Below are 144,179 nucleotides of genomic sequence, written 5' to 3'. Positions count from 1 at the left end.
ATAAAACTTTCCAATAATATTCGTAACATTCATGAAAAGAACAACCATGCAAAACTTAAATCTGCATGATAGACATAGAGTACGATACAGTCAAACGGTTTCCTTATATATCATTGTTAAGTGATTCAATCACTTACCTCCAATAAATATATTTCCGTTTACATCAAACAGATGATGGTGTGATTCAAAATTGTGTTTCCGATTCCGATACAATTGCCGATACTATCCTAAATTTCCGATTGCGATACCACTTTCGATTCCGATTCTTTTAAAAGTTTTAAATATAAAGTGAGATATATATTGCATTTTACATATGTTAAAATAACCGTAAAAATATCGTGTACTATCGACATAAATTTTTTGCAAAACGTGAAAAATATACATAGAGGGGGTGGGCGTAGGAGATCTTTCTAAATAGGTTTGTTCTGAAATTTCTGCTCGTACTTGGGAGACAACGACGGATTTATTACAAATATACGAACATTTAAGTCTGTTGACATACTTGCGAATCAGGATTATTATCCAAATATTTCCAATCCAGTTCCATCCAAAAAATAGTCAAGATTTACAATATAGAAATTTTGACTCGTTTGTTTCCATTTGAACATGCGCATACATGAGGGAACCAACTACTTTCTGCTACGTAAATGCTGGCATCCTTATTGCTTCATATTAATTTACTATGACTTTTTCTGCTCTAATGTGATTGACTGTTTTCACTGTTTTCATATATTTTCAATTTTATTCTTTCATCCGTTTTCTCCTATTATGTTTTACACTATTTTCTTAAACATTCATATTTATTTTACTATATTTTCTTGCTTTAATTTTTTCCTTGTATATATTTCATATATACAGTGGCGTCTAAAGGAAAGTCCGCACTTGTCATTTCTTTTATGAAAAACCGTAAATTTAAGCTCAATTGAATGTAACTGTTTAAACAACCGGTACTTCATTTGATTCACTTTTTTATTTCTCTATAATTTTGGCTGTTAATATTTGACTTTTATTTGGAGTTGTTAAAATAAAAAAAAAAAAAACAGGAACTTAAATCGAGAACACAAAAAGAAACTTCGCAGCAATAAATGAGCTTAAAACCAGGTAAAAATATTCACGGTTTAAGCAACAAACCATCTCTAATCGTATTGTTGTTGTTCCAGGTTATACAGTGTAAGATTTAGTCCGTATCCCTCAATTTTCTCTTATTGATCGCCAGTTTATGGTTTATCCATAGCTTAATATTTTGCTAATTGCATTTCATTTATTCCGATAATATGAATCATTATTGAAAATCCATGGATTGAGGAAATAAATATTATTCTTCTCCGTATATTCCTTGTTTCAAACACTAAATTCTTAAATAGAATATATTCTTATATATATTTTAATCTCCAGAATTTAACTTTAATCATTACAGTTATACATATATAGATACATATATATGTGTGTGTGTGTGTGTGTGTGTGTGTGTCTGTGTCTGTTTGCTGAAAACACACTTCTCAAAACCTAAATGAAACTGAAATATAACAGAATATCTGCACTCAAACGGCTCAGTATTTGTCACCATAATGATAAGTTAATTTCAAGTATTATATAAACAGATAGATAGGTAGAGAGCATGAAAACTCGGAGAGAGAGAGAAGGAGTTGAGGGGGAGAGATGGGAGAATAGACGAATATTTGGACCTGGATTGATAGATATGAAATGGATAAATAGATAGTTTAATAAAGAATTTATATATTAATTATATGTAAGTGAGTTCATGTATGCGTATGTGAGTACGTATGTATGAGTAAAAAACTAAGGATAATATATTGCACCAATTACCAAGAAAAAAAATGGCGTAAATGTATACAGTCTGACAGCTGTTATTCGGGTGGGGGAAAGAAAACAATCTGGAACACAAAAGAAAACAAAACAAAAGAAAACAAAAGAAACAAAACAAAAGAAACGAAACAAAATTACTGAAGTATCAAATAAGTTGCTATAAAAGTTAATAAAGCTTTCATAAAAGCTCGGATATTCATGTGCTTCTCTGCGGGAATGGTTATTCTGACGTCACGTCTGTGATGTCAACTGCATCATAAAAATCGTCAGATAGAGGATCTAACTATGAAGAAATAAGTCACATTTGTATTCCAGGATGATGGTTGTTTTTTGTATCTCTTGAAATGAACATTATAGACGCACTCCAACAATAATTCCTAATAATATGATAACTGCCCCTATTTCTTTCTGTCTGTCTGTTTATCTATCTATCTATCTATCTATCTATCTATCTACCTTTTATGTAAAAAGAATTATTGTGCGCGTGTGTCTATGAGTTCGTTAAATATAGGTTCGAAAACTTCTCGACCAATTTTTATGAAATTTCTTCCAAAGAAACTATTTCTATTTGGCCGTGTTCTTAGATAGGCTTTCTATCGAAATGTTCACGATAAGCATCGTTAATCGAAAGTCGAATATATTCAATAAAAGAAGTAATAGGTGATTTGTACCGAAGTCATCACGTTACGGAGGCTACAATTCCATGTGCATATTAGAAGTTATATTACCACACAAACTGAAAAGTTCGACATAAACTCAACAGTAGGTTCTTTCATATGAGGGGAGGCGTTCGGAATAAATGTTTCTTGTTGGAGCACAATTGAAGTATGATACTTGCCTTTTTAAAATTTCAAATTCAAACCATCATGTATAAAAATAATTTCATCAAATCAACAGTAGGTTTTCTATAGGGCAATGTAGAATACAAAGTATTATGGAATTTGTCATAACGAGAGGCATGTGAGCCTCCCTAGTGTGCACTGCGATGGATCCCCAACTAGAGCAGACTATCGATCGATTTTATTGAACAATAAGCGAGTTCACCGATCTAATGACATTAAATATTTCGGAGTTTGAAACGTTAGTTGATCATCTTTTAACTCCAGGCAACATCGACTAAAGTTTTAATATCGTGTTTAGAAATTATCGTGTTGACTTATGGATACTGAATTAATTATAATTAAATCCTCTTAAGCAAAGCTTCACCATATTTAAAACGTGTGTACAATTACTTATAAGCTAAGTCTTTACTAAACGGCCTTAACCAAAATCGTTCCTGTGATCGTGTCGAGTGGAAAAAGGGGTCGATCATTACGGACCACGCCGTAGTGTAGAGTTAACGCCTAGGGAAATGTATGTAATATACTGTAAACAAATACGACTGAATATTGATACAAATTTGGATTATCATAATCATAAAATTGAACCATTACCTTATTGCAAGAATGCGTATTTTGCTCGTCCTATGTTCAAGAACGTATATCTAAGTACATATTTTGTTGAGGAATATAGACGAATATGTATATTAATACCCTAGTACCTTTAACGTGCGTATGTACATAAGTACGGGTTTCACGTTTTCCATATTATAAATTATTCGATACTGAATTCCTATTTATTTAAAAAAGGATAGGTTATAGCATACTACAAACACTAAATTAGTATATAGATACGCTAGTTTTATGTTTCTATTTTCCCCCGTGTTCATAAGTTGGATCTCCCGATCACGGAAGACAAAATGTAAAAAATGCAAGTAAATTTATATAAATAAATAAGAACGATGCCGCTTTTGCGGCGTATGTTCAAATAACATTTCTTGGCTTCTGTCTAGGGTCTAGAAATAGTATCAGTATCTGTCTAAAGATGGTAAAATGATATCCGGGTTCGTGCCCTGCGTCCATACAATAAAAAAGTAAAAAAAGTCCTATAAGGATATTGGAGATAAACCATAATAACGAGATACATTTTGACATTACATTAACCAGATTGCATAGATAAATACCTTTACTGTATTAACAAAAAGACTACAATCATATCGCGTGATCTCCATTCACGTTAAACGTCCACATACTGCCCAGCAATATATATGAAAAATGCCGCTGTGTAATTTCCACAGGTCCTGCTGGTTTCTATAAATATTCCATGTACAATTTCCTTGCAAATGCGAAAACATATATATTAGGATTGTATACCTAATCTTCCTCACATTCCGTGTTAAGAAAGGAAATTTTACATTTGAAATAAAACGAGGGTCGAATAGGCCGATCATAAATATTTTATTTCTTTACAAAAAGCAACGGCATAACAAAGAATAACTTAAATAATGTAAATAATGCTTAGTTGAAACAAAATTTGATTCATAGAGAAAACAAGTATTGTTGGTATGGTTTATGATTTCTCTGCGATTACCTCATCAGTTCGTGAAGAAACACACGTTAAGTTAGCAGATGCCTTATTTTCATTCATTGCATAGTGTGGATTGTTAATAATAAATGTCAGGTAATAGTATATATAAAACTATTAGTATTTGATATTTAAAGATTAAAAAAAGAAGATATACGCAAAGACTATGAGCGACTTCGTCAGTCAAATATAATGGTTTGGTTTTTAATGATATATGATCAACGAGTGTTCGTATGTGTTTGACATGGCAATTAGTACGGCCGGATGATTAATTACAGATAAACACACTGATTATTAACGAATAATAAAAAAAAGAAAAAAACAAAGACAATGAGAATCGTGATGCGCCATCAACGTAACTCATGCTTAAATCCCCGATTTCTATGGCTCGATGTTTTTTTTTTTTTCTGCTGTTAATCTGTTTTATACGGTGTTTTCTTTTTGGACCAAACCTTTCTATTTTTTACATTTATTTTTATTATACGTATTCATGAAATATATGCAGATGAATCAACTCACAATACGTTCTGGTATACAAGATCTTACAAATTAAAATAAAACAGCAATCAAGTCATATTTTCATGTGAACAATATTTAAATGTCGATTAGAATAATAGCTGAATCATAATCCGTGATTTGATTGCTTAACAAATCTAAATATCTATCAAAGTGAGGATTTATGTGGAAAACTTTTCAATAGGTTTACATCCGGAGAAAAGGAAATGCTAAGCGTTACAAACTTGACAAATTAGTACTTGGGGCGCATCGAATTTTTCTTCTGTTTTGCAACTGATTCGCGACTGCGAATGCGGCATGGTAAAACAGATTCTTTATATGTTTACTATACGTAGGTTCGAATACACTTTTTAAAGATCGTAGCAAGCTGGTCTAATTGGTATCGTACTTTACTCACTGTCTTAAATTTTGGCTTCGATCTCAGCTCGAGTATTTTTTTCTTACTTAAAAGAAGTTTTGAAAAAACATACACATGCCTCCATTTATGTATAAAATAAAATATAATATTTATGCGTATTTTACGACCGGGCAACGTTGTGCTAGTATATCATAAAAGACGAAATGGCCATTTAAAGTAGTTTGTATAGTGTGTTGCCAAGGTCGCTGGAAAGATGGTGGGATCCTTCTACCGCTGCAGAAGATATCTCACTACTGATGCGATTCTCTATCTGTATAAAGGCCAAGTACGTCCAAGGATGGAATATTGTTGCCATATCTGGACAGGAGCTGCTAAAAATAGTCTATCCTGCCTTGACAGAGTACAAAATAGACTTCGTGGTTTAGTGAGGGATGCCCTTTTCTCTACCCTGCAACCTCTCTTCCACAGAAGAGACGTTGCGAGCCTATCCTTGTTTTATCGTTATTGCTATGGCAGGTGCTCGTCTGCACTCAAATCTCTGGTCCCCCTCGCCAATCTTTCACGAAAAACACCCGTCTAGCTGAATCCACTGTGAAAATTTTCCCCCACTCTATATCTGTGCCTAAATCAAAACGCGGATTCCATGAACAAAGCTTCTTTCTTAGAACTGCACGTCTGTGGAACTCTGTTCCGTCTGCCTGCTTCCCAACGGCCTACAACTTGGATGTGTTCAAGTCCAACGTTAACAAATTCCTAATGAACCGCCCCCTTAAGTAAACACCCTAATGTAATGTACTTTCAATAACCCTTATCCCTGAGTGGCTTCCGGGCCTTGATAAGTGGTGATCACTGTGTAAAAAAAAAACAAAAAAAAAACAACTTTATTTTATCTTGGGGCACGATTCCAATAATTCTTGATGTGAACCGAATAAAATAATCGTTCTTTATATCATAACCTTACACATATAGACAGTGTTTTTCTAGTTTTTCTTAAAGATTTAATTTTCGCATTTATAATGAAAATGCTAAGAAAATAATATATGCAAATCAGTTGCCAAAAAAGTTTGCTCATTCTGTGAAATAATTTAATTATCAAACGTTGTTCTCACTATATGGATCGTATTATTTGCAACTTGCATAATCACTCCGAACATTGCAAAGTAGTGTCGTTTATGACGGAAGCGACGTCATCTCCTCATTGGCATAACTGAAAGTCTTACATTAATGATTTCAAAAGTGTAATAAAATAATAATCAAGCTGAATGCCCAGTATTGTTTAGGAAAATGTTTCTAATCTGTTCCATCTTTAGGTTATTGAGGTTTTTATTACAGAAGTTTGAATTAAGATTTCACTTTTAGATAGACGGGAGATAGATGAGTCAAAGTAGATATATTGAGGTGGAGTAAAGCAAATAGCGATGGAAGTAAAAGGTTAAGAAAAAAATGTTCAAACAGCAGCATAAAACAACTGCAGATGCAGAAAGTACGAAATACAATATTGGATTGTTACGGCGTGCCCACCAAAACTACAACGACAAAATAAAACACTAGCATTAAAGTGGCCCGCGACCCACTGACTCACTAGTCCGGCCTTCAGATTCTGGTTTACTTCTTTGTTCGTACACACGCATTCGCTCTATACCTCTCGCTTTCTTTTTCTACCTCACTTTCCTAATATTCCTTACATGCACTCTCTCTTCCTTTCTCTCTCTCACCCTCCACACATATATATGTAAATTATATATATGTATATATATATATATATATATATATATATATATATATATATATAGATAGATAGATAGATAGATAGATAGAGAGAGAGAGACACATATGCATAGACGCACACTTATATACGAGCATATATGTCTGAATGTTTATATGTGTGTGTGTGTGTACTCGTGTGTGTGTGCGTGTGTGTCTGCGCGTACAAACACAATAGGTACAACTTATACTTTCTTCAACTTTCACAATCGTTTTATCTCCATTTTTAAGTTTGAGTATTTTTTGTCCTCTTTTCTTTGTCCTCAATATCTGCATCAGCTGGTATATCAATATTTATTGCCGTACGTTCATTTTTTTTTTTTTACAACAAACTAAAACTAAAACTGAGCTCCTTGCTTGAGTCATATTATTACATCGGATATTCTTACTCCACAATAATTTAACATTATCACTCTCCATCACACCTTCTGGAACATGCTCGCTCTATTTTCATTGCATTTGCCCCCTTTTCTTGTTGCATATATCCCAATGGAACTTTCTTTCCAACATTGCCGTCTCTTATATTCCTTTTGGGCTAACTTCTCACAACTACTGACGCGATGTTGTACATTTTGTCTTTTCTCACTCTTCTTCTTCTTCCTATTTTATTATTATTTTTTATTTTTTATTTATTCATTTATTTTTATTTATTTATTTTTTTTATTTATAATAATAATAATAATAATAATAATAATAATAATAATAATAATAATAATAATAATAATACATCACGTAAGGTTTCTAGCAAAAATCGTAATCTGAGTTTGCTTATCGATTATAACTGATGGTGTTCCATGGCGTCAAAGTGACAACAGATCTCTCAGATTTTCAGTACTTTTCACCACTTTCCATAACTTTCGCAAATAATTGTGGGTTGTCGCAAAAGCCACTTACTATTGATTTCACCATGGAAACGTCCATTATTCTTTCTCAAAATTTGAGTCGCCTTATCAAAGATCCGATCCTTTTCACACAGTAGGGGTATTTCCACCGTACTCGGCCATTCCCAATAATTTTGACTGGTATCATCAGATGTTTTCTTTTATTTATATAGTTTTTCTTCTTTCATTATTATTTTACTTACTAGGCGTACTAACACAAGTCACCATCAAAGATTTTTCTTTGAGAACAACTTGTTCTGTTATTTGGAGTCTGAGTGACAACAAGTCTTCTGAGATTGCCACTACTATCTATCTATCTATCTATCTATATATCTATTATTATTATTATTATTATTATTATTATTATTATTATTATTATTATTATTATTATCTACACAATAGATTTCTCACACTGGCTATCATCAAAGATTTCTCTTTGAGAATCACCTGTATACATTCACTGGAATCATACTGACAACAAGTCTCCAAATAGCCTCAGTGCTACCACATCTTTCGCAACCATTGGAAAAGGAATTTGCTCATCGCAACAGTTGATTAGCCGTAAATTCTCTCTAACAACATCCAGACTTTTACTGGAATTTGGGTGGCAAAACGCCTCTCAAAGCCCAATCTCCATTTGAATTCATCCAGTGGAGGTTTGGTTAATGTTTTCACTTCTTGGTATTTTCTGTCTTCTTTAACACACTGCGTTTATTACCGTTATTTTTGTTCCCATCCCGACGTCAGCTACAAAGTCTCTCGCTGCCACGTCCATCTAACCTAATCCGTTTATTTTTTCTTTCTTCTGACCTCACGCCACCACAACCAACCCATTCTCGTCTTCGATTTACACGTGCATCTACTTCGACGCCAACTTCTCCCCGACCACATGGTGTCGTTTTTCTTAAAATTCATACGAAAGCCCGGGCACACTTGACAGTTTACATACGCATTCGACCGCTGCTTCTATTGCTAATACAATCGCTTGCCATACACTCCCCAGTTGCTGCTGATTTTTTCATACACACTCTCATGCACACGGTTAAATATTAGTTCCACATAATTAGTATATGATTCTACCTCCCCATCAATCAATCTATCATTCTCTTCTAACGCTTTTCGTTTTTCCACCTTTCAATCTCGTTCACTCTATTCACTACATTTGCAGTCATGTATTGAAACAGTAATAATTTAAGACTCTCAAAGTCGAAGTTTGAATGTTACATAATTTTCTCCCCATGAAAAATATAATAAAGTGCATATTTGTTTTAACTTTTCCCGGGCAACGACGACTTAATTTTTTTACCTCAACTTCAAAATACAATGCAATATATATTTATTAATGTATGGTCCCGGGCAATGCTGAATTTCCTGTATAACTTTATTGATTATGTATAGACTCAACATGACACTGATATGTAATCAAAACAAAATAACTTTTTACTATACACAATTGTATAACAACCTATGTAGAGAAGATTTTTCTGGGTGACACAAGGTTATAAAACACCATATATATGTGAAATTGCGAGATTTTGAATATTAAAGTCTCCAGAGCATCACCAATATTACATTTTATCTCTGTCAAATGTATTACTTTGGATTAATCTATATAACATAAAATGAACATATAAATGAACAGTACCGTGTGCTCTATCCCAACTATTATCAACGGACCTGAGTTAATCTCCTCAGAATCAGACAAAGCCAAACTCTTTGCCAAGAACTTTGCAGCAAATGCTATCCTTTGCGACCACGGCCGCCAACCCCCAATATTTCCTCCTGTATCAGAAAACACACTATGTGATATACAAATATCTGTACGTGATGTTGCCAAGCTAAACAAAAACTTTGATTCCAGTAAAGATACCGGCCATGACGCTATTCCAATTATAGTACTCAAAAAACTTTAACCTGAACTAGCACCCATACTTACAAAACTGTTTAAACGTTGTCTAAAGAAGAATTGCTTCCCATCACCCTGGAAAATCTCATCAGTATGCCCTGTATTTAAGAATTCAGGTGATCGTTCACCCCCCCTCTCAGTACACGCCAATAAGTCTCCTGGGCGTCATGAGTAAGTTGCTGGAATCTATGTTAAATAGAGAAGTAATCAACCATCTCAGCAAAAATAACCTTCTTAGTGACACACAATATGGTTTCCGTTCTGCGACATCTACAGTAGATGTGCTTACAGTTATATCTCATAGGATTAGCGAATCTCTCAACAGAGGCAACCTTTTTAGGGCAATTGCTATTGACATATCAAAGGCCTTTGATAGGGTATGGCATAAAGGTTTACTTCACAAGATCTCCAGCTATGGTATAGCAGGAAATGTCTTCTCAATTATTAAATCATTTCTCTCTGATAGGTTCATAAGAGTAGTAGTTGATGGGCAAAAAATCAGAAGCTCACAGTATAAATGCTGGAGTCCCTCAGAGGTCCATCCTGGGCCCAACTCTTTTCCTAATCTACATTAATGATCTTCCAAATCACATCCTTACATCATTCGTAGACATTTTTGCTGACGACACTACCATCTATGGTAGCACATCTAAGACAGTAAACGACCAAGTTCTCTCCGATTCTCTCTCCTTTGATCTTGATCACGTTGTACAATGGGGAAAGGAGTGGCTGGTTACTTTTAACTCATCTAAAACCAAGCTTCTATCTTTACATCATCAACAATCTGATCCCCATCTGGCTTCAATTAAAATGAATGGCTCTCGTCTTGGGGAGGCCTCAAGTTTTGAGAGGCTTCTGGGCTTAACCTTTACTCCTGATCTTAAATGGAATACGTACATCAAATCTGTTGCCAAGGCCGCTGGAAAAATGGGCGGATCCTTCTATCGATCCAGTAGATATCTCACTGCTGATGCAATTCTCTATCTATATTAAGCCAGATACGTCCAAGGATGAGATACTGTTGCCACATATGGGCAGGAGCTGCTAGAAAAGACTTGTCCTGCCTTGATAGGGTTCAAAATAGACTTCGTGGCCTGGTGGGAGATGTCCTTTTCTCTTCGCTGCAACCTCTATCTCACAGAAGAGATGTTGCGAGTTTGTCTCTGCTTTATCGTTATTTTCATGGAAAGTGTTCGACTGAGCTTCAATCTATGGTCCCCCCTCGCCAAACTTTCACAAGAAACACTAAGCTAGCTGAAAACATTATCAATAATTTTCCCCACACTTTATCTGTGCCTACACCTAAACATAGATTCCATGATCAAAGCTTCTTTTTTAGAACTGCACGCCTGTGGAATTGTCTTCCGTTTTCCTGCTTTCGAGCTGTCTATAATATGGTTGTCTTCAAGTCCAACGTGAACAAGTTTCTGATGAGCCGTTCCACTTAAGTTAACAAATTTACCGAACCTCCATTACTATCGATTACTATATTGTCCTTTTGACTACTCTACACTCTTTAACCCTTATCCTTGAGTAGCCTATCGGCCTTGATAAGTGGTGACGCCTATGTAAAAAAAAAAAAAATATATATATATAACTTAGCAAATATAATAAGTAATTATTACTATTATAGCTTCCGGGTAACACTAAGTTACTCAAATACAGATGTCTTTCTCTCGTACAACATTGTGTTTGGACACATTTGCTCTAAGATGTCGAATACATGTGTATATTGCTATAAAAACTTGCGAAATGTATTACTGTAATCTTACATTTATGTTCGAGTGTGGAGGACTTTTAAAAAACACCTAAAATGTAATTTCTAATTTTAATAATGTACCCATATCACTAGTAAAACTACTTATTAAAGTTTCTTGATCACCCACTGTAGGCCGTAGATAAACTGCATAAACTTAAAATAACTTTTAAAAGAGCATATCGTGCATTTCCGAGAAAATTACGTTCCAATTAAAGGGTTTTCTTCACAAATTATTGCTCCATAGCCTTCTTAGATGTGCGCCTAAAGATTTGGGAATACTGACTTTATATTTTCTAGTCAAATTTAAATAAGAAATACACTTTTAGTGTGAGTATATATATATATATATATATATATATATATATGTGTGTGTGTGTGTGTGTGTGTGTGTGTGTGTTTGCGGGGGTGTGCGTGTGTATGGTAGTGTGTGTGCGTGTGTTTGCGTACAAATCCCAAGAGCGATAAAGATTTCGATCATGTCTAAAAGTTACACAATTTTTAACGAGCGAGATCACAGATACGCCGCTATACAACTCATGCTCTCTAGCGATCGTAGTAATTACAATACTGGCACTCTCAAACTGCAAATATGGACGGATCAACGCTTGAAGACACAGCTCCACGCATCGCACGCCCTTTTGGATGTGGTAGAGCCTAAGCCCAAGGCTAAGGACACCATAAGGAAGACCCGGATTAGAGTGTTCATCGAAACCGTCCATGCAATCATTGATGAAATTCCTTGCTGGACTACTTTCGTCATACGCCAGGAACATCACGAACATGACTCCACAGCACCAAAGCCAGTCTGATCGTCGGCATCCGTCGAGTATTCGCTATACTCCAGTCGACGCTTGTTGAAAAGGGATGCTCACAGTTGTGGACACGTATCAAGGTGGTAATTGAGACTGACGCGGATACATTGTTATATATATGTTAGCTCTACTAATTAATGTGAATTGCTTTTTTAAAGAAAAGTGTTAAAATAAAGCTGTAGTGTTTACTTTTATCGTTTAACCCTGTATTTTTTTTTTCAAATAAATATTTATTTCCATGCCTACAGACATGAGTTATTCTCACTAATCATTACGAATCCAGTCAATAAATTCAACCTGGTCTTTGTAGTCTGGCGTTTTTTCTACTTCCTCATCAGGAATTATCATTTAAGTAGAAGTGCATTAAGTTACTTATGAAGCTATTTAATCGGTTTTGCCATACTTTACAGAGCGATGAAATTATTCGTACAGGAAAGAAGTTTGTGAATTATGCATGCTGCTGATTAGCGGTCTCTTTCACATTTCACAAATAATTTTTTTAAAAGAAACTTAAGGGGCATTCTATGAATAAAAGTTGACTTTAGAGGGGTATAACAACTTCTAATGCAGATTTAAAACTACATATTTTATTTTATATTGCTCATATAGATGCAATTTATTTTGCATGGTAAAGAAAATTGAGAGTTTTGCCGATTAACAAAGATGCAGAATATGAAGCCTGCTCAAATATTGAACAGCAGTTATCAAGGTTTGTAGAAATTTTATTTTCCACGATCTTTCCTTCTCTCTGTCTCCCCTTCTTTACCTCTCCTTTCTTAGTGTCTGCTGTTATATCACGTGTTGAATTCGTGCCTTTCGATTGATAAAAGGAGATGCTCCATTTTGTTCTGAAGAGAAACGACGTTAAAATTGCAAGTTTGAACAAGAGAAACCAATGGTTTGGTTTCTTTTTCTTCAATCGGGACTCGTCAAGGAAGACGACACAGAATAAGTCAGAAAAAAAACTGTTTAAAAAATAAGGAAGAAAGAACCATTTTATAGCCTAGAATTGGTCTTGTACAAAGAGACTACTAAATACAGTGAAGCGTTAGAATTCACATCAAAAGGGACCAAGAAATCTTCCATAGAAATATATTACACCACAGAAAATTTGGATTATTTTCTTGGATTACAGAACCAAGAGGATTGAAATTTTCTCGAATGAGAACATTTAAGTTAATGCGCAAGGGAGGTAATTTACATACCCCCTCTTTTAAAAAGATTAAATGTTGACGTGTTTTATTTAAGTTCTTTGACACGCAGTAAGCCCTGACTACACCTATATTCTTAACCCTACTATCCCTTACAATATTGTTAATGGAGTTCTCTGAAAACCGCCAGAGGGACTAATTTGCCAGACACTGTTATTGGTGAACATAAACCCGACTATACCATTCTTTCCCTATTTACCTTTCCATTAATTAAGAAAAAAATGTAGTATTCTTTCGTCTTTTTTTTACTTCTTGTTGGGCATTGAGATAACCGTCATTGGACGTTATGATAAAATACCCGTTAGGTCTTCAGGAAGATCCGGACTAAAGTGTTCATCAAAAAAGTCCATACAATCATTGATGAAACTCCTTGCTGGCCTATTCTACAGGGTGCGAAGATTTAGGCGTCTCACACACAACTTTGAATGCAGGTGTGAAGAATAACATGAAATGTAGGTTACTACAAGAGACAGACAACACAGAAATCGAGAAAATAAATATCCTCAGGCTAACCAAGTCTGTCAGGTTGCTTAACTCACTGAAGCATCCCAAGAAGCCAAACATGCTCACGTCCATGGCAAAGGTTGCTTTTTGTAGAATCTCACACCACCAATATCTACAAAAGAGAGATGAAAACTTCAGGTCATGAATTCGGAAGTTCACTTATCACAACAAAACCAATTGCAATTCATATATGGTCATTAACGCAGCATAAAAATAGAGGATATTACGTTTATAACGCCCCTCTAAATTTTTTTATACTAACGATAATTTCACCGACTTTAATGACCTTAAATATTGAATATGGATTTGAAACTAATGACTCTTCGTTAATTATCCCCAAATGAATTTTAATATTTCTTTTTATAAGAGGAGGAAATGAAATAAAAACTTTTCATTGTTCTTCATTTCCTATGAGAAATGCTGATTAAAATTCTCATTCCACTTTTTATAACTAGTCCGAACTCCCCCGCAAAATAATTCGGTTCATTTTTAAATATTGCTTCTGAGATGCGTATTATTCTTGCAACTTTCCTAGTTTTCTTAATTTAGTGGTTAATTCGGCATATGTCAATATATTTGTTTCTTTATTGAATCTTGACATAGAGACTATCTACACCAAAGATGAATGCAATTAATGTAACTTTTTAAACTAATATTTTATTTTCATTAAAAATGTTTTCAAAAAACAAAACTGAACCTAGATCGATTAGTCAGTTTTTTTTTCTAATTTGTGGATGAGAGAAAAAGATATAGAAAAAAATGAACCGTCGGAAACAGTAGTCGAAAACAATTTTATGAAAAAAATGCAACGCACAGTAATGTTGGCAACCTTCACATAGTCCCTGCAAGTAAGTGTCAGATTTTTTTCAAAAATTTATTCTGATGAGAAAAAATATATGTTAAAGCAATGCCGAAACAGGACTTTAGTATCCATACAGCACGAATATTAGCAGATCTTTAACAAACAATCAACTAATATAGTGATATTGATATTGATAATACTCTTTATTAAAAACGTTTTTATATTATCTAGTTAGCACATGTAACTATATCACACACAAATTTTACATTTCGAATGCAAATAGTAACTACACTTCATTAGAACATGAAAGCAGTGAGAACATTTGGAAATTACACATGTGTATCATATTTTCGAAATGAAATATTTGCGGATTAATAAACAATTTATGGAATGTAAAACAGCCTATAAAATGTATGCATTTAATAAGATTTATGGTTTATCTAAGGTTGACACGAAAGTTCTTGCAATTTTTAACTTTTGAATTCAAAGGAACTTTATTCGTCTTAAACAAAAATCTATTGCTCGAAATAAGCGCTATCAGAATCAAGACACATTTGCCAATGCAAACAATTGGATTTTACGTAATATAAAGACATCGCGTCTGGTGGCGATTTTTGATATCGTTTTGGATATCGCGTTTTTGATATCGCTTAGGTTTCTGAAGTATTTCGTACGCAAAAAGTTGACGAGATGCTTGAAGAAATGGCAGTCAATAGATGAGAGGTCTGGAGAATATGGCGGATAAGGCAGGATTTCGTAGCTCAATTCGTACAACTTCTGAAAGGTTGGTTAAGCAACGTGCGGCATGCATCGTATCAGAGGATAATTGGGTTTTTTTCTGTTAACTAATGATGGATGTTGTTGTCGAAGTTTCTATTGAATTTCATCGATTGGTTTACAGTACTGCTCGGTCAGGGGTTCGCATGCATTTAAAAACCGGTAATGCATAGCACTTGTCACAAACCACCAGAGAGTAAGCATGACCTTATTTTGGTGCAGTTCTTGCTTCGAGAAGTGTCGTGGAGATTCGTTGGCATCTAATCACTGACCTGAGCGTCACAGGTTGTCATAAAGAAAAACACTTCTTATTGCAAGTCATAATTCTGTCAAGGAACAGTTCGTTTTTGTTGCGTTAAAGAACGGAAGAATACACTTCATAGCTGCGTTTATTTTGTGTGTCGTTCAATTCACAGGGCACTCATTTATTAAGTTCTTTGTCTTTCCAATCTCTCTTATGTGGATGGAAATCGTTGTATACGTTACATATAATCTAGAAGCAAGTTTTTGAACTGTTGTCCGTGGATTGGCCTCGACTAAGGATCTTAAATGATCGTTTTCAACCTCCAATTGTCGACCACTACGCTTCTCATCTTCAAGGCTCTCGTCGCTGCCACGGAATTTCTTAAACTACATTTGTGATGCGTATTCAGTAGTTATTCCTGGGCAAAACACTTTGTTGATATCACGAGATATTTCAGCAGCTTTTCGACATAGCTTGGATTTAAATCAGCAAATTCTGCAAATTTGCTTTTTTCCATCTTTTACTCATCGTTTTGAAAAAGACATAATTATTTTAAAACGATTGTAATTTAAACGATTAGATAGAGCGAAAAACACTTTTTATAATTGTATATACTTTACTAGTATATTATAATAAACCTGTTTCGATAAAAATTTATACAACCAAAGATTGTTTTTTTATCCGTATTCCCTTGCTTATTATCCGTAGAGAAAAAAATATGTGTGCGTGCGCGCACGAAAATGTTTATTACGAATGCTTGTATTTTTGGCAAAATTCCGGGAGGGTGTATCTAAACAAAAAGTACAACGTTCTGCTTAAATTAAACTATTATGCATGTAAGACAAAAAGGGCAAATGTAATGAGTGGGCACCACACAGAGTTTTGTTTCAAGCTGAAACATGCAGGTAGATTGAGGAATTTCATCAAAATTTCATGTAAATTTAAATTAATTGAACCAAACGTCCTATCACAATTCAATTATCGCAATATCATGTTTCCTGATTTAACTAAACAAATACCCCCCACAAAAAACATTTGAGTATAATTATTTTTTTGTAATAATAAACCTTTTAATACATAAATTAACAAACTTTCCATAAAAATTTATAGTAAATTTAACAGAATATTTGAACTTTGTCGCACGCGAAAAGAATATTAGCATACTTATTAATTTGTTTGAAGTCACCAAATACGTAGTTAGTAAAAAAAAATGGGGTTTTTTATTTGCAGAAAACAGATGACAACTGATTTGTTCAAAACACAAATTTGATTAAATCGAATTTTTTGTTTCGAAGGATGACATCTATATTAAACTCCTATGGATAATTCTCTTAAAGATTTCACTGTACAGCGTCAATTTACATGCATTATTATTTTTCAATCACATCATTCAGTTAAAAAGAGACAATTTCAATTTTTCTTTCATCAACATGTAATATGTTAACGTTTTGCAAAGTTTAGATAATGCACAGTATAAATAAGTTGTATTATTTGTACACTAATGTGTATTTTTATTTATTTTGAGTATGTATTATAATTTGTTTTGTATTTGTTTTATAATTTGTTTTGTGTTTGTATAATAATTTGTTTTGTATTTGTATTATAATTTGTTTTGTATATGTATTATAATTTATTTTGAGTATGTATTATAATTTTTTTTGTATTGGTATTATAATTTGTTTTGTGTTTGTATAATTATTTGTTTTTATTTGCATTATGATTTGTTTTGTATATGTATTATACTTTGCTTGGAGTATGTATTATAATTTGTTTTGTATTTTTATTATAATTTCTTTTGTATTGGTATAATAATTTGTTTTGTATTTGTATTATAATTTGTTTCGTATTTTTATTATACTTTGTTTTGTATTATACTTTCTTTTGTATTGGTATTATAATGTGTTTGGTATATATATTATAATTTGTTTTATATTTGTATTATATATTTTTTGTATTGGTATTATAATTTGTATTGTATTTGTATTATAACTGGTTTGTATTTGTATTATAATTTGTTCTGTATATGTATTATAATTAGTTTGGTATTTGATTAATAATTTGTTTTGTATTTGTATTATACTTAGTTGTGAGTATGTATTATAATCTGTTTTGTATATTTATTATAATTTGTTTCGTATTTATATTATAATTTGTTTAGAATGTGTATTATAATTTGTTTCGTATTTATATTATAATTTGTTTTGTATTTGCATTAAAATTTGTTTTGAGTATGTATTATAATTTGTTTTATATTTGTATTATAATTTGTTTTGTATTTGTATTATAATGTGTTGTGTATATCTAATATAATTGGTTTTGTAATTGTATAATAATTTGTTTTGTATTTGTATTATAATTAGTTATGTATTTGTATTAGAATTTGTTTTGTACATGTATATTATTTTTGTATTTGTATTATAATTTTTTTGTATTTGTATTATAATTTGTTTTCTATTTGTATTATAATTTGTTTTGTATTTGTATTATAATTTGTTTTGTATATGTATTTTAATTATTTTCGTATTATTATTATAATGTTTTTGTATTTTATCATAACTTGTTTTCCATTTGTATTATAATGTGTTTTGTATTTGTATTACAATTTGTTTTGTATTTCTATTATAATTTGTTTTGTATTTGTATTATAATTTGTTTTGTGTTTGTATTATATTTTTTGTATCTGTATTATATTTTTTGTATTGGTATTATAATTTTCTTTGTAGTTGTATTATAATTTTTTGTATTGGTATTATACTTTTTTGAATTGATATTATAATTTGTTTTATATTCGTAGTATAATTTGTTTTGTATATGTATTATATTTTTTGTATTTGTTTTGTAATTTGTTTTGTATTTTTATTATAATTTGTTTTGTATTTGTAGTATAATTTTTTTATATATGTATTATAATTTGTGTATTATTTTTGTTATAATTTGTTTTGTATTTGTATGATAATTTGTTTTGTATTTGTATTATAATTAGTTTTGTATTTCTATTATAATTTATTTGTATGTGTATTATAATTTGTTTTGTATTTGTATTATAATCTGTTTTGTATTTGTATTATATTTTTTTGTATTTGTATTATACTCTGTTTTGTTTTTGTATTATAAGTTGGTTTCTATATGTATTACACTTTTTTTGTGTTTGTATTATAATTTGTTTGGCATTTGTATTATAATTTGTTGTGTATATGTATTATACTTTGCTTTGTATTGGTATTATAATTTGTTTTGTATTTGTATTATAATTTATTTTGTATTTGTATCATAATTTATTTTGTATTTGTATTATAATTTGTATTGCATTTAATTGGTTTGTGTTTGTATTAAAATGTGTTAAGTATATGCATTATAATTAGTTTTTTATTTGTGTTATAATTTTTCTATTTGTATTATACTTTGTTTTGTATATTTATTATAATTTGTTCCGTATTTGTATTATAATTTGTTTTGAATGTGTATTATAGTTTGTTTGTATTTGTATTATAATTTGTTTTGTATTTGTTTTATAATTTGTTTTGTATTTGTATTATAATTTGTTTTGTATTTGTATTATAATGTGTTTTGTATATCTAATATAATTGTTTTTTAATTGTATCATAATTTGTTTTCTATTTGTATTATAATTATTTATGTATTTGTATTATAATTTGTTTTGTACATATATTATATTTTTTTATTTGTATTATATTCTTTGTATTATAATTATTTATGTATTTGTATTATAATTTGTTTTGTACATTTATTATATTTTTTGTATTTGTATCATATTTTTTGTATTTTATTATAATTTATTTTAGATGTGTATTATAATTTGTTTCTTATTTGTATTATAATTTGTTTTGTATTTCTATTATAATTTGTTTTGTATTTGTATTATAATTTGGATTGTATTTGTATTATAATTCTTTTTGTATTTGTATCATAACTTGTTTTCTATTTTTATTATAATGTGCTTTGTACTTGTTTATAATTTGTTTTGTATTTCTATTATAATTTGTTTTGTATTTGTACTATAATTTGTTTTGAGTATGAATTATTATTTATTTTCTATTTGTATTATAATTTGTTTTGTATTTGAATTATAATTTGTTTCTATTATAGTTTTTTTTGTATTTGTATTATAACTTTTTGTATTTGTATTATAATTTTTGTATTCGTATCATAATTTGTTTTGTATATGTATTATACTTTGTTTTGTATTTGTATTATAATTTGTTTTGTATTTCTATTATAATTTGTTATGTATTTGTCTGATAATTTATTTTGTATTTGCATTATAATTTGCTTTGTATTTGTATTATAATTTGTTTTGTATTAGTATTATAATTTGTTTCATATTTGTATTTTCATTTGTTATGTATTTGTATTATAATTTATTTTATGTTTGTATCATATTTAGTTTTGTATTTGTATTACAACGCCCTTTTTTCTTCCCTGTAACCTCTTCCAACAGAAATTACGTTTCGAGTCTGATCTGCTTTACCGTTATTTTTATGGCAAGTGCTCAGTTGAGCTTCAATCTATGGCCCCCACTCACCAAACTTTCACTTACAATACTCGTCTAGCCAAAACCCTTATTAATATTTTCCCACAATCTTTATCTGTGCCTAATCATAAACGTAGATTCCATGAACAAAGCTTCTTTCCTAGAACTGTACCTGTGGAACTCTCTTCCGATTACCTACTTTCCAGCTGACTTCAATCTGAGTGTCTTCAAGTAAACATAAACAAGTTCTTGATGAACCGTCCCCCTAAGTAATCCAATTTACAAAATTCCCACTACTTATGTTTACTACGCTATAATGACATTGGTTAATGTATACTCATTAACCATTGTTCTCGGGTTGCCTCCGGGCCTTGATAAGTGGTGATTTCTATGTAAAAAAATGTATAATTTTATTCGTAGTATATTTCATATAATCTTCACACAATATCACTTTAATATTTCATGTGCGTGCATGAAATATGAAATTATGCATTCATATTTTTATGCTGTCATAGTAAATGTTAATGTATATATTTTGATGTCATTTACAAATAAGCAAGCTCTGCTTTTTCAGACTCATCAGTCAAGGTAGACGCAACGATCGCATAAGCTCCAACATTCAAACTGCAATCATCTTAAATGTAAATATAAAACATTAGCAATTAATAAATTAAAGTTTCTTTAGTCAATAATATGCAAATTGGTTAACATTTATTTAGTAACGTGCACGAGTATATTAAGAAGTTTGTTGCACTAACTTTTAATTACAAAAAGTATGCTTTTAATATGAGTGCGACTAAGATCTCAATTTGATATATATATATATATATATATATATATATATAGAGAGAGAGAGAGAGAGAGAGAGAGAGATAGATAGATAGATGGACTAAGCGAATGCTATTCGTTTAGTTATTAATTATAATATACACATATCTTTTTTATGTGTGATTTTCAGTCCGACGAAAAGCCAAAAATTACGAAGGTCAATTCTTCAAAACAAATAAATCAACCATCAGTTGTGGTTACAAACGCATTGCAATAGTAATTCTTTTAAGGGTCACCAGGGTCAAATGTGATCAAGGGAGGCGCAATAAAAAAAAAACTATTTTTTATTAGATATGTTTAAAAAAGAACAAAACTAAATAAAAGATATGTCTCTTTTTTATATTTCGATTATAATGTCCCGGTTTACAGAGCTACTTAAAGCCAGACGAAGAAAGAAATTGTAATCTATCAATCTATCTATCCATCTATCTATCTGTCTATCTATCTATCTATCTCTATCTCTCTCTCTATATATGTATATATATGCACCTATCTAGAAATACACCCCCCACACGCACATATATATATATATATATATATATATATATATATATATATGGGTGTGTGTGTGTGTGTGTGTGTGTGTGTGTGTGTGTGTGTACAGCGATGCTCGGTTCAGTTTCAACATACAATTTCCACTAATGGAAAGGTAAGTTCGCGTGTAATTGTGAGGCAAGATTAGCGTAATATTCGAACATATTCCTCTTGAATTCGCGCTGCTTGGATCTAAACGCAAGGAAACGTTCAAAACTGACTGGAAACCTTCTGAGATAAGCGGAGGGTACGAAAAACACATAGTATGTCCAACTGGTCAAACATTCTAGTATTGCCCAGACTCAACTTTGCATAATATATATATATATATATATATATATATATATATATATATATATATATATATATATATATATATATATATATATATATAACCAGAGAAATAGAGAGAGGAAGAGATGTATAAAAATAAATGCATAGAAGCAGAGCGAGCAGAGAAGGCGATATCACAAATTTGTTCCCTATATTTTATATTGTTATATCTGCTTCCGGTTATCGGCAGGTGCCCTTGCTATTTCTATACAACTAAATCCTATCAGATGAAATTATTTTAGCATTTATTTTAATTATAAACTAGTATAGACGTGTGACATAATAGCAGCGGTTGTTCCTATGGAAATTTGACAGTTTAAGTTTCAGTGGTTTCCTTTGTGTATTGGTTGTTACATGAAAAAATCACGCAAAAAACAAAACAAAAACTGTCTTTAAGGTTGCGGTTGCCCAAGATATTACCACTAACGATGCATTGTCTATCGGGTTACATTCACAAACGCTGCTTATGATAAATTGCCATCACACACACACGTATATATATATATATATATATATATATACATATATATATATATATTACTGTCATTACAGTTTTGCGATAGCATTATGAATTAAATCAACTCTGAAGGGGGTACCTTTTTGACATTAATTAAATGTCCAACGTGAGATAAAAACTGTTCTTTTAATTTTATTTGGGTATGTAATACATAGGACTCATTAATAAAACTTGCCAACTTTGTAAATTGTAATTGTAATTGTAAATTATCTACTCCAAAATAACTTTATAATAAAAAAGAATGCGCAATTTTATATGTATATTAAAAAAAAACCCACTCTGTCAGACAAAGCGATTTCGCTGTGTTTTAGAGAAGGGAGAAATCAAGTTTAAATTCCGATATCTAAAATTCTGTCTACTATCCTCATTGCGCGTCCTGTTGGTTTTTCACTGTTTAATATATTTTATTTCTATATTTCAATTCTTTGCCTTTTTTTGTTTTCCCAGAGTTTTTCTATTTTTCACATGTCTGTTACTTTCACCGAGATAGACGTTATCTATTAGATAAAGAGCAGTTTTCCCTGTGTATGTGTTTGTGATGAGCTAAAAAGCAAACACTAAAATAAACACCAACAAAGATTGTATATTTTTATGGTCGTTACCTATATGAATAAAATTTTAAAAAATCCAAAAATAATAAATCAGTCATTTAATCTCATCAATTATCGCATTAGGCAGAATCTATGCTGCATATGGATCACTTCAGAAAATTACTGTACAATACTTTTAAAAAATTATTTTATTATTAATTGTGTTTAAACCAGTTTTTAAATTTTACAAAAAAAAATTGCTAAAAATGCGGATTTCTGAAAAAAAAATCACAAAATAAGATTTTTATTAACTGTCATGAACGATGTATTTTCCTTTATAAAAAAATAATAAAAAATGCACTACTGAAAAACAGATTTTAAATTTGATAAATAAAAATTGTTAAAAAGTTGTGTAATTGAATAATTATTTTAAAAAAATGATTAGTTAATCAAATGTGACCGAATCAGTTTACATTTTATAGCAAAATTGTTAAAAAGTTGTATTACTGAACGGAAACATTTACAAATGGAAACATTTACAAACCGTATGTGCTTTAAGCATTGTTTTTTTTTTTTTTGTAAGGAAAAATGTTATTAGAGCAACTCAATTAGGTGGCACAAGTTATTCGGATTCGGGACTTTCGGAAACACTAAAATTTAAACGCAGTCGTAATAACATTGTTTTACAAATAACATCGAATTGCTTTATGTTAGATTCTTGTTAAAACAAAACTATGTTGATGAATAAACTCTAATTTCCCTACACGTTTTAGCTTTATTACAGACACACGAATGTGGTTCATTGACGTGTTATAACCCACAGTTACTCAAAAGTAAAATTCCTACATTCGCGAGCTTCATTAATCACCACTCATTTCTTCCAGAAGCCGTTTAATAATTCTAATTTCGGGTCGTGCATGTGTAGATTAATGTATTATATCGAGGAATCTTAAAATTTAATAAAAATCCCAGCAGCTTTGCGTATATGGATGTGAAACTCCATTAATTCGGCCTAATTCTTAGATATAGCTTTTCCTTGATCGATTATATCTTTAGTGGTTTGGATGGACCTGCATGGTCTAACTTTATTGGTTTCAATGGAACCGCATGGTATCGTATTAATAATATGGTTGTCCTTGAATCAATGCTTCAAACATTTCGCTGTCTGCTTTCAACCTAAAGCAATGCAGAGATTTACATTTCGAAATTCAATCCTGTGTGTTTTTTTGTTATTCTTTCTTAATAGTTACCTTATGCCCGTTGTGTTTTTGATTTCGTCCTTTCATCTTTAATGTGCATTCTGCGCTTCATATTAAACATATGCTAATGGCATCATGGTTATTTAAAATACTATTGAAAATAGACTGTCTCTTTAAACACTTTGAAAATCATCAGTTGAGAATGTCATTTTCGGCTTGATTGTTTCTTTACTTGGCTTAAATTTTCCCAATCAAAAAACTTTATACGCATAAAATATATGCAAAGTGATACTACGTTTATGATAAAGGTTTACATATACAGGATGAGCAAAACATCTGTAAAAAATATCCATCGCTGACTCTATTTATAAAAGTTTCTTTGTTTTACATGGGGGTCACCACTTATCAAGGCCCGGAGGCCACTCAGGGATAAGGGTTATTGCGTGTACAGTAATCAATGAGATAATATTGTAGTAATCATTAATATTGGAGATTTGATAGAGTGTCTTACTTAAGGGGGCGGTTTGTCAGGAATTTGTTTATGTTGGATTTGAAGATATCCAAGTTGTAGTCAGGTGAGAAACAGGCGAACGGAAGAGAGTTCCACAATCGTGCACTTCTGAGAAAGAAGCTCTGTTCATGGAATCTATGTTTGGATTTAGGCACAGATAAAGAGTGGGCCAAATTATTGACAGTAGTTTCAGCTAGACGGGTGTTTCTCGTGAGACATTGGCGAGAGGTGACGAGAGATTGGAGCTCAGACGAGCCCTTGCCATGGAAATAACGATAAAACAAAGACAGGCTCGTAACGTCTCTTCTGTGGGAGAGAGGCTGCGGGGAAGAGAAAAGGACATTCCCCACCAAACCACGAAGTCTATTTTGTACTCTGACAAGGCAGGATATGTTGTTTTTAGCGGCTCCTGCCCAGATGTTGCAGCAGTACTCCATCCTTGGACGTACTTGGTTTTTATACAGATAGAGTATAATTTTCGTTTAATTTTCGTTACACAAAGTTTTTTGCCCACAATTTATTGTCAGTTGAAAAGACTACCCTGGGTTTATGTCCCGGCTGATTACAAAATTAACCTTTTTAAATCCAGTGTAAAAAAAATTGTACTTGCATTTTTTCTTTAAAATTAAATCAAAAGAGTTTCGCTCTCCTTTTCCATATTTTTTTCAATCCTCAAGTGGTGTTAAAACTTAATAAGTGGCAACCCGTTTGTATGATATGCTGCCAATCTGCGTCGCTGCCTAGACGCGCCGGTATCAAGTTTACCATTTTTAATTTTATGATGACAACATGAATTTATGTTATTTTGAAATATTAAAATCAGCAATTCCATCTCAATTTTAAGAGCTATATGCTTCTAAAATATTATCAAACACATCTTTCAAAAAGTATTCATATGCTATAAAATCCTTACAACCTACTTTATTTGTGAGAGCGGTTCGTGATTAAAGCACATTATGCAGTCCTTAATTTAATGTGTGTCGCATCTGCTTCTTTATTTTTAAGGAACCTTGACAGACTAATCGGCAGCAGGGACAGGGACAGGGCGATAGAGACTGGGTCGAGGTATCGGTTGCAGGAACAAAACAAAAACTCCAGCTGAAATTAAAGAAAGGGAGAGAGAATAAATATAAAGGGTCTTGTCTGTGAGCGTAAGTTTGTGTCAGGATGGGGGTAGAAATAGGAAGCCTACCCCAAACACCAACACGTTTCCTTGTAACTTTGACGGAATCCATGGAAAAATAAACATACTACACCACTTGTCAGCATCCTGGCGTGTGTAAGTAAGTCGGAAGTCATGTCTATGTGTGAATAGAAATGGTAATGAAAAGAAGAAAGAAAACGAAACAAAAAACACATGGACGCAGCCACCAGAAGCCGACGTTATTTAATTCGGTTAGGAACATTGAAATCAGAGTCTAAATTAATTCTGAAGACACTTTCTTATTAGTCGCAGACAAGAAAAAAATGGAGGACAAACCACCTTTTTACATACTCACATGTACATTTTACACGTATATCATTTACGGGTGTTTAACTACGATATATATATATATATATATATATATATATATATATATATATATATATCAACAACAGGCCAAGATAGTACGACAAAACAATTAAAAAATTACATAACTTCTTTAATAATTTTGGCCTTTCTATAATTATGGAATCAAACAAAAAAATTCAAATTTTCTAGATTTTACACTTAAACTCATAGCCCCTATCATATTTCTAGATATTACACCGAAACTCATAGCCCCTATCATAAACCTTACCTTACGCTTTTATACGTCCATAAATCTTCTAACCACCACAACTCAATTATAAAGTCTATAGTACCATCCTCTCTAGAAGAATTTCTGCTCTTTCTGCTGATAACAAAAAACTTTTAATCAAAATGCTACTTTCTTCAATAATCTTTAGGGAACTCAGGGCACAAGAAAAAGATTAAATACAACCATTATCCTCCTTCTGCAGGCCGCCTTAAATCTGTAATAACACACAATATGACTCGTAAGAAACCAGATCAAATAACAAGATCTGCCGCGATCAATAACAATGATCTAGTCTGCTTATATAATCCAAGCCGAAATACTAATCACAATACCCCTAACCCACCCAGTCGCATCAGGAGAAAGAAAAATATTTGGTTCAATCCTCCATTTAGCTTAAATGTCACAACTAATATACCTAAGGAATTCTTCAACATTATGAAAAACTCTTTCAAATACCCACACAGATATAGTTCTATTTTCAATAAAAACTCAATCAGGATTTCTTATTCAACAATGCCCAATTTTGCACAAAGAATCTTAACATGTAAAAACAAAGAAAATTAAATCAACCCCAAAAATCCCTTTCCGAATTAAACCCAAAACTAACTGTAATTGTAAGAACATACATATTTGCCCACTCAATAATGATTGCATCCATAAAGTTGGTATATATTCATGCACAATTACTGAGCTCCCACGCAATCCTCCCATAACAGATACTAATATTTCGTCTACAAATTATCCTTCTTCCCATCTTCTATTTGATATAGTTACTAATCCAATATACCACTCAAGCAGCCCCTCCATCTACAATCATACATTAATAATAATAATAATAATAATAATAATAATATTAATAATAATAATAATAATAATGAGAATAATAATATTTCTCCTAACAGCCATCCTATCACTAACAACACTCATTATCCCCTTCAAAATAGTCCTGACACACAATCATTGTCCCACCATTTGTTGAACCCTATGAACAAAATTCAAACTATTTAACTAATACAGTATTGACATTTCTTAATACATCTCTGGCTCCAATGAGGCAGACATAAGCGGCACAAGAAGCACATGTCGGACGGTCACTTCAATTAAGCTTCTACAGTCCTGCATATCTGCCGATGACCGGGTTCAGGATGTGGTGCCCTGAACACCTGCCGGACTAGACCGTGGATGTTCCAGCCTTTATTTCCATTAACGCCCATATCCGCATCAGACCTCATTGAGTGTCCGTTTGCCGTTTTAGGCTAAAACCATCCTTTTTGTTATCGAGATAAACACTGATGGTAAAATGTGTATTCCATTATTTATAAGGTAATGAATGTGATTAAAAAATTTTATAGTGAGGAAAATCTTTGCACCGAGACAATCCCACTCTCTTAACAATTGCCACATTGAACCAAAAAGAAGAGCACATCAACATCATTGGATTCAGAAGTCGCCGCAGGTTTTCATTACGGCTTACAGAACCCACTCCACGCATCATGACATTTGATCCATGACTTGGACTTAGGTTGCTGGGCACCACAGCATATTCCACACGCCGGTGGGTTATATATGCTGCAGCTCCTCTGGAGGTTTCTGTCAGGGTTACCTAACCCTTAGTCCTTGGTTAAAAACACCTTGCCCCACGAGGCATGAATGTTCAGTTATGCGGCGCAGGACACTCGCCTTTCATAAGAAAGTGGCAGTGGTCAGGACGTGCACATGGGTTGATTTGTCTGGGAGTAGCACAGTACGACGCTAAGACATCTGTGTGCGTTTAACATACACCCACACCAGACCTTGACCACACACACACACACACACACACACACACACACACACACATATATATATATATATATATATATATATATATATATATATATATATATATATGTGTGTGTGCGTTTGTGGTTGATCCTTTGCGTATATATATACATATATATGTATATATATATATATATATATATATATATATATATATATATATATATATATATATAAAGAAAAGGAGAACGAGTAAAAAGACACAGAGTAAGAAAGATATTCAATACGTATACATATAGGTATATATATATATATATGTATTTCGACATATATACATATGAATATATATTTTTTATTAGTTGTTACATACACATTAAGCTATCACTACACAGATATTGGTATGACAACTAGTTATAGAAGAATTATAGATATCATCAGACGCTGTTAAACTAGACTAGCGATAACTTAATGTTTCTATGAAAAAATAAAATGTATATTTTATTCTACTTAATATCACGCACTGTTATATTAACCTTATTTAATTCGTTGAATGTTTAACCTATTAATAATATTTAGTTGAAATGATTAATATATAGATCTATCTATCTATATATCTATAAAAATGAACGTGTGTGTGTCTGTATGTGTGTCTGTGTACATTTTTCTACGCAAGAACTCTGTCAATTTTAAGTTTAAAGACTCGAAATTTGATTTACAGGGTACTGAAATTTGGGAGAATCGATGTGATATGTTTTTGGCCAGAAATTTGGCGATTAAGAGGTCAAAGTTCAACGATTTTACCTTTGAGAACTCTACCAAACTCCTCCGACAATTTTGGGTCTACGCACTAGAAATTTTAAATATAAGTTCCTTGGACACGGATTAAACTTAATAACAGGATTTGAACCCAAAACAATAAATCTTAAGTGGTCATAATAGGGGTCAAAGTTTAAAAAAAATTGACCTCTGCGTCTCTTCAAAATTACTCCGACAATTTCTAGTCTAAATATTTGAAAATTTACATAAAGGGTATTAAGAGATAGGGCAAGCTTTTTCGTCAGTTTGGGTCGAAAACACCCCTAGAAAATAGTGGATATAAAATATCGATATCAAATATAAGCAACAAAACACCAATCACTATAATATAATTAAAAATAGAAGAAAAAGAACTATAATTTGGTATACGGCCCAATACAAGCAAATGTTAAAAACAAAACTTGGCAAGAAATTTCTTGATCTTATTGAAAAACACTTTCCCGCAACAAACCCCTTCAACAAAATTTTCAATAAAATTACTTTAAAGTTATCCTACAGCTGCTGCGAAAATTTAGAGATGATAGTTAAAGCACATAATAACAAAATATTAAATAAAAACAATGTAAATTACAACAAAATAAACAAGAAAAAGTAGACACCATGACAAAAATATAACTAACACTAGCAGAAATAATAATAATAATAATAATAATAATAATAATAATAATAATAATAATAATAATAATAATAATAATAATAATAATAAACAAAATCCGGACAACAACCATACTAGAAATAAAAATAAAAATACTAATAACGAACAAGATAAATGCAACTGTAGACACCGCACACTTTGCCCACTTAAAATAAATGTCTAACCAAAAGCCTAGTTTACAAGGCCACAATGTTTGCGAAAGAAAACCCGAATAACAAGAAATATTACGTAGGTATGACTTCCTTTAATTTCCAAACTCGATATTATGACAACGAAAGTACATTAAACTATAAAACACACCGTATGAAAATCACGTTAGCAAATAAATACTGGGAACTCAAGGAAAGCGGACATTCGCCGGTAGTCGAATGGAAAATAATATGACACGCTACCACATGTAGACACATAGACGACCCATGTAGATTATGGCTTCATGAAACATTTGCTATCCTGTAATTTAAAGAACCCCGACATCTATTAAACTGTAGAAGAGAAATAGCGAACAACTGCGTTCACAGAATAACATTTACTCTAGGATAGCGATACAAAATAATTTAAAAACTATCAAAAACAATAGAAAATAAAAAATAAATTAAATAAACATGAATATACAAAAACTATCACACATATATGTATGTACATATCTATATCTATATATGTACATATATATGTATATATATATATCTGTGTGCCTGTATAAACTAACATAAAAACACTAACCTAGATTTAAAGCAGATCACGAAACTAGATATCCAGGCTAAATAGAGCACACACAAAGGAACAGGTCAACCAGAGGTAAAATAGGTCTTTGTCCGGTAAGGGCCTGTTCATTGGCTGATAGGAAGGGCGCGGTGGATACTAGAAAGGTGATTGGCTTACTAACATCTCAATAAATTTCGTATATAAAAACGACAGACAACCACAAAATTCGCGCATAAACCTATATATATATATATATATAAATATATATATATATATCCCCTTTTAATTACGTTTACATTAAACATGTTTGATAGGAAAATCATTTATTTTATTATTCCACTTTTCTTGAAAAATTGCATAGAAAAATAAAATATAAATAATTGCAACTTTTCTTCCAATTTTCAGATTTTGTAATCATGTCCGAATACATTTTATGTTTTTTTTATTGGATTGATAAGTGCTATTTTCTTCTGGTAAGTTAAGTGTAGAATAATTGGTTGATATAATAATTAAATGAATGATTTTGGGCTACAAAACTGTTCCTGCCAAGAATTGTGAATTTCAACGTAATTAAAGGAATGAATTGTAAGATGGTCATGAACTTTGAAATATAGACATTTTTCATCTATTTTGTGTGCTCTATAATTACATTGACATTCATAAATTAAAGATTACTATAAAAAAGGTGAAAAATAATTGTAAAATCATATATATTTATATATATATATATATATATATAATTTAAGGGAGATTAGAACAATAGTCCAAAGAGCAGAGTGTATTTTTATGTAATAGTGAAATTACTAGTTTAATTAAAATACAGGAAAGAAAAATTGCTTGTTGTAATTTAGATATATAATAAGCTCGATAGGTAAATATCCTAGAGCTAAATTAATATTTAGTAATGTGATTGATAATTTAAAATTTAAAAATCAAATTATAATTAAATTAAAAATCCGTTTCATAAGAAGGAAGAACAACAAAATCAATTATTTGTACGATCGTTTCGGAAAACAGTGTTTTTATTGTGGTAGACATCAAGTTACGGACAATAATTATTGCATATTGTTTTTTAATGAACAAGGTTTCCTCATCAGCAAATTGTGAAGGGTTTTTATTAAATTTAAAAGACACCATGAATAAACCTAGCATTAAAAGTAAGGCAGATGTATCTGGAAAAAATTAAAATGAAGGTCTGGATTTAAAATTCATAAGAAAATTAATATGGGTTAGAGATAGAAAAGAAATAGAGTAAAATATAAATTTGGTTTAAGTACCATATTATACATACACCCATACATACATACATACATACACAAATATATACATGCATATATATTAAAAATGACACATATATACATATACATAGATATACAGATATATACATAAAAATATAGGTACACATATTTACCTTTTAATTTTTCGCCTTTTTAAATCAGGAACTATGGTTAAAGTACTCATATAGATGTTTGCTATAGCTTTTCACCTGATCGAATGATAAATTTTCAAAAAGGACGCCCGTGCAATAATTTATTTCCGTTAGCATACTTTTGATTTAAAGACGCCACGGTTTATAATTCGAAAGAAATTGTAAGTTAATGTTATTTGTATATTACATAATGCAAGAGGGATAATTAGTAATATTTTCTTTAATTAAAGGGTGCAAGGGGGATAATTAGTCTAACTTAATTTATTACAAAAAATTGTAATCTATTTTAACTAATAAGTAATTTTTAATGATTTAAGGTGGCGTATATTTATTAAATTTAAACCAACGTTTGTGACTGCATGTGAATATTAGTTCCTGTCTTGAATTTAATAGGGTGGTTGCATTTTTTATATCTTCATATTTCAAAGTTTTTAGGGTCTCTTTTGTACATAGTGCACATAATTTATCTCCTGGTTTATATGGTTTGCAAGATTCAATTACTCGCCATTTCAAGTTGAAGGACATATTTATGAAACGGATTTTTAATTTAATTATAATTTGATTTTTAAATTTTAAATTATCAATCACATTACTATATATATATATATATATATATATATATATATATATACTAAAAGAGAGAGAGAAAGGAGGATTTTTATTTTTTTTAATTTGCTTGCTCTATAATATGTATATTCTCATCGAGTTTAAATAGTTGCCTGTTTACATATAGAAAAATTAATGATCTAGTTACTCAGCAAATTTTTTCCCATGTTACATTTACATTATTGCACGTGCACGTAACTATGTTAGAACCGTGTAATGCAATTCAAAAGATAAAGTAAACGTATTCTAGCGAAAACTTTATGTCATCTAAAGACTTCTACGATAAATGCCATAGGTATTAATAGGGCTATGAGAACAGTATATTATCTTCGTTTTTGATTCTTATGTATATATCCATTCTGATCTTATATGATTTTATGTAGTGTAATGTTATTCTCTGTTGATTTATTGTGTAAAACTGAGTTGGATATATACTTGAGAGGCAAAGCAATTAAAACAATAGGGTTTTGTCATAGCCCAAGTAATAAGTATTATCATATAAGATTGATGTTTAGAGAATTGTCGATTTTCCTAAATTTGTAGATTTGTGAAGATATTTACACGAGTTGACTTGAGCTGTTTTCTAATGCGTTTAAAGCTTCGCGAGTTAATGTAGTCCATCTACGTAGTTTATGACACCATTGTTTCACATACTTCAATCTGACATAGTTCAGGAAAACGTGTTGGCAAGTTACAAATTCTACATTAACTTTAACCATCATATGTTAAAACCTTACTTGTCAGCCCTTCGCTATCTTGCGAATGGATCGAGTAATAATACTTTCTGAATCATGCAAATAAAGAATGAGGACATCTGTTGCACAAATTATAAGTATCTTTATGTAGTTTCCTTGACAGGGAAGATAAACTCCACATAAAAGATCAAAAGACGCTCACAGACATGACGCATATATTGCACATAAGCATCGCCTAAATTGCAACAAATTTTCGGTAAACCCCGGAGGATATTAAGGATTAATGTAATATCAAAGTATATACTCGACTTCTCCTTTCCAAAGTAGAAGGGTCCACTCACATATGATTACCTGGTCGCGTTACTTGATGCTGGGGATAGGATCGAGTAAATCAACAATTAGATGACATCCCTCATCTGTAATATCAATAATAAGTTCGCAATTGTTCTTTTTCGACATTACGTCGGATAATAAAATGTAAAAATTCCTGAGTAAATAATCGAAGCCTGTATTCACGTATCTCATCAGGGAAACTAATCTCTCCACGCTCGGTAATAATGCAAAAAATACCTTAGTTTAGAAAGGATACTCTTTCGCTAAGTAAAGATCGTGTGTAATATCAGAAGATATACAGATCATCGATCCTACTAGGAAAACGGGCCTACGTCAATCTGTTTGTGATGGCGAGGATACAGTTGGAAAAAATGCGGATAGTGAGGTATTAAAGAAACTCCTGAAAAAAAGAGTATTTGAATGTGTGCAGCACTGGGTGGCCAATATTCGTACAAAATTCTACTTGAACGTTATAATTTTTTCTATCATTTATACCACTGTTATTTGAAAAAGAAATACCCATCAACGAGAACCAAGCAGTTAACATCATAGTAAATACAGTAGACTGGATAAAACGTTAATTTTACTAATATATATATATATATATATATATATATATATATATATATATATATATATATATATATATATATATAAGTGTTATTTCAAATCAATTCGATTAATCCTTCCCCACGACTAACCCAGAACGATTAGAAATTTATTGATTAAACTCGCGATAAATATGGCGATTACATCAGTCGGTTCCTGCCAGAAAGTAAAATCGTTGTTCGGAAGTTTGAAAGTATTAAATATGGAATTCATTGATGAAAAGTCTCTATTATATTAAATGAAATATACCTAATAGTAAAATTATATATATATATATATATATATATATATATATATATATATGTAATGGTTTGAGAGTATACATATATATATATATATATATATATATATATATATATATATATATATATATATATATATATACTCTACAAACCATTACATATATATATATATATATATATATATATATGTAATGGGAGAGTATATGTATATATATATATATATATATATATATATATATATATATATATATATATAACCTTATTGAGTCTTCATGATCCTTGAAGTCCATTTTTAAACTGTTTTCATACAGTTGTCTATATTTTCTGTAAGAACATACTTTCTCAAATGCCTGCATATACAATGTAGACTTTACTTCGGAATTTGTGCTTTTTCTTGCGTATGTAATGTTTGTGTAATGACGTTAGAGTTTTGATGTTAACGAAAGAACACCCGGTGGTAAGCAAAACGAAATTAACTCGGTATTTTGACAAACTTTACAGCGTAAAAGTACATTTGTTCTAAACATTGTGCAATCCCATATTACGAACGTTAATTCTCGACGCAGAACGCTTTAAACTACAAAGCGCAAAGACATGTAAAGAACTACAATAAAACGTTAAAACGGACATATTAATTTAAATCACACCTTGGCTTTCAGAAAATAATAATACTTCATATATTTAGTTTTTAAATTAAACCAAAGTGATGCTTAAATATATATTTTTTGAAAAAATATTTAAAACTTAGAAATTTAAAATAAATAAGTAAATCTATACTGTTCATTTATAATGAAGTTTATGCTTCTGAATTTATTAGATGAAGACTGATGATTCAAATTATTTAGAATTCGCCAGGTGTAACCTCTGACTTTATTCACGTGTATCTATTCTATTCTGACCATTATATTTGTAGAATTACAAGTTAAGTATTGATTTCTTCTGTAGCCACATAATCTAGTACGCTTGTAATATTCTCATTTGTTTAAAGTAAGATATATGTTGTTTATACTTATATTAATGCTGTTTGTACTCATCTGATGTTTGTAATGACATTTATGTTGTTTGTAGTCCAAATTATGTGGCTTGTATTTACATTCATGTTGTTTATATTAATTTTAATGTTTTTGTAATTACATTAATGTCGTTTGTAATCACAATTAATGTGTTGTACTCGAATAAATATTATTTGTAATCACATTAACATTGTTGTTATCCCATTAATATTTTTGTAAGTACATTCATATTGTATGTAATCATATTAATGTTGTTTGTAATCACAATAATGTTGTTTCTAATGACATTGATATTGTTTATTATCGTATTAATATTGTTTGTAATCACATTTATGTTGCTGGTAATCACATTAATATTGTTTGTAATTACATTAATATAGTTTGTAATCACATTCATATTGTTTGTAATCACATAAATATTGTTTGTAACAATATTAATATTGTTGTAATAGCATTAATGTTGTTTGTAATCACATTTATGTTGTTGGTAATAACATTTCTGTTGTTTGTAATCACATTAATATTATTTGTTACAACATAAATCTAGTTTGTAATAACATTCATATTGTTTGTAATCACATTGATGTTGTTTCTAATCGAATTAATATTGTTTTTAATCAGATTAATATTGTTTGTAATCACATCAATGTTGTTTGTAATCACATTAATGTTGTTTTGAATCACATTAATATTGTATGTAATCACATTAAAATTGGTTGTAATCACATTAACGGTGTTTGTAATCACATTAGTTGTGTATGTAATCACATTAATATTCTTTGTAAGTAGATTTATGTTGTTTGTAAGTACATTCATATTGTTTGTAATCACATTAATGTTGTTTATAATCACATTATTATTGTTTGTAATCACATAAATATTGTCTGAAATAAAATGAATGTTGTTTGCAATCACACTAATAATGTTTGCAATCACATTAATGTTGCTTGTAATTAGATAAATGTTGCTTGTAATGTTGTTAGTAATCACATAAATATTCTTTGTAATCACATAATATTGTTTCTAAAACATTAATATTGTTTGTAATCACATTCATATTGTTTGTAATCACATTTATTATGTTTGTAACTATATTAATATTGTTTGTAACAACATTAATCTTGTTTGTATTTTTTTTTGTAATCACATTAATATTGTTTGTAATCCCATTAATATTGTTTATAATAACATTTATGTTTTTAAAAATTAATGTTGTTTGTAACCAGATTAACGTTGTTTGTAATCATATTTATATTTGTGCAACTACATTCATATTAATTTTAATCGCATTCCCATTGTTTATAATCACATTATTATTGTTTGTAATCACATTTATATTGTTTGTAATCACATTAATATTGTTTGTTATCACATTCATCTTCTTTTTAACTACATTAATGTTGTTTGTAATCACATTCATATTGTTTGTAATCAAATTAATGTTTTTGTAATCACATGCATATTGTTTGTAATCACATTGATATTGTTTGTAATGATATCAATATTGTTTGTGATCGATGTAATGTAGTTTTTAATCACATAAATATTGTTTGCAATCACATTAATGGTGTTTATAATCAGATTTATATTGTTTTTACTCACATATATATTGTTTGTACTCACATTAATATTGTTTGTAATCACATTAATATTGTTTGTAATCACATTAATATCGTTGTAATAACATTCATATTGTTTGTAATCACATTAATACTGTTTGTAATCACATTAATATTGTTTGTAATCACATTAATATTGTGTGTAATCGCATTAATATTGTTTGTAATGATATTCATATTGTATGTGATTAGATTAATGTTGTTTGTAACCACATTAATATTGTTTGTAATCACATTAATATTGTTTGTAATAACATTAATATTGTTTGTAATCGCATGGGTATTGTAAGTAATCACATTAATATTGTTTTTAACTACGTAAATAGTGTTTTTAATCACATTAATATTGTTTGTTATGGCATTCATGTTGTATGTAATCACATTAACATTGTTCTTAATCACATAATATTGTTTGTAATTACATTCATATTGTATGTAATCATATTAACATTGTTTGTAATCACATTAATATCGTTTGGAATCATATTAATGGTGTTTGGAATCACATTAATGTTGTTTGTAATCACATTAATGTTGTTTGTAATCACATTAATATTGTTCTTAATCACATTAATATTGTTTGTAATCACATTAATATTGTTTGTAATCACATTAATGTTTTTTGTAATCACATTAATGTTGTTTGTAATCACATTAATGTTGTTTGTAATCACATTAATATTGTTTGGAATAACATTAATATTGTTTGGAATCACATTAATATTGTTTTATATCATATTAATGTTTGTAATCACATTAATGTTGTTAGTAATCACATTAATGCTGTTTGTAATCACATTAATGTTGTTTTTTAATCACATTAATATTGTTTTTAATCACATTAATATTGTTTGTAATCACATTAATGTTGTTTGTAATCACATTAATGCTGTTTGTAATCACATTAATGTTGTTTGTAATCACATTAATATTGTTTGTAATCACATTAATATTGTTTTAATCACATTAATATTGTTTGTAATCACATTAATATTGTTTGTAATCACATTAATGCTGTTTGTAATCACATTAATGTTGTTTTTTAATCACATTAATATTGTTTTTAATCAGAATTATATTGTTTGTAATCACATTAATGTTGTTTGTAATCACATTAATGTTGTTTTTAATCATATTAATATTGTTTGTAATCATATTAATGTTTTTAATCACATTAATGTTGTTTGGAATCACATTAATGTTGTTTGGAATCACCTTAATATTGTTTGGAATCACATTAATATTGTTTGTAATCACATTAATATTGTTTGTAATTGTATTAATATTGTTCATAATCACATCAATGTTGTTTGTAATCACATTAATGGTGTTTGTAATCACATTAATATTGTTTATAATAACATTAATATTTTTTGCAATCACATTAATATCGTTTGGAATCACATTAATATTGTTTGTAATCACATGTATATTGTTTGGAATCACATTAATATTGTTTGGAATCACATTAATATTGTTTGGAATCGCATTAATATTGTTTGGAATCACATAAATGTTTTTTTTAATCACATTAATATCATTTGTAATCGCCCTCATATTATTTGTACTTACATTAATGTTGTTTGTACTTACATTACTATATTTATTATTACTGTCTCTCTCTATATATTTTTTATATATAGGTATTATTTGAATATATATATATATATTTACGTATATATATATTTATATATATACATATATATATATGTATATATATATATATATATATATATATATATATATATATTAGGATAAGTACCCAGCTTTGCCTGGTTTGACAGTAGGTACCGTTGTAAACACGCCTGCAATACTAATTCTTTTCATAATGAGTAACGACTATTTCAATAATAAAAGAACTGATCAAAACACGTAAATTAATTCACCCCCACAAAGAAATATCTGATAACCTCTCCACCAGATATTTCTGCAGAATTGATAGCAGTCCTAAAATCTCAAGATTGTGTTAATCTAAAAAAATAACGTTTATAAACATTAATGCGTGCGCTTATTTTTTATTTTCGTAACTGTGTAGTTATGCGGCGTAAATTATTTGCCAGCCAATAAAAAAAAATATTCATTTTCATAAAAACATATTGTTAGACGAAAAGGCTCAAATAAAACCAGAAAAAACATTTATTTTTATTATTTTTTATCATTTATATTTATTATTCGAGGCCTCTATATTGCTATTAAAATTCGGCCTTTCTATGGTTTAGCAGATTGTCCTTTTTAAGCTCTTTCATGAACGATGTTTTTGGCCGACATATTCATATTAATTACAGAGCGTTGATACGGCATAATTTGGCCTTAAACTAGCCAATCTCTCAAACCTAAAAATGGCCACATTTTACACTTGTGAGTCGTGCACATTAAGTCTATTAAAAATGATGAAACACATAACAATGATCTTTTTTGTTTTATTTCAGCCTTTGGGTCTAATAATGTTTTATATAAAAATAAATATTTTGTTAATTCTTTTGTCTGTCAAATAATTTACGCTGATAAACCACACATTTACCTTTATTTTGTAAGAGCACTTTTTACTGTTTTTTTTTTTTTGCAAATAAAGGACATTTTCGATTTGCTTTTTTAGGGGGCTTTTCGATTTGCTTTTTATTTATCGTCTTATGTTTCTAATGTAATCTCTCCCCCCCAATTGAATTGGCCATATTTTGGGGCTCGTTTTGTTTATTTAATTGTTAAGTTAAAGTAGAGAATTGTCTCATAAAAAATAATTAAATTTATCCTCATTTTATGTTTCCCATGTAATTCCCGTGCCCCCCCAGAAAAAAAACAAATTGTATTTGTAATATTTCGTCCTCCCCCTCGATTGCCAAACTTGAAAAATGTTAGAAGTTATATTTGTCGTTGAACGCTTGTTGGCCAAAAAGTGTGTGCTCATTTTACGTTAAATTTATATAGAAGAGTAATCCCCTACTCTTACATGTTTTTTTTTCAAAATTTCTTCTGTTACAATATTTATAAAGGCTGTGGAAATGTATTCGGCTGAAAAAAGTAGATCTCCATTTTTTAGGGATTAAACGCCGCTGGGACACGTAGTATAAAGTTACCCCTTTAATTAGAAAATTAAGTATATAATCGATGAAATTAACGCGAAAAAAGAAAAATAATGTAAATTGCGGAATTTAGAGGGGGCAGTAGATCTTCATCTTTTTAGGTATTAAACGACGCTCCGTTTAAGGAATAAAATAAAACAAACAAATGAAATCTTTTCAGTTTTTTGTAAGCGTTTTTTTTATATTTAAAAAAAAAACAATAAAGGCCAAAGGTTTTTCTATCTACACGGAATTATTTTTCCAGCTAGAAACTTAATGAAATTACCAAATAATATTTGGTGAACGCTTCTTTTTTAGGGGAAAATAACTCTAAAAAATGGTCGCTCTGTTTTAAATATTAATTCCAACATAAATTCAATTAAATGTATTATCAATATAATTGTTGTTTAAAACTTAGTAAATAACAATTTTAAATAGCATACATAAAATAAATTTTAAATAGAATACTTAAAATAATTCTCTCGCTAAAAACATTAACTGAATACCGCTTTTAAGTAAGATCGATGTTTTAAGGTCATATGCAAAAAAGGTGATCTCTTAATTGTATATTTTTGCAAGTATACACTATATTCAGAAATAAATGAAAGATTAAAGTAAGACACGTTTTGTATATATTAATCAAATTGTGAACAAACAGACACCAAAACAGACAGGAATACCAATATATATATATATATATATATATATATATATATATATACATATATATAATAATAATAGTATATATATAATAGTATATATATATAATATATATATATAATAGTATATATATATAATAGTATATATATATACATTATATATATATATATATATATATATATATATATATATATATATATATATATATATATATATATATATATATTATATATATATACGTGGTATTGTCCAGAATTAAACGTACCGGTAAATTTATTTTTAGAAATGAAGTAAAAAAAAACAGAAAAGATCTGATAAATGTGAATGCGATTATTAAATCTATTCAAAAGCTTTCACTTCTTGTACGTAAAAAATACTCGTGCTGAGGTAGAAACATTAACCTTACAGCTGTGAATCAAGTCCGATGAAAATTAGGCCAACTTGACACAATCTTTAAAAAAGTGATTGCTAACCTACTAAAATTCTTAATATAATGTGAACGTTTTACGCATGCGCATTCGTGAAAGAGTTGTTACTTAGACAAAAATCCAAGAAAGACCAAACATCTTTTCAATTTTGACCTTTTAACAGCCGTTTCTTAGAAGAGAAACCGATTTAAAATGTTCTATATATCCAGATACGCTATATACCAGATTTCAAGGTTTGCTTCAAAAACTCGTTCAGTAAATATGTGAAGAACTATCCTCACACGCACAGTCATTCTTACTTTTATAGACATATAAGTGATAATTATCTATCTATCTATCTATCTATCTATCTATCTATATATATATATATATATATATATATATATATATATATATATATATACATATATATAGTAAAATTCCGATTATGTTTTTTGATTGTTTGTAAATTGAATAAATTAGTGTGGCAGAGTGTTTAATTCTGAAAAATGAAATGGCTGAAATATTGAAAGAAGAAAATTCTGGAAGAATGAGCTTAGAAAAATGAATAATACAAGCACGGTGTGAATAAGATGATAATAGATAAATAAATTAAAATGGTTGCCAAATCAATTAGCGGGGATATAATAACTTTTACTAATTGAAGTCAAACTTGTTTTCCACATCAGCAGTCGCATTTGAAACGGTGAAACCGTATGTTTTCTCATAACTAACATGTCACAAAGTTATTCGTTCAACCTCGAAAATTTTTTGGTGACTATTTTGTCTGAATCGTTGGATGTACTCTTGACATATCTATTTAACTCTACCAGTGGTTAACAGCAGGAATGTGTATATTCATGCAAAACGTATCAAGTTGCCATTAGTAGTCTAAGTTATTTTGAAATTTTAAACTGATAATTTTTTTGCAATTGTTATGCAACCATGCAAGAAATATGACATGTTATATGTTTTGAGAAAAACCGATTTTTCTTTTGGTTTTTCTATTCTTATTTTGTTGTGGGGGTGACGCTTATATTGAGTAAATGTTCATTTCCACTACACATCAACCCTTTTTGGTGTTTAAAATAAAAGCAGAATGCAGCTTTTTATGTTTTCTTCACATTTGTTGCTCTTTCCTCGGGTGGTTTCTTTCCTGGGAGAAAAGCTGTATCATGCATAACACCAAAGGTAGATCTCATTTCTGTGGATAATTGGAACTTTATTCGTTTCACAGTCGACATCACCCCCTTGTTCTCTATCTACCTACAAAAGCACGTTTCAGATTTTCCTATCAGTTCATCTGCCAAATATCGCTTCCTCTCGTCGCGTCCACAAGAAGTCTTCCATCTTTTTAGAATAACTCACGACTGCTAACTCTCAAACTCAAACTGAACTTTAACTTTTGATGATTTAAAACTTTTGACCCCCATCTCATTCAAAGACATTCCACACTAATCGCGCTATTCATGTCGCGATATCCATAACGTTCTGTCTTCTAGTTTTTCATTTTTGTTCTTATTTAACAGACCGCCAGATGTTGCCCATTCGATAAAATACGCATAGTTATTATAGTTTAATTTATGCAGAAACTGGGACATGACATACGAGTATCATGTTTTTCCCCCAAAACAATTCACTTCTTTTAATAACAAAAATAACAAAACAATTCACCTAAGATCAGAACGAAATCCCAAGGACATTGAATCAAGTACGATGATCATTATGCCAATTTAACACTATCTTTAAAAAATATTTCAAACTCACTATGCTAAATATAATGAATCTGTCGAGTGAACTATTCACGCATGCGCATTCGTGAAACAGTTGAAAAATAGCTACAAATCCGATGGCCACACACGTAGCAATTTTAAATTTGGACCATTTTGCAACCATTTTTTCGGATAAAATTGATTTAAATGTTTCCAAATGTCTTAATACCGTTTAAACGAAATTTGTATTCTGTACTTAAATGTTCGTTGAGTATATAGATTGGGAATTGTCCTCTAACACTTCCATATTGACTTTTATACATATATAGAATATTACGTGCAGAGTATTCTACCACTTATCTGGACTCGGTGTATGTGTCTGTATTTCACACTTCTACATAACTTACACATAAATATTATTTACTATAAACCTATATTCACGAGAATAAAATATATCAGAACGTTAAAGGAAATAAACTATTGAAAAATTAGTTTTTTTAAAATAATTACGAAAATAAATTCAGCATAATACATTTTGATTTTTTCGAAACGAAGACGATTATTGCGAAAACTTTTTAAATCTCAAACGGATATTGACATTTTTACACTGCTTGACAAAAAGTCGTTGCTGAATTAAACCTTTATAACTAAGGAAATACTATACATTCATTTAAATTTATTTCTGTATTTAACGTCTGAATGAAATCATTATATGAAAAACATAATTTTACGTGTTTGGATCTACTAAGATCCCTACATTTTAGAAGTTGAGTTAAAAGAACATTTTGTGCATTTTATAAATAATTATGGAAAGAAGCAAAAACATTCCAAATCATATGAACATAATAAAGTAAACAATTACTAAGTACAAAAAAGGGAAACAATTTGTACAAAAAATGTGTCTAAGTTTCACAATATCGGTTCATAACGGTAATATTGAATGATCGTATTGATATGCACTTTGCTGAAATGTTCCCGTACAAAAAGTCGTAGAACCTTTAGACCGTAGTCGAATAGAACCGTAAATAATTGGTACCATTTAATGCTAGTGAAATTAAGCTGCTTTCCTTATAATAAGAATACGTCTTCCCAACAGCCGCTATATCAAAAACACCCTACTTGAGACTTCCTCCTCCAAACTCCTCGGATTACCATTCACGAGCAATATAAATTGGAATATAGTGAGGGCATTGCTAAGACTGCTGCAAAGAGGGTGAGTTCTTTCTATCCTGCTAGAAGGCCACTCACACCTGAGACCATCCTATATCTTTGCAAGTTCATGGATCGGGTATTGTTTCCACATCTAGGCGGCTGTAGCTACCCCGAGTTTCTCCCTATTATATAGGATCTAAAAGAGGACTTAAATCTAATAGATCCAGTTTTAATCAACTAAGCTCACATTCCTGTCCCATCGCCGCAATGTTGCATGTTTGTGCCTGTTTTACAAGCACTTTAATAGTATGTGTTCTGAGGAACTCGTTGCACTTGAGCCGACTCGACGTCAAACCTGGTTATCATCAAAATCACACTCATTAATTAATTCGAGGTCCCTAAATTCCAGAAGATTTCTTCCCTACTAGTTTCTTCCCTTGAAATCTATACTTTGGGATTGCCTTCCTGCTACCTTCTTCTCTGACTATACTTATATGAAGAACTTTAAATCCAACATCGTATTCATCTTTTCTAGCCATGATCCCAAATAGTAACTCCTTACGTCAACGACAACACTTACTGGGGTTCATGTAAGTAAAAAAAAAAATGCTTCCCCAATGAACATACTCCAAATAAAACGAAGAAGCACCAGTATTCAACGGATTTGCAACAGATATCGCTATATGTCAGAGAGGCTTCTACTTTGATAGTTTCTTGCGAAGAACTAATAGTCTTTCCAATGCCCTCCCTACTCCCTGTTTTACCGATGTACATACATGTAGAAATACCAATTTAACGTACCAGACATTTTATGCAGATTCTCTTACTTAGAATGAACTTTACACGGTGTATTTGCTTAGCAGTAGCCCCTCTCCACACACGTATCAGTGGTAATGTGCCTTTTTAGACTGTATATTAATAAAACCGACTCCAGCAACGCATAAGGAGTACAGATAGTCTGATATATTTGTGTACTATTTCTTTGATAATATTACATTACTAGAAAATGTTTGTCATTCCCTTAAAATGTGAATCCAACCACATACCCTGGTTAAAATCCGACACCCAATCGGCTAGACAGCAAGTTAATAAAGAATATTAATGTACATTGAATTACTTAATCAAAAAATTATATTATCTTTCATACATATTTAAATGATCCGTTAAATGCCCAATTACTCGGTGGATTACAACCGCAAGAGCGTTCCGTAATACGATAGTCATTCCAAATGTAATGTTTTCTATTATTTTATTGTCCATTATATATATAAAAAATAAAACTTGTATTACTATAATGAATGAATGTATGCATTCATTATCTGAAATGTTCATTTCCTGTTGCAGATATTGATGTGTAAGACGCCAAGAGTGCGGCCCCTTTTATAGACCTGCGCCAGAAGCAGAGATACGTCATGGAATTCCTAGCAAAGATACATTAGTAATTGTTTTGACTACGTAGAAAAATAAATTTTGCAACAAAATGAGGTCATGCGTTTTAATTAGGCACCGCCAAATCTGGGGGGGGGGCAGGTTAGTACTTTTTGACGGACCGTCTTTTTAAAAATCTACCAAAAATCAGGTAATTATCCGATCAATATGAAATTTTCAGCGATTATTAAGAGAAGAATGAACTTTATAACGGTGTACTTATTTTTCATAAGCGATATTTATATATATTTTGCTTACAAAACCCCCCTTGTTTTGAAGTGGGAACAAATATGCTTAAAATAATCATCTGAAACTGAACGCAACATATTGTGTTGTTGTAAGGGACAGAATTATAGATTAAAAAAACATTGTTTGCATACCTTATTTTGACGTCTGAATATCAGAACTTCGATTGTGTTTAATTATCCCGCTTTTGAGTTTTGAAGTGTGAAATTCGGTGAATATGTTAAGTAAAATAATTGATTTAAGTTAAATAAAAAAAAATTGTTTAATATTTATACGAAAAAAGCCATTTTAAAATATTTGATAAATAAATTAACAATTTTTTTAGCGAGCCGAATAATGCATGACCATTATTAAACAGGGCATGCTTTGAAGAATCGATAAAAAAAATTCGATACCTATTGTGCCCTTGTGTTAAAAATAGCATCATTTTTTTCGATCCCGTTTGAAAACGTCTGCCGCCTTTCGACTACGGTGGACCAAACGCGCTGAAATAATTGTTTTTTATCCTGCGTTAAATTCCCCCCATTTTGGGGAGCCTGGCCCCAACACACATACACATTAAAAACCAAACTCATACAAATGGTCACCCATCTGGTACTGGCCAGCCTCAGCTTAATAATACATTGAAATTTTCGTCACTGAAAAATAAGTTTTTTTTGGTCTGTTTGGTCTTCCATAGTTTGCTTTTTATCAAATGCAAACGTAAACAGTGTCGATCTAGACTCTAGATCAACGCGAAATAACTGGTTGCCTATATGAATAAGTGGAATTATTTGAAATCCAGGTATTATATTATAATATTTTTGCATATTCTCTTAGATAATCATCCTAAATCTTAGTTAGACAACAAATAAATAAATAAATTATTTCAAAAACCTTTTTTATTTTTAAATATTTATGTACGTTTTTTGTGCAAGACAAAAAATGTCAATTGTTAACTTTTTGGGAAAATTTATCATTTAAAATTTAATTAAAAATAGTAGAAAAGTTTTACATTATTCTGTTTCCTATATGATAAAATTCAGGGTTTTATCTTTCTGGGAAACAAAAGTTACTCAGAAATAATGGATTTTAATAAATGTAATTTCGTTTTAAAAAACAACAACAACTTGATTTTTCGGCCATTTTTTCGGTGCCTAGTTTTAATGTAATGTTACCACTCCCGTCTTTAATTTTCTGAGGTAAAAGAATAGGAGAATTAACTTTTAGAATGTCTTTTGTATGATAAATTGCGCCTCTGACACTCCTGCACAAATATTTCTCATTGACGACCAAAATGCCTTAAAAGTTGTTGTCAATATGTGGATAAAAAATGTAGCACAAAACATCATTCGTTTTAATGTACCTCTTTTTTCTTTGTAACTTTTCAAATATTTGAGTTAAAAAATAGGAAGTCCTACTTGTAAAACTACTCTAGTAATCACAATATTTGCGTTAAATACTAAGTTTTTCAACGATACATTAGCATACAAAATGGAACTTTATAGATATAAATGTATTTAAATGTGTTTATTTATTCGTATTTTTTAATTCAATTTTCGTAGACTTTTAGCGATTCTTTTGTCAGGTGTTATCAGGTTAAACAAGAAAAGGAGGCGTAACTTATGTCAGAGGCAGCTTCCTGACTCACCTTAGTACAATTCTATATATTGGTCTATAGTTGCATTATGTATTCACGCTATGAATATGGTTGCTGCATATACACACTTTTAGAGATCTGGCCTGTTTCTTCCAGATATGCTATATTATAATCTCTTTTTTTTTTGTTTTTCTGAAGCATTCGAAAATAGGATCAGTCAAGTAAGCAGGTTTTCATATTTCTCATAATTTTAGCTTGTAATAGTATATCTTGAAAAATTGTCCACAAGTTGATAAAGTGTTTGAAATTTTTACTTTTCTAGAAGTTGATATTTTATTTCTTAGTATGTGGACACGCCAAATCCAAGTGCGAATTAACTAAGCCTGCTCACTAGCCATTGCTGACCGAAGAGGAGCATGCTAATCCGTGTAATAACGAGTCAGGTGTTCGACCAAATACACGTAAAAGTCGAAGAATTAATCAGTAGAAACGTTGTGAAAAAAACACGCAATATTATAAGAGCAGTTGGAATAATTCAGATAATATGAATAATGACTCCTTGTATAAAAAATTGAGAAAGCTCTACAGTATCTTTTTGTATATACGAGTTTATATTCTTAGCATAAACGTCCCTAACGTTTGATCCAGCCTGGCAATACAGGAACAAAATAAATAGTAAATTCACAATAGATCTGGATTAGAATGATGTATACATGGCGGTCATTTCCGAAGTAAATAATCGAAATGTTCAACAACTCACTGATCCCTTAATTCTAAGCCTTGCTCTAAAATTAAAATTAAAAAAAGTATTTTTACTGCTCGATGAAAAAGTTGTGAAGATACAATTTTAATTGGGATTAAATTAACACATTTTAAAAAATTGTTACTGGCCCATACTAGTCTTACAACCATTATTTCGGTTTACCTGACGAAACAAATCGATATATAGAATCATATATGCCCGATATGTTTATTGCTCTGTTTGGAACGCATTATCGTAGATTTCTTCGAAAGCTAAGTCATGTTCAGATCCAAAATGTAAACAACTGATTTCATTTTCTGATATTCATTTATTTCATTTTCTGATATTCATTTATTTCAGTTTCGTCATGATATTCATTTATTTCATTTTCTGATATTCATTTATTTCATTTTCTGATATTCATTTATTTCAGTTTCGTCATGATATTCATTTATTTCATTTTCTGATATTCATTTATTTCATTTTCTGATATTCATTTATTTCAGTTTCTGATATTCATTTATTTCAGTTTCTGATATTCATTTATTTCAGTTTCTGATATTCATTTATTTCATTTTCTGATATTCATTTATTTCATTTTCTGATATTCATTTATTTCATTTTCTGATATTCATTTATTTCATTTATTTATTTCCATTCATTTTATGATTTTCATTTATTTTATTTTTTGATGATTTTCATGATTTTCATTCGTTTCATGAATTTTATTAATTTTGGTCATCATTTTCAAGAATTTCATTCATTTCATGATTTTAATTCATTTCATGATTTCCATTTATTTAGGCTCTACTTTTATTCATGTTATGATTTTCATTTATCTCAAGATTTCCTTCATTTTGGCAATGAGTTTCATGATTTTCATTAAGTTCATCACTTTCAAACCTCAATTATACGATATTATTCAACTGACATTTAATTACTCCCATTTAATACTTATCCTCGAGTTGTTATATTCCTCTGCAAGTGTGTATATATTTTGTACATATATACATGTGTCTGTCGGGAGTGGCTTTTTGAATGTGCGTCTCTTCCTTATACATGCATTTTTGTGTGATCGCTTTTTTTCACAAAACATCCTATCCGGTGTATAACGACAAACAAGGGACGGAATAAGCATATTCATTTCTTGCATGAATATATACTTCCCACAAAAGGGATGAATACCAAGTTATGGGGTTACAACATTGGGTCAATTAAGGAGCACACTTGAACCAACATTGACATTGTTGGATGGAAAACTGCAATGAAAGTTCTACTACGGATAACAGACTTCGTTTTTTTTTTTCGGAAGCTAAGATTTTATTTTAGAGTTTTGTAAGCATCTTGGCAAGGGTGACCCCTGATAGCATCCTGTCTTCATCTCAATTGTCGATATTGCTCCTTGTTAAGTGTTGAGACATCATGTTGAACAGAGATGGCAGTGAAGGAGCAGTGTAGTACGATCCTGAGTGTAATTGTCAGTGACAAAGATGGCGGCGAAATGATTGAATCCAAAATTCGACAATTTTTATAGTAATTTGAGAAGCTTTTCATTAGTTGCTCTCAATAACTTGTGGTTATAAAAACCATCATCGAAATCATTGATCTCATACCCCCCATCAGGAGTCAAACATTTCACACTCCTGATGGGTAAAATTCTGTATGTCGACCGCCTCTCTCTGTTGTCCGGTATTGCCCGAATACTAACTTCCTAAGGTGAATCTTTTTCTGTTACATCACATATCTACATAAACAAGCATCCATGTCTGGTCTTTTGTCACGTATCTTTGTTTATTAAGGTCATTTTTTAATCCTATATTATTAAAGATCTTCCTTATATTTTATTGTTTTGTATATTTCTGGCTTAATTATTTATTCATTAAATTCTAGTCTTATTTGAAAACATTCTTAAGTTATAAAACAACTTTCTTATTTCCATAACATTGTTTCCAGTTCAAATGTCGGTCACTCTTATCTCTACCCGGGTCATCCGACGGTGCCTGGGCTATATAATAATAGAGTAGCTGCCGTCTTAAAAGTAGTAAGCCATTACGAAAGAAAACAGCTTGATACAAAGGTACATTTAGCGATTACGCGAGACCAATTTTCTAAGAATATTTAATTCTACCGTTGGGGTTCAACATAAGTTTAGGATTCGTCTCAAGAGTGAGGGCATACATATTCAGATGACCGCCCTATCTATTCCACTCGGTAGTATAAAATACAAAGGAGAATAGCAATTTTAAAATAGTTTCTAAAAGTAGAACACATCTTAATCAACTTTTTTTGCTGAAGGATAAAAAACGTTCAATGTAATTTGATGGGCAGTAGAAAATATCAGTTTAATACAATTAAATAAACATAGAAAATAAAAAGACTAACATATTTTTTACAAAAATGCAATAAAACAAACCAAAAATTATGACGAAGTAAGTGAAAAGCAAAACTGTGCGAGGGACAATATGTCACGTAAATCAAAATAAACACAATAAGTTTAGAGTTGAGCCAGATTCAAAGACAAGGTCGTTTTTTTAAAACAACACCGAAATAATTAGTTGAGAAAAGAAAGTAAAAAAGAGAATATTGACGATAAAGATAGAAACAGAGTTTGTTCAGAATAAATAGATCAGATTACAAATTACCCTCACTCGTACATTGGATGTCTGAATATACGTATATCTTTACGTACGTATTTGCACAGCCATGTATATATATATATATATATATATATATATATATATATATATATATATATATATATATATATGAGAGAGAGAGAGGGGGGCAGACAGACGTGAGTGTATAATCATACAGATATCTGTATATATGGTAAGAGAGACAGAGAAATAACAATATATATATATATATATATATATATATATATATATATATGCCCCAAAACTCAGACCTTGATGAGGGGAGGCAAAGACTTGTTGCTATGATCTCAAATGATCTGAAATAACAGTAAGAGAGACTTGATTCCAAACATTTCTCACATGTTATATCTCTCTATTATGGTTTCATACATAAAGTAAATTTCACAGTGTGTGAAGCTTATTTTATACCGGAGACATTTATAATCGTATTACATTTCCAAAAGAGGGGAGATATATGATATAAGAAATATTTGGAATCAATTCCCCCTATGCTGTGATTTCAGATCATTTGAAACCATAGCAGCAAGTTTATGTCCTTCCTTTATAAATCCAACGGTTTTAGGGAAATATCAGATATATTGTAATCCATATGAAAAGCTAGGAAAACAAATGACTATGATGGAGATATTGCAGTATCTTTACACACACGAAAAATCCTTTAAAGTTCAACTATTAAAGTTTTCAATGGCGTTGAAAACGAAAATAATAATAAAAAATACCAGGAAACGAATAGTTTCCAAGATAGGACGAATTTATAAAGAGTGTAATCACTTTTGTGTATACATTTAACGTAAAATAAACATCCATTTCTAGACAAGGTGGCTATAGTTGGTGTTAATTTTACGTGGAATTCATATAGAAAAGCGATCACTTACTTATACAAAAAGTAATGGGTGACCTTAAAGGCAAATCTCACATAGCTTGCTACACAATTCAGCCCATTAGCGTTCCAACAAATATGCCTTGTGTTGAATTCTGATTAGTAGTTGTCGAGATTTCGAACTCATAAAATTGCCCAATGATATTTCTATAAATAAATATATCTATACTCGTCGCCAAACTGAATATCGAAATAATCATATCATTGGTTCTATAGGCTAAAACTACATGAAAATGTGAAGGCTTTTAGAAGATTATAATACGAGTCTCTGTTAAAATTTGATGGCAATTAGTTTAAAAGAACCTATATCTTCAAACAAAAACATATATGCCAAAATTAGCATACATTTACATATAGTTGTGCTTTTTGAAGTAAATTTTGCTTTAGATTTTTTCTTGGTTATTTTTCCTGTGGTCTTGAAAGGCTATATATATATATATATATATATATATATATATATATATAATATATATATATATATATATATATATTTATATTTATATATATATATATATGTTTTTATTTGTTTTTGTTGGCGACACTTTTTTGACTAAATTCAAGTATTTATACGAAAGTGCATTTTTACCTAAATGCTTTCGGGCATAATTTTCTCATTGACCAATCTGGTACCCCCTTTAATGGCCAGCGGCATATATATTATTTTTATAATATAATTATCCAGTGACACGTGGTTCGTCGTCCAGGACTCATCAGAGTAGCTGAATCTAGCGACCTCGCCGGACTACTAACTGTATCACTTTTACGGAGATGTTTTTATTTGTTTTTGCTAGTGATACGTTCTTGAATGAATTGAAGTATTTATACGAAAGAGCATTTTTATCTAAATGCGTGTTGGGAATAATTTTCCCATTGACCAATCTCGTACACCCTTTAATGGCCAGCGGCATATGTATTATTTTAAAAATATAATTATCCACTGACACGTGTTTCGTCGTCCAGGACTCATCAGACTGCATGAATATAGCAAGATTCGAAATCTGCACCTCGTGATAAGAAACCTAAACCTCTACCACGCGGCTAAACAGTGCCTGACGATCACTAAGAGAAAGTCCTGGCATATGGACTAAATGTTATGTTGTATAACCTGGAACAATACCAATTATGATAAAGGTGCTTTGTCGCCTGTTCGTGGATATTTTAAGCTGATTCTGGGGTGATAATATAAGCTGGTTTAAGCGAATTTGTTGCTATGGACAATATTTTTGCCTCCGTAATTGGATGTTTTTTTATAAAATTGACGTGAGCACTAGAATATTTCAATTAAACGTCAAATATAACGAGGTAAAATTATAGAAGAATAAAACACCAATCAAATAGGGTATACTTTGTTTAAACAGTTACATTAAATAAAGCTTAAATTTGCAGTATTTGAAATAAATTCCAAGTATGGGCTTTTTTTTTTTTTTTTTTTTTTTACACAGTGATCACCACTTATCAAGGCCCGGAAGCCACTCAGGGATAAGGGTTATTGTAAGTACATCACGTTAGTGAGGAGATTTTATGAAGTGTTTAATTAGGGGGGCGGTTCATTAGGAATTTGTTAACATTAGACTTGAAGACATCCAAATTGTAGTCCGGAGGGAAGCAGGCAGACGGAACAGAGTTCCACAGGCGTGCAGTTCTAAGAAAGAAGTTTTGCTCATGAAATCCGCGTTTTGATTTAGGCACAGATATAGAGTGGGGGAAATTTTTCACAGTGGATTCAGCTAGACGGGTGTTTTTCGTGAAAGATTGGCGAGGGGGTCCAGGGATTGGAGTTCAGACGAGCACCTGCCATGAAAATAACGATAAAACAAGGATAGGCTCGCAACGTCTCTTCTGTGGGAGAGGGGTTGCAGGGTAGAGAAAAGGGCATCCCCCACTAAATCACGAAGTCTATTTTGTACTCTGTCAAGGCATGATAGGCTGTTTTTGGCAGCTCCTGCCCAGATATGGCAACAGTATTCCATCCTTGGCCGTACTTGGCTTTTATATAGATAGAGAATTGCATCAGTAGTGAGATATCTTCTGGAGCGGTAGAAGGATCCCACCATCTTTCCTGCGACCTTGGCAACAGACTTGATGTACGTGTTCCATTTCAGATCAGGAGTAAAGGTCAAACCCAGAAGCTTGTCAAAACACGGGGCCTCACCCAGACGAGAGCCATCCATCACAATTGATGCCAGCTGGGGATCAGAGCGTTGATGATGTAACGATAGGAGTTTGGTTTTGGATGTATTAAAGGTAACTAGCCACATCTTCCCCCACTGAACCACGCGCTCGAGATCAGAGGAGAGAGAATCCGAGAGAACTTCGTCATTTACAGCCTTTGATGTGTTGCCGTAGATGGTCGTGTCATCAGCATAGATGTCAACGAATGATTTAAGTATGTGTTTAGGGAGGTCATTGATGTAGATCAGGAAGAGAGTTGGGCCCAGGATTGACCCCTGAGTGACTCCAGCATTTATATTGCAGGCCTCCAATTTTTGTCCATCTACCACTACTCTTATGAGCCTATCAGAGAGAAATGATTTAATGATTGAGAAAACATTTCCAGTTATACCGTAGCTGGAAATCTTGTGAAGTAGACCCTTATGCCATACTTTTTGCCTTCTGTATATATATATATATATATATATATATATATATATATATATATATATATATATTAAGTAATGTGATTTATGATTTAAAAATTAAAAAAAAAAAATTTAATTTAAAAATCAAATTTTAATTAAATTAAAAATCAGTATCATAAGAAGGAACAACAACAAAGTCAATTATCTGTACGATCGTTTCGGAAATCCGTGCTTTTTATTTGTGGTATACATGAAGTCACGTAAAACAATTATACATAGTTTTTTTGGTAAGCACGGTCTCCTCATCAGCAAATTTAGGAGGATTTCTATTGAATTGAAAAGACACCAAAAATAAACCTAGCATTAAATGTAAGGCAGATGAATCTGAAAAATTGAAGTAAAAGGTTTGGATTTAAAATGTATAAGAAAATTAGTATAGGTTAGAGATAGAAATGAGTAGAAAAAATTTTTTTTTTTTGAATTTACATAATAAATTTGATTTAAAAATATATAGACATAGTTACCTTTTAGTTTTTCTTTTTTTGAAATCAGGAACTGTATACCACAAATTTCTTTTTTTGAAATCAGGAACATGTATACCACAAATAAAAAGCACGGATTTCCGAAACGATCGTACAGATAATTGACTTTAAAGTAGTCATTTTGATGTTTGCTATAGCTTTTTATTTTATTGAATGATGAATTTTAAAAGGGCGACGCTCGTGCTGTAAATTGTTTCCGTTAGCGTATTTTGATTTAAAGACGCTACAGTTAATATCTATAGAGAGAGAATATTTATTTTGCAAGTTTTTAAGGGGAGATAATTGTCATGTGTTATTGGCTTTATTTATTATTTGATTTACGAGTCTAAGGGCGGTAATTGGTCTAATTTAATTTATTAAAAAAAAATGTAATCTATTTTTACTAATGAGTAATTTGTAATGATTTAAGGTGGTTTATATTTATTAAATTTAAACCAACGTTTATGATTACATGATAGAAGCTCATGTCTTGAATTTACTAGTTTGGTTGTGCTTTTTATATCTTCATATTTTGAAATTTTTAGGGTTTTTTTTTTACATAATGTACAAAATTTATCTCCTGGTTTATTTGATTTGCAAGTCTCAATTATTTGCCATTTTAAGTTGAAAGAAATATTTCTATTTTTTAGTTGCCAAATATAGTTGGATAGAGTGGTTTGGTTTGATAGAGAGTTATTTTTAAAAGAATGTTTGTGCGTTGAAATTCTGTGTTTTATTGGGCCAGATGTGAACCAATATATATTACCTCTTGATTATTATGATTATTTTCCGTTAGGTCTATTGTTGGATTATAATGTGGTGGGTTGGTTAGTAATTGATCGGTAGATTGATTTAAGTTGGTGTTATTATTTAATCTGATAGTTGAGTTATGGCTGTTGATAGGTTCTTGTATATTTGTTTTTGATACTGTGCAGCTATAGATAGCATTTTTAATTTTACATGAGCCTTGTAGGGGACATTTATTTTTTCTTCTACAGTTACAGTCCGATGTATTTTGTATAGTTGTATTTTGTAGTTTATTAATTTTATTATTATTAGAGCTAATTATTTTCTGATGAAGGTTAGACATAGTAGAGTAAGAGACTTTAATTGTGTTCTTATTGAAAATCTTATTATATCTATGGGGGGGCTTTAAAGTTCTTATCTAATATTTTAAAAAATTCTCTAGCTATGTTTGTTTCTAGGTTTTTTGGAATCCGGGGGGTTGAACCATAGGATCTCCTTGTGTCTATTCTTACGTTTGCGGGTTTTAGTTTGTTTATTTATATTATTATCTAATATTTGTAGTTTGGTTTTATCTTTTTTTGTCTCCTGGTTATTTTTCTTAACTCGTATACGGGAAGACATTGCCATATTATATGTTATTACGCTCTTAATAGGTTTATTTTTAATGCAGTTTATGTTTCTATCATTTTCATTTATGAATTTAATTTGTGAATTATATCCAGAGTTTTTAAGGGCTTCATTATAGTATTTTTCATTTTTGGTAAATATTGATTTAGTAGAAGACAGTCTAGAAATTCTTAGAGCGATATTGGGAACTATTGATTTTAATATTGATTTAGGGTGGTTTGATTGATTGTGGACATATAGAAGTGATTGGTTAGGTTTATGGTATGGTTCAAAGGTAGAATTTTCAAGATTTAAGGTTATGTCTAAGAAATTAACAATTTTTTTATTAGGGTCGATGTTTATACTAAGTCCATAATTTTTAAATAATTTATGTAGAGCTTTAATTGCTTTTTCATAATTTTTATGAGTAGAATTCGTTATGAAAAGTGCATCATCTCTATATAGCCCTCCTTCAAGTTTGAATTGTTTATGGAGTATACAATGTATTTCATTTAAAAGGAAAAGGCCAACTAGATCAGTGACCTGAGTCGATATATATATATATAAAGAGAGAGAGGAGAGAGAGAGACAGTGAAAAACTGTCCGATATGATAATAATATCGGTTTTTCGTATAGTAAAGGATAATCCCACTGAAAAATAAAACAACGTAAAGAGTTACCTCTAACCTTACGGATTGATAAAATGTATATCTTTTTACCTGAAGCGACTTGATCGAGGTATATCAACGTGCCTGCCAAGGCAATTTTCAACAACAAATAATCTCATCCTTTACAGGCGCAGCCGTGATTGTCATCGCCATTTAACCTTGTGTCATTTTATCTTGCAGTGGGAAGGAAGTAAATAGACTGTAGTATGCAATTATAAATCCCCATGTGAAAGCTTCTGTTAAATTAACATTTATATGCAAGAAATAATTGTAATAATGTTTAAATTAAGGTTTTCATGTTTTTTAAAATCCTTAAAATAATCTTGGTTTCTAGAATATATACATATATATATATATATATATATATATATATATATATATATATGATGATTGCACAGTCTGGTCAGACGAGTGCCACTCCCTCATACACTTAAGTCCATGAGCCCAAACACCTGAGGGAGTATCTACACAAAGATGATATTACAGGGTCTAAGCTTTGCACCATAGCTAAGTCTCTCTCTCGGTTCAAAATGTTAAGATCCAGCAACAAGCAATAGCAAAATAGCCAGCAACAAATTAAACTGTAGACCAGCTTAATGCGGCTATTGGTCTCCCGCTTTATGTTTTTTTTTTTAAATCAGAGAGTTGCTTCTCCTAGAAAGGTTGCCGTCACTACGGCTTACGGGAGTCCTCTCCACCCCAACACATATATACATACACACAAATATACACAGTGCTAGTTGGACGTTGACTTCGAAAAAATGTTCATTCACCCTTTGGATGATCTTGTTTTCAATCCTTCACGGAGACTAGCCTCCCTCCTAACCAAACAAGGGGGAACCAGTTTAGGCGCTGATGACCCGACCAATAGGTAGGTAGCACTATATATATATATATATATATATATATATATATATATATATATATATATACCGTAGAATTTATCCAAAGTTTTTTAGAAGAGCTCGCGTTACCCTTAATGTGATAGATTTTGTATCTAGTTTTGTAATATGAATGACTGAACAGAATGCTGAAAAAAAATTAAATAAAGCATTTACCCTGTACTCTTATGCTTTAAAATCATATTATTAACAAAAGTAGATGTATAGAAAATATGCAGAAACACAGTTATGTTTAATAGATTTAAGTATGTATAATATATCTGCGCAATACATATCGGATGATGTAAGAAAAATCTATATATATATCATTTTTAATTCTGTACATATTTTTACATATTTCTTTTACATTCTTAATAACAAATAATGCCAGAGATATTACGATTAGATAAGAATGTAAAATGTACAAAAAATTCTAATTACAAAGAAGGGGTTGACGTAGTAGAATGGATCCGACCAAACAATGTATACAAAAATATATCTGTAAATAATAGGCATATTTACCTATGGAGAAATGGTCGGATAGCACAGGTAAGAAATACTTTTAACAAGATCAATTGCTTAGTCTAGGTTATCTGCGGGGAAATATTTTTGTTCTGTCTGTTTTAATGGAGGTGGTATTTAATCAACACAAGGGAATGATATACTGTTTTGTTTTTTAAATCCCCGAAAGGGTGTCTCATGGTAAACATCTGATGACTCTAATAAAAGCATTGGTACTATTGTCTGTAAGTAAAAAATAAAAATAAACGATTTAGGACATTAATGGGCTTACTCAAAAAATAACTTATCAACAGAGGATATTTTTTTATATAGTTTTAAATGTTTTAAAGACACTTCCAAACTACACACACACACACACACACATATATATATATATATATATATATATATATATACATATATATATATGTGTGTGTGTGTATATATATATATATATATATATATATATATTACGTTATTTCTGGAAAAATATTTTAAAAAAATGATAAACTCAATATGAATTAAACTGAATTGTGGTATCAATCTTGAGATATCTACAGCTGCTGTACTAACTCTACTTAGACATAGGATTAGTGTATTTATCGACGGGGGAAGATTTGTTTTTTACTCACAGAGTTGGGTATAAAGGTTTACTTCACAAAAATTCCAGCTATGAGATTTCTGAACATGTGTTCTCAATCATCGGAACTTTTATCTCTGATAGGTTTTTACATGTAGTCGATTAGTAGAAGTCTAAATCCTAAAGCATCAACGCTAGATGCACATCAACGGCCTATCATGAGCTCTTGTTCTCCTCAATCGCAACACTTTAAAGGCCAACAAGGATCAACATCTCTCTTGAGCTTCTCTCTGTCGACCTTGAACAGATGGTGCAATGAAGCAGATAGTGACTAGTTAATGTTAATTCTTGTTTACTTGTCACCATTCTTATAAAAAATTGGCCTAGTGGATATAAGGTTCTCTCGCCTCTAAGAAGCTCCTTGCATCGACAAGCTTCTGAGTCTGGCCTTCACTGCTGAATTGCAATGGTAGACTTACATCAAATCGATTGTCAATGACGCGGAAAAATTACTGTGTCATTCTATCGTTCTAGAATTTATCTCACTCCCGACGCAATTTTCAATTTGTATTTAAGTTAAATATGCCCTAGAATGGAGCACAGTTATAACATATGTGCAGGAGCTGCTCAGAATATCCGCTACTGCCTGCACATATTTCGAGATCGGCTTCGAAATTTGGCACTTGAAGAACTTTTCTAAACACAGAAACCTCCTCTCAGCAGAAACGATGTTGCGATTCTGTTTTTGCCCTATTATTGATGCCATGAAAACTGCTCGGTTGAGCTTCAATCCGTTGCTCTTTTTGCAGAATTACACAAAATAACAGCCACATATTAGCTGAATTTATTATCAACAATTTCTCCACTCTCTGTCTGTGTGTAAATCTAAACATTTTTCTTGGAACTACCAACCTCTATTCCGTTTGGCTGCTTTCCATTCGACTACAACATTGATCTATTTAAGTCCAATATGCCCACGTTGTTGTTTTTTCATTAAGCAAATCCCAAAACTATTAACTACCACTACTATTGCCTCGATGACCACCATCCCTTCATTGAATTTTATCTTCGAATAGCCTTCGGTTCTTAATAAATGCTGAGTCCCTTGTAAAAACATGTGGAATTATATGTAGTTGTTGAAGCATTAGTCGGCATTTTTTATTATTAATCTCATTCACGTTAACTTTGTTTAGAGGAAGCTAAAATGATGTTTGTTATAGTTTAATCAGAAAATGTATATTATAATATTAGGGACAATTATGGAATAATGTATAAATATATCTTACTTTTAGATTCGCTAACACTTATAATAAATGGAGAGATGATATAATGTAATATGGACATAAGCTTTGTAAGGTAGAATAAATACATCAGAAGATTATGAACTAAGTATTAAATAAATCCAAGTAAATTTTATTTTTGCGTGTCCAAAATCTCAATCATGTTTCTAACCATTTGTCCAATATTATATTATACGAATAAGAAGCTATAAAAATACTGTAGAAGATATAATACCAAAGCTATTGGATTAAATTATTTTTATTATTTCTGTTATCTAATGGTGATAATATTTCCATAAATGTTCATGGTCACATGAGCAAATCTGACACGTTTTCTAAATAAATAAAAATCATATAAAAATGGTGTTTCAAAAGTAATACTTCCTATTTTGCCTGAATAAATAAAAATTGATTGCAAATTTTATTATTAGGATTACTGAAAATGCACACTTTTACCTATAAGATCCACCTTTTTTTTGCAGATATTGACGTATGATAATCTAAGTAAGAAACTTTTGCCATTGACGCATGCCAGAAGCAGAGGTGTATCATTAAGCTCTGACAGACGGGAAGTATACATCATTGTTACGATGTAGAAATTGAATTCTGCAGCAAAATGAGTCGTGCGTTTTAATGTTACCACTACCGACTACGTAGCTCTTCAATTTTTTTAGTTACAAACATAGGGACCTTCACTTTTGGTATTACACTCGTATGATAAAATGAGCTGGTGATATTCATGCACAACCATCATTCATCGCTAGCGAAAGTTAATTGGATATTGTGTCGGCTATGTAGCAACATGAAATCTGGAGCAAAATACGTTTGTTTTGATGGTACCACCTTTGCCCTTCTACGCTTTTACATTCTTAGTTTATAAAACCTTTTCGATGTAATCTCTACAAAACAAAAGGTTGCAATTACTAAAACCATGCAGGCAGAGCTATCCTAAAAATAAATGCAGTAAGATATTTGTCTGATATATCAGGAAATTGAAGTAGATAAGCTACATTTCTCAACAAAAAATTAATGTTGTGATATACTCAGTTTAATTGATGTACCTTGAATATATTTTAGTAAAGTAATCCATATCTGAATTATTTGCTCTTTAACCGTTACAGTTTTTTTTTTACATAGGCATCAACACTTATCAAGACCAAGAGATCACTCAAGGATAAGGGTTAAAGAGTGTACAGTAGACATTGGACAATATAGTAATCATTAGTAATGAAAATTTGGTAAATTTGATAACTTATATAGAACGGCTCATCAAGAACTTATTTACGTTAGACTTGAACACAACCATATTGTAGTCAGCTGGAAAGCAGGAAAACGGAAGACAATTCCACAGGCACGCAGTTCTAAGAAAGAAGCTTTGTTCATAGAATCTACGTTTAGGTTTAGGCACAGATAAAGAGTGGGGGAATTATTGATAGTGTGTACAGCTAGACGAGTGTTTCTTGTGAAAGTTTGGTGAGGGGGGACCATAGATTGAAGCTCAGTTGAACACCTTCCATGAAAATAACGATACATCAGAGACAAACTCGCAACATCTCTTCTGTGAGAAAGAGGTTGCAAAGAAGAGAAAAGGACATCTCCTACGAGGCTACGAAGTATATTTTGAACTCTATCAAGGCAGGACAAGTCCTTTCTAGCAGCTCCTGCCCAGATGTGGCAACATTATTCCATCCTTGGACGTACCTGGCTCTTATATAGATAGAGAATAGCATCAGCAGTGAGATATTTACCGGGTCGATAGAAAGATCCCACCATTTTTCCAGCGGCCTTGGCAACAGATTTGATGTACGTGTTCCATTTAAGATCAGGAGTAAAGGTCAAGCCCAGAAGCTTGTCAAAACTTGAGGCCTCCTGAAGACGAGAGCCATTCATTTTAATTGATGCCAGATGTGGATCAGAATGTTAATGATGTAGAGATAGAAGCTTGGTTTTAGATGCATTAAAAGTAATCAGCCACTCCTTTCCCCTGCTGTTGACATTAATAGTGTGATAAAACATAGTACCAACTATTTTGTTTATTCAATCTACACTCCTATAAATTTGTTATTTTTTTGCGTGTGTGATGATTTTCATATAAAAAATCATTTTTTCCTACTGGTATTTATTTGCTTCCTCACAAAAGGAAAAATGTGACACAAGGTCGTTTTTAACCTTAGGAAAGCAAGTTCCCCAAAAGACAGGCAACAAATGCACTCTGGCAATAGCCTAAAATAATAATTGGCTCAGTATAGTATTACTTCCATTGACAGTGAAATTAACTTAAGTGTAGCTATAGAACAAATACTAAACTCTAATCTAGCTATTTTGCATACTCTTTAAAGCATACATTTTAATTAATTTCCTATTAGGTTTTTCGGTTTTCACAGGTGATAATCATCTTTAGTTAACTATTACGTGTAATTATATTCATGCAGATATTCTACATGATTTATACTTGCGTAATATTTGCGTAAAACGTAATAGTAAACACAAACCTCTTTCCATATATATTTATGTATACGTATATATTGTTGGTTTAAAAAAATCTTGCCAATGACCTCCGAGTATTTTGGGTCTACGGACATGAAACTTTATATATAAGATATCTGAAAGCACGCGAAACTTTATATTTGGGTTTTAGCCGGTGAAATTCTGTACAACACTTTAAAAATAAATACAAATGAAATTTGTCAGGTGAACGTAAAATGACGTCATTACGAATATGCATGTTTAACTTAGTATCTTTTGGTTCATGTTTTAATTTTTAGCCTTTCAACCAACATGTCTTCATAGCTCAGGCATTGCGGGCAGACGCAAACATAAATCATAAACAAAATCCTTTGGTTTCGGTGGCGCACGAGTCTTTATTTTTTTTATTTTTTAATCATTACTTTATATTGGGTCCAATATAATATAATAATAAATACAATATCTAGATTAATTATAATATCATATTTAAGTGTATTTTACGATTCGGCATGGTCGGGGTCTCTGCTAGTGATTTAATATTACTATTAGATAAGATTGACAAATGCTGTTATAAAGATACACATGTAAGTATACATTTATAAAGAATACACCATGATTATGCTTTGTTTCTCATAATGTGCATGGTTCTTGTTTCAGCTGGTGTTGTATTAGATCTGCAAAAAGGTGTTCTATTGATTTCACATGAAACATACGAGAATGCATATGCGTTTAGAAATTTGATTTAAATGATAGTAGGCACTAAGACCAAGATATATATACATATATATATATATATATATATATATATATATGAGTATGTGTGTGTGTGTGTGTGTGTGTGTGTGTGTGTGTGGATATACAAGTTGATAGATTGATAGATAGATAGACAAATTTCCCCCAGCCTCTGCCTTGATGGTAGAGGAGAGTAAAACTTACTGCTATGGTGTCAAATGATCTAAAATAACAGCCAGGAGATCCTTGATTGTAAATGCATACCCCTTTCTTCTGGAAATAGAGTACGATTATGAATGTCTTCAGTATCAAATAACCTTTATAACCTGTGAAATTTATTTGTTTTATGAAATCCAAAGAGGGGAGATATAACATAAACACATTTGGAATCAAGTCTCCCCTTGTTGTTATTTCAGATGATTTAAAAACATAGCAGCCAATCTATTCCTCTTGGCTCAAGCCCTCTCTCTGTCTCTCTGTCCCCCTGTCTCTCTGTCTCTCTCTTTATGTCCTTATCCTCCCAAATTTTGCAGTAAATGGCATAATGCAACTATTTATAAAAAAAAGAAAGTTTAAAATAGTTTATTATAATCAGAAGGAGATATCACCACACTATCACTAATATAAGCGAGAGAGATGAAGAATTAAATTGTGAAAAGTAGATAAAGATAACGATATACGTTAAAGGCATACATATTTTTCTTTTTTACTTTTACTTTTATTTTATATAGCGAGAGGACGGAGCTGAGGTGATAAACAGAATAGAGTAACGACCTGCATGTTTCATGTTCCGATTGAGTTCGTCCCACAGAACACATTTTTACTGAGTATGTTGGCAAACCTCATCTCGTAAGTATGCGATACCCTTTGAAAAAGAATTCCAGGTAGAAAAATATCGGGAAACAAATGCTGTAAATATAACCTTTATTTATACGATATTGTAATGATAATTTTACTATAATGGTCTTTTCAAACTCTGTTTATCTCATAAAAACATCTATCCATAGGTATTTGTCAGTAAACAACTCTGCGTCGTACTAAGTTAATAACATAATCGCATAAATTTTAAATAAACGCTTTTTCCTATATAACGAGTAAAATACCAAACTCTTGAATGAGACTTGATAGGACGAACGAACACAACCTCTTACTGTAGATGCGTTTTCTCATCACCAATTAGATTAGTTTATTTAACATGCGAATTTAGCGTTCAAAACATTACTTGAAAATTAAGGTTGAAAGTCAGATGGATATGACCCATTACAGCGAGGAGTGGACGCACCCAAGAAATGCAAAAAATGAGAGGATCTTCAAATGAAACGAAAATGAAGAATAAGAAAACACAATTCTAGGAACAGCTGAAAGATGAAAACTGCAAACTGATAACTGCAACGAGGAAGTCGGTTACTTGACATTAAGCAAAAAAATGTCTCCCCTTTCTCTTCCATAAAAATTCTACAAAGCCATCGACATAGATTTTTATGTGCATGAACTTGTAGAACATAAACGATAAGTTTTTATAAGGATTGCACACGTAATAAAAGGCCACGTGTCGCAAACACGATAATGGAATCGTTAAGAAATGAGTAACACTTGTAAAAAGACGTTTACAAATGAGGGAGTAAGATAGAAAAAAAGCCGAAGACAAATCGTAAATGTTATTGTCAGCGTCTTCTGGAGATGTATTAAAGCGGTTTTGAATAAGAAATACACTCGGTGAATCCACAAAAACCAAAAGTTTTTTTTCACTTGAATCAGGGTTCATATAATAACAATAAATGTCACGTGACGCACTCTCATAATACAAGTATGTTCCTCATCAGTGACCTATATATATAGCGATTTAAAGGTTATTAGAAAACGATGTTACTTTTTGCATTTAATATATATATATTTTTTTTTATATTTCAAGCGGTTTCAAGCGGACCTTCGCACTTGGTCACAGAAAAAGTATCGAAATGAAAAAGAAAAATAAAACCGTTGAAGGAACTGGGAATTTATAGTGGGGACAGCGTTCATTCCTAACAATCGTGTTCGAAAAAGTTCAATTGAATTATTTTAGTCGTTTCTGGAAGATGATTGTATTTTTTTTTTTAATTTTTATTATTTTATTTTTTTTTAAATGTTGCAACGTAATTAAAACGGCAAAAACGAGACGCAATTTATTTCCAAATATATAATGGAATTGAAATGAAACGGTAAAAAATAATGTAATTAATAGTTATGTATAATAATAATGAAACTCCTGAAGAGGGCAGAGTTATATATATATATAAATAAATATATATATATATATATATATATATATATTTATTTATATATATATATAACTCTGCCCTCTTCAGGAGTTTCATTATATATATATAGTTAAAGGGGTTTATAGCAACTTTCTATATAGGAGAGTATATTTTAATGTTATAGTAAAAATAGCACTTGCCAAGAAAATAACGATAAAGTAGAGACAGGCTCGCAACGTCTCTTGTGTGGGAGAGAAAGTTGAAAGACAGAGAGAAGGAAATCCCCCACTCGGCTGAAAAATCTATTTTGAATTCTGTAAAGCATGATAAAATACTTCTAACAACTCCCGCGAAGTTGTGACAAGAGTAATCAATCCTTGGCGTGCTTTCTGCTGCTATTATTTACTTTAGTTGTTCAGATTTCTTGTGTAGCCTCTCCCGCTGAGCGGTATTCCCATTTTTCCGTCATAATTTGTTTCTTTCCGCCTTGGATTCTTTTCTTAGAACGTTCCAGAATGAGTATCCACCTATGGTTTACCCTTCTCTTTTTTCGGCTTTGCATCAGGGACGGTAATTCTTCTTCTTCTTCTTCTTTTTCTTCTTCTTCTTATTATTATTATTAGTAGTAGTAGTAGTAATATTATTATTATCATTATTATTATCATTATTATTATCATTATCATTGTTGTCATTGTTATTATTATCATTATCATGATTATTATTATTATTATTGCTGTTGCTGTTGTTGTTGTTGTTGTTGTTGTTGTTGTTGTTGTTATCCCTTGTCTTTCTTTAGTTATTTAAATGTTAATAACATTTGTTATGTTTCCCCTTATTATTATAGTAAACTTAGTCAGGAAATTGAGACAGTAAAAACGCCGAAGCTTCGGTTCGCTTGCGTATTTTCGTAGCTTTGACGTGTCCCGAGTTGTGTCTTCTGTGTTAGTTTTTCAATTACATTAACAAAACATTTGCTCCGTTCACTAAATATCGCATCACCACCAGTCTTAGTTTTGTTAAAAGAAACGTCGCACGTTTCAGCGTGATCGGAAGAAAAGCGTTAAAACAAACCTTAAATACACAGATAAAACACAATGGATTAGTATATGTATGTGTTTGTATGTGTGAACATGGCTGTTATAACTATCTCTCTTTCGCTCTCTTTTTGTATATATATATGTGTATATATATATATATATATATATATATAGAGAGAGAGAGAGAGAGAGAGGGAGAGATTCCTCTCTCTCCCTCTCCCTCTTTCTCTCTCTGTATATAATTTAAATTGTCTACCTGTGTGTGCGAATCGGTATCTACAATACTACTCTGTAAAACCTTATTCTACAGACGTGAAAATTGATATATATGGTATTCGAATCTTTCGTACAAATTCGATTTTTAATTTAGCTGGTAAAATAGCTGTTAAGTGGTTTACATTAAACACTTAGAGTTGGCCACTGTAAGAAATATTGAACGAGTATCTTCTACGTGTAAATATAAAGTTTTGATGCGAATACAGACTTAAGTAAGATGGTATCGAAAAACACAAGGGATATATGTGTTTCGGTTCGATTTCGGAACGAATCCTTATATTTTAACCTTTTTAAATCACGACTATATACTTGAGATCTACCTATCTATAAAAGTGAAATTGTTTGTCTGGGGGCGTCTGTGTGTGTACATTTCCCTATCAAAATACTCTGTCAATTTAATGCCTACGGATTCAAGATTTAACATAAGGGGTATTGGGATTTGGGAACCTTTTTTAGTCAATTTGACGTTTGAAAACGCTACCAAACTCCCTCGGCAATTTTGGGTCTACACACTTGACAGTTTAGATGTGGCTATCTTGGACATGGATCAAACATTTTAACACAATTTAAGCCAAAACTTATGAATGTTAAGGGGCCACAACTGGGGTCAAAGTTTTAATAAAATTGACCTCTACGGTCTCTACCTAATTACTCAGCCAATTGTTGGTCTAAACAGTTTAAATTTTACATTAAGTATATTCAGACATAAGGCTAGCTGTTTACTTGGGGTTTAGCCGAAACTTTTGCTGCCAAGGAGTCAAAGTCCAAAAGATTGACCTTTGCGGTCTCTAAATTTGAAATTTTACATAAAAACAGTATTCAGACATGCAGCAAGTTTTAAGTCAGTTTTTAGCCAAAGAATTTTACAGCTAAAACATCATAGGGTAAAAAGTTGATATTTGTAGACTCTACCAATCTCGTCCGACAATTTTGGATCTACACATTAAGAATTTCAGATGTAGATTACCTGGACATGTGTCAAACTTTTTAATATTCATATGAACACAAAGTTATGAACAGTACATAGGCCCCGGGCAAATCCGGACTAAACTGCTACTAATATATCTATCTATCTATCTATCTATCTATCTATCTATCGATCGATCTATCTATTTATCTATCTGTCTATCTATTTATAAAAGTGAAAATGTCTCGGGATGTGTATGCATGTCTTTCTGTGCACACTTCCCTACAAAATAACTCTGCCAATTTCCGGTCTACATACATGAGATTTGATATAAGGGCTATTGAGATTTGAGAACAATTTATTGTTCGGTTTTTAGCCAGAAAGTTTCCTATTGTCAGGTCCAATTTCAATGATTTGTACGTTTGAAAACTCTACCAAACTCTTCCGTCAATTTTAATCTAAACACAGAAATTTTAGATATAGGTTATTGGATATTGAGCTAACTTTATAATTTGATTTGAACCCACAACAGTAAATATTCAGAAGTGAAAGTTTAAAAAATTGACCTCTGCGGGCTCTACGAAATTACTCAACTAATTTTTAGTCTAAACATTTAAAATTTTACATCAATTTTTTTTTTTAAAAGAGTTAAGTATATTAAGACATAGGTCTAGCACTTTACACGGTTTTAGCCGAAATATTTGCTGCCAAGCGGTCAAAGTTTAATAGGTTTTACCCTTGCGGTCTCTATTAAATGTTGAGCAAGTTTGGGGTCTTAACATTTGAAATTGTACATAAATGGTATTCATGCATTCAGCAAGTTTTTTAATCAGTTTTTAGGCGAACGTTTGGTTGGAAAGAGATCAAAGTTTACACAGTTTACCTTTGCAGATTCTACCAAACTCCTTTGCCAATTTTGTGTAGAAACACTTTAAATTTTAGATGTAGATTACTTGGACATGGGTCAAACATTTTAATTCAATTTGAGCCCAAAACAATAAATGTTAAGGTCAATATTGGGGTCAAATTTTAGAAAAATTACATCTGCGGTCTCTGCCACATTTTCTGTATGTGGATTTAAGAAAGCCTATTATATAGAAACGTATTACCGCCTTTAATATATACATATTCACATAAAGCCCTGAGCAAATCCCGACAGAACTGCTAGTCTATCTATAAAAGTTAAAATGTCCATCTGTGTGTGTTTGTGTGTCTCTGTACATTTCCTTATCAAATAATTCTGTCAATGTTGGGTCTAGAGACTCGAGATTTGACGTCAGGAGTATTGTGATTTGGGAAAATATTTTTAATCTGGTTTTGGCCAGAAATTTAGCTGTTAACGGTCACGTTAAACAATGTAACTTTTGAAAATTCGACCAAACTCTTCCGCCAATTTTGGCTCTAAACACTTGGATTTTGAAATGTAGGTTACTTGGACATGGATAAAACTTTTTTTATTTGATTTGAGCCTAAAAAAATGTTAACGGGGCAAAATTGGGGTCTAAATAAAAAAAAATGACCGCTGCATTCCTACCAAAATACTCAGCCAATTTCTGGTCTAAACATTTGAAATTTTACCTAAAATGTATTCACATATACGGCAAGCTTGTCAATTAGTTTTGGTAAAAAATTTGACCTACAAAGAGGCCAAAGTCCAAAACATTTGACCTTTCTGATGTCTAGCAAACTACTCATCCAACTGTGGATCTAAACATTTGAAATGTGTACATAACGAGGATTCAGAAATGCGGAAAGCATTTATATCAGTCTTGGGGCGTAATTTTGACTGCCAAAAGTTAAAAGTAGAATGAGTTGCCCTTTGAATATTCTACCCAATTCCTCTGTCAATTTTGGGTCTAAAGACTTGACATTTTAGATCTCGGCAACTTGGACATGGGTAAAACTTGTATTTTTATTTGAGACCAAAATAATATATCATAATAGGTCAAAATTGGAGTCAGAATTAAAAAGTACCTCTGTGGTAATTATCAAATTATTCAGCCAATTTCTGTTCTAAACATTTGAAATTTTACATAAAAGATATTCCCCATAGTGCAAGTTATTACCAATACATAAGACCCGTTCAAAGCCGGGCAGAACTGTTAGTATATCTATAAAAGTGTAATTGTCTGTGTGTGTCTGTGTGTACATTCACCTTTTTAATTACTCTGTCGATTTTCAGTCTACAGATTCGAGATTACATAAGGGTTTTTGAAATGTGGGAAAATCTTTTAAATCGGCTTTCGGTCGGAAATTTGCCTGTCAAGGAGTAAAAGTTAAACGATTAGACCTTTGAAAAATCTACCGGACTTCTCCGCTAATTTTAGGTCTAAACACTTGAAATTTTAGATGACGCTTACATGGAGCACATATGTTGACTTAACAATAAAGCTTAAGGTAGTAAATTCCGGATCAAAGTTAAAAAAAATTGATTTCAACCAATTTTTGGTCTAAACATCTCAAATTTTACATAAAAATGTATTAAGATTAAGGGCAAATTTTTAATCGAATTTCTGCCGGTAAGTTGGCTACCAAAATTGTCAAAGTTCAAAAGATGTTACCTTCGCGGTCTTTAGCAAATTATTCAGCAACTTCTGAGTCAAAATATTTTCAATTTTACATTAGGGCTATTCGGATATGGGACAAGCATTTTAATCAGTTTTTCAGCGAGAATTTTGCTGCAAAGTCAATGTTGATTTTCTTTTTTTTTGCATGGAGGTCAATACTTATCAAGGCCCAGAAGCGACTCGGAGATACGGGTTATTGTGTGTACAGTAATCAATGGGATAGTATCGTAGTAATAGTTGGTACTGGAGATTTGATAAAGTGTAATTACTTAAGGGGGCGGTTTATCAGGAATTTGTTTATGTTGGACTTGAAGACATCCAAGTTGAAGTCGGGAGGTAAACAGAACAAGCGACAGAGAGTTCCACAGGCGTGAATTTCTAAGAAAGAAGCTTTGTTCATGGAATCTACGTTTTGAGCTAGGCACGGATAAAGAGTGGGGAAAATGTTTGACAGTGGTTTAAGCTAGTCGGATGTTTTTCGTTAAAGATTGGCGAGGGGGGACCAGAGAATACAGCAGAGACGACCACTTGCCATGGAAATAACGAAATGTGGGAGCGTGGTTGCAGGGAAGAGACAAGGGTATCCCCCACCAAGCCACGAAGTCTATTTTGTACTCTGTCAAGCCAGGATAGGCTGTTTTTAGCAGCTCCTACCCGGATATCGCAGCAGTACTCCATCCTTGGACGTACTTGGCTTTTATATAGATAGAGAATTGCATCATTAGTGAGATATCTTCTGGGGCGGTAGAAGGATCAAACCATTTTCTCAGCGACCTTGGCCACCGACTTGATGTATGTGTTCCATTTCAGATCAGGAGCAACGGTCAAACCCAGGAGCTTATCAAATCATGGGGCCTCCCCTAGACGAGAGCCATTCATTACAATTGTTGCCAGATGGGGATCAGAGCGTTTATGATGTAATGATAGGAGCTTGGTCTTATATGCATTAACGGTAACCAGCCACCTTTCTCCCACTGTACCACGTGCTCAATATCTGAGGAGAGAGAATCGTTGTACTTTTACGGCCTTTGATGCGTTGCTATAGATAGTCGTGCCATCAGTATAGATGTCAACGAACGATTTTAGTATGTGTTTATGTGGAGATCATGATGTAGATCAAGAAGAGAGTTGGGCCCAGGATGGACCCCTGAGGGACTCCATCATTAATACTGTGGGCTTCTGATTTCTGCCCATCAACCACTACTCTTATAAGCCTATCAGAGAGAAATGATTTAATGCTCGAGTAAACATTTCCAGTTATACTGTAGCTGGAAATCTTGTGAAGTAAGCATTTATGCCATACTTTATAAAAGGCCTTTTATATGCCAAGAGCAATTTCCCTGGGAAAGGAAACCTTTGTAAAGAGATTCGCTAATCCCATGAGATATAACCGTTAGCACGTCTGCTGTAGATCTGGTAGAACGGAAACCATATTGCATGTCACTGAGAAGGTTATTTCTGCTGAGGCGGTTAACTACTTCTTTATTTTATATGGATTCCAGCAACTTACTCATGACACACAGGAGACTTATTGGTCTGTATTAAGAGGGAGATGACTTATCACCTGAGTTCTTAAATACAGGGCATGAGGTTTTCCAGGGTGTTATAAAGCACTTCTCCTTAATGTAACCCTTACACAGTTTGGTAAGTATGAGGGCAATTTGTGGTTGCAGATTTTTAACACTATAATTGCAATACCGTCAGGACCAGTTGGTTTACTGAAATCAAGGTTCTTGATTAGCTTGGCGACCTCAAGCACAGATATTTTATGTTACCTAGCGTGTTGTGTGTTATAGGAGGAAATACGGGGAGTTGATGGCCTTCGTCGCATTGGGTAGAATTAGCTGCAAAGTTCTTGGCAAATAGTTTGGCCTTGTCGGCTGCTGACTAGATGACATATGGTCCATTGATAATTGTTGGGATAGAACGCACACTTCTGTTCAGGATCGTATTTGCTCTTTGTCAAAACTGGTGGGAACCAAGCCGCCGCTCAGCTACTTTGGAATCAACGGATTGAGCATATAGCTCTCTTGCATTTTTTATTACTCTTTTACGGTGGTTGCTGAAATCAGCTTTAGTCTCAGTACATCTATTACGTTAGTAGCTATGGAAAAAGTGATTTCTGTGCGCGATAGCAGCAGCACATTTAGGAGAGAACAATGGCTGGCTGTTAAGTTTTTGTTGGAATTTTTTTGATGGTATGAATTGGTATATGCCTACAAGTAGCCATTCGGCCAGGTCTGATACTATAGAGGACACGTCCTTTTTGAACACGGAATGGAGAGGTAGATCAAGTATGAATGTACGGAAGCTATCCCAGTCAGCCATAGAGTATCGGTATACAGTACGGTCGAGAGGTTCGTCTGTAGACTTATTAAATTTCATTTTTATCTTAACTGACACAACGGAGTGGTGGGAGTATCCCAGAGGGGATAGAACGGCACATGACCATAGCTCAGGGGAAGTTGAGAGAAAAAGATCTAGAAGGCTTGCGTACTGACCGGTAGTATCAGGCACACGGGTGTGCTCGCGAACAATCTGAGTGAGGTCATAGAAAATGGCAAAATCATGACAGAACCTCCACTCATCATCAGTCTTATTTGAGTGGGTCAGCCATTCCACATCATGGGCATTGAAGTCACCGCAAATGTGAATGTTATCCGCAGGATGAGAAGACAGGATGTGGTCAATTTTCTCCGATATACACTTAAAGATAGTAACTCCGCTGTTGTGGGGGCGATAGAGGGCAAATATATATGCGGTGGTGTAAGCAAGTGCAACCCGGATGCACATATAAAGTAAATTATGGTCTTCTCTGGAGATATCCGTGCCACACGGGAAGCCATCTTTAATGTAGCCACATATTCCATGACCATGGCGATATTGCGAATCAGTTGGGGGATAGAAAAGAATAGTTGCCTTTTGTTGTCTCTACCAAACACCTCATCGAAATTCGGGTCAAACACTTTAATTCAAGATGTAGGTTACCAAACATGAGCCAAACATTTTAATATAGAGACCTATTTTATCAATGGTTGGTTCAGCACAACATTCTTTGGCTTAGTGGCTTGTGGAAATTCTGCAACCTGTGCGTGAGTGATACACCACGCATTGTATCCCAGATTCTTTTCGGTTCGTTGATTGTGTACGTGGGTTGGATTCAAATGCAGAGACGTCTTTCATGTGCTCATTTGATGTCTCTAGTCTTTTTACCAACATACCGTTGGATGAGACTATACGCATATGTACCGACGCTTTATATGATGGTCGCCTGACTGCTCCACGGTTTTCTAAAGAGATTCTTCTTGAACTCATTTTAATGTGTACGAAATCCGTGGAATTTAGTTTTTGTGATATTATGTACTGTCAGGTTCACGGGGTTTCAATGGGGAGTCCGTTGGCCCCAACTTTAGCGGATATTTTCGTCGGGTACTATGAATCCGTTATGTTTAATTCTACAACTAAACGCACTGCATATTTCAGATATGTTGACGACACTTGCTATTTTTCCATCGCAAAGTGAAGCGTCGATATTTTTTAATAGGTTGAATTCTTTACATGGGACTCTTAAGTTCACTATGGAAAGTGAGAAAGACAATTCGCTTTCTTTCTTGGATGTTCTTGTCGAACGCTCAAGGAGGGGGGGCTTTCTCACTACAATTTATAGAAAGCCGACATTTGATGGCCTATATGTGAACTGGTTGTCTTTTGTACCTAAATCACGTAAGGTCGGCTTAATTAATACTTTGGTACATATAGCCCTCATGATTAGTTCGCCTAACAGATTAGATGTTGAACTCGATAAGATCAGGGAAATATTCATCAATAATGGTTATCCTGTTGACCTTATTGATGACTGTATTTTCAAAAAGGTTGCGGATTTTAAATCCCCTAAAAAGTTTGGACCCTTGAAATGCCCGGTTTATTTGAAATTACCGTGGATTGGGGAGGGGAGTAATAGAATTTCCTAACAGATTCGAAGAAGTATTTACGATTGCTTCAATTCGGTGTCCTTGCGTTTGGTATATACTACGAGACCTGCTTTTCCGTCTTTTCGCAAGGATAGTTTGCCTTACATCCAAAATAGTAATATTGTATATCAGTTTAGATGCCAGTGCGATGCTGGTTATGTTGGGCGAACATCCTTGCACCTTTTGACTCGTATAAGCCAGCATGTTCCATCGAAGATCAGACAAGGGAGGAGTGGGTCTGGTGGTCTCCCTCCTTCTGCAGCCTTGGACTCTGCTATTGGCCAGCATTTGGTTGACAACCTGTGCTGTGCCGATAGATATAAAATAGATTGGTTCGAGGTGCTACAGAGAGCGGACTCCAAAAACTATTTAAAGATTTTGGAGGCCGTCTCTATTGCGGTGCGTCAACCTTCTTTGTACCGGCAAAAAGAAACATCAAACGCATTGTTTCTCTTTGGGGAACTTTGAATTTTTTTCTCCCGCTTTTTTTTTCTCCCTCGTTGTGTCAATATTTTAATCGTTTTTAAACGTAAATAAATTTAATTAGTGTCCCCGTACTTTTTGCACATTTAATAAGTTCCCCAATAGAACTCTTTATTTTCGACACAATATTATTTAGGTTGCTATCGATTTTCTCCTGACGAGATGATAGCCGAAAGAGCTCTCGAGAAACTTCCGCCTATTATTTTTTTTAAAACTATATATAAATTCTGTACCTCTAAACATTTATATATATATATATATATATATATATATATATATATATATATATATATATATATATATATATATATATATATATATGCTTCGAGGCGGAGCCAATATTAACCGTATGTATCGCTTGAAAAAAACAACAATAACAAATCTAAATTTATAAGTTATAAAAATAAACAGTAAAATTAATCTAGGGTTTGTGGTCTAACGGTTAAGGCACCGGACTCTGGTAAACATGGTCTGAGGTTCGATCCCTAGAAACAGTTGAACTACGCTGACTAGAGGTAATGACCTCGAAACACGCGTGTACGTAGATTACTGTTTTAAAAATAATAAATAAATAAAAATGTTATATACGTCCAAACAAATTAAAAGGGCGAGTTTCTAAGTAAATAAAAAAATGAGCCTCGAGGCGGAGCCAATATTAACCGTATGTATCGCTTGAAAAAAACAACAACAATAACATATATATATATATATATATATATATATATGTATATATATATATATATATATTGAAATGTATACATATGCACATAAAATATATAGGTAGATAAAATTCTGAACAGTACATTGGGCTCGACTAAAGCAGTGTTGAACTGCTAGTATATATATATATATATATATATATATATATATATATATATATATATATATATATATATAAATATGAAATTGTCTGTAGATCTGTGGGTGTCTGTGTGTTTGTATTTCCTCTCAAATTACTCTGTCAATTTTCTTTCTACAGGCCTTAGATTTGACATAAGAGGTGTTAAGATTCGGAAAAATATAATTAACGGTTTTCTGCTAGAAATTTGGCTGTCAAGGATCAAAGTTCAAGGATTTGACCTTTGAAAACTCTACCAAACACCTCCGGTAATTTTGCGTCTTAACACTTGAAATTTTGAATGTAGTTTTTGGATATGGATCAAAAATTTTAACTTGACTTTAGCCCAAAAGCAATAAATGTAACACGTGTCAAAATTGAGGTCAGAATAAAAGAAACTTCACCTGTGCTGTCTCTACCAAATTACTGTGTAAACATTTGAAATTTGATATAAATGGTGTTTCGACATGTAGCAAGCTTTCTAGTTAGTTTTTGGCATGAATTTTTCTGTCAAGAGGTCAAAGTTTAGAGAGTTGACCTTTGCAGCTCACTACCACATTCTGTCGCCAATTTTGGGTATGAAATCTTTAAATTTTCGATATATGTTACCTAGATATGAGTCAAAATTTTATTATATATATATATATATATATATATATATATATATATATATATATATATATATATATATATATATAAAGATAATAATGGATTTCATTTGTGCAAATGGGAATTCAATTTAAATTCTTGAAGTTATATATTATAAGGATTTTATCGTCACTGGATTATTTATCTTCCACCAGACTATCAATTCACGTCTAATCACCTTTTCGTCACCATATTCCCTCTGCTTGCATTTTTTGTTACCAAGTAAGATCTTTGACTTACTTGTTGTTTCATTAAATACTTTTGCATGTAAAATCCGATCCTGCATTTTGCTAATTCCTACCCTCTGATGAGAAGTAAAGTATTTCTTCGAAACTCCGCGGATTAAGGACTATCCACTTATCAAGTGTTTCCTTTTCAGATTAATATGTGTTTAACTCTTTTTCAAAGTGTTTTAACATGTTTTATTAACTGTTTTCTCGTATATATATATATATATATATATATATATATATATATATATATAAATAAATATCTATCTATCTATATATATATAAATATCTATTTATCTATCTATATATAAATATCTATCTATCTATATATATATATATATAAATATCTATCTATCTATATATATATATATATAAATACATATCTATCTATCTATCTATCTATCTATATATATATATATATATATATATATATATATATATGAAAAAAATTGTAGTGAGAAATGAAGTCACAGAACTATATATTGTTGGTATACACACGCTTAGTTGGGGAATAGAAGGGACTCTATATGCCAAGGCATTTCAAAACCTAATGCTTCTCATCAGAAGAGTAGAGAAGACGCTAGATAGCATAGTGGGGAGTGAGCGTCTAGCGTTGGATTCATTAGGAACGAAATAGATCAAAACAAATTAAAATAATAGATGATGTTAGGGTGGTCGAATTCTAAATAAAGGAGGAGCGTATTATATATAGCATAATTCAGAAAGGTATATAGAGTCTTTATCATAGTCTTTAGTGTATGTAATATATGGTTTAGGGTAAAAGTTGGGGGTTTAACGGCGTGTAAGGTGTCAATTATCTATGGAGGGACATTTTTTTTACAGATTCCAGCGAGATGACAACACCACTATAAATTAGTGTATACTTTTGGAAGGGATATTATGGTGGTGATTTAAGGCGACAGGGGTGGGTCTGGGTGGGTAGTTATGAGTCTATAATACTGGATTTCAGAGTATAATATATGTTAGGTAATATGTGGCAATATTTCTGTTTTCTTTTTTATAAGGCAAAGGTAGAGAGATAGGGTAGCAAGTTCTTGGAGGTGTCTAACAGGACAAAAATAGATTTTTGGACATGGATAATTGGGGTGATGGAGTAATGGGGGAAATGTACTATTAACCATGATACTATTTATAATAACAACATTAATGACGACGATGGTTATAACAATAAAAATGATGATGATAGTAACGATAATAATAGCAATGACGACGATAATAAAAAATAATAATAATAATAATAATAATAATATTAACAATAAAAATAGTATTAACAATAATAATAATAATAAAAATAATAATAATAACAATAAAATAGTATTAATAATAATAATAATACAAATAATAATAATAATAATACAAATAATAATAATAATAATAATAATAATAATAATAATAATAATAATAATAATAATAATAACTAGAAGTTGAGTCAAATTAAGGGGTACAGATAAAGGCAAGCTCCAATACATGAAATATATTTAAGGGATAGAGGGTGAAAGAGGAAGTAAAAAGAAATAAAAAAGGAAGAAGAGGCGATAAAAATGAAAGATAATAATGAATAATAAATAATATAAAATAATATAAAAGAACAAATTAAAAAAAAAATTATTTCGTTGAAAGGGGCGAGAGTTGGATACCTAAATAAGGTATAATGGATTAGAGTAGTGCATATGCACACATTCGTATGCACCCCCCCACACATATATATATATATATATATATATTTATATATAGGGTGACCAGCCCCAATTCTAATAAGGCCCCGTTTCTTAGTTTTGTGTACGTATGAAATGAAACTTTGGTAATAACTAGTTTGTTATATTCAAAACATACACATCGAAACACTAGGGGCATTGGCCTTTTATTCTCCGTTGACTGTAAAATGCTCAGAAAAACAATTGAATGCCTTTTTTGTGTCACCTTTTATACGAGGGGCGTGCAATAAGTAATGCCCCTGAACCACTTCCCATAGCAGTAGAGCAACGAAACTTGGCACACTGATTAGTCTTTCTCTACATAGGAACCACCAGGATTTATGCATTTCTTCCATCGTTTGATGCAGCTCTTGAGACCGTTTTTGTAGAACACCTCAGGTTGGTCCTCCAACCACGAGGTGACTTCAGAAATCAAGGTTGCATCATCTGGGAAACGATTTTCTTTTCAAAAACAACTTCATGGATGGTAAGAGGTGAAAATCAGAGGGTGCAAGGTCAGGCGAGTAGGGAAGATGGGGAGGATTTCATAACCACACGCCCGATCTGGCGACATGCGAGTTGTGGACCGGAGCGTTTTCCTGCAGGAGGAGGGTACGTTTGCTGATCTTGCTCCACCTCTTGATTTTGATAGCTTCCCTTAATTTCCTAAAAAGTGAAGCATAATAGGCTCCTGTAATTGTGGTGCCCTTTGCCAGGAAATCTGTCATCACTACTCCGACCTGGTCCCAGAAGACTCCCAGTATGACCTTGCCAGCGGAGGGCTACACCCTTGCCTTCTTTGGAGGTGGTGAGTCCAAGTACTTCCACTGCATTGACTGGGCTTTGGTCTCTGGATCACAGTGATAGACCCAGGATTCACCTTGTGTAATCAGTCTTCTGAAAAATTTTACTAATCTTCTTGGCACATCTTCAAAATCATACTCGAGCATTCGACGCGTTCTCGCTTCTGGAATGGTATGAGCAACTTGGGAATCCATCTGGCAGACACCTTATGCATATGCAAATGGTCATGAATGATAGTTTCCATAGACCCTGTAGTGATCTTGACATCTTGGGCTATTTGGCGAATAATAATGAACCGATCTTCCAAAATGGCAGCCTCAACTTGACGGACATATGCCTCATCAATAGCAGAGGGGGGTGACCAGGTCTGGGAGCTGTTTCTCCAGACTGCCGGCAATGTTTGCATTCACGATACCAGTATTTTACAAGATCATATGATGGGGCATTATCACCATAAGTTTCTTTCATTTCATAAAAAGTATCATGTGGTGTGCGTCCTTTCAAATACAAAAACCGGATCACTGCTCGACATGCAACAGGCTCCATTTCACACCTGACTCAGTTCAAACACCTGTAAAAGAGAAATCACAATTAGTTCAGAGCTGTAATTTTCCACATAACCCGCAGAGATATAACCCATTAAACATGCAAAATATCAGCTAGATCAGATAGCTGGAAGTGGATCATGGGCATTACTTATTGAACGCCCGATATATATATATATATATATATATATATATATATATATATATATATATATATATATATATATATATATATATATACCCTCACGCGTACACCTATACAAAGGGGTTTGCCGGCAGACGTAAAAAGTTCGGAAAACAGTATCCTGGGGTGTTTTTGATATTTCTTTACAGGGGAGAGTCTGCAATAGTCCACAATAAAGTCACGAGATTACCCGACTGTTTTCGATGGTATTTATAAATGAGCAGGGTATAAACATCAGATTACATACCTGATCGTCTCTAAACGAGGAAAAAGTAATTTCGCAGTGTCGTTTCGTTGAAATTTTTTTTCTTAGAGATATGTTGAGGATAGATATTACATCTGTCTGAGTAAATTTCCGTGTTTGTCTGGCAATTTTTCATTTTATATAGTTCCGTTGGTATTCGTTAGTTGTGCTGGTGCGATACGTTTTTTTTATTCCCCTTTTGTGTATGAAATGGCAGAATTATGGTTTGGTTCAAAAAATGCAAGGGCATTCTATGGAAGTAGTCGCGGCCATCTGTATTCATTTCTCATGAAATAATAAAGTTAGTAGCGACAACAAGGTTAGCTGGGTGGGGCAATGTTAGCTGGGTTGAGGATACTCTAAGCTGGCATGTGGGGTTGGTTGGATCGACCTTTACTGACCGTCAAGCGGCATGGATGGGAGATAGACTATGTTTGTGTGGATGAAGGGGGTGGGAGTGCTATATTTAGTGACTGAATATCGGAGGTCCTAATTGTAAAGTAAATTTCAGTAAATTTAAATATTAAATATAAATATTACTAAATTGAAGGCTTAGTATTATTTTAATTGCATAAGTTTATATGTGCTGTGTTTTTGTTATTATTATGGGGAATTAGCACGATTAGTATGGAGAGGGTTGCAAGTGGGGAGGTCACTATTTCTTGTTTTAAGGTTAGATGCAGATTGGGGGGGGGTTTCTTAGTAACTTTTTATTAGACTATGGCCTTAATTTGGTGAGGATATATTTTTTGTGTAAATGGTGTTAATTGCTAATTTTGTTGCAGCTTAATAGGTGGTGTTAAGCGTAAGATTTAGCGGGATGAGATTTGGTTAGGGATAATTGTCTGAGAAGCAATGAGTAAAGTAATTGCAGCATTAATTCGATCTTGCCGGGGGGCATGTGGTTCCAGGTGGGATGTTTCTTATTTAAAGGTATATAATCGTTATATAATCAGAGAGTGTGCTAATAGTTTATATTAAAAAGTTAAAGTTTTAATGGCGAGCGCAGCTGATAACCAAGTCTTAGTGACATTTGCAAAGAAAAAAAAGATTTAAACTTTGGGGCGTTAACCGTTATCTAGGGGAGATGGGCAGCGACGGAGGGTGCTATGTTTTTTCAGTGTTAGTCTTAGATGTGCTAAATATTAGTTGCTGTCCGGTGGTATATTTTCAACGATGATATTAGTATTTCCGTATTTGAACTTTCTCTTATGTCTGAAACTGGATATTATCTCTGGTTTTGAGTTGAGAATGTTTAATTTATTCGGTGCCGTTATAATCACAGCCACCTCTTCGTTACATAGTAGGCAGTATTTAGAGCCTGGGCTGTAAGATTTGGATTTTCTTAATATGTTCCATTTTAATGAGAAGTTTATTTTGTTTTGGTTCAGATTTTTTACTAGGTTAGATAGGGTAGTTTTTGTTTTAGGGGTATCTGTAGGGAATGATTGTAGATGGTTCGCACTTCTTATCTTTATCGGGAAGGAAGATAATCCTATGTAGGTGTGTATTTTTGGGTTTGTGTGTGCTGTATTTAAAGATTATTGAGTTATCTGGACGTAAATTGAGTTTCTATGTTCCGGCTCACTTTCGCCTATTCCTATCAGTTGTGTGATCGGTTGTACAGTTAGTGTGCTATACGTTGTTGGGTTATGTGGATGCTCGCTGGAAGACCTAGTTTTATGGGCATGGGCTATCTGGTTATTTGCTGTCGTGTTAGATGGAAGTTTGGTTAGTGTACAAGAATATATGACGTCTGAGTTTGCACAGTCATTCTCAAGTTGGCAGCGATTTGGGTCGTTACAGTTGCAGTTTGGTGCAGCTAGACTTGGTTTATCGTCAACTATTTTCTGCGCCTATTCTATTATTATTATTATTATTATTATTATTATTAGTGCTTATAATAGTTTGTGCGATATTCGGCATAGTTGAGAAGGATAATTTAAAAGAGTTTTTTTTTATTTAGGATAAACCTGTATTTGTGAGGATGCTTGAATAAATTTCCTACTATTTTAAACAATTCGTTTGGGATATTAGTTTGGACGTTGTTGTTGTATGGGGGGGGGTTGAACCAAATATTATTCTTTCTTCTAATTCGTTGTTTTTATTTTTTTTTTGCTCTTTTTGTATGAGTGTAACATTGTTTGCATTATCATGCAGACGATTCTTATGATTCGATTTAGCCTTATTATTTGCTTGGCATGATATACAACTGACATAACTTAGTTATTGTTAAAGATTCTACGAGGGAGCCGATTAATTATCACGAACAACGATAATGAAGTAGGAATTATTATTCAAAATAACAGTGAACAGTAAACAACATCACGCCATATTATGTTGAGAGAAAGAGGTGGACAGCTTCAGACAATATCGGAATATCATCGATCATATCATCCACTACAGTATGTACTGTTTTTCCCTGATGTTTGAGATGGCTGGAACTCCGAGATGACAATAACAAATAAACAAAAATTAACTGCTATGTGTTATTATGCCTACTGCATCATATTCTGTGATGATGAATTTAACCTAATATTAAGAGGTGGGAGCTTGTTTCAGCAGTTTGTTGATGATATGACAGGAAAAATTGAAGTAGGTCGTTTGAACTATATTAGATTGAATCAAGCCTTTTTAGATCTACAACATAGATCGCTTCCGTCGATGCCTTACGTGATAATTATTGATCTAAGTGTTGTATTGTCTACGTTCTATATGTTGTATTGTCTACCTTCTAAGTGTTGTATTGTCTACGTTCAAAGTGGTGTATTAATTTACGTTCTTTGTGGTGTATTGCTTACGTTCTATGGTGTGTATTAACTACTTTCTAAGTATTGTATTGTCTACGTTCTAAGTATATTATTGTCTACGTTCTAAATGTTGTATTGTCTACGTTCTAATATTTGTATTGTCTACGTTCTAAGTATATTATTGTCTACGTTCTAAATGTTGTATTGTCTGCGTTCTAAAATTTGTATTGTCTACGTTCGAAGTGGTGTATTTTCTACGTTTTATGTGTTGTATTTTCTACGTCTATGTGTTGTATTGTCTATGTTCTAAGTGTTGTATTGCCTACGTTTTAACTGCTGTATTGCCCATGTGATGTATAGTTTACGTTCTAAGTGTTGTATTGTTTACGTTATAAGTTTTATTTTATACGTTCTAAGTGTTGTATTCCTTACGTTCTAAGTGGTATATTGTCTAGGTTCTAAATGTTGTATTGTCTACGTGTTGTATTGTCTAGGTTCTAAATGTTGTATTGTCTACGTTTAAGTGTTGTATGGTTTACGTTCTAAGTGCTGTACTGTCTACGTTTTAAGTCCTGTATTGTCTACGTTCTAAGTGTTGTAATGCTTACGTTCTAAGTATTGTATTGCCTACGTTCTAAGTATTGTATTGCCTACGTTCTAAGTGTTGTATTGTCTACATTCTAAGTGTTGTATTGCCTACGTTCTAAGTGTTGTATTGTCTACATTCTAAGTGTTGTATTGCCTACGTTCTAAGTGTTGTATTGTCTACATTCTAAGTGTTGTATTGTTTACATTCTAAGTGTTGTATTGTTTACATTCTAAGTGTTGTATTGCCTACGTTCTAAGTGTTGTATTGTCTACCTTCTAAGTGATGTATTGCCTACGTTCTAAGTGTTGTATTGTCTACATTCTAAGTGTTGTATTGTTTACATTCTAAGTGTTGTATTGTTTACATTCTAAGTGTTGTATTGTCTACATTCTATGTGTGGTATTTTCTACGTTCTAAGTGGTGTATTGTCTACCTTCTAAGTGTTATATTGTTTACGTTCTAAGTGTTACATTGTCTACGTTCAAAGTGGTGTATTATCTACGTTCTAAGTGCTGTATTGCCTACGTTCTAAGTATTGTATTGTCTACGTTCTATGTGTTGTATTATCTACGTTCTAAATGTTATATTGTCTACGTACGACGTATTGTATTGTCTTAGTTTTAAGTGGTGTATTACCTACGTTCTAAATGTTGTATTGCCTACGTTTTAAGTGTTGTATTGCTTACGTCCTACGTATGATATTGTCTACGTTCTAAGTGTGGTATATTCTACGTTCTACGTGTGTTATTGTCTACTTTCTAAGTGTTGCATTGTCTACGTTCTCAGTGTTGAATACTAGACAGAAAAAGAATCTAAAGCCAGACCCTATAATAATGATGATTTTGTTTAAACTGAAATACCAAGTAAAGTCGAGTATGCAGAAGGACATACATAGGTATTAACGCATATGATATATGGACCAAACTGCACCAGTACATCTCTGTGCTGGAAAAATAGGAGCTGTTCAAAATGGTGCCCAAAACCAAATAGTGATGAAACATGATGTGGACATGATCCATACCCTATTTAAAGGCAAAGGTCACAAGAAATGGGAGGTCATCAAGGATATAAAGAAGGTAGAAATGTAGATATAAATTCAAAGTGGGATTTACCTTACAACATGGCTCTATTGACGTTATTTAATTATCATGTAAATGTAGAAATACGCACTTCTGTAAAAGCCATTAACTATGTAATTAAATATGCATTAAATGGAGGCACTCAGGCAGTTTGTAGTTAAGCAGATATGAAATTAGGCAATACTTTACAGGAATATATATTGGATGATACTGGGATTTCCAATTCATGTTAGAGAACCTGCAGTTGTCCGTCTTTAGATACATCTCCCTGATCAACATATGATCTATATTTAAAGGACAAGCAAAAGCACCTTAATGAAAATGATTCTTGTACAACTCTAACAGAGTTTTTCAATATTGCCAGAATGATGACTTTGGCAGAAAATGTTTTGCAGATTAAGAAATGGCAACGAAGAAAAGTGGGTAGAAGAATAGTTGATCATCCAGGAGTTTTTAAAGCGAGTATTCTTGGTCGTATGTAAACAGTCTCACTAAACAGTGGTATTTTTTTCTTTTTGCGGCTACTACTTCACCATGTAACATGCCCTAATTCTTTTGAATCATTGCGAACTGTAGCAGGTCATATACATCCATAATTTAAAACTGCTTGCAAAGAAAGAAGATTACTGCTTCAAGACAAATATTGGATACAAACAATGGAGTATGCAAAGACAACGAGAATGTCAAGAGCGATAAGGGATCTGTTACTTGTGATACTTTTAAACACAGAATCCTCAAATCCTCTTGGGTTGTGGGAAAGATTTTCAAACTCTATGGCAATGGATTACTACAATGCAATACAAATCAAATCAACAATCAGAACATGGTTGATAAAAATGCCACAGACAACACATTGAGGTACATATATGATAAACTGTGTGCTGCTGTAAACCACTGCAATACATTGGATTGGCTTTACCTCAAAATTTACCTAATGTGATTGATATCAATAGAGCACTAATTGGTGAGAAAACTACAATATAGCAAGGCAAGTGACATATGAAAAGACACATCAACATTTATTAAATGAGGAACAATCGATCGTCTACAACTTTATATGCAGTTGCTTAAACACAGGTTCTTCTTCATTGATTTTCATCGATTTTCCAAGAGGCACAGGAAAGACTTTTTTAATAAAACTTCTCTCAAAAGTAAGGAGCTTAGGACAAATTGGACTGGCTGTGGCATTATCAGGTATTGCCGCAACATTGATGCCTGGTTGTCGAACTTCTCATTCCAGATTCAAGCTTCCTCTCAATGTAACAGAAAATGAAGTATATCATTTTGATAAACATTCAGAAACAGCCAACTTGATTAGGGCAGCAAAAATTATTATTTGGGACAAATGTCCAATGATAAGAAAGGAGAGTTAAAGACGTTCCTAAGGACTCTCAAGGATGTATGTTGAAACAATAAAATTCGGAGGGATATTGTAGATGTGAAGTAGTAACTTCAGGCAAATACTACCAGTCATAAACAGAGGTAATGATGCTGATATTTACAATGCTTGCATAAAATGGTATTTTTATGGCGTAAATCTAAGAAATGTTATTTAAAACAAAACATGACAGTTCAACATAATGATGAGTACTTCAAATCTATCTATCTATATAATTATAAAACTCAAATGACATTGTAACGGGTGTTTTAACCTACATCTGATTTACGACTTACGGTTGCGCATGCGTACATTAACATAAACCCAAACCAGCGTAAACAAATAAACACATATCGCTACTTTTGTAGAATTTGACCTGCCCACTGAAATATTAACGTTATTATTTAGAAATTATTATTTAACATGGAAAGGGTGAGGATGTTTTGCCAACATTCTGTATTACAACGATACTGTCGCAACGAAACACGCACGCACTAGTGCACACGCACATATTTTTTTGTGTGTATGTGTAACATGTATAAAAAGGTGAATAACCATCAGGAAAATTGAATAGTAAAAGAAATTAAGCTCAACAGTCCGCCCAACAGTTATGCAGTCTTGAGAAGAGTGAACTTTTAAAAGACAAAAAGCAGTTATTTTCAATAACTTACATGGTAAACAGTATATATATATATATATATATATATATATATATATATATATATATATATATAGAGAGAGAGAGAGAGAGAGATATGTATGTGTGTATATATGTAATGAAAACTGAATCAGAAAGTTCCTTTATCTAATCATACTGGTTTCCATCCTTAAACGCTTCTTTTGCCATCTATCCCCAGTTAATTTATAAAATGGCTAAAATTAAAAAGGTGTCAATAGAAATTCCTAAAAAAAACATTGATGAGCCCAAAAAAGGAAAAGTGTATCGAATAATATCAAGTGAACTTAATCTACCACTTAGTACAGTTGGGCACGTTATTAGAAAGTTTAAAAACGCTGGTGAAGCTGTTGCAAATCTTCAAAGATGTGGTCGGCCAAGGAACTAAACGAAAAAATCAATATGCGTAAGCAGAAAGGTACAAAGAAACCTTTTCTTACTAGTAGTGAAATTAAAACCGACCTCAGAGAAGCTGGGATTAATGTGAGCAAGGGTACACTCAGTAGAGATCCAAATTGTGAAGGTTCTGTACCAAGGTCCCCAAGAAACGTTCCATTATTGAAGGTTAACCATATCAGATCACGTTTGAACTATGTTTAAATATATGGGGAACAACCCGAAGAATTTGTGAACAAGGTAATCTGGTTAGACGAAACGAAACTCGAAATCTTTAGAAGAAACACAGCAAAACATGTATGACGTAAAAATGGCACCGCCTATAACAAAAAGTATAACATTCCTACGGTTAAGTTTGGCAGTAGTTCGATTATAGTATGGGGTTGTTTCTCATCCAAAGACATTGGTAAACTAGAAATAGTCAATGGTATAATGAATGGACGCATAAAAACCTCCATAAATCTGCTGATTTGTTAAGACATAATAGCAAATTCGTGTTTCAGCAGGACAATGATCCCAGCATACTGCCAAACTAACCAAAGAATGGCTTAAAAATAACGGAATTTGCGTTCTCATTTGGCCCAGTTAGTCTACACACCTCAACCCAATGGGGAATTCGGGGAAAATATTGAAAATCAATGTTCACAAGAGAAATCCATGAAATATTCAACAAGTAGAATAGTTCTGCAAGGAAGAATGGCGCAAAATACCTGCATATTTTGCTAAAATATGTGTGCAACTATAGAAAGCGATTGAAAGCTGTTGAACGCAATAAAGCCTAGTCAATCAAATATTAAATCAATGTATCCAGTACTTTTGGTTTGTTGATTTATATTTTTCCTTTAATATAAACTTTCTAAACTTTAATTTTGTAATTACTACCCCAAATATTAGTTAGAATAGTAATAGGAATATACTGACCAAATTTTAGGAAAAGTCTTGAAGCCTAATTATAGTTATGAAGAAAATGTAATGTATTCCATACTTTTGCGTGGCAATATATATATATATATATATATATATATATATATATATATATATATATATATATATGTGTGTGTGTGTGTGTGTGTTGTTTTTATAAAAGAAAAACCGAATGAATTTATGAAATGATCCACGTTTCGTCCCTATTGCAGAGGATATTAAAAGGAAAAATGCAAAAAAAAAAAAAAAGAAAACAATCATAGACCATGTGAAAATGAAAATGAAACAGTGTTATAATCCAACCCATATCGGGAAGGAAACTATTTGTGTGTATTATCGTTTTCTTTTTTTGAATTTTTCCTTTTAATATCCTGAAGATGGCCTCTGCAATAGGGACGAAACGTTGATGATTTCATAAATTCATTCGGTGTTTCTTTTTTCAATACAATATAACGTCAACCATCGCTGGTATTCTTATTTTATTTTTATTCATATATATATATATATATATATATATATATATATATATATATATATATATATACTCGTAGCCAAATTTAATATTTAAATCCTCATATTTTTGGTTTGATGGGACGAAACTGCATGATAATTTGCAGGCTTTTTAGATATTATAATAGTGTTCTATAGTTAAAAGTTTCCTTAAATTGGTGGAAAGGAACTTTTATTTTAAATCCAATACAATATGCCCAAAGTCCTGGATATGACCTTAAACTATGTCAGATGGTGAGGCACCGGCTTGCGGTGTTTGGGGGAGTGTGGAGCAACCTCTTTATTGCCATTGCTCTCCGGTCCACTCTGACCCGGACTAGTAGTACCTCTTAGGGTCCCAACTATGGGTTGAATCAAAACCGACTTGAAAAAACAAATATATTCTATCAAAAACTTTTTCTCCCAAATCATTGGATTCAGCATTAAATAACCTGAAAAGGGTTGATAAGCCGTAAAACAAAAACAACCAACAATATGCCCAAATTTGCCTATATTTATATAAACAGTGCCCTGTATATATGGTTTTGCCAGGCCATACACACCCACACACAGGCACACATACACACACACATACATACATATATATATATATATATATATATATATATATATATATATATATATATATATATAAGTTTTGATAAACTATGTCGAACAACTCTTTAGGATAAATTAAACCCACATAAACCCAAATAGAGGTAAAAGTCCTTAATCCGCGAATATTCAAGAATTTGCAAAATGTATAAATAAATGTTGCCTGTAAAGTATTTAAAGAAACTAAGTATGAAAGGATCATACTAGCGTTTTAGTCAGATGTAAAATATTAAAATACCTGGTGTGGGGTAAAAAGAAAAAAAATGTTTTCACGTGAGAGTTTGCTCTCATGGTTGTAGCGCCAAAAACCATAGGCGTACCAAACAAAGTTGTTGAATAAATTATTCAAGTATAAAGTAGTCCGATATATATATATATATATATATGTATATATATATATATATATATTTATATATATATACATATTTATATATATATATATATATATATGTATATATATATATATATATATATATATATATATATATATATATCACTGTGTGTTAGTTCCTTCCTCATAAGTTCCGAAACGCAAATTTCACACAAAGGTAATGCATTCCTGGCAATGTTCTTAAATATTTTATATATTTCCTCTTTTTATAAAACAACATATATATATACTGAGCTATGTGTATGAATATGCATATGTATTTTTTTATGCATATATGATAGGAAGGGCAATGTACTTATGTATTCAAATTCTTTATTTTATTTTATACTAGCGGCTGCGCCGTGTCGGCACACACAACGTCAAGTCAAACACAAATTCGAGTACACTCAACATCAGGTACACTCAACATCGTCTTACCATCAACGGTTATCTTCTGAACTCGGAGTATGGGAAATTCCTATATACATTAAACAAAATCACTAAAAAAAAAAAAAAATACCCTAAATAAGGTTAAGAATAATGAGTAAACGTTTGATAAAATGGTTAAAAGTATTACCAACTTGCCAGAATTCGAACATGGAATCTCCTGATCCGTAGTCAGACGCATTATCAACTGCATCACAAGTCGTGTGCGTATGCCGAAAGATGTTACCGTTCACATAGGCAGGTAACTTTGTTGACAATTGCACAAAACGGCCCAAAAACCCTAAATCCGGGATATTTTGTGACTCAACGTTGTTCGTTACGAACCATTGATAGATAAGGACAATCAAGAGACTCCCACTTTCAGGAAAAAAATGTTTAATAAGGTGCACTTGATCGAAAGTTTTATTGATATATATACACACACATAAATAAATAAACATTTAGAATTTTCTTAATTGTATAGAATAGATTAATATTATAAATTGCCCCCTGGAAATCATAAGTCATGTAAATGGTTTGTGACATTGACATATTGGATATTTAGTACAGATGCTTTTTTTGTTCTGCAATAGTTCTTCTTGATATATATATATATATATATATATATATATATATATATATATATATATATATAATACTAAACCTGGGACAAGTGTAAAACTAGCACATCTAAATAAACGTATCTATTTACAAGCCCCTAAGCGATGAGAAAATGGCGCCATGTATAGTCTTTGCATGTTACATTTACAAACACCCATAAATTCCAGGTAGTATGGCTCCAAAACCATTGCCCCGTGCTTTGCCGCATCTATTATGGACTTAGCAGTTCTTCCAAGGAAAATGCTTATAAACCCCAAATATTGGAAAGGTTTACGACAGATGACCTTAACAAATTACTTTTCAATATTAATCTTGTTTATAATGTGAGATTATAATCTCTTCACAAACGCAGAACAAACACAACGAACCTAGAATATAAAAGATGGAATCAAGATAAGTACATAATAATACTTTTCGAAGAATAAATATTGCTAAGTTGCGAATTGTTTCCGGTTTCAAGTAAATGCCTCATTAAAACATTCACCTTGCTGCAACAAAATTGATACACATTGAATAAGTAATTGATTTATGGGACATGCAATGCAAGGCTCTCTATTTTCTGAGTATTACTTTTGACTGAGTCTCTGCAGTACCCCGCTCTAGTGAGCTACTATGAATCTAATATTACCCCACCACGATAAAAAACACAGTAAGATGTTTGCCGAATTATTATCTATATGCACGGCATAACAATGTTGGCAAACCGGTTCTCGTAAGATTACCGTCGATAAGTAACATTGAACTAAGATGTGTGCCAGATTGGTAAGAATTTAGGAATGCCTAGGTTTGTACTGTGCATGTGTTAAAATCCACTTACAAAGGTGCACCCTCAAGCGCCGATTAGACTTGCATCTAGTGGACAAAAGATGTTGATATATTATCTAAGCTCTACTATCTCCTTTGTCGGTGGCATTCAATTGTGCCGACTACGCTTAGCAGTTGTTCTACAAGAGTGTGTGTTGTTTTACACAAACTTTCACAATTAAAAAATGAAACTCATTTGTGTGCATTAGAACAACTCAAGACAAAATCAACACCCCCATATATATATATATATATATATATATATATATATATATATATATATATATATATATGCCTGTGTATGTGTGTGCATCAATTGAAATACAACCATATTTAATAAAAATTCATGACTATTTTGTTCACTATGTGCCACTTAAGAATATAATAGTGTGTCATTATATTCGATCACTTGGGTGAGTCTCTTTCGTAAGCATGGTGCTCTCCCCTCAAATAATCTGCAGAATATTGGTGAAATTCTTATCATAGCATAGACGGATTTCAGATGGAATGTTGTATTCATCTATGTTTCTTATTGAACAACTAAAATACACAATACACACAATTGATTTTCATGACTTAACCATCGTGACCACCTGGAACATATTGCAAAATGAATTCTTATTGAGGAATTGTCAGATTCCACAATTGTAAATTTCATAAACAGCCTGACTGTTGGAATTGTTTTGAGGCTGTTAAACATCTATTTTTACATGAGACTTTTTTTTTTGGAGGAGGGAGTATCCTTTAAACTGACTACATTGCCAATCATATCTAATAAGTTTGTGTTTGTGAGAAAAAGACCGATTTTTGTTTGCATTTCCAAAGGACCCATTAATTATTTTCTGTTTACATGGAAGCAGTAAATACATTTTCCATATGTCATATTTCCCGGCTGGGCAAAGTGTGAGGTCCACAATTTATGACCGGTTAAATTGCGAGTTGGCTGATATTAGGCTAATCGCTGTTATCTGTTTTATGACTTGATATATGCAATATGTAAGATTACGATACGCAAATCTGAGCTTGTTACATTTTTCTTATTATTTTTATGGTAAAGAGTTTCTTGCTATGATTTACACAGGTCAACCAAAGGTTTAGCATATAACCCTTATCCCCTAAAATATGTCACCGACCGACTTTATCTTACATGTCATTTTAATTTAACCTGCCCCCACCCTGTCTTACAACCAGATTTTTTTATTCCTCTTTCTTTCGAGTTCTCTCGTACTCTTCTACTTTACTTCTCTCACTCCCTTGGGGTTTCTCTCTTTGTTACACTTTCCTTCGCCTTTTTTTCTTCATAATTTTTTATTGCATATCTATTTGGGGATATATATATATTTCTTGAGGTTTCAGAGTGATCAAACAAAACCCATATATATATATATACATACATATATATATGTGTGTGTGTATATATATATATAAATATATGTGTATGTATATATACATACATATATGCATATAAATATAAATATATATAGTTGATAAATGACAAAAAAACTATATTCAAACATTCATGATGCTGCCCATTTTATAGTATATTCCTTTAATTCAGTTGACATTTACACTCCTTTAAAGTATCTATTTCGTAGCGAAAAATCAATAATTTAATTATTATATCAATCAGTGAATCTATTAACTCATAACTACTTCAATCATCAGAATATTCATAAAAAATTCACTGATAATAATTTAGGGATTGGTTTTGCGCTACGAAACAGATACTGTCAAGAATTGTAAATGTCCGCTGCATTAAAGGAATTAATTATAAGATGGTCAACATCATGAATTTTGGAATATAACTTTTTGTCATTTATTCACGATATTGCTCTATACTTACTTTGAACTTCTTAAATAATGACTGGTGTATATTATACACAAATGTGTGTATATATATATATATATATATATATACTTATATATATGTATGTGTATATATATATATATATATATATATCAGTCGTTTGCATTCTCAATCGAAATAACTATGTATTTATATTTTTACTTTCATAATATTTTACTTAAACTTACAAGTGTTTTGTTGAATGGCGTAAAAACCCAAAATATCTCACCCAAGACTATAGTATTTTCCTCGGAATCTCCAAACAGTTCCAAAGTGTTTTCTTGATATAAAATGAATATAATGGAGATGTTACAGGGAAGGGGACTGTAGCATCTATTATGTATTAATGGTTAAAACCATAATTTCAGATTTTAGTTTCAACAATAAAGGTAAAAAACAGTTTTGGATTTATGAGGGCATTTTTGTTGAAGTTTTATAAATGAAAGACTTATATATATATATATATATATATATATATATATATATATATATATATATATATATATATATATAATAAGTATATCTTTGCCCGTTCAGGTTTAGACAATTAAGAGAATAGGAAACAACCTACAATATAACAAGCTGACCTGTTTTAATTTATAGAATTACAGCCGCCGTTACGAGATCTTTTGCAGTTTTAAAACTAAAAGTAGGAAATTATTGAACATGTGTATATGAATAAAATATTATTAATTGAAGTTCATATTTTGCCAGCCTAATTTTGCCACTTAAACAACTTCATCAGAGATGGAATGCAAAACTATTAATTTTTATGTTTTTCAATTTATTTTGTAGCACCCATAGTAAACAAACATTTATAGGCTTGTTAAATGGTTACACAGAAAAAAACAGAACGCCAAAATAAAGGAACGACAAGTATTGTAAAGTATTGTTGTCAAACAAGTCAGCCGTTGAGTATGTAAGTTGGTTTAACGGATATCGACTCATATCTATTTGCTTCCCCACATAAGACTAAATGTAGCACACGGTCGTTTTTAATGTGGGAGAAAACCAGCTCCCCGCAAGAGGACACTTAGGTAATTCGCAAAAATCGTGAAAATTGTTTAAAACAATTGAGCGGGCCGTCTTATATTGAGCCTGATTGATAATCAAATTGTTTATGCAAATGTGTAGGGATTTCATGATCGGGAGACACCGCTTAGAATGTGAGGTAACGAAATTAAATATACATAATACTAGTGCATATTATATATATTATATATATATAGTCATACACATACACATCCCAGTTCATCAGCGCGCCCAGATAGGACACTACCTCAAGCCAGGATGAGAACCTGACCGCCCAAACAATTGTCATTACATGCAGTGTTTTATATCTTTTTGTTTTACTTCTGTTGCAGTTGCTAGATGTCAGGCTTACGTATGGAGCTCATGTGTATTAGTCTCGGCACTCAAGGGGGTTCCTTAATATTTCAGTCGTTTTCGTAATTGTTATCCGTTTTATCTTCTCAGCCACATCCCTGATTCAAATCTCTCCCATTCTTTTAAAAGTTTTTTCAGGATTTTTCCTAGTGTTCTTACAATCCTGGGATTTATCTTGGTTTTTTTTAAATTTTCAATCCATTCATTCTCTGACCAGTTCCGTGTATTTGCTTCGCTTCTCTCTCTCCTTGATATACACCTTATCGTCTGCTCGCACAGATAAGTGCACAATCAAGAAGGATACGGCTACTGCTATGCGGTTAGTGCATTAATGACGTTTGGGCATGAGTACAACATACTTTAATAACAACTAAATGTTATTTATTTTTGTCCAACTTGTTTTTTTCTTGATTAACGCAGCTTTGAAATCTTCCTCTCAATATATATATATATATATATATATATATATATATATATATATATATATATATATATATATATATATATATATACGCTTTTGATTATTGGGTCCAACTCTGGGATCTGCTGGGTAAATTAGGAGTGTTCTTTGTAAATATTTTATTAGCATAGAAACTATTTTATGAATGATTTACTACGTGTAACTTGTAATGCTAAAACAAACTATTTCAAAATACGGCTTTTAGAGACCGTTGACCAGAATTTGATAAGGATTAGAACCCTCTCATATCTGCCCATTCAATATCTGATCGTTTTACAAGTGTATTTGCAATCAGCAACATCCGCCGGACGAAACATATAAGAGAGATGCAAGGCTGCATATTAAAACAACATGCAAACAAGTTGAAACCTATAAAGCAAGTGAAAACTGTATTAAACACTCTATTTTATCTCAACTCATATCGCCATTTGTCTAATGACCATAAACGAATTTTTAGGAATTGCGGTTTCAGTTTGCCTTGTCAAAACACCGTAAAATTGTTTTCTCTTCTGATATTTAAAACGAACTTAAAAAGCTCTTACTTTTACAAATATTATATTTCTCAAAAGGAATTTAAGTATTTCTCGTTTAATATATTCAATGTTATGTGTTCCTTGACGGATTTAAAAATTAATGCAAGATTATTTAAATGAAATATAAAATCCAGGCTTGCAGTACATGCAAATGATTTATTTGATAAAACAACATGAGTATACAAGATTGTTTTTCTCTTCGTTATTTTCCTACAAATGGATCAACAAGGGTAAGTATAAAAATGTTCACATAAACGATTAACACCGCTTTGAGATGATTAAAAATAGAAATGAAATGATCAGCATTGAATTATTTAAGTTATCAAGTTAATGTAGAACTTGTTTTCGTATTCTAAACAAGAAAACATCACAAAGGAAATCACTCTATGGTTTTTATCGTACTTAAAAGATCTTATTGATTTTAATGAGATTTTGTATGAAAATAAATATTGCTAGAATTATTATAACCTGTAGATTTTCCTTTGTAAGTGTATAGCTTTATTCACATAGACGGAATATATTCATTGCACCACTATTTAGGGATAAAAAGCGTTCTATATACTGCAGCAGGATATAGGCATTTCCAGGTTTATATATGGCGATAGATTACACACTGAGTCTTACATTACACATTCACCGACTGAGATTTGCCGTTGTACAAAATACTTTGGATAGTTCTACTTAAAGCCGTCAACATTATAAACACATTATCTGTATTGATTTCCGAAAATAATTACGGTTTCATAAGGGAAATAATAAATAAATAAATAATTTCTGTTTATAATTTTATGTCACAAACATATCAGCTATTTTTCATAGGAAAATATTTCCCAGATCTCTAAGGCTCTAAACGTTATTAATTGTAATAAAGTATAGTACAAAATCGATATCTATAATATAATTCACAAACGTCGGTTTGTTCGTGTGAATGTATGTATGTTAGTATGCATAATAAAACTTTAATCAGCTCCCGGACCAGGTCGTAATCAATACTATCTGAAAGAGCCCTCCCTCGGGTGCATAATATGTGAATTAGGAAAAAGAATATCAATTATTTCGTATGGAAAGAAAGTTTTAAATGAAAGGAGGGGCAGTTATGTCTCTTTCTAAACGACTTGTAAAACTGCGTATGCGTGAAGCATTATTTTTGGAATTGTTTTAATAAAAAAAAATCCCAACGCTATTTAGCAGTCAGCGTGGTGAGTCAGTGAATTAGGAGGTTGCATCGTAAACTTTAATTTTGACATTCTCGTTCACGTAACCATGATCATTTTTTGTAATCAAACGGAGTTACTTTGTAATTTCGGCGGAAAAAGACAAGTGTCATTGAGGGATAAGTTTTAATTGAAAAGAAACAAAAATCCCAATCAAACGATGACCCACAAAAAAAAATATACAAATGTTCTACCATTTACATTTTTTATAGTTTTTGTTTTACATTTAAACAGGGTTAAAATATTTTGAAAACTGTATTTATTTATTTTATATTTTTTTTGTCGGCTAATTAATCAGAACAAAACATTTTCCTATTTCGAAAATCACATTTATTGACACCGTAACTACTTATTTTTTTATCTTTTAATAAAACATTTAGTCATAACAATTCATTTTCATAACGGTTAGTTTGATTTAAACAAAGTTTGGTATTTTTAAACTATTTTCAGTTTCTTTCGTTGCTACAAACCGTAACAAATACTCTTAATAGGCTGAGATAGTATTAAAGACGTTTGCCTGACCTGCTCACAAGAAAGTGCTCAATATCTGGAAAATAGCCTATTATTTTCGTATTTCTTCTGCGGAAATATCTGCCGGGGTGATTTTTACGTACTTCTTTTTGCGGAGATTATATTTTCGCACAGCAATAACTCCAAGATGAAAAATTACGTCTTAAACAAATATATAACCAAATTGAAGAAGAATAGGTTCAACAAGTTGAAGCGGCTAATGAAGGATCTAGCCCTGGTGAAGGTTGACGATTAATCAATGCTATCACAAAAAAAAAAATAGCAAAAAACAGGAATGTTAAAGGGAAACTCAGAAGACGGATTAGCAAGTGGGTTGAATACTTCTGCAACCAATTTGGTAAAAATCATGCGCTTCCAAACGAAGTGGATGAAGAAGATTTTCCAATGGTCTTTCACGATTTCAACATTGACGATTAGTATTTTCACATTGAAAGAGTATCAATTTTCTGACAAGAGTTGGAAAGAGGGATCACAAGCAAGAAGAAACAACGTTACTCTAAATGTGCTGAAAAATGCGATCTGGAAGACCTTATATTTTCTTTTGCAAATCAGCTCCTGAAAGAGAATAGGAACCCCGATCAATGTTCCAAGATTGATATGATACAACTTCCAAAGAAAGGGGATCTGACCTCAACTCCAAATAATCAGGGCATGTTTATCATCAATCCTCTCAAAGCTTGTCAACAAAATGATCCTAAGAGAAGACAATCAAAAATGGGTACGCATTTCCTAGCGCTGCGACGAATTATAGAAGAATAGAACAGCCATAACACTAAAACAACATTATTTTCGTAGATTTCCCTAATGCGTAAGATTCAATCCACAAATGCATTTTGATGAAAATATTGATGAGCGTATGATGTTCAATCAAATCTATCCAAGCAATAACTAAGATCTATAAGAACACAAGGGCCAGAGTAATAATAGCAGACGAGAAAACATAATTTTTCACTATCATTGCTGTAGTCTTACAAGGGGATACATTATCACCTTACATCTTTGCCATAGTACTTGATTATGTTCTAAGAAATACACTCAATGGAAAAGACGCAGAGCTTAGTTTTCGTCTGCACAGACGAAAGAACACACGTGTCCAACCAATTGTTATTACATAACTAACTGGGGGAATTGGAGAGACCTATACGCGTGCCGAAAACCTCCTCGACGCCGAGATCCAGATGCACTAAAGGACGAGTTGTATATATATATATATATATATATATATATATATATATATATATATATATATATATATATATATGTATATATATATATATATATTGATGCATGGAAAATAGTATACTTGAATGCGTAAATGAAAAGGTTAAACACATAAAAAAAATTTAAACACCCTAGAAAAAACAATCCTCTTTTAAAAAAATCAGAAATACTGGAGGAGCTTAAAATACTTCAAGACACATTTGTAATAGTTCCGATTGATAAAGCGGCAAACGATATAGCTTTTATATGTAAAAAATATTATATACAACGTTTATTGATAGAAGTAGGAATTATTGGTAACGTTTCAGATACCTATAAATTAAGTAATATTAATTAAGATAGCATTATTCTGAATTATAGTATTATTAGTAAAAAAGTAGGATTAAAGTTAGAAGACAACCACAAAAATCTTGAATGTATGTATTGGATACGTAAAATGCAAAAAATTCAGTTAGTGCTAGATTTATTGTAGGTTCAAAGACGTGCATCACTGAACCTTTAAGTAAAGCTATATCTAAAATATTTAAATTAATTATAAATCAAATAAATAATTTTCACCTGAAAAGAAAAATCTGTAGTAACATAAATCTATTTTGGGTAGTAAATAATTCCCAACCAGTGAAAGAAAAATTAGATAAAATAAATTCCAGAATAAAAGCAGAATCTATAGCTACTTATGATTTTAATACGCTATATACTAAAATTCCGCACGAAAAACTTATAAAAGAATTAAATGATACTGTAGATTTAGCTTTTGAAGGTGGAAAAGGTAAATATAAAGACTTTTCAAACTCTAAAGCTTTCTGGTGCAAAAATAAAAATAGCAAAACGAGTGTTTCTGAAGGTATTTTCAAAATACTTGTAAGTCATCTTATTAAAAAATGCTATGTTCAAATAGGAAATAAAATACTACTCCAAACGGTAGGTATCCCAATGGCATTGGACCATTTTGGGCAAATTTGTATTTACATAGACTCGAGTATATATATATATATATATATATATATATATATATATGGTTGCGTGTATATATATGCTATATATATATATATATATGTGTGTATATATATATATATATATATATATATATATATATATATTGTGTGGATAATATTTCATATGTGTGTGTGTGTGTGTGTCATCGATATTAAAAACTGATATATCTAAAACATATAACTTTCATAGATGTAGGAGATTTATAGATGGCATTAAAACGATAATGATGAATTGGAAAAATATAAACACCTTATATATCCAAACGAATTAAAATTGAATTGTGAACATACAGGACAACAGGCTACATTTCTGGATTTAAATATAAAAATTGAGGATGGGATTTTTCTTTATAAAATATTTGATAAGAGAAACGCTTTCCCCTTTAGAATAGTACGTATGCTGCATAAAGATAGCACCTGCCCTGTTTTTATGTTTTATGGAAGCATTATGTCAGAGCTTTTGAAAATAGCTCGCGTTACTTTAAATGTAACAGCTTTTATACCACCAGTTTCTAACTTAGTAGTTTTGGTTTTCTAACGAATGATAAAAAAATATATTTTTGTATAGATTTAAAGGTTAAAACTGCAAAGACAATATATATATATATATATATATATTCTGTTCCATTCTTTTTTGTCTTATAATAATTCTTGCAGGGTTCTGATGGGTGAATTGGCAGGTGATATCCCAACTGCGACCAGTCAAGTTGAGAGGTATCCCTTAGTTCAATAAAAAGCGGGTACTGATTAGGGTTGTACGCGTTATATTTTGAAAATGTGCTTTTAAAAACAAGAATCTTGTAAATTGTCACTGAAATTCTGTGTAAAAATATTGCAGAAAAGGAAATAACTTTTTTAAATGCTTGATTGAAAAAAAAGCTGAGTAATTATTCTGTGGAAAAAGGTTTGAAAAGGGAAATGACTTTTATGAGATTTTGTACAAAAAAAACTAATTTTAAATAGCTTGAATAACTTTTAGGAACTATAATTAAAGAATATAGGAGTCACGAACTGAGAAAGAACTTAGTGACATTTATAAATGTTGATTGCAAAATCTTCATTATTATTGTAAATTGTGAAGACAAAAAAAAAACTTTCATAGAGCATGAAGAAAGAAAAGAGACTGTTTTATAAATGATCCTGAATGAGCCCCTGGATTTCTAGTTTTTATTAGTTTGGTTGACTTTTTGAATCTTACAAGCCCAACAGGGACATATCTCGCATGCCGAGTAAGTGGGAGAACTCTCGTTTGTAGGGTGGCTGTCGAACTATGTATATGCTATCTTTCTTGTCAGGTAAACCAACGAAGGAGAGAAGAAACTTGGAGGGACCTGGTGCCATGGCCGTCAAAGGGGCGATGTGTTTGCTCCCGTAGAGATCAATATGTCTAAGAAGGGGCAAATATGGCGTGATTGTCTAGAGAAGCGATATTGATCCACATTCGGGAGATTAAGATCCATTAAAGTCCTGGGTAAGGGCGGGTAAATATGATGAGATTGTCTGTTAAACGTTGATTAAAAGCGACCAATTTGTAAAAAAAGACGTTTTATTATTTAAAAACAATGATAGGAAATGTCAGAATAAAATGGAAATAAAATCATACACTCCTTGGTCTGAGGAACACCTGCTTAGACTTACTGGCTTTCTGAGTTAGAAAGGTGTCAATTTTGAGCTTTTGGATCGTGTGAATAGAGATTTTTCTTTAGTCCAAGATTTGCAGACCATGAAAAACATGTTGAGATGCACACACGCAAAAAGAATTTCGGGATCCCCCAAAAGACATTTTGGACCCTGATTGGTTTAGCAGATTGGCCCACACATCCCATCACCTCCCAATATAAGCTAATGCCAGCGCCGATTTTAGCAGATTGAAGCCGAATCGCATGAAAAACACACGCTTCCAAGAACGCCACAACTTCCTCCATCCATCCTGACTGCTATCGTGTGGAACCAAACTAAGATTTTGAAAAATCTAGATGTTTCTGGTGTAACAGAAGTGAACGATGTACATATGTATAAACTTGTAAATTTCGTGAAATTAACTTTTTCGTAGTTAGAATTCTCCGAGATTTTTTTTCTTTTTTTGGAGTGCATACGAAGCTATTTGATTCTCAGCGGAAATCGACACGAAGCTTGAGACGCTGAGAATTTATGTTGAGTCAGATTATAGACGATCAACAGCCAGACCAGTTCAGCAGGGTCAAAAATCATCTGCTGACCTGGGCCGGAGGACCACGTGCTCAAAGTTGTCAAAAACCTCAAGTATCTTGTAGCATGTTTAGAGAGCACTAAATTTCGAAGTAATAATGCATTTCTCTCTACTTTAGATACAGCATAACACTCGCTCTTACATTCTCTTCTGCAGATAGGGATTACACTAGATGATCTGAAAATCATACTTTCACAAGTACATGATATCATAAATACCGTTAACAACTCAAAAGCATGTGGACCTGATTATATTCTACCTGTACGATAAAAAAAACCGGCGCTCATGCTGTTGCTTTTCTCTCCAAACTTTCCAACAAATGTCTTAAAGAATCTTGCTTTTCATCACTGCTGCAAAACCGCTTCTGTGTTACCAGTTTCAAGAATTCTAGCGAAAGAACAGATCCATTAAATTATCGCACACTGAGCCTACTCGCCCTTTTCGTCAAAATATATGAATCCATAATTAAGCAAGCTCTAGTTCAGCCCTCATAGCTGCTAAACTTCTTTCCGTATTTCAGTATAAAGTAAACTGCAAACCTCCTTATTGCAGCCACTGAACGAATATACCATGCACTGCATAACGTGTGGTAGGCTAGGACAATAACTCTAGATATATCTAAGGCCATTGACAGAGTATGCCACCTTGCTTTTTTTTAATGAAAATCAGATTCTATGCTATTGCTGAACGAATACTTAACACAATTAAATCTTTCTTAAATAAAAGAATCTAGGGTGTCCTCGATGGTCTTACGTAAAAAGGATGGTCGGACTGTAATGCTGAACACACCAGAGGACAACCTCAAGTCTGCAGTGGAAGAACAAAAATGCATGGTCACATTCAATGTTGCCAAGACTTAGTTTTTTCTTTTCTTTTAATAACTACAAGAAAACTTGCTCGACCACTAATAGTCATCACTAATGATACATTACTTAAAAATACGTTGTTAAAACTCATCAGGGTTCAGACTCATATTATCTGGGATTCTGAGTTGGAATATATACATTGCGGATATTGCCAAGACTGCTGCAAAGAAGATGAGCTCTCTCTAATGTGCTAGAATGTTAATTATGCCTGATAGTAAGGGCAAATTAACTTGAGTGTAACATCAGAACAGATAATACACTCTAATCCTTGCTGATGATATACCGTATGTTTATTCAATTGTCTCTATATAAGCAAGTTTTAAGTTTGTATAATGCTATGGCTGTCTGTATTTGCATGAATGTATGCGGCTGTATGTGAGGATACATTCCCGCCGTCGATACATATGGGTCATGTCAAAAGCTTCGCATAGGAAATTCTTTTCGCGTATGTCCATTAATCCATCTGCATGTGCCTGTCCCTGGTTGGTGATCCATTCAGTGTAATAACCCGCGTTGATGGGCCCCGCATGCCGTCTCTTTTGATGTCTCCTACCGACCGTCTGCAAATCACTTGCGTGACGACGTAAAAGACAAACACTGCCCCACACAAAACCCGAGCACTCCCCTGCCCCGCTTACCGACAAACCTATTTTTACTGGGGTCACCCTCTCCCCGCGCTATATACTGATTTACTTCCAAAAACGAACCCAACATTATTATTACTCCGTGTTTCTTCGGCTTATATCTACTTTCTTAGAATATTATTTCGAATTATTCATATATTGATTTATTTCATAATCGTTTATCTACGATAAAGTCGGTGTTTTTCGCTCACAATTTCGCACTATAACTTTGTACACTCAGCACTAACCTGATTTAATCAATCTTAAGTAAACCTGCTCAAAATACATGCATCACTTTCTGCTGCGCAAGAATTTTAATAGACTGTGAGCTGATGAATCCGTTACCCTTGTGCCCCCTCGAGGTTCATATATCCGACAAACTCGCTTAACGACAAAATCACACCGCTTTCATCTAACACTAATCCTAACCCCTTTCATCTTTGAGGCATCAAAATGTCAGAAAGTATTCTCCGCTAAAAACGCCTTCATTAGAACGGCTAAAATTTTGAATACCCTTCCTGTAATCTGCTTCCAAAACTGTGCAGAAGTTCAAATGAAACTTAAAGCAACATCTTAATCCTTCTTAGGCATGGTTCAAATTAGGACCCCCTTACGTCCAAGTTGGCAATATGCCTTGATTGAGTGAAAGTGAGTATAAAAATGTAACTGTAAAGATACAGAAGAATGTGTTATTACAATACTAGTTATAACTTCAATTATCTTCAGTGTAGAGACTGGCTACGTGGTTTCAACTACGATTTAACGAAACCCCGTAGTTTTGATGTTTACGGCCCAGATTTTGAGAAAGATATACTTAACTGTAATCTGATTTCGCATTTTCCGAATTTCTTTTACATGTCTGTGATAGTTATAGATATATATAACTCTATGATAGTTATATATATATAAATATATATATATATATAAAAAGTGTTAAGATGTTTAACTCTTTTTCAAAGTGTTATTAACATGTTTTATTAATTATTTGCTATTATATATATATATATATATATTTATATATATATATATATATACACACACAATTTTTTGTGCTTCCTTTTAAAAATTAAATATGTGTTTAACTCTTTTTCAGAGTGGTCTTAACATGTTTATAAACTACTTGTTCTTATATATATATATATATATATATATGCATGATGATTGCTACGTCTTGTCAGGCGAGTGTCACTCCCTCAGACACTTAAAGTCCATGATCCCAAACATGACTTTTTATTTAGTCCTACCGATGAATGCACACGCTCAAGCAGGCATGCCACTGAAGATCGTCATTGAGATTAATTATTACATGCTTCCAACATTTCAAACCTCCACGTGTCAAAACTTTTCCATCGCAACAGGACAATTTTTATAGAAAAATGCCTGAGGGAAATCTATACACATATCATATTACAGAGTCTTAGCTTTGTACGACAGCTAAGTCTCTCTCTCGGTTCAAAATGTTGAGATCCAGGAACAAGCCAGAGCAAGATGGCCAGCAACAAGTTAAACTGGAGACCAGCTGAATGCGGGTGCTTGTCTCCCGTTTAAAAATCAGAAATGTGCTTTTTAAATCAGAAATGTGCTTCTCCTAGAAAGGTTGACTTCAACACGGATTACAGGAGTCCTCTCCACCCCAACACACACATACATACACACAAACACATACGGTGCTAGTTGGACGTTGACCCAAAGAAAGCGTTCATCCGCGCTTTGAAAGGTCTTGTTTTTAATCCTTAAGAGAGACTAGCCACCCTCCTCACCAAACAAGTCTGGTGGGGTACCAGTTTAGTCGCCAGTGACCCGACCATGAGGTAGGTAGTACAGCGTTGTATGGTACCAGTAGCATATGATATGACCTGGCACACACACACACATATATATATATATATAAATATATACCTATATATACCTATATACTCAATATATTTATATTTATATATATATATATGTATATATATATATATATACATATATATATATATATATATATTGAGTAAGATGATTGATAATGTGTAATTTCTACCGAGCTTATTATATATCTACATTATAACGAGCACTGTTTTCTTTTATTTTATTTTAATTGTATTAATGAATTTAGTAGTACAGAAAACTATACTCTGCGCTTTAGTCTGTTGTTCTAATCCCATTAAGATTATATATATATATATATATATATATATATATATATATATATATATATATATATATATATATATATATACTAGCAAAAGTACCCGTCGTTGACTCGGTTCAAAAACAGTCTACAGAAAATGGACTCTGTTTATGAAAGTATGATAGGTTATGAAAAGAAAGGGTTGTAAAGAGATAGCTTCGAATTTGGGGGTATCAAAACCAAATCAAAATATCGTGAAAGTAAAACTAAAATAGATAAATCCCCTAATTTATTATACCGTACCTGTTCACACTGAAACACTTATCACAATATTCTCTGGATCTATATTAAAAAAAACCTTGTTAAACTTTGTGACATATTTCCATTCTATGGATGTCAGACGCGAACGAACCCCCCCATAATTTTATTATACCATATTTCTTCAAACCGAGACATAATTATCAAATTATGCTTACGCAGATAGATATGAGAAGTCTTTATTAAAGTTTTGCCTCTTTCCATTCTATGGAGGCCAGGCGGGAACGCAGACGCAACAATTTTATTATAGCATCCCTATTTACATTAAAACATACTTATCAAAGTATTATTATGTACATCTACATCAAAAACACTTGTAAACGTTTTTTTTTATTTCCATACTTGTGAACCAGGCGCGTACACAGACCCCACACTTTTGATGAACCACTATTCTGCCAGATCAAACATATCCATTTCCGTGTCACGATGCATCTTCTATCATTATATGTGATCAGTTTTCTATAATAGTCAACAATATAGGAGCCCATTCGGTACCAGATACATACGTTCAGCTTTTTATATATATATATATATATATATATTATATATACTCTTATAAATTCGTTTTTGTTTTGTGTGCTTAGATACTCATATTAAAGCCCCTTTTATATATATATTTATAAAGAAAGTACAAGTTTCTTATATATGCTTCATGGAATTGAATTCGTCTGCAAATGATCTAGCTAATTTGCATATTCTTTAAAACATTCATTTTAATTAATGGCCTATTAGTTGTTTTCGGTTTTCTGATGGGATTATAATCTTTAGTTAACTATTACGTGTAATTATATTCATGCAGATATTCTACTTAATTCATACTTGCATAATATTTGCGTAAAAACTTTATAGTATATATTTTTGTTTAATCTATTAGTACATCTGTCTATCTATCTAAATATGTATAAACGTGAACGTGCCTGTGTGTCTGTGTGTGTGTGTCTGTGTACATTTCCCTACGCAATAACTCTGTCAATTTTTAGTCTAAGGACTCGAAATTTGATATACAGGGTACTGAGATATGGGAAAATCGATGTGATCGGTGTTTCGCCAGAAATTTGCCGATTAAGGGCCAAAGTTCAACAATTTGACCTTTGAGAACTCTACACAACTTCTCCGACAATTTTGGGTCTACGCACTGTAAATTTTACATATAGGTTCCTTGGACATGAATCTAACTTAATAACTTAATTTGAGCCGAAAACAATAAATTTAAAGGTGTCATAATAGGGGTCAAAGTTTTAAAAAATTGACCTCAGCGGTCTCTCCAAATTACTCAGACAATTTCTGGTCTAAATATTTGAAATTTTACATAAAGGGTATTCAGAGATAGGCCAAGCTTTTCCATCAGTTTGGGTCGAAAACTTTTAGTTACCAATATATAAATATAAGTATGCCTGTCTGTTTGCATGTCTGCCTTAAACTTTCAATAAAGGCGACAGATTTTACCAAGATCAGTATTGTTTTTAAGGTCGCCCATTCGTACGACAAATATTGAACGATTGACTTAAAAAATTAATATCTTCCCCTTCTACTAGGCACTTTTCTACAGGAGGGGTAACTTTTCGCCGATATTTTTGAAAGTTATCTTCTCTTTTAGATTGTCTAGCCTTAATTTAAAAAAAAATATCGCTTCCGGTTTGGTGGTGGTCGTAACAGCACAAACGTTAGGTTTTACTCCCGTTTTTTTTTTCCTCCTTTGCGGTACGGGTTCGAGCTTGCCTTCCTACTACCACTTTTTTTTGCTGAACATACACATCCAAGCATCTGACCAACGCCGGGCTAGAATGCTCGTATATATATATATATATATATATATATATATATATATATATATATATATAAACGCACAATCACGTTGACACACCAATTCTCGCCTGAGAAACGAGGATGAGCAAAGTTGAGCCTTGCCAGTGTCAGATAGATTTGCATTTGGGAAGGCGGGGAGCTGTATGTATCCCGCTGAGTCCTAGAAATGTCCAGGTTTGTATCTGGGGGCGGATTAATTCATCAACAAAAGTTAGCAGTAATAATGAAAAGTTTTGTTGCTTCTATATAAAGCCTTACTACTATAAACAAATCATTCCTGATGATTTCTAAGCTACTTATATATTGTTTCGGAAGCTCATACATCGAAATCCTCGTGAAATCTATCATATATATATATATATATATATATATATATATATATTTAAATAAGAGAGTAGTCACCAACAATGTGTATTTTTTAACATTATTTTATTATTCCGTGTCTTGGTTTTTCATTGAGAATTATGTTTGGATCATTGTAATAATGTTTTTAAGTCATTGAAATCGTTTTTACGCGCGTTTCAGACGTTGTGTGATGCGTCCTCGTCAGAAATTATTTTCAAATTTGTTGGAGATGTAAAAATGGCGATTTTCGTAGTTAATTTGAAGTTTTTCCAAGGGGTGGAGGCTTGTAAGTGTTTATTATTCATTGGTATGCTCAATTTTTATTGCTCTTTTATTGGACTTGTCCAGGGAGACGTTGAACTGATTGTAGTCGCTATCTCTGTCTGCTAATGATTTTTTTTCTTTTCCTTTAGGGTGGGGTAGGGTGTGTGTGTGTGTGTGGGTGTGTGTGTGTTTATGTATGTGTGTGTGCTTGCGCGCGTGTGTGGGCGTGTGTGTGTGTTTGCTTTTATTGGTTTGGGAATGTGTATATTGTTTTATAGTATTTTGGGGTTATTTGCTTCCTTAGGAAGGCGGTTGTGGTCCGAGGTCGTTACTAATGTGCATGTGTAGAGAAGGGGGGACTGGCTCTTCTGAAATAAGGGTAGGGGTGCTTTCATTCTATTTTGATATTTTTTTATTTATTTCATTTTATTTTTTTTTTTTATTCTTGGATTTTAGTATTGTGATTTTTCGTTTTAGTCTTTTCAGGTATTCCTTATATTATGTTTGTTTAGAAAGAGGGGTGTATTTAAAATAGGAGATTTTTTTTATTTATTTGTCTCCCCATGTGGGTATGGCCAGACCCAGGATCAGTTCTTAGTGTGGGGAAGATTTTGTTTCCCAGAGGGGGTATTGGAGGGGGTATAGGTATGGGAGGGGGATGATAGAAGGGATTATAGTCGTTTCAGTCATGAGGGTGTTCTCCTCCACTGACTGAGGAGGGAGCGAGGTGTTGGAACATATATTATACTATGGTTCTAGGTGTCTCCTAGTGTTGTTGGTTTCGAGGTTAAGTAGGGTTGGTATTGTTCAGTGTGTTGTATTAGAGATAGGGGTGGTATGTCTGTGTGTTGTATTAGAGATAGGGGTGGTATGTATGTGTGTGGTTGTTTTAATGTGTCGGTTCTGATTTATGTGTGGGTGTGTATATGTGTATGTTTATGGGTGTGCATGCGAGTGTACCTTGCATTTCATGTTTGTGTGTGATGGTATTATGTTCTGTTCAGTTCAGGAGTGAATCTGGTGATGAAGTTTTTTTCCTGTGTAAGTAAATAAAAAATAATTGTCTGTTTGGAAGATTGGCATTATTTTGAAGCTGTTTCCACTGCATGTGTGCACGTATTTTGAACCATAGAGGTGTCTGTTATCTGCAATTTTGATGTTGCTCTTATGAAAGGCCATTCTATTGCTGAAATTTTTGGTGGCGCCTATGTAGGATTTGTTGCATGTTGTGCATCTTAGTGCATATACTATATTTCTGGAGGTGCGATTTAGATCCTTTTTTATTTTGAATGTGTGTGCTGGGTGTTTGAATGGGTATGTGTTACATTCTATTATTATGCCACATACTTCACATCGCGGTTTGTTGCATTTTGTAACTCCCTTTGTAGTATGTGGGATGAGTTTTGAGGAAGTTAGGATGTGTTTTAAGTTTTTGGGTTGGCGTTTGCTTTTTATTAGTTTTGTTGTTTTAAGTATGCTGTTTAGTTTGTCGTTCTGATTGAGGAGGATAAGGTTTTTTGTTATCTGTGTGAATAGTTCTGGGTGGTTTGTGTTGCCTGTAGAGACGTATGCTAGAATTTGTTCTTTGTTGTGTTCTTTTGGGGTTCTTAGTTTGTCTATTGGAATTTTTTCAGCCAGTTCAATACCTTTCTGTATTAGTGGTAGTGGGTATCTTCTTTTCCGCACTGTTATTTACGCCTCAAAAAACAGAGGACATTAAATTGTTTTTCAGAGCATTTTACAGTCATCGGAGAAAAAAAAGACCTAATATATATATATATATATATATATATATATATATATATATATATATATATATATATATATATATATATATAAATATATATGGATTCAGTCAAGCCCGTTCAACAGCAGATATCCAAACTGTAGTTTCTGAAGGAGGGGTAGAGCGGTAATGCTTGATATATCTAAGGCTTTTGCCAGGGTATGGCACGATGGTCTTCTAAGGAAAATTAAATCAGATGGAATCGCCGGAAGAATTCATAATGTAATTAAATCCTTCTTCAGTAATAGAAAAATCAAAGTTTTCCTCGACCGTCGTACATCTAAACAATATGACATAAATGCGGGAGTACCTCAGGGGTCTATCCTTGGACCTCTATTATTCCTGATATTCATAAACGACCTCCCTGATAAAATTGTTTCGGAGATGGGTATATTTGCCGATGACACCACTCTCTATAACAGATATGAGGGGAAAAATGAACACATATCCAAGGAAATGACAGAAGCACTAGTGGATAACCTCCAATCTGTAGTGGAATGGAGACAAAAATAGATGGTCACATTCAATGCTGCTAAGACTAAGATTGTTTCCTACAATAACTACTAGAAACCTTCTCTACCACCAATAGCAATGGATATGAACACATTGTCTGAAAGTACTTCTTTTAAACTCCTCGGCCTAACGTTTACAAGGAATATAAACTGGAATAGATACATTGAGAGCATTGCCAAGGCTGCTGCAAGGAAGGTTGACTCCCTCTACCGTGCTAGAAAACTACTTACGCCTGACAGTATCCTATACCTCTATATGGCCATCATTCGCCCATGTATGGAGTACTGTTGTCACATCTGGGCTGGTGCATCTGCTGCTTGTCTCTAGCTCCTGGTCAGGGTTCAAAAGAGAGTCGCCAACCTGATAGGTCCTGAACTATCATCTAGGCTTCAGCCTCTATCCCATCACGAGATGTTGCATCCCTCTGTCTGTTCTACAAATACTTTAATGGTGAATGCTCTGACGAACTGCAAACACTTGTACCTCCCCGACGTAACTACCCCCGACAAACCCGACGAGCTACTAAGTCTCATCCCTTTGCAGTAGAGATCCGTCGGTGCAAGAAATGATTTTACTCCAATAATTTCTTCCCCAGAACTGCGGGTCTTTGGAACTCCCTTCCGAAATTCTGCTTTCCCAACTGCACTGATATGCAGAAGTTCAAGTGTAATGTTAACAAACATCTTTCTACTAATCTCCCTTCCTAATGACCCCGCTAATTAAGTCCCTGATAGTAGCACCTGCTTCAAAGTGGCACTGTGCCTTGTTTGGGGTGAAAATTTAATTTAAAAAAAAAATATATATATATATATATATATATATAATTACTTTATTTACTCACATAAAATTAATATAAGAAACTATAAATCTATGCGTAAATTTTAAGTATTTATTTCAACAGTGATCAATACGTAGGTAGAGCTAGTTAGTAAGTTATAAAATATATATGGCGATTAAACTACACTAAATAGTCCGCTTTTAATTCACTCTAGGATTCTTCTTCATATATATTTTATAACTTACTATATATATATATATATACATATATATATATATATATATATATATATATATATATATATATATATTAGTGATAGGACAATTACAACATTTTTACTGGGTCCAATAGATTTTTTTTGATTACGATATAATTACCTATTCTGATCCCGATTCTTTATAAATATCAAAATGTTTATGCATAAAATTGTTATTTTTTTCTGATTACAGTAAGAACACATGTTCAATATGCAGATCGGTTCTCTAACGTAAAAATACATTTTTGTGGATTATCGATGGATTTGCTTATATAATCTATAAATGTTTATTTTTTCATTACAACCAGCAGTGGAAGATTTTGTTTTCATGGCATCGGGAATTTACACATTTTTTCCGATTTCGATAGCAGTAATATGCTGCGACTGTGCTGTATATATATATATATATATATATATATATATATATATATATATATATATATATATATATATATATATATATATATATATATATTATCCATTGTATATATTTTTGTTTAATTTTTACTTCAACACGGAAACTTATCAAGCGGTAATATACATACATACGTACATATATATATATATATATATATATATATATATATATATATATATATATATATATATATATATATATATATGTTTTTGGCCTGATGAGGTGATTTTCCCTGCTAGGGGTCATTGAAACACGTTTGCTAATGTGTAGCCAATAGCTCTCCAACAATCAATGTATATATATATATATATATATATATATATATATATATATATATAATTCGAGAATAAAATACGTGTATTAAACAGCGAAATCCATACTGTTTATCACGTTAAAAACTTATGCAACTGATCTCGTTATTTTCTGGTGCAAAATTTGCTAGCAAGAAAATCTCCGTTCGCATTGATTTCCTACCAAATGTGAATAATACTTACTTTTAGATTTTCACTTTTATTACATTTGCAATTTATCCATTTATGGGCCTCAAGGGGAAACTTTAGAACTGACTAGAATAAGAACACCACATGGAAAGGAGATTTTTTACAGAGGCATTAATTTAGGTATATAATTTTACCTTGGTAGATTTTATGTAAGTAATCGTATATCTATTTATTTATTTGTCTATGATCTATGGTAATAAAATCTGGTGAAAGAGTGTCTATTAGACAAATAGTAAAAAACAATATAGTCCAAAAAATAGTCCAGCCTTGAAGCATTTCAAAAATTGTATGTATCATCTATCAATAACTTGGATAATCTCGTCTTATTGTTTTTTTTTAATAATCTAAATATAACCACGTGCCTATTTTTGGAATATAAAGCAGATAACAAAATTAATTAATAAATTATATAAACCTGGAATAATATATGTGTGTGTGTGTGTGTGTGTGTTTGTCTGGGAGTGGGTGTTATTTGTTTTTGTTTTTGCGATACGTTTTTGAATAAATGCAATTATTTTTACGAAAGTGCATGTTCACATAAATGCGAGTTGGAAATAATATCACCATTAACCAATTTGATACCCCCACATGGGGAGCGGTATATATATATATATATATATATATATATATATATATATATATATATATATATTGTGTATTGTTTTTTTAGGTAGAGAGACACAGAGAGAGAGAGAGAGAGAGACAGAGAGAGAGAGACAAAATCTTTAAAAATTAAAATTATATCTGTTTGTTTATGATTTAAAATTGGCTATATTATTTTATTATTAAAATAATCATGTTCAGAAGAGACTGTAAGTTTTTTTTTTTAGTATAGTTCCCTTTTAAATTAAAATAATGTGCGAGTAAATTGATATCTGTTCTTTTATAACTTGTTCTAAAAATAAGTCAGAAAATAAAAACAAAACAAAGTGTTTATGTAATTCTTCATGAAAAAAATCTAAATCTCATTAAATCACTTCATTTAAGCTTTAAGTAAAAAATGAATTTGCTAAAAACTATTTCCGTCGAATTTCCACAGTTTCCGCTAGAGCATTTTAAATTTGTAACGATTGTTTTTTGTTTTGTTGTTGCTTTTATAACTAATCATTTAAGGAGAACATCTTTCATAAAAATAATTGGAGAAAATTTTCGTGGAAATTTTGTAAAGACGAAAGCAATGTATTCTCTTACACATTACAACCCGTAATTCGAACGTTATATTTTGCTTTATTGAAGAAACATTGATTGCCAGGTTTGTTAACAATGACAGCTAAATGTTTTACTTTTCGCGAAACCTAGCAGAAATATTTAGACATATAATCAACATGAATAATTATATTTATCAATTCAAAATTCCCGCGCATCAACTGTGCATTGTATGCCATATTTTTATATGAGACTAGCATTTCAGCCCGGCGTTGGCCGGGTGTTTTGAGGTGTGTGTTGAGCAAAAAAAAAAAAAGCGGTCAATTTTTTTAACTTTGACCCTTATTATGACTTCGTACCAGTTAGTTTTCTGGGCTCAAATCAACTTATTAATTTAGATCCATGTCCAAGGAAACTATATCTAATATTTCAAGTGTTTAGACTAAAAATTGGCGGAGGAGTTTGGTAGAATTCTCAAACGTCAAATCGTTTAACTTTGACCGTTTAACAGCTAATTTTCTGCCAGAAAACGAATTACAAAGATTTTCTCAAATCTCAGTACCCTTTATATCAAATCCGAGTCCGTAGACTGAAAATTGACAGAGTTATTGCGTAGGAAAATGTACACAGACACACACAGACATCACACACGCACAGACACGTTCACTTTTATATATATAATAGATATAATAGATTTCCGAAGAAAATATTATACGATAAGGAACATCCTGAAAGATAAGAAACCAGTACAGAATTAGGAGCGAATAGATGCCGCTAACTGCAGAAGATATTTCGAAATAGTACTCATAATAGAAGAATTGTCATTTTTGTCGCCAAGTCATCAGGACTATGAACGACGTAAACATCAGTAGAACAGGAGTAATGATATCGAAAAAGTATAGCAATTAGACAACTGTTAAAGGATGCTGATGTAACTGATCTGAGGAATGTTAAGAAACAACCAGCTACGATTACTTTACCAGCATAATGTTTGATAATGTTTGCAAATTGAGCACCTGACGTATACAATATATTCGGTATAAATTATATAATTTCTATAAATATAACAGAAAGTATCATGTTTATCAAATTAGCATTTTATACTATAAATAAAAAAAAAACATTGGTTTTCTCGGAATTGATAACTCTGAATGCATAATGTATTATTACGGAATAGTATCGTTTTAACGTTAAGTGGACACTACAACCCAGAATAGTGTTATCCACACTCAGTTTACAGTGTGGAGAAAGATAGTCAGATTCGAACCCAAAATGACTAAATATAACAAACCGTGACAACTGGTGTCCGATGCTCTACAAGCACACCTGAATAAAATGTAAAAAAACGTAGCAACTGAATAACTGTTTGTTTTTAGTTTAAATATTTTGATACTGTAAAGCAAGATAACTTAATCCTGTTAATGTAGAAAAGAACACTTTTTAGTCCACAAAACTTGACAAGACTTTAACATGTCTCGCTGTCTCTTATTTTTGCCTACACTTTACCTGGAAATCTAAACAAAACTCAGAAGACCAGGTCCTCCTGTGCTTTAGATATAACTTGCATCATAACGTTAGTCTCATATATTTTCTCTATCCGTCTTTTCTATCCAAGGACTACCCTAATCATCCATGTCTCTGACAGTATAAATGCAGCACTCTCCCTAGACACTAGTTGCTAAGTACATATATTTTGTCACTTAAGTTTCCACCACATTAATTGATTGGGTTTCCCGAGTTACACAGGCACAGCTGGGGGGCATCACCAATTGTTTATTTATATCCCATGCCATGACACAGACTGTCACGTTCCTTACTAGTCTCCAAGATCGTCAGGAACAACAAGTCACACTTCTAGACCTATGTCTGACCAGAGTTCCAAGGAATTATGTAACAATTGCACTTAGTCCTGTCTGGAATGCTGATCACAGTGTGATTTTGTTAGACATCGCCCTAAACTCTCGATGGCTAGTTGAAGAGCCATTACTACAAAACAGTAAGCTACTTCAAAAATACAGAATCGGGAGGCGTTAGAAATGACTCATGGAATAGCATCTGTTATATTCCTGTGAGATTGTGTGCACACAAGGCTAATGAATACTAGATTGTAACAACTATTCTGAGACGAAAATCTTGTAGCAAACCTGATTCTCCTTAATACTTCACTTCTACTTGTGTAGTTGCCATTGTTCAAAGTCATCATGCATTCCCGAGATGCATCCTTTATATATATATATATATATATATATATATATATATATATATATATATATATATATATATATATGCTTTTCTATTTGTACTGATATATATATATATATATATATATATATATATATATATATATACAGTACAAATAGAAAAGCATATATAGAAACAAGAAATATTTGTAAGACTGAAATTGCCGGAGCTAATAGAAGGCATGCCGAAATCAAAAGAAAACACATTGTGTTGCAGAAATTAGGAAATCAGAATTTTCGGAAAATTTATAATGCTGTAGAGAATAAAGTACAATAAAAATTCTCCCGAATGAACCAACTAAGTTGATTGCAAGGCAAGCACCAGGGCTACACTGCTTGCAGTGGAGTTTGAATAAATTTTTTTTCAAATTTCCGTTTGTGTATAGAAGCCACACTCAATGATCTGAGAATAACCACTTATATGTTGGTTATATCACGAACATCTAAACCCACCTTAGTTATATTATTAAAAACACATTCTTATCAGTTTGCTATATATCTCCCGAAACTTTTAATAAATGCCTAACAAAACGTGATTACTTGACTACTTGTGAATTGCGTCTGTGTTACCGGTTTTTAGGGTTCTGATGAAATAACTAAACCACGCAATCATGGCGTCTTTAGTCTGAATCCTCTTTCCTCTTTTTTCTCTAAAATCCTAGAGTCTTTAATCAATCAAGCACGTCTCCACCACCTTATACATATTTAACTTTTATTCCGACCGTGAATATAGATTTCGGTAAACCTGTTCCACTGAAGATATGCTAACTATAATCTTTAAACTTATATACCATTGTAGTGAAGTAGAAAAAAAAAAGAAATTAAAAATATATATATAAGACACAGCTGTTCCTTCCAAAAGGTCGAGCTCTTCAACGTCCAAAAATAATCCACCGTCACAAAAAAGAATTCACCGTCGCTTCTTCCAACCGTCGTTTCACTCTCTGCGCTCTTCACCCTGCTTAAAAAAAAAAGTACCGTTTATATGCTGCCCATTTCTCCACTTATGCAAATTGACTATCAACCAGAGCCATCTAGTTTTCCAGTTCTCCAAACAGCCAATTTGCAAAGGGGGACAACTCAAACCACACAGAGCCATCTAGTTTTCCATTTCTCCAAACAGCCAATTTGCAAAGGGGGACAACTCAAATCACACACCCCCTTGATCTACACGATCATCACATGCCAACCCATCACGTAGTCGCTCGACCAACATGGCGGCCGTCTCTCTCGCTGCGATCTCCGCGGAGCGTCTTCGTCAACGTCGCTATTTGGGTCGACGTCGCTGTCTCCCTCTGATGACACCACTACCGGCCGCACATCAAGGATGTGTCGAGGGATGCCGTCGATAGATACATTGTTCGGGGACTGGACACTTGTCACAATGCCCCTCCCCCAGTGTGTGGTACAGCGAGCATCAGGCGGTTGGATCCACACTTCCTCTCCCACTCGCACAGTCGCTCGCTTCTCGCCTTCCTCTGCGGGTACCTGTGCAGTTCGGGGATGCCGCCACTCGTACTTGAATACTGCCCTCTGCGGCACTGACTCCACTTTTTGCCCTGACTTTGGAGCCATATTATACCAGAAGAAAGCTTCTGGTGGCGAAATCTGGCCCCTTTCAGCTATAGCCTTAATGGTCCTGTGATGCCGCTCCACAATTCCGTTTCCGCCTGGTCTATATGCAGCCCTGAAATAGCGCCGCACTCCCCACTTATCCAACACATTCTCCATGGCAGCTGAGCGAAAGGCAGTTCCATTGTCCATTAGCACTTCCGTCACTGGACCCTCTCCAAAAACACCTTTGCAATTTCACCTTCATTTTCCGCCTTGATTTCCCTCCAAATGGCTACTCTTCCTGGTCCACAGTCGACCATTGACAGATACGACCTCTGTCGATAGTGCGTTACGTCTATCGCCATCCTGCTCCAGTTCTCTGCCACCTGAACCTCACCAGCTTCATGTCTACTCGGCGCAGGGTCGATTGATTGACACCGGCTGCATCTCTCAACCACTGTCCTAACGGCCTCCTTTGTGATTCTGGGGTCCACCTTCCTGGCCAAGAACAAGGTTCTATCCACTCCAAAGGTGCATTTCATGCAAATCCGTCAGAGTGTCTTCATTCAAACAACATATTGCAACAGCCGCCTCATTCGGCGCCTTTAGCCAGGTCTTCAGCACCCTCGTCATCACATCTGCTCTGTTCTTCTCTGAAGGAACGATAGTGACCCTAAGTTGAAGATCAAATTCCCTAATCAGCTCCCTTAACATCATCAATCGACGCTTTACTAGCATCTCGGCAGCGCCTTTCGTCTTCACCCTCCCTTCTCCTGTAGCTTCGGACTGGATCCAAGAGAACACAGTGGCTGAGTCGGTCCTCACCTCAACATTCTGTAGCCCCCATTTCAAGGCTAAGTTGATGCCCTTCATAACCGCATCCAGTTCCGCCACATTTATGTGAGCCACGTCGTCCTTCTTCCGCAACCAAGCAGCATCTTCTGCAGTAACACCACCTATCTCCAAGGTGACCCCCACTGCTATACAGCTTGCATCAAACCACACAACACCTTCTGCACTGTTGGGTGCATGCCAAACACTTCTCACTGGATCCTCCCTCTTCACCTCTTCAATAATCTCTCTCATAATGTCCACAGTCTCTTTATCAACTCCATCCTCCCACTTCGCTCCACTAGCTCGCCTTTTGATATAACTACATGCAGTCCGTAGCCATCCTACAATAGGGTAATGGCCCACCAGTCTTCCGCATATTGAGATCCTCCTCCCACATCTCCAGATATAGGGCCAGAGCATCACCATCAAGATACAGCGATATCAAGCTGGCTACACCCGCGATGTCTCGCAACTTAGCGACAAGTTTAACCTTGGTCAGCCAGGTTATAACATCTCCCTCTCCAGAGAACGTCTTCAGCATTTCACTGCTGATCCTCTTTGCTTCCATAGTTCCCGCTGAAATAGCTTGTAGTGAAGTAGAAAAAAAAAAGAAATTAAAAAAAATATATATAAGACACAGCTGTTCCTTCCAAAAGGTCGAGCTCTCCAACGTCCAAAAATAATTCATCGTCACAAAAAAGAATTTGCCGTCACTTCTTCCAACCGTCGTTTCACTCTCTGCGCTCTTCACCCTGCTTACAAAAAGTACCGTTAATATGCTGCCAATTTCTCCACTTATGCAAATTGACTATCAACCAGAGCCATCTAGTTTTCCATTTCTCCAAACAGCCAATTTGCAAAGGGGGACAACTCAAACCACAACCATGCTGCGGATAAAACATGGGGGACTAGGACTATATCCCTCAATGTATTTAATTCTTTTTATAAGGTCTGGCCCGATGTCTTTTAATGAAAATTAAAGCGCACGATATTACTAAAAGAATACTAAAATAATCACATTCTTATGAGATAAAACATCTGGGTGATCCTCGACGTCATACGTCAAAAGAACATGCGAAATTACGAGTCTGCCACAAAAATCGATCCTTTGAACTTTAGTATTTCTGATATTTATAAAAAACATCTCTGATAAATTTGTCACCAGGATGGATGATGACACACGGCTCTAGGACAGACACAATGCGAAAACTGATGAAATAATATTAAAGGAAATGGTTGAAGCCTAAACGTAATACTTCCAGCCTGTAGTGGAATGGGGACGTTGATGGATGGTATGAATTATTTGCTTTTTTTTAAACATTCCCAACGTACACGTTGTCATGATTAATAATATACTGCCTGAAAGTACATCGTTCAAACTCTTCAGCTTAACATTTGTAGACAACAAGAATTGGAACAAATACATTGAAAATATTGCCAAGGTTACTGCGAAGCAAATGGGCCTTACATCGTTCCCATGAGAGTGACTTACATCTCTACAAAGCCACGATTTTAGTTGTCATATATAGGCTGGTGTATATGTTCTTTGACAATGACGCAAAATGGTTCACGAACTATCAACCAAACTTATATCATTATTCTATGGCCGAAATTTTCCATCCATGGGCCTATTTGGCTATTTGGCAAGTATTTTTATGTCATATGCTGAGGATAAATAAAGGTTGCTGTAGTTGTTCGAAGCACATAGCCCGACTAATCAATAACGCAGTAAAATCCCACGCCTGCACTGTAAACATACGTAGATGTCCGAAAGATGTTCACTCTAATAGCTTCTTCTCTCAACGTGAACAGACATCTGGCTGCTCAAATCTCTACAAAATATTCTTCGTACATTTGGTCTTGAATAGTACAATATTATATGTAAATGATTCTGTAACATATGGGAGGTGTAATAATTGTGAAAAAATCACAACAACTGAAGCATTATAAATGTAAACATCTTTTGGGCTCTCAGTATATATATATATATATATATTTATATATATATATATGCATATATATATATGTATATATATATATATGCATATATATATATATATATATATATATATATATATATATGCATATTTTATTTTTGGAGGGAATTGGACCTGGAGTCGAAATAGCAGAGTTAATTTTAATGTACTAGTAAATGTATTAATACTATTAAACGAAAACAGTACTCATTGTATGTGGATATATAATGAGCTCAATAGGTATAGATGCCCTAGAGCTATTTTAATATTGAATAAAACGACTGGAAATTTTGTAATTAAAAATCAGTTCCAAAAGGAAAACAAATAAATCCACTAGATTGTACGATCGTTTCAGAAAGGATGTTCATTTTATTTAAATTGACAATAAATATCGGCAATTATTAGAAAAACAATTTGTCCTATAATAACGAAGTCTCGTCATCATCCAAAATATGGGAGGACAGTTAGACACCAAAATACAACTAGCATTTTAATCCTGAGTAAGACAGATATACCTTTTTTATCTACATTATAAAATCTGTTTCAATTTGAGTCAATCTATCCTTTGGCATGATAATATTTTTGTCATAATTAGATATAATATATATATATATTAATATATATATATATATGTATATATATATATGTGTGTGTGTGTGTGTGTGTGTGTGTGTGTGTGTGTGTGTGATGTGCATATAATATTTTTCGTTGGGTGTGATCTCTCCCACGTCATCGTTTATTGGTCATGAGTAATAAATATTGAAGCACATAAAAACTGATGAAAGACTAAGTGGCAAAGTTCAAATCAAATGTTTTATATGATATTACTGTAACATTTGCTAAATTATATTAAAGGCTCGCATCATGCTTAATAAGGTGAACTGAAATCGAAAGTCAGTGCGGTTCAATTATAATTACATTTACACTTGTCACTTTAACAAAAAAAGAAACGAAATTCTTCTTATTAAAAAAATAATAATCTTTACGTCCGCCATTGCATATCTGCGATATTATCTGCATGTTTATCCGTCTCTAAAGTGACATTATATTAAAGAAATCCAAATAGTCTCAAAAGTTTAAAGTTGTTGTCAAATTTGTGGCATTACACTTGCGTTTAAAATTACACTTTGAAATATAACTACGATCTAATTGTAACTATTTCACTATAGTACCATTTTCGGAACTGATTCTAATACATTTTAAAATTGTTTGAAAATCTTCTCTGTTTGTCTTGTCTCGTTATATTACATAGCATTTTTTTTTCTAATTTTAAGATTTAAATTTGAAATATAATTATAAGGCCACCATTCGCCCATGTATGAAGAACTGTTGTCACATTTGGGATGGTGCATCTGCTACTTGTCTCTCAATCCTGAACAGGGTTTAGAAGACAGTCGAGGACCTGATAGGCCCTGAAATGTCATCTAAGCTTCACCCTCTGTCCCATCGACGAAATGTTGCATCCCTCTGTTTGTTCTACAAGTATGTTAATGCTGAATACTCTGACGAACTACACTCACTTGTACCCCCTCGACATGAATACCACCGACAAACCCGACAAGCAGATAAATCCCACCCCTTCATAGTAGAGATCTCTAGGTATAAGAAAGCACTCTACTCCAATAGTTTCTTCCTCGAAACTGCTAAACTTTGGATTTCTCTTTCGCGATCACGTTTTCCAAACTGTACTGACATGCAGAAGTGCAAGTGTAATGTGAACAGGTATTTGGCTACTCATCTTTCTTCATGATACCCATGCATATTTTGTACGCGATAGTAGCCCCCTACTTTAAATGCGCACTGTGCCTTGCTGGGGGAGTAGATTGAATTAAAAAAGTGATCTCCTCGGTCTGCGATGCACATGTTGTACCGTGCTAAGCACTTCTGAAAAGCACTATGGAAGTCCTCTTGTGTTATCGTGGAAATTACCCACGTCTTAGTCTTTTTCAACTAAACGATTGTATCATACTAATCTTCAAATTTTCCTTAAGCTTAGGGAATATCGAAAAATCACAGAGACACAGGTCTGGACTATAGAGAGGATGCGTGCCTTTGGTGGTGCACATCTTGGTCAAATGGTCTGTGACAAGTATGGACCACCTTTGGGATAAACTGCTCGCACTAATCTTTCGCAGCTTCAGTTCTTCGCGTATACTTGTGTTACTGTCTCCACACTGACATCAGACTGTGAGCTTTGTATAGTTTAATGCTTGCTGTATCTGTTTATTTGAACATGAAATCACATAAAATTGTTCAGTCACATCAAAAGATATGTAGCTATAACATACCGAATTTACAAGTGTCTACGACAATTTCAAATACCTGTACAAAAAAGCCTGAGAACGTATGGAAGATAAGTGTGTATCGAATTGTAATTCAGTTGAAATAGCATTTCCCTTTTTTTGTGAGCCGTGAATTTCAAATAGCATTTTGTTTGGATTACACATACGTTTGTAATACCATTTTCTTTTCGTTATTAGGATTAGTTGCACATACATCATTGGTATGCAGAATAATCAAGTTTGACAACCTGGTTTCCGTCAGATCACAGAACCAGTACCAGGTGCTGTATGTGCTCTCCGCTTATCTCCTTATTGTTTAACAGTCGTCCTGGACTTCTCTTTGCAAGTTAACTCAAGCAATGCCGATCAGAAAAGGTGTGATTAGAGATTGTGCAACTTTGCTACACAATTACAGGCATAGCACAGCTACAGGGAGTATCCTTTGTTATTCGAGACTGAACAGAGGCATTGGTTAAACTTATGTTCAAAATATATATTTCCCTTTTTTCTGCTTTAGATTATTTTAAATCTCTGAAATAGTGTATAGTACGAACGGACATGTATTTCTGATAATTTTTTTACCATTAATTTTTTAAGCGAAATATCTTTAATATTTTTACTAGTACAGAATCTGAGTTATCGAAGAACAGACAATTTAAACACGCTGATCGGTATTGTTAGCTTTCATACTTTATTGTTTATTCAAATGTGGTTCGGAAACCCTGATAGCTTTTACCTATAACCTATTAAGAGAAAACTTAATTAGCATTAGCACAAGACTGTCCTAAATTTATTTATTATAATTTTTCCCGCAATATAATGTTCAATTTAAGTGCCTTGATCCGATATAAATGCATTATTCATTAAATAAAATTTGAAAACATCATGAGAACTGGACAACTATATGAAATTATTGAGTAACAATAAACACTTTTGCATTTACAAAGTGCATCTTTATGTCTACGTAGAAGATCGCCGAGGGCTTCAGCAAACCGTATTTTAAATTTTCAGAAGCACATCGCAATTTATATGGTTCTTACCGTTGGGGAAAAAACATTTTCCAATGTTCACGTTTCGCATGAATGTTGATCACAACTATTTCTTTAAAGAAAACGAATGTAGGTTCCAAGGATTCGAAATAACACTTAAATTAATCAGGAAATTAAATTTATTCAAATAGTCATCTAAAAGAGAGGAATTCCATGGCAGGATTTTATGAATTTCCTCGTTTACTGACCGGCAGTCGTGTTCCATGATAATGTTAGAACTTTCAATCATAATTAAAAATAACACTATTTATAATCACGATTATTATAATAAATCTCCCATCTAATAATAATACGCTTCCGAACGAAATAAATGCAGCCTTATTGGTTTCTCAGTCAATTCTTATCCTAAGCAGATTTCGAATCCTACAATTTTGTTATTGAGTAGTAAATCAAATGGAATACTTAAAAGAATTAATAAATTATAGACGATTCAGTTAATGTGTGTATGATTATGCGTTTATATTTCAAATGCAATAGCATGAACATTATTAAACACTTAATCAAGATCTAAAAATACAATGCTTGTTTATTAATCCTGTTAAGTTTATTTTTCATAGATAGTAAGGTTATGTTTAATGAATGATATAATCCATCGAATTATCAGGAAAAGATGTGTCTAATATCACTAATTAATCATTAGTCTGATATATATATATATATATATATATATATATATACATATATATATATATATATATATACATATATATATATATATATATTTGGATCATTTTGGACCATTTGGAATTTACACATAGGATTGGAAATTTTAAATTCGACCGTTTTGGATTTTACCATTCTTGGATTTTTTACGCTTCACCGGACTATCCATTCATGTGAAATCTTTTTATCATTTTTCTTTTACCTCCTATTCCCCTTACCTCACCCTTTTTTTAACCAAGTAAGATCTGTGACTTACTTGTAGTTTCATTAAATAATTTATATGCAAAATCCGATCCTGCATTATGCTAATTCCTGCCCTCTGATGAGAAGGAGAATATTTCTTCGAAACTCCGCGGATTAAGGACTATCCACTTATCTTGTGCTCCCTTTTTTAAAATTAAATATGTTTTTAACTCTTTTTCAAGATGTCTTTTAACAAGCTTTATTAATCATTTGTTCATATATATATATATATATATATATATATATATATATATATATATATATATAGTATATGTGTATATTATACATGTATATTATAAATACATATTATACATATATATATATATATATACAATAAATATATATATTATACATATATATAATAAATAAATATATATATATATATATTATACAGATATAATAAATAAATATATATATTATACATATATAATAAATATATAATACATGTATATATTATGCAAATATATATATATATATATATATATATATATATATATATATATATATACAGAGAGAGTTAAACACATTTGGAAGATTTTATAAGATCGGATTTATTAAAAATAAAATGCGTCATAATAAAATATGAAAAGAGTCATTTGAACACTTACCTGGCAGTATAGCACTCTGGCGAAAAAAGAAAGATCTAATGGTTTTGCATGTTACAAAGGAAACTATTTTGATAAACTCAAAATTGATGTCATATGTGTTCACTTAAAGTTAGGACTATGTATTTACTACTCACTAGTGAAAGTGGGCAGCTTTATCCGGCTTTGTCCGGCTTTGCCCAGTGGTAAAGTACGCTTCAATATGGTATTTAATTTGGCCAGATTTCGTACATATTATTATAAAGCCGTGATTTTAAAAGTAAACAAAAACTATTTGCGTGGCATCAATTAAAAATCTAAACTGTTGCATTCCAAGCTGGTGGCATCACTATTGCGCTCATATGACCTGATTAAAAAGAAACTTAGATTAATGTACAAAATGTATAACGATATTTTTTCAATTCGGTCCCCTTAAAAATGATCTTAACTGGCTAAAGACCAATAAAAGAACTTAAAAATGATCTTAACTGGCTAAAGACCAATAAAAGAACTTAAAAATGATCTTAACTGGCTAAATACCAATAAAAGAACTTAAAAATGATCTTAACTGGCTAAATACCAATAAAAGAACTTAAAAATGATCTTAACTGGCTAAAGGCCAATAAAAGAACTTAAAATGATCTTAACTGGCTAAAAGCCAATAAAAGAACTTAAAAATGGTCTTAACTGGCTAAAGGCCAATAAAAGAACTTAAAAATGATCTTAACTGGCTAAAGGCCAATAAAAGAACTGCCCCTAAAAGCATTCAATCATTTTAGGACCCTAGCTCATCTTTACCACGTTTACTTTCGGCAGAAATAGAGTTTGAAAATATGGAGACGGACAGCCAGTCAGTCATAGTGTATTTTATAAATTAGATTTTAATTCCACACAGCGACCCTGGTGTCTATTTACAAGCTTCTCATCTCGCCATGTCATTTATCTTTTTCATTACAACATGGCATTTATGTGCTTATAATTGCATTCATGCGCCGTTAGAATGTTTGGTTTGAGATGCTTACGTACTACCCTTGCACAAACCTAGCTTATTCTCCCAAATTTTTTAAAACCTGTTCTTCTAACTCTCACTATAATATACAGTGTTTCTAAAATGTAATTTTTGCCGTCGTAGTTTAAAACGTCAGCATTGTGCACTAAGAGGTGGCTAAATTTTGAGTGAAGGATGTAGTGTTGTTTCTAGCCGTATCTATACTCCTATAAATTCGTTTTTATTTTGTATGTATTGATATTCATATTAAAAACGCTCTTCTCTATTTAAAAAGAAAATCCAATTTTATTATATATTGGTTGTGGAATTGCAGTCACTAGCAAAATATCTAGCTAATTTGCATATTTTTTTAAGCATTCATTTTAATAAATTCCCTATTTGTTGTTTTCGGTTTTCTTATGGGATAATCATCTTTAGTTAACTACTAGCATTTCAGCCCGGCGTTGCCCCGGGTGTTTGGAGGTGTATGTTGAGAAAAAAAAAAAGAAAAAGAAAAAGAAAAAGCGGTCATTTTTTTAAAACTTTGACCCCTATTATGCCCCCTTAACATTTATTGTTTTGGACTCAAATTAAGTTATTAAGTTATATCCATGTCCAAGGAACCTATATCTAAAATTTCAAGTGTTTAGACCCAAAATTGGCGGAGGAGTTTGGTAGAATTCTCAAAGGTCAAATCGTTGAACTTTGACCCCTTGCTCGGGTGTTTGGAGGTGTATGCTGTGCAAAAAAAGCAAAAAAACAAAAAAAATGGTTAATTTTTTTAAACTTTGACCCCTATTATGACCCCTTAACATTTATTGTTTCGGGCTCAAATCACTTTATTAAGTTAGATCCATGTTCAAGGAACGTATATCTAAAATTTCAAGTGTCTAAACCCAAAATTGTCGGAGGAGTTTGGTAGAGTTCTTAAAGGTCGAATCGTTGAAATTTAACCCCTTAACAGCCAAATTTCTGGCTGACACCCGTCACATCGATTTTCCCAAATCTCAGTACCCGGTATTTCAAATTTCGAGTCTATAGACTAAAAATTGACAGAGTTATTGCGTAGGGAAATGTACACAGACAGACAGACACACAGATACACAGACAGACAGAAAGACAGACAGACACGTTCACTTTTATAGATATATAGATTATGTGTAATTATATTCATGCAGATGTTCTGCATGATTTATACTTGAATAATATTGGCGTAAAAAGGTTACAGTAAACACAAAATTGTTTCCATATATATTTATGTATACGTATATATTTTTGTTGCATCTATAAAAGTGAAAGTGTCTGTCTGTCTGTCTGTCTGTGTGTTTGTGTACCTTTCCCTACGCAATAACTCTGTCAATTTTTAGTCTACAGACTCGAAATCTGATATACAGGGTAGGAGATTTGGTATAATCGATGTGATCCGTTTTTGAACTGAAATTTGGCTGTTGAGGGGTCACTGTTCAAGGATTTGACCTTTGAGAACTCTACCAAACTCCTCCGACAATTTGGGGTCTAAACTCTTGAAATTTTAGATATAGGTTCCTTGGCCATAGATCTAACTTAATAACTTTATTTGAGCCCAAAACAATAAAGGTTAAGGGGGCATAATAGTGGTCAAATTTAACAAAATTGACCGTGTTTTAGTTTTTGTTTTTGTTCGCTCAGCATACACCTCCAAACACCCGAGGAACGCTGGACCGAAATGCTAGTATTTAAATAAACATGAAGAAAAGAAAAGAAATCGAGTTTCTCTTTCAAAGCTCAATGAATGCATTTTGAATTAATGAACCCGATCTCATAAAACTTTCCATATATATATATATATATATATATATATATATATATATATATATATATATATATATTAACCTTTCATATACACATAAGGTTAACGATTAATTGGTTATATTAGACCTATCTTTTCTCTGATTATTCGATGGATTATAACATTTAGTACACGTTATCTAACTTAAGATCTTCGACAAAATGAACTTAATAGGATTAAGACATATACATTGTTTTTAGAGCATGATTAAGTTTTTTTATAATTTTCATGGAATTATATTTGAAATACAAACATAAAATCATATAAAAACTAATACCCACACACATATTTTATATATATATATATATATATATATATATATATATATATATTGTTTCAGTCGATAAATGGCTTGATAGTTTTACATTTCAAAATCCGATTAATCGTATAGTATAAAATAACATTTGAACGTTGAACACTAGACGTTTATTGTCCCATGTTTTGTTTGATATAAGCTTCAAATTTGAACACTCAGCAAATAATTTGATACGCATCAATTATATGTTTATATATATATATATATATATATATATATATATATATATATATATATATTCTTGTATCCATGTCGTGTAAGTATATATGTACACAAAAAAATTAAACGCTAGTAAAGTGTCAATTGTGTATTTAAAAATATATTCATTTGAAAAAGTAGAAAAACGTGTAAATATTATTTCAAGTAAACTCCCAAATTATAAACTTTAAATTACTGCTAAATGTTAACATATGATTTTTAATATTTGCAAAAATATTTCCGTAATAGAACGATAGTTTAATTACTGATATTATATTAAAACTACAAGGGATCATGTAATTAACAAATAATAACACGTATAGAATATTTTCATCAGGCAAGTTCATGTAAATATAGGAAAATAGAAACGATTCACTTACATATATAAGTAGTTATTATTTCGTTTTTTTTTCTATCAAATCTATGTAATAAAAAAGATTATGATACGAGATAACAGACGGATAACTGATTATTACATTATATATATATACATGTAGACATATATATATATATGCATGTATACCATATATATGTAATTTGAAGCTTAAATAAATTTAATTTGAAGCCAATAAATTTAAAGAGGTTATCAATAGTGCTCAATAAAAGAGCAGTGTATATACTTTTATATCTATTTAGACATGTTCATTACACCGATCATGTCAATGTTATAGTCGTTATGTGTGAATGACTACTGACCTGCCCAGGTTATATTAAATTCTGTTTTTTTTTCTAAGAATTATTTAAGGAAGAAGATATTTTCATAGTAAGGGGCGTTAATCCGCCTGATGAGATCATTGGTTATTTATAATTGATTAAAACATTGTCATGATCTGTTTATAAATCATATCAAATTTTATCCGTCTGGATATAAATAAAAGAATACACACATATGTATTATATATAAGTATGGACACACACACCCACACACACACACACCCACACACTCCCTAATATATATATATATATATATATATATATATATATACATATATATATATATATATTTATATTCTTCTTCTTATTATTATTATTATTATTATTTTTATTATTATTATTATTATTATTATTATTATTATTATTCCTATTTACAATGCCTCCCCACAGGACAGAGTTAGACACCAGAGTCTTTTTTTTAATGTGGAGAAAAGGAACAAAAATAAAAATTCTATCAGTCGTGAAGGATTTCTCCTCCACTGACAGAGAACAAGAAATTGAAATGCAGCATCTGAAGAACAGATACTTCACTTTGATCTGGTCCCGATTATCATTATTATTACTGCTAAATAAAAAATAAATGTTCTCCAGAGGTACGGCAACCAACCAAGTTTTGATGAGGTTAATGCAAGAGGGGTAAGTACCAAAGGACAGCAAGATATAATTTTATTAGCTTTATTTGTAAAAAATTATATATATATATATATATATATATATATATACATATATATATATATATATATATATATATATATATATATATAACTCCATGATTACACGTGTAAAAGTATAACTTAAGTAAACTGTTAAAGGTGGTAAAATTTTCGCTTATATCAATTAATGTTAGCACGCAGACACGTTGAATATTAGACGTTAATATAAAATAATGTGAACAGATTTTAGTGATTTATTCCAATATAGCACAACAACTGACTAAAGTTTTCTATTAAAGTCTGTAAATATAGTTGTGGCATTTAAGTACACATGGGCGATAAGATTTCATTTAAGTAGTAAATCGACATGTGTAATTCATTTACAATTTTTATTCTTGTTTCTTCTTTTGTATATTTATCTGGGGTTTATTATTAAACCCATTTAATGCAATACTATTTATCGCCCACGGATCGATGTTTCATAGTACCTCGACTAACCTCCATGTTTTTGTTTTGTTTTGTTTCGCTGCGTTAAATAATGCAGTTAAACTTTGACTTAATTTGAGCACATGAAATATTTTACTTTCGATTTATATTGTTATTCATTAAATAATATTTTGAAAACAAAATTTCCGACATTGTCCGAAGTTACGGTAAGAAAGCTTCTGAAGAAGACCGACGTTACTGCTTTTACTTAAGTTTTTTCTTAGAATTTTGTTTACTCCTAAATGCTACCTAGTTAAAAAAGAATAGATAACAAATGATAGCATTTATACTTTTCGCATTAATGTTGTATATATATATATATATATATATATATATATATATATATATTTAGTGAAGATGGTGATTAATAAAAACTGAAGAAATTGCTCAATACTGTTGTAGAGCAAATATGCGTCTTATTTTTTATTACCGTATCATCCCAAAATAGCGAAAATTTCTGTAATAGTCTGAGGACGCTACAGACGGCCAAAAAAAGGGTCGTGTAGCTGAAACAATAATGTAACTTAACAGAAAGATACGATAATAAAAATTAAAACGTATATATATATAAATATATATATATACATATATATATGTAAATGTATGTATATAGATATACATATAGATATGCATATTAATATTCAAAATATGAACTTAGAAAGAAAGGCCACATGCAAATTGTTATTTTCTTAAAAAACAAAGGTACATATCATTACACTTTTAATTTTCAGCTTATAATAAAGCTCTCATCACGATTTTATAAAAGCAATATAGTTTTTCATAGTTACCATGGTTTTGCACATTTTATTTTTGGAAGATGATGATTGTCTATTATCTAATCGAGTGGATAGGGGTCTTCCCATGCACAAATGTGTAGCAATTTTGCAAGCACAAAGAAAATAAAATTCAAGACGTAAACTTAGAAAGAGCGAAAACGTGCAAATCTTTTTCAAGTTTCAAATGTTCAGCTTATATAAGAGAACCCTTATCGGGATTTTTCTTTAAAAACAATACATTTTTCCTTTTTTTATTACTTGCCATGGTGTCGTTTGGCACAGTTTATTTCTCAAAGATGGTAATTGGGTATTGTCCAGGCTAGTGGGTAGGCGCTCGTTCATGCGCAAATGTGAAGCAATTAGACCCAATATATATATATATATATATATATATATATATATATATATATATATATATATATATATATATATATACACACATTTGTGTATAATTAAAATATTTTAGTATTGAAATATGAAGTAATTAATAAGTTTTAAAAATGCATAACAACTCTTGTTGACCGCACTCATACATATATATATATATATATATATATATATATATATATATACGAGCAAACAGTTAATAAAACATGTTAAAAAACTCTTTGAAATGAGTTAAAAACATATTTAATCTGAGAAGGAAACACTAGATAAGTGCATAGTCCTTAATCCGCGGAGGTTCAAAGAAATACTTTCCTTCTCATCAGAGGGTAGGAATTAGCAATATATATATATATATATATATATATATATATATATATATATATATATATATATATCATCTGGATAAAAGTTTTCAAATACGAAACGTTGATGAACACATTATACAGTTTGTTCCTTTTTATTTCTCAATATAAAATGGAACAAACTGTGTAATGTGTTCATCAACGTTTCGTTTTCTTTCGAAACTTTCATCCAGAGGAAGTCTCGAAATAAAGACGAAAATTTGATGAACATATAACTCGATTTTTACCTTTTTATCCCCCTATTTTGTGGAAATACTATTTCCTTGTTTTCTTTTTTCATCATATATATATATATATATATATATATATGTATATATATATTTTAGAATAAAATTATCTAACATAAACTGTGATTATAAGATTTACAAACTATTATTATATTCTATAAGTACTATCTAAATAAAAATTAAATACAAGATAAAGCAAATAAATCAAATTTTAGCCATCCAATAAATTAAAAAAAATATGACATGAAATATGATAACTCCTTGTCCTATAGAATTTCTATGTCTACAATCTATTAAGAGGAGAAAATATTAGCAAATAATATAATATGATATATATATATATATATATATATATATATATATATATGTAAATATATAAATATATGTATGCATGTAAATATATAAATATATATATATGCATGTAAATATATAAATATATATATATGCATGTAAATATATAAATATATATATGCATGTAAATATATAAATGTATATATGCATGTATATATATATATATATATATATATATATATATATATATATATATATATATAAAGATACGACAATCGGTTGAAAATCAAACTGTCCTATGTTTCTAAACCCAAAACGATGAGGGGCTACGAATAGAGGAATTGTACTATTTAATCAATCGTTTGTCTCAGAATTTCCTCATCTACATTATTAACAGTTTTTTGTCAGGAATTAAATAAGGCAACCCTGCTTCTCCTTCTTCTTAGCGTCCACCAGCTAAATCCATGCAAGAAAACAAAATGAAAATTTTAGTTCATGAATGCATAAGTTCAGTCACTATAAAAATGCAATTTGCCTTACCCTCTGAGCAATTTGGGTTTCATGAATATAGGACGCCCTACTTTTTGAGCGCTCCTTGCACACACACACTAAAACACCCACGCGCACACCCACCCGCACACACACAGACACTCACACACCACACACACACACACACACACACACACACACACACACACACACACACACACATATATATATATATAAATTGGGCTGGTAAAGTAGAAGAGAAACGCTTAATGAGAGAGGACGTGGTATAGGTCGTGTGAATTAGACGCTGACAGCATGCCAGACTCTAGGTTTATCAGTTGAAGTGGATCTTGTAACATTCCTGACATGAAATCAACGAAATGTTTATTTATTATTAAGGTTTAAATGAGAGCTTCCTAGGGATTTAGCTCTTTCCTATCCAATCTCCCCTTGTTCGTTGTCTCTCTCCGCTTGGGGACCTTACGTCATATTATCCGGGTGGGCTGGGGATAAGTATCTGACAGATTCGACTAAAATCCGACGATGCAAAGCAACGAATAATTAAAATGGGCTTTCACATTCACCCCCTCCTCCCCACCAAAAAAGGGAAAGAATGGCATGTAAGAAATCATGACACTTTACATATATATCTTCGCCTATTCCCGGCAATGTCTTTGTATCAACTCCGTTTGTATTATCTATATACAGTAGAATCCCGGGATACGGTGCCCCTAGGATACGGTTTTTTCAAGTTACGATAAGGAATACGATGTTTTCCGACCCCCGGTTACGCTATCTTCCCACCTTACGGTGTTATTTAAAATGCTATTTGATTATATACATGTGTATTATATACTGTACTGCATTTTGTTACTAATTTTTATTGATGTATTCCAGAGTTCAGTTCTACTGCATCTATAGACATACCTAATTCAACAAAAGTACACATATATATATGTATCTTTATATATGTATTTATATATATATATATATATATATATGTTTGTTTAATTTATTTGTGAACATAGACATACCTAATTCAACAAAAGTACACATATATATATGTATCTTTATATATGCATATATATATATGTATATATTTATGCATATATATATATATATGTTTGTTTAATTTATTTGTTGAAAATAATTACATGTTCAGTCTAAAGAATCACACTACTCATTTTCTATACGGGTTGTATCTAATTGATAAACGGGCGTTGGGTTTTTCTTTGTTAACAACTACACTGCAATAGTATTGGTTGTTCGTTTCTGATAGCGAGTGAGGTAGTACTAACATTATAATCACAGAAGGAGCATAAACATAATATATTCCAAAATATACTACAATATACTGGTCACACAGACAAACGCACACACACACACATTTACATACATAGTAAATACAAAATAATACCTTTTTCTTTGAAGATGAATGAAATGATAAGCATATATACAATACAATTTATATATGTATATATATGTATATATATATATATATATATATATATACACACACCCACATAGATGTATACAGATTTATAATAATGACACTGTGCCTTGAGGTATTTAATGTTTTATAACATTATTTACCCATAAAATCTTTAAATGCATATATATATATATATATATATATAGATATATATATTTATATATACATATACATATATATACATATATATACATATATATACATTTATATATACATATACATATATAAATATATGTATATATACATATATATATATTTATATAAGTATGCATATATATACATATACATATATATACATATATAGATATACATATATATATATACATATACATATATACATATATACACATATATATACATATACATATATATATATACATATGCATATACACATATATACATATATACATATATACATGTATATACATATATATACACATGTATATACATATATACATATATACATATATATAGATGTATATACATATACATATATACATATATATACATATATATACATATATATACATCTATATATACATATATACATATATATACATATATACATATATATACATATATATACATATATATACATATATATACATACATATATACATATATACATATATATACATATATATATACATATATATGTACATACATATATACATATATATACATATATATATACATACATATGTATACATATATATACATATACATATATACATATATATACATATATAAATATATTCATATATATACATATATACATATATATATATATATATATATTTATATATATATATACTAGCAGAAGTAGGCAGTATTGGAACCCAGTCGTTGACTGGGTTCCAATACTGCCTACAGAAAATTGACTGTTATTTATGAAAGCATGATAGCTTATGAAAAGGAGGGGGTTGTAAAGAGATAGGTTTTGATAATCCAAAATTTTACCTTAAGCAAAATATGATCAAAGTAAAGATAATTTTCACGAAAATATATTTTTATATCAACTTTGTTTCCATTCGAAGCCAAGAGTGACCAACAAAATTATGCTTCCTTACAAAGAGAAAATGTTATATATATAATAATATAAATATACAAGAAGTAAATGTCACTATAGTCAATAAAAGTTACTTTTATCGAAGAAAAGTTCATTGGTTTGTATTTTTAAGTGGTTTGTAAACATTTTTTTTTTACTTCACGAACCGGAGCATTAAAAACTATTAAAAAACAAAAAAGAACATGAACTGAACTTTTATTGACTATGGTAACATTTATTTCTTGTATATTCATTTTTTCGGGTAGTCGTGTCTTGGCTTTTTTGCTAAACACCCTTAATAAATAATATCGACTAAATATCGAAAAACAAAGAAACAGAAACTGGTTTGAAAAATAATGAAGCTCTACTTAATTCGGTAAAATAATCCGAAACAGCAAAATGGGCTAGTAAAAAGTAATCACGTAATTACTTTAGTTTTTTTAAAGCAAATAATCGATATAAATATTAATCAGAAGAAAATGGCGCCCTTTTCAAGCAGAACAGTTTCGTTTCCATTTTGCAATATTGAACGGTGTAGTATTGCGCCGTCGGATTTAGGGCTGTACTATTCTAATGTAAAGAACGCGCGGAAAGGGTTGTAATCAACTGGATACCATTCTAGTACACTGACAAAAAAGCTTAAACAGATATATAAATAAAAATAAAAAGGTTATGTAAATGTTTTTAAAAAAACACGTAATCACGTGAGAAGTATTTTTCCTTCTTTTGACACGATAACAAGTAACTTTCTTATTTTTTTATTATTTATCTATTTTCGAAAGGGTCGCAGGTGCAAGTTGAGAAAGGAAAAAAAACACAATTATTCAAAATTCTTGTCGAGAATTGTCTAAAGTCCCGACTACTTTTGCCTTTCACTTTAATAAGAACGTGGGTTTTTGAGGTGAATTTATTCGACACAATATCATTCAACTCCAAAAAATAAATAACAGCTAACACTCACTCCTTTTGAAAAACCTTGTTAAACTTTGTGACATATTTACTTCCTATGGAGGTCAGGCGCGAACGAACACACCACAATTTTATTATACCATATTTCTTAAAAAAAAGAAACATAATTATCAAAGTATACTTACGCAAATAGATATGAACAGTCTTTGCTGAAGTTTGTGCCATATTTCCATGGAGAACAGGCGCGAACGCAGACCACACAATTTTATCATACCATCCCTATTTTAGTTGAAACATACTTATCAAAGTATTCTTATGTGCATCCATATCAAAAACCCTTGTAAACGTTTTTTTACCATTTTTTATTTCCATATTTGGAGGCCAGCCGCGAACGCAGACCCGACAATTTTTATGAACCGCCGTTCTGCCAGATCAAACATACCCATTCCTGATCCTCGATACATCGTCTCTCATTATATGTAATCAGTTTTTTAGAATAGTAAACCATATAGAAGCCTCTTCGTGACCAGACACACACACACACACAGACGTTCACCTTTATATATATATATATATATATATATATATATATATATATATATATATATATATATATATATTTATATATATATATGTTTTTTCTTAATTACAGTACATGGTGATATTGTTCTACGAAAACAGAAGCAGATCGATTGCATCTACTAATAAATACATTGATTCAGTTTTACTTAGTTTTGAAGACTTAGTAAATAAAGAGAAACTACGTCTAACTAAATATTTATTTTGGATATTAAAACGTTATTTTATGAATTGAAAACGAAAAAGGTAATTCATACCTAGAGTCCAAACAGTCTGAGGGAAAATATTCGGAAACAAACTATATATTGTATTATTTAAAAGCTCTAAATGTACTGATAATGGAAGCTGAATGCCTACATTGAAATCAATGTTAACTCTCGGAATATTATCTCAAAAAGAAGTGGTATAAGTTTAAACCAGATGTGGTGTAGGAAAACGACGATGTCAAACTTATTAAGGGCATGAACGTACACATTGATAAGCCCCTTGAGCTTTCTACAAAGACATAAGAGAATAAGCTCAATTATTTATATAACAAGCAATTTCATTACCAGTATGCAAAAGAAAAAAAAGCATGTCGAATCCTGAAATAAGAATGTATTATATTATGGAAATAAGGATAGGCCAAAGTGATTACTATCAAATTGGAACGCTTGGAACAATATGGAAAATCCATCATCTATGGCTTGCTCTTATTGATGAGACCGTTTAATATATTGCGATGTTGGAAAAAGCGCGTCTGTTTAGAACGGAGACAGTTTATAGGTGCAGCTTGAATATCTAACGCCAGAGAAATTAACCTGATATTCGGGAAAATACTCAATAAATATCCTCCGAATGTTGAAACTTACATGAAAGAATAATACAACATAAGCAAAAAAGTAAATAATATCCATTAAGATAATTATATATCACATTTACTGAATATATCGATGCAAATAAGTAAACAAGATAGTGGTGATAGTTGTGACTGTTATTAAACCTACACTAAAAAAAATCAAACACATGTCTAACCCCGCATATATATATATATATATATATATATATATATATATATATATATATATATATATATATATATAGTCATCCACGTACTGTATCACAGCTCATCAGGGCAGCCAGACAGGCAACTACCTCAAGCCAGGTTCAACCCAACCGCCCAAACAATAGGCAAGGCTACTCACCATTATACTATTCGTCTGCTACTGTGCGGGTGGTGAATTAACGGTTTTTTGACATCGTCCAAATGCCTAAACTCGATTTATTTTTAGACAAGGAGCATCGATTATTACGGTAATGAAAGTTTGTCTATCACTTTGCAATATACTCAGCCAAAGATAAGGGGCTTCATAGTCATCCACATACAGTACTGTTTAGCTGTATCACAGCTCATCAGTGATGTCAGAGTAAATTTTGAATGAGAGCATGTTGTTTGGTTAAGATGATTGAGATGGCGCTATCAAAAATATTGTCTTTCCTCCATTCGAATAAATTCAGTTTTATTTCACTAAGTAAAAACGCGCAAATTATACAACTAAAGTATAGTAATTATAATATATATATATATATATATATATATATATATATATATATATATATATATATATATACGATTGTTGAGCTGGATTAAATCCGACGATATGAAATAAAATGGAGGTGGAAGAACCTGGATACTCAACGTTTCGCCCGATTTATGCGGGCTTCTTCAGGAGGGATTGTCATTGACGAGAGAGTCGGAGGATTGGGGCTATATATCATGATGGGGGAGAGCAGCGTGTTTTCCTTATTTAAATTAGATGTCATATATACATGTATATACATTTTATGAGAGAAGAACTAATTAGAGTAAACTAGTGTAGTGGATTACGTCTAAAAGATAAAATATCGTAGAGATTAAAATTGTGTTTGGAAATATAGCGGTGATAGATTAAATAAATAAAATGACACGAGCTTACGAAAGACTTTATTTTTTTAAAATTAGAAATAATTGAATTGGGATAACATAGCGCAGTAACTTAAAAGATGGTATCTAAAAATAAGAATAGGAGGTGATAAAATGGAGTCTAAAAATAGATAATGATAAAATACAGTAAATAAGTAAAATAAAAATAAAATTAAGTGAAATTACGATTTTTTTTTTTTGCGTTTAACCGGTGTCTAAGTTGTTTTCTTTAATAATTATTTTCGACAGAAAGGGAGCAACGTGGAAAAAACCTTTTCTTTGCTTAATTATATTGCTGGAATGGGAGATTATAGCTTCCTTATATATTCCTTAAATAGCCAGACACACAACAGACAATTAACATTACCAACTAATAAAAACAACGACACAATCTATAAGAACCTAAATAAGACAGGCATTCAAATAACAAAACTAAACTCTTTAACAATTAGGGATCTAACACGTAAAATTATAACTAATACCAACATAAATTCAAAGCCGGAATATATTTCATACCCTGCCTTGATTGTGGAAGAATATACGTAGGAGAAACTCAACGTAATTTAAATAAAAGAATATATGAACACAAAAGAGATGTAAAAAAACAACAATACACTCAACGCCATATTTTGTCACATCATGGAAAACGACCACCATTTTGATTTTAACAAAGCAACTTTCCTTAAACACATACATAACAGATCTACACGACGTTTAATTGAGTCAGCTATAATCTCCCATTCCAGCAATATAATTAAGCAAAGAAAAGGTTTTTTCCACTTTGCTCCCTTTCTGTCGAAAATAATTATTAAAGAAAACAACTTAGACACCGGTTAAACGCAAAAAAAAAAATCGTAATTTCACTTAATTTTATTTTTATTTTACTTATTTACTGTATTTTATCATTATCTATTTTTAGACTCCATTTTATCACCTCCTATTCTTATTTTTAGATACCATCTTTTAAGTTACTGCGCTATTTTATCCCAATTCAATTATGTCTAATTTAAAAAAAAAAAAGTATTTCGTAATCTCGTGACATTTTATTTATTTAATCTATCACCGCTATATTTCCAAACACAATTTTAATCTCTACGATATTTTATCTTTTAGACGTAACCCACTACACTAGTTTACTCTAATTAGTTCTTCTCTCATAAAATGTATATACATGTATATATGACATCTAATTTACATAAGGAAAACACGCTGCTCTCCCCCATCATTATATATATAGCCCCAATCCTCCGACTCTCTCGTCAATGACCATCCCTCTTGAAGAAGCCCGCATAAATCGGGCGAAACGTTGAGTATCCAGGTTCTTCCACCTCCATTTTATTTCATATATATATATATATATATATATATATTATATATATATATTATATATATATATATATATATATACATGTGTGGGGGTGTTAACAGACAGAAGATTATCTACGGCCATCACAACTAGTGTTTAGCAGAAAGGACATAGCGCGGGCACGTAAATGCATGCAAAATGACGTTACTGCTATGGACAAATAAATAATTTCAAAAAGGTAATCAAACGGGAGACGTGGATAGCGTTTTCGATTACAGGAAAGTCGTGGGTAACGTTCAAGATCATGCGACTCATCGCCAAAACAATAAGGAAATAAGATCTAGTTAATTCTATTCTATGTTTGTCGACTTTGCGACTGAGACCACAACATATTGGTTTCTCATGGAATATATGTTTTTTACTACATACGACACAGAAAATTAATTGTGAAATAGATTTGAACTAATTGAAATATTATGGACGAAAAGTGCTATTATCTAAAGTGCACCATATTTTTTCTTCTTTTTTTTGTATTCAAATCAGTTCCTGTATTGACAATATAAAACTATTTTATATTCAACGGTGAAAATACTAATTCACATCCAAGACTTACTGAATGACGCATAAACCAATCAAGTGACGCACAACGTATGTTACACACATATGTGGACGCCTTTAAAACCATATATCTACATATGCATTTAGTAATATTGCATCATTTATTTCCGGTTCGATACCTCTATTAAAACGGTCAAGGTCACGAGACTATTACGCATATTTAGTGTTAGCTTTATGCTAATCAAGATAAGTTCAGCCCACCCAAGAAGTAACTGCTGTTTGAAATACGTGTTAACAGCACTTTTTATCTCCAGTATTAAAACATAATACATGGAAATCATAGGTTCTATGAAGTGTTTAATTTCAAGTTTATGTGAAGATGTATGTACGACATGAAAAAATGTATGTACGACATGAAAAAATTGCAATCCAAGGAAATTCTCTATCATTTCGATCATTATAAAAGCAACCGGACTATTCAATATGAGGTTAAAAAACCATCTGGCTTATTTACCCTGTGACTCAAGTCCAAGAAGTATACAAATAATTCCCACGTAAAAGGGCGGTTCGAATCATAAATAAGATATCTCGGTTGGAATTTGTGAAAAAAAACATCAATACGAATTAGATAGCAAATAAGTTATTTCCATATCAACTCGTTTTTAATATAAATAAATTGTTATATTTAAACCAATTAATAAGCTCAAAGCGAGGGAATCACTAGCAACATTTTTCGTTTGTATTATGTTTAATCGGAGGAATGTTCGCATTAGGGGCATTCGTAACACATTTCGGCCTTCTTCAGATGTTCAGTGTCGAACTCGGGATCTTTACTCAGGAACTCGAGAAGCTGTATGTCGTACTCGGGAATCAGCGCGGAATTTCGAACTAAACCCTATGGTTGTAGTTCTCCTTCTGTAAACCATTATCGAATTGAAGTCTTAAAACAATTGCACTTTCATTTTAGTGTCGGTTGCATAGACTGGTCAATTTTCAACCTCTAAAAAAAGTAACAATGCTTTTACCTAGTATGCTATGGATTAGGCTAAGGGTGATTATGAGAATAACTGTGGACCGTATTTCAAGATTTAATCATGTATACTGTAATCAGACGGGAATAATATTAACCTATTGTTTGAGTTTGAATGATATTTAAAAAGCCTTAAATTAAATGGATTTAATTGGCCGTGATTAGTAATGCAATCAACAGGTCATACAACACTCATTAAAAGTCAATCTATCGATTCGTTTTGTATCCTATCGTTTTTGACGAGTTTTTATTTCATGCAGTCTCTATACACTCTCTTTTTATATACTCTCCTTTTCTTTCTCCATCCATCTCCCTAGTAAAATCTGTTATAGTTCAAAATAAAGTAAACTATTACAATGGTCAATTTAAAATAATATGGAATAGCACCGCTTTTTGATACTATAATAGTATTTCATCTCGGCGTTGCCCAGGCGTTTGGAGACGTTTGTTGAGCAAGAAAAAAATCATTTTTTTTTAATTTGACCCCTATTATGACCCCTTAACATTTATTGTTTTTGGCTAAAATAAAGTTATTAAGTTAGATCCATGTCCAAGGAACCTATATCTAAAATCTCAAGAGTTTAGACCTAAAATTGTCGGAGGAGTTCTCAAATGTCAAATCGTAGAACTTTGACACGTTAACAGTTAAATTTCTGGTCGAAAACCGATCACAAAGACTTTCCCAAAGCTCACTACCCTGTATATGAAATTTCGAGTCTGTAGACTGAAAATTGACAGAGTTATTGCGTAAGAAAATATACAAAAACACACACACAGGCACACACACAGACATGTTCACTTTTATATATATATATATATATATATATATATATATATATAATAGATTATCTTTATTTAGAAAGAGAGAGAAATATATAAGGAAGGAGAGTGATTCATTTTCGATTGTTTATTTTTATTTTTAAGTATTAATTCTCTCCGTAAACTTTCTTAGATCTGCCAGATAAATTGCTTGGCACATTTATGCAATCTTGGGATTGCCCTGTTCCCCAGCAGCTGGGAATGAGATATAAGTCTATTTTCTATTCAAGGCAGATAGAATGAGGCACATTTCGTTGGTTCTCATTTGAAAGGTCGATCTTATAACTATTTTTACATGAGCTACTGACCAGTCGGATCTGTTGATTTTTTTAGCAGCTTACTACCTCTTCAGTTCTAACTATTAGCGTCATACCCTTAATATGAAAGAAATTCTAGGACTCCTCTATTTTACGTTTACCAAATAGACTAAAATTTACTGTAATCTGTGTCTAACGGGATATCGCTGTCGAATGTACCTTTTAAACTCTCTCTATATTCGAGATTTTTAAGAATTATGATTTTAGTACCCATTTGATATGTATTTAGTGTTACTTGGTATCGATATTTAATCGGGGAATTAGAAACAAGTATTACGATATTATTTTTCAGATTTGAAATTCAAATTTTGGTGTTTATATGCTGAACTTAGTCATTAACTGAATTTTAAATTTATTTCTTAAAACAGTAAAAACATAAGAAAATATTATTTCTCATTTTGCAGAGCAATTTCTGTTTTTTTAATGTAATATTCGTGTTTTAATTAAGTAGATTAGACATTCAATTTACGTTATGCTGATCCAGTACATATGGTGAAATGCTATGGTATTAATTGCAAAATTATAACTAGGACTCCATATGCATACCCTTTAACGTTACATGCATTAAATATCGCACAATTGCACATTTCATTTAATCTGTGTTTAATAAAGTTGTGGGTTGGTTCTCTATGCGTGGCGAATGTCGTCAGTGAAATTAAGAGTGTGACTACCGTTTGTAAATTCACTTAGTCAATTAAAATCATGCAATTTCAATGCTTGAAGCAGCTGTACAAATATTCAATTTTATCTTCTCTAAACGTGATGTCATGGACACGAGTCAACACATCTGCTCTATTAAAGGCGAAATATAATTAACATCTATAAATATTACTGAATAAAATATCTGGTTATTTGAAAATAATAAATACAATCATAAATTTGCACATTTTTTAAAAAGACAACGATAAAATTTTCAGACGAATATAAAGTTAGAAAAAGGTCTCAATTACGTGGGAAAAAAATCCGGATTGCATAAAACATCATTCTGGGTCACAAACTAACATATATACAATTGTAATCCGTAAACATTCTTTCTTACTTTACAAGAACTTTTTTTTTCTAAATAGTTCACTTGAGCTTTTAATCGTGTGGATATACAATTGCTTGTATTAAGGAATAAAACCTGTCCATGACGATTAGACTTTAGAAATATCCCACCCATAAATATTGCAATTCTGATTTTTTTATATGAGGATTGACTATTCCTATTAATTGTAATTCTTTTACTATTCTGGTCTTGAGTGTATTTGCATAACGTTTCGGTTAAGATAACGTCCAGCACCTTTCTAGTGTATCTTGTCGAACTCTGGGATCTTTCTGTCGAACGCAAAGGCCCGTGACGCATTGGATAGAGTAGTTGGTGAAATTTAATTCTAAAAGTTCCATTGTTGTATAGTAAATTTCAACCGGTCTGGGCGCCTGGATAATACTATTGCGAATTATACAGAACTTCTATTCAGTAAGGTCTGATGGAATGAGAAAAAGGTAACCCCTTGGAGTAAATAAAAATGTTAAATTCGGGATTTTTTAGTTCGATAGTAACACTCCTTAGTTCGAAAGAAAGATTCCCATATTCAAAGAAATAAAGCTGTAGAAACTCGGGGGTTACATCGATCGAACAATTTTGAAGATTGCACTCAAAATCAGCCCGAGAAATTCAAATAATATGAACACTCAGCATATGAGCAGTTAAATCAGACGACAAGCTTTTTTTTAAACACATTTTTACTTTAATATAAAACATATTTACCTCTACTTCAGCAAGTTAGACACAAGGTCATGTGTGATGAAACTCTTTATGTAGAACGATCTGTATGCGTACCTGCTACATCCAGGTTTTCAAGTAACATCGTTAGGAGCGTAAATATTGTCAGTGAGGTAATCTCCAATACACAAATATATGTTTATATGTCAATTACAATCAAATGCTGAGGTGATATAATTTTTTGCTTTCGTTTGATATAATTATGAGAGACTAACAGAATTGGCAGTACGGTCTACATATATCTACATAGATCGACAAATCCCAGAAATGGAAGCTAATTAACCTTTAATAG

This window comes from Euprymna scolopes, chromosome 3 (genome assembly GCF_053919585.1).
Source record: "Euprymna scolopes isolate OS-2025 chromosome 3, ASM5391958v1, whole genome shotgun sequence".
In the NCBI taxonomy this organism is placed as follows: domain Eukaryota; kingdom Metazoa; phylum Mollusca; class Cephalopoda; order Sepiida; family Sepiolidae; genus Euprymna; species Euprymna scolopes.
The sequence above is the reverse complement of the archived record's forward strand: the minus strand, read 5'-3'. Positions refer to the sequence as shown.